At 43.2% G+C, this 130095-nt stretch overlaps 1 protein-coding gene across 1 annotated transcript; it reads left to right on the top strand.

Annotated features, from left to right (window-relative positions):
- Positions 1-21200: 21200 nt before the first annotated feature.
- On the top strand, positions 21201-129804 carry LNPEP (leucyl and cystinyl aminopeptidase). The gene is made up of 18 exons (XM_088444662.1): positions 21201-21483; positions 59151-59979; positions 63648-63789; positions 69655-69786; positions 71670-71790; positions 75707-75861; positions 77160-77273; positions 92317-92448; positions 94484-94615; positions 103246-103406; positions 105326-105414; positions 107637-107820; positions 108908-109064; positions 112916-113094; positions 113734-113895; positions 122420-122560; positions 123768-123849; positions 127792-129804. The coding sequence occupies exons 1-18, from the start codon at positions 21465-21467 to the stop codon at positions 127921-127923; spliced, it is 3063 nt and encodes a 1020-aa protein (XP_088300788.1). The 5' UTR covers positions 21201-21464; the 3' UTR covers positions 127924-129804.
- Positions 129805-130095: the final 291 nt, after the last annotated feature.

Here is a 130095-nt window from a genome sequence, read left to right as displayed (position 1 = left end):
GCATACGTACATCGATGACCATGCCGGGCCGCACTGTTGAATCTAGTGTGCACATATGGGTTAAGACTCAAACTGGGGTAATGGAATGTACGTGGGTCATGTACCAAGGACGTGCCCACAGTGGATTAGCTGGCTCTGCAAACCAAGCCAACGCATAACTGTAACATAAGGCTACTACAGAAAGCACGCAAGGGACAACATTTCATTGAGACCCGATGGATGCACTGTATTGAGAATGTGGATCCATCTTGCCTCTTTTTGCAACAAAATGCGACCTCTGTCCCCTCCCCTTACGCTGGGGGGGGACCCAATCTATCATTTTGTATCTCAAGGTGCTCAAACCGTGCTTGGCATCCCGAAAGTGCCTTGCCACAGGTTGCTCGGAAGGTTTACCATCGATCGCTGCTCTTATGCTGGACCTATGGAGCGCCATGCACTCCTTTAATTGCCTCGTGGTTTTACCTACATAGAGGAGCCCGCATGGACACCTTATGTAGTACACCACAAATTTGCTTGAACACGTAAGGGGAAGCTGGATCTGGAACTTTTTGCCAGATCTGGGGTGCACAAATGTGTCTCCAACCTCTAGGTAGCTGCATGTGATGCAACCAATACATCTATAATTCCCCGCTTTACGGGTAAGAAAATGACTCCTCTTGGAGGATTCAAAGTGTCACGACCCTGTCTAGTTGTCACCTTTTTGCCTTGAGACTTACCCCTGTCAGCTTCCCCATGGATCTGTGTGTGTAATTTGCCTGGAGAATTTGCTCAGATTATTGCACCTGGCCTCTCCTCTGTCTGTGAGCACTGCTAGCCCTGATTGGAATCACAGGTGTGGTTCTGATTCTCAGAGCTGCAGAGATGAATACTCCCTCTGCATGTTGTGCCTTCCACCACTCAGAATGCTACTACCAGACCACCTGTCCGTATCCACCAATTGCTGCCAGACCCATGGTATATATATCCTCTCCTGATAGCATTCTGGGCCTGAACATCTCGTCTTCCTGTGGTGTATGGTTCATGCTGTTCCTGCATTCAAGTCTATCCCTGTAACCTTTTACAGCAATCCCTGGCGCTATCCAGAAAACCTGTTTCAACTGTACCTGGCAATCCAGTAAATCTGCTGGCAGCAACCCCCGATGCTTCCAGAAAACCTGTTACAGCCAAACCTGGCAATCCAGTAAGCCTGCTGACAGCAACCCCTGGTGCATCCCGAAAACCTGCTACAGTAATACCTGGCATCCAGACATCCTGTTACAGCATACCTGGCCTGTGCTCTGCTGTTAGTCCTACTCCTGGTTGGTCCCTGGCACTCTGTAAACCTGCATCGTGTCACCCTGCCTTGCTTCCTGCTGTGGATCAACTCCTGCCCCTGTTACCTACCTATTCCCTCCCTGAACCTAAAATTCCCAAACCTACCCATTCCTTCCTGAAACCTGTTATTTCCAATTATCCTGTCCAGCCTGCAAATCCCCAAACCTACCCATTCCTTCCTGAAACCTGTTATTCCCTATTATCCAATTCAGCCTGCACCAGAGTTCTAGCCCTTGTCATAGTAATTCCAGATTACCCTGTTTAGCCCTCGTCTCAGCATTACCTGACTTCCCTTCAGCCATTGTCCACGTTGTTCCAGTCCAGAGTCAAGTTCCAAGCTCATCAGTTCAGTCCACGTTGTTCCAGTCCAGAGTCAAGTTCCAAGCTCATCAGTTCAGTCCACGTTGTTCCAGTCCAGAGTCAAGTTCCAAGCTCATCAGTTCAATTCAACAAGTCTTCCTGCCGGTCCCAGTCCGGTCCCTCCAGTTCCTGTCATTTATCATCAAAGGCAGTTTTCACTGCTACCCAAGTCTTGTAAATAGAGCTATTTACATTATCTGTGATTCCAGTCATGCCGGCCTCCGTTGAAATCCGATCACCACCTGAGACAGGTAACTCGCAGACACCAATTGTGACAGAATGTTCAGGCCCAACGATGGTGGCGGATCAAGCACCTATTAAGGGACTAGATGCTTTCCGTAACCTGGTCACCCGCTTGGATTCACAGGAGGCCGTACAGCATCAAGTGCTACAGCTTTTGAAAATCCTGAATAACCGGCTAGATGTTACCCAAACCTTACCTGAACCCCTAACTACCTTCCATCGACTGCTGGAACAGCTTCAGGCTCTACTCACCAAAATTTTTCAGATCATTCCTGAATTTCTTAGAGCTGCCTCTGTCTCGACTAAAACCTCTGCCTTGGAATCCCTAAGAAACAAGGATTCTTCTGAACCAAGTACTGTCAGACATCATAGTTACCCACGCCCCAAGCTCTCTGTGGCCGAACGCCAGCGGCGCAAAGATTTACAGCTCTGTCTCTATTGTGGGAGTTCTGACCACTTCATTAAAGACTGTTTCCTTTGCAACTCCAGCAGTGGTTCTAAGTGTCAACGTCTCAGTGCCCGTTCCGGTCCCAGCCCGGATTCTGCCCGTTCCGGTCCCAGCCCGGATTCTGCCCGTTCCGGTCCCAGCCCGGATTCTGCCCGTTCCGGTCCCAGCCCGGATTCTGCCCGTTCCGGTCCCAGCCCGGATTCTGCCCGTTCCGGTCCCAGCCCGGATTCTGCCCGTTCCGGTCCCAGCCCGGATTCTGCCCGTTTCGGTCCCAGCCCGGATTCTGCCCGTTTCGGTCCCAGCCCGGATTCTGCCCGTTTCGGTCCCTGCCCGGATTCTGCCCGTTTCGGTCCCTGCCCGGATTCTGCCCGTTTCGGTCCCTGCCCGGATTCTGCCCGTTTCGGTCCCTGCCCGGATTCTGCCCGTTTCGGTCCCTGCCCGGATTCTGCCCGTTTCGGTCCCTGCCCGGATTCTGCCCGTTTCGGTCCCTGCCCGGATTCTGCCCGTTTCGGTCCCTGCCCGGATTCTGCCCGTTTCGGTCCCTGCCCGGATTCTGCCCGTTTCGGTCCCTGCCCGGATTCTGCCCGTTCCGGTCCCAGCCCGGATTCTGCCCGTCCCAGCAGGGGACTCCAGTCAGCACCCCAGGAGGGGGTCTCAAGTCTCGCGCCCCAGGAGGGGGTCTCAAGTCTCATGCCTCAGGAGGGGGTCTCAAGTTCCTGTTATCAAGGAGAAGTGTCTTGTGCTACAAAATCTGATTATGGTTCCTGTTCACCGTCTCCTGTATATATTGTTCCAGAAGATGACAATCTCTGTAGTCTGTTCTCAGCTTTGATTGTTGATGCTACTGTCTCTAGCTCCCCAGGACTCCTTCCAGTTCCATCAATTGGTCCGAATTCCGAACATCGGTCAGCTTCAGTTATTTCGACTCCTCATCAATCGGAGCATCCTCAAATTTCCTCCTGCCAGGCACCTGAAAGTGCTCCACAATCCTTGAACACACAGGATTCGTCAGATACTTCACCATGCATTTATTTTGATGGGGACTTAACTCAATACTATGCCTTATTGAAACAATTCTTCAGTATGATGAATTCTTCCCTGCCATGTGGAGTCAAGTCTACTAATATTGTAGAGTTTGTTATCTCATCTTTTCAAGGTAAAGCTTGGGACTGGGTTGCTCCTATTTACAACTCCAAAGATCCAATGCTTCAAAATATAAAGACTTTCAGTGAAGCTGTTGTCAAAGAATTTGGTCCTTACCCTGTAAACCAAAATTCTAGCGAAGTTCTCAGTTCCAAAATATTGTCCAAGCACTCTGTTTGTGCTACCAAGAATTTGTCCTCCACTCCTCTGAAATCTGAACAAGGTCAAGTTTTCAAGGGCCAGCGTGCCGAATTCCAGGCATCCCAAGAGAGCAGTACTTTTGAATCTGTAACCCAGAACATGACTTGTGCACACACCTCCTTGTCCCCTTTCTGCTACTGTTCCTCCCAAAATTATGATCCTGTCCTTCCCAGCCACATATTTCCACAGGAGTTGCCAAAGATTCTTGGTCCGTTGGTTGGCACAAAACGTTCTCGCAGCAAAAAGAAGAATCGTCGAAGGTCTTGAACTATCTCCTTTGTAGACTTTCCACTCCAAGTATCCCAAGAAATTGAGAATTGGGAAGATGTCTGAAAGTTTTTGTTTTGGTGTCCAGAGTCCACCCATAAAGAGGGGGGTACTGTCACGACCCTGTCTAGTTGTCACCTTTTTGCCTTGAGACTTACCCCTGTCAGCTTCCCCATGGATCTGTGTGTGTAATTTGCCTGGAGAATTTGCTCTGATTATTGCACCTGGCCTCTCCTCTGTCTGTGAGCACTGCTAGCCCTGATTGGAATCACAGGTGTGGTTCTGATTCTCAGAGCTGCAGAGATGAATACTCCCTCTGCATGTTGTGCCTTCCACCACTCAGAATGCTACTACCAGACCACCTGTCCGTATCCACCAATTGCTGCCAGACCCATGGTATATATATCCTCTCCTGATAGCATTCTGGGCCTGAACATCTCGTCTTCCTGTGATGTATGGTTCATGCTGTTCCTGCATTCAAGTCTATCCCTGTAACCTTTTACAGCAATCCCTGGCGCTATCCAGAAAACCTGTTTCAACTGTACCTGGCAATCCAGTAAATCTGCTGGCAGCAACCCCCGATGCTTCCAGAAAACCTGTTACAGCCAAACCTGGCAATCCAGTAAGCCTGCTGACAGCAACCCCTGGTGCATCCCGAAAACCTGCTACAGTAATACCTGGCATCCAGACGTCCTGTTACAGCATACCTGGCCTGTGCTCTGCTGTTAGTCCTACTCCTGGTTGGTCCCTGGCACTCTGTAAACCTGCATCGTGTCACCCTGCCTTGCTTCCTGCTGTGGATCAACTCCTGCCCCTGTTACCTACCTATTCCCTCCCTGAACCTAAAATTCCCAAACCTACCCATTCCTTCCTGAAACCTGTTATTTCCAATTATCCTGTCCAGCCTGCAAATCCCCAAACCTACCCATTCCTTCCTGAAACCTGTTATTCCCTATTATCCAATTCAGCCTGCACCGGAGTTCTAGCCCTTGTCATAGTAATTCCAGATTACCCTGTTTAGCCCTCGTCTCAGCATTATCTGACTTCCCTTCAGCCATTGTCCACGTTGTTCCAGTCCAGAGTCAAGTTCCAAGCTCATCAGTTCAATTCAACAAGTCTTCCTGCCGGTCCCAGTCCGGTCCCTCCAGTTCCTGTCATTTATCATCAAAGGCAGTTTTCACTGCTATCCAAGTCTTGTAAATAGAGCTATTTACATTATCTGTGATTCCAGTCATGCCGGCCTCCGTTGAAATCCGATCACCACCTGAGACAGGTAACTCGCAGACACCAATTGTGACACAAAGGAGGAGATATCATTGTGCACTACCAGATCTTTGATGTTGCTGCCTCGTCTGAACGTGGACATGATAGAGGAGTGTTTAAGAACAAGTAAAGAATCATCCCCAGTCACAATAGGCCAAAGTTCTTTCGCGGATTTCATCAGTTTGCCACTTAATGCCGTATAATCTTGAGTCCACACAATACGTTGCTTGTTGTTCTTAGTGTGAGCAGCAGGTTTTAATGCATCTGTTCTGATGATTGACAGGGCTTTATTCATCGCTGATCTTAAGGTTTTAGGGTGATATCCTCTAGCAAGAAATTTGTTGGTCATCAGATCCATCTGTGTGATGGCATCACCTCTGTTGCTGCATATTCTGATGATCCGCAAATATTGGGAAAATGGAAGGCCCGTTTTGGACGCTAAGGGATGATAGCTAGAGGCATCCAGATATTTGTTCCTATCAGTCCTCTTTGTGTAAATTGAGGTCTCAATTTCAAGGTCATTGTTGAGCCTGACCGCTACATCAAGGTAATGTACTTCCTGAAAACTGTGATCAAACGTGAATTTGACAGCCGGATCTCTCTCATTGATGTTGTTCATCACTTTCAGAAACGATTCCTCTCCATTGGACCACAACATAAAGATGTCGTCGATATAGCGACAGTAAAATTTAATGTGCTGTCCTATGAGGGGGTCTGAAAAGAAAATGTCTCTCTCTACTTGCACCATAAAGAGATTGGCAAACGATGGAGCTACACATGATCCCATTGCGCATCCAGAACGTTGATTGTAAAATTTATTGTCAAAAATAAAATAATTCCTAGCGAGGGTCAACTCTAACAGAGTAATAAAAAAATCAATGTCCGGACCAGTGTATGCTGAATTATTGCTCAAAATGTGCCTGATGGATTCCAGTCCTCTATTGTGCGGTATACACGTGTATAGGCTTACCACATCAATGGTGCACATCAGGTGTCGCGTGGACAATGGGGACAGAGATTGTAATTTTAATAAAAATGTTGTGGTGTCTTTCAGGCAGGTGGGCTCTTGCTGCACTACCGGCTGAAGGAATAAATCCAAGAATTGTGAAACGATATAGTATAATGAATCCCTGGCCGCAATGATTGGCCTACCAGGGGGATTAGAGGGGTTTTTGTGTAATTTTGGGATACAGCACAGTACTGGTACTTTTGGAAAATCAGTGACCAGGGAATCCTTAGTCTTCTGTGAAATAATCCCGTAGATGACGGCTTTATGCAGAATAGTATCCAGCTCAGATTTGTATCTCAAGGTGGGATCAGTGGGAAGTACTTCATAGACATTAACATCACACAATTGTCCATAGACCTCTTTTTTGTATACATCTAAATCCTGGATAACCACGCCACCACCTTTGTCAGCGGGGCGTATTACAATGTCTTGATAACCAGATAGATCCTTCAATGCTTTGTGTTCATTGAAGGACAGATTCGAAGGACTCGGACTGAACTCTGTATGTATTTTGTCAATGTTCTTATCCATGCAGGTTTTGAAAAATTTGATAGCTTGATTCGTGGATGCTGGTTCAAAGGTGGAACGTTTGAAAAATGGTGGATTTTTTGTGTGTGGGCTACTGTCCATACCAAAGTGCTCTTTGAGTTTTAGTCTGCGATGAAATTTGTATAGGTCCACTTTATTGGTGGGAACAAAGGAAAGCCCCCTATTGAGAACTTTTAACTCATCTGATGTTAAATTACGGGAGGAGAGGTTGAAAACTATATCCTCCCTTTGCGCCCTTTTCCTCCACGTCCTCGTCCATTGTCCCCCCCCTCCGAGTGCGGGCGTTTTTTGGGTCCCAACCTGGGCCCTGGTGATCACGCCTAAAGGGGGCTTTTGTGCAGCAGTTTTTTAAATGCCACCAGCACATTCTATGTCACTTGACGATGCACCTCCACTGGACGTTTCAGTGTCTATGCGGTGTCTGTGGGCTGGTCTTAGACGGGGTTTTCTGCTGGGTTGTTGGCCTCTGTTGTTCACCCAGCTGTATACCTTGCCCTCTGTGTAATCCCTGTTGACCGTGTCTAGTTTGGATTTTTTTAATGTTATCAAGTCGGCTCTGTATTTGTCCAATTGTGTGGATAATTTATTCAGCCAATCGTTACTTGTGTCCGCTTTAAACTGATCAATGTGTGTCCCTTCAAAAGCAAAGGGCGCAAAGGGAGGATATCGTTTTCAACCTCTCCTCCCGTAATTTAACATCAGATGAGTTAAAAGTTCTCAATAGGGGGCTTTCCTTTGTCCCCACCAATACCCCAGATGCGTTCACAGCTAAAGTGGACCTATACAAATTTCATCGCACACTAAAACTCAAAGAGCACTTTGGTATGGACAGTAGCCCACACACAAAAAATCCACCATTTTTCAAACGTTCCACCTTTGAACCGACATCCACGAATCAAGCTATCAAATTTTTCAAAACACGCATGGATAAAAACATTGACAAAATACATACAGAGTTCAGTCCGAATCTGTCCTTCGAATCTGTCCTTCAATGAACGCAAGGCATTGAAGGATCTATCTGGTTATCAAGACATTGTAATACGCCCCGCCGACAAAGGTGGTGGCGTGGTTATCCAGGATTTAGATGTATACAAAAAAGAGGTCTATGGACAATTGTGTGATGTTAATGTCTATGAAGTACTTCCCACTGATCCCACCTTGAGATACAAATCTGAGCTGGATACTATTCTGCATAAAGCCGTCATCTACGGGATTATTTCACAGAAGACTAAGGATTCCCTGGTCACTGATTTTCCAAAAGTACCAGTACTGTACTGTATCCCAAAATTACACAAAAATCCCTCTAATCCCCCTGGTAGGCCAATCATTGCGGCCAGGGATTCATTATACTATATCGTTTCACAATTCTTGGATTTTCTCCTTCAGCCGGTAGTGCAGCAGGAGCCCACCTGCCTTAAAAGACCCCACGACATTTTTATTAAAATTACAATCTCTGTCCCTATTGTTCACGCGACACCTGATGTGCACCATTGACGTGGTAAGCCTATACACGTGTATACCGCACAATAGAGGACTGGAATCCATCAGGCGCATTTTGAGCAATAATTCAGCATACACTGGTCCGGACATTGATTTTTTTATTACTCTGTTAGAGTTGACCCTCGCTAGGAATTATTTTATTTTTGACAATAAATTTTACAATCAACGTTCTGGATGCGCAATGGGATCATGTGTAGCTCCATCGTTTGCCAATCTCTTTATGGTGCAAGTAGAGAGAGACATTTTCTTTTCAGACCCCCTCATAGGACAGCACATTAAATTTTACTGTCGCTATATCGACGACATCTTTATGTTGTGGTCCAATGGAGAGGAATCGTTTCTGAAAGTGATGAACAACATCAATGAGAGAGATCCGGCTGTCAAATTCACGTTTGATCACAGTTTTCAGGAAGTACATTACCTTGATGTAGCGGTCAGGCTCAACAATGACCTTGAAATTGAGACCTCAATTTACACAAAGAGGACTGATAGGAACAAATATCTGGATGCCTCTAGCTATCATCCCTTAGCGTCCAAAACGGGCCTTCCATTTTCCCAATATTTGCGGATCATCAGAATATGCAGCAACAGAGGTGATGCCATCACACAGATGGATCTGATGACCAACAAATTTCTTGCTAGAGGATATCACCCTAAAACCTTAAGATCAGCGATGAATAAAGCCCTGTCAATCAGCAGCACAGATGCATTAAAACCTGCTGCTCACACTAAGAACAGCAAGCAACGTATTGTGTGGACTCAAGATTATACGGCATTAAGTGGCAAACTGATGAAATCCGCGAAAGAACTTTGGCCTATTGTGACTGGGGATGATTCTTTACCTGTTCTTAAACACTCCTCTATCATGCCCGCGTTCAGACGAGGCAGCAACATCAAAGATCTGGTAGTGCACAATGATATCTCCTCCTTTGAATCCTCCAAGAGAAGTCATTTTCTTACCTGTAAAGCGGGGAATTATAGATGTATTGGTTGCATCACATGCAGCTACCTAGAGGTTGGAGACACATTTGTGCACCCCAGATCTGGCAAAAAGTTCCAGATCCAGTTTCCCCTTACGTGTTCAAGCAAATTTGTGGTGTACTACATAAGGTGTCCATGCGGGCTCCTCTATGTAGGTAAAACCACGAGGCAATTAAAGGAGTGCATGGCGCTCCATAGGTCCAGCATAAGAGCAGCGATCGATGGTAAACCTTCCGAGCAACCTGTGGCAAGGCACTTTCGGGATGCCAAGCACGGTTTGAGCACCTTGAGATACAAAATGATAGATTGGGTCCCCCCCAGCGTAAGGGGAGGGGACAGAGGTCGCATTTTGTTGCAAAAAGAGGCAAGGTGGATCCACATTCTCAATACAGTGTATCCATCGGGTCTCAATGAGATGTTGTCCCTTGCGTGCTTTCTGTAGTAGCCTTATATTACAGTTGTGCGTTGGCTTGGTTTGCAGAGCCAGCTAATCCACTGTGGGCATGTCCTTGGTATATGACCCACGTACATTCCATTACCCCAGTTTGAGTCTTAACCCATATGTGCACACTAGATTCAACAGTGCGGCCCGGCATGGTCATCGATGTACGTATGCCGTTTGAAGCCGCGGCCCCCTTTGTTCTATTTATATATCTATACATTTGTCTGTCAGCGACCAGTGCGTACTGGTTGCCGTATCTATGCCTCAGCGCCTTATTGTTGTTGTTGTGTGTCTTGGTGATGGGCACGTCAGGTTGGCCACGCCCCCCACAGGTAGCCATGACGCCAGCGGGTTGCCGCGATTGATGACGTCATCGGCGCCTGGACGGGGAGCGAGGCAGAGGGATGCACGTTGATGAGTGACTATTTATTTTCTGTATGTTATGTATTTGCTTATAAGGTCTTGATAAAAGAGGTTACGCCTCTGAAACGTTGACTACCATTATTGAGTGGCCTGATTTATTATTTCTACACTGGAGTGCCATCCGTCTCTACTTCGCTATATATATATATATATGCTTTCATCAGTCTTGATTCTCACACAGAGACATGAAAGTCTGTCCTTTCCCCAGGCAGTGTCTCTCCCTAATGCTCAGCCTCACAGCACTAAAAAGCAGCCACACAGCTGAAAACCCTAATTAGCCTCCTGTGAAGCTAATAACCCAAAAACTCCTAACACAAAAGGTGCATACACACACAACGATTTTTTGAACGATTATCGTTTAACGATATCGTTTGAAAACATCATTCACTTTCTAAGTCAAACGATAAACGATTATTGTTCATGCGCGTTCACGTTTGTAGTTTGTAGTTCAGTCAGACTTGTCAACTCAACGATTTTCATTAAGTTAATATGCAAAAATCGTTTGTAGTTCATAAAAATCATTCATTACATTTAAATGAACATAGTAAATGAACAACTTTAGTAAACGATTTTAGTTCATTTTTTCAAGGTAGAAAATCGTTTACTAAAATCGTTCATTAACTCAATCGTTGTGTGTGTATGCAGCTAAACACCTTCCTGAGGTTTCAAAACTGACATAGGTCAGGAATCGATGGCAAATATACCTGCCTTCCACTATGATGACAGTGACCTTGTCACATATCCCCCTCCCTTGTTTTGACCCAGGGGGCGGAAGACTTGCAGCCCCCAAACAAAAGATGCGGGACAACGCATCTGCATTAGTTGGGGCAGTTGGGACCCAGGCCTATGTTCCACAGTAAATGTAAATTTCTGCAAAACTAAAAACCATCTTGTTACCCTGGCATTTTGGCCTCACTTTACTGACATCCATTTTAATGGGGCATGATCCATTACGAGCTTAAACCGTCTGCCCAAGAGGTAATACCTCAAAGTGTCCAATGCCCACTTAATGGCCAACGCAGCGTACCTTTTTTCATGGTCATTGAGTTTTCTGCTCAGATAAACAATGGGGTGCTCCTCCCCATCCCTACTTTGGGACAACACTGCTCCTACGTCTACCTCTGAGGCATCCGTCTGAACCACAAACTCTTGAGAAAAGTCTGGTGTTATCAATACCGGTTGTGAACGCAAAGCCACTTTCAATACCTGAAACGCTTCTTCAGCCTCACACCAAGTTAGACTGTTTCCCTTTTGTAAGGTCTGTTAGTGGCACCGCTGTGGTGGCAAAATTTGTGAAAAACTGTCTGTAGTATCCAGTAATCCCTAAAAAAGCTCTAACTTGCTTTTTGTTTACGGGACAGGCCAGTTTTGTATTTTCAGTTTCAATTTGTTTGACTTGGGTTTAATCAAGCCTCTCCCTATGGTGTACCCCACGTATTGAACCTCTTCCATTGCAAGGCAACATTTCTTAGGTTGGCTGTCAGGCCCGGCCTTCCTAATTGAGTCCAGTACCGCTTGTACTCTGACTAAGTGAGATTCCCACTCTGGACTGTGGATTACCACATCGTCCAGATAGGCTGCTGCATACTGTCTGTGGGGTTTCAAAATTCTATCCATTGTACGTTGGAAGGTTGCTGGGGCCCAATGCAACCCAAAAGGCAACATCCTATACTAGAATAGCACTGGAACAGAAAAGGCTGTTTTTTCTCTCACCCTATCAGTTAATGGTATTTGCCAATAAAACTTTGTCAGGTCCAGTGTGGTGAGATATCTGGCTGTCCCTAGCCTCTCTATCAACTCATCCACACGTGACATGGGATACGTATGACATTTGGAAACTGCATTTAACTTACGAAAATCGTTACAGAAGTGTAAGCTGCCATCAGGCTTCGGAATCAGAACTATGGGACTGGATCACTCACTATTAGACTCCTCGATGACACCAAGTTCTAGCATATTCTTAACCTCTTTAGAGACAGCCTCACGCTGTGCTTCAGGAATTTTATATGACTTTAGATTGACCTTAACTCCTGGCTCTGTAATGATATCATGCTTTATTATGGTCATCCTGAAAACAAATCTCTGTTCCTAATGAGCAACTCCTTAGCCTCATTCTTTTGAGCGGCCTAGAGGGACACTTTTACTTCTGGAACCAAAGAGACTGATGCTACTGGTGGGCTTGGTTCAGCTAACAGAGCTAACCTACAGTATCTTTCCAGGGTTTGATAAGGTTAACATGGTAAATTTGTTCAGGCTTCCTCTTGCCTGGTTGGTATACTTTAAAGTTAACCTCACCCATTTTCTCTCCGATTTCATACGGACCTTGCCATTTAGCCAAAAGCCAGCTTTCCACTGTGGGTATCAAAACAAGCACTCTGTCCCCAGGGGAAAATGTACATACCCGGGCGTTCCGGTTATACACTCTCTGTTGGGCTTGTTGGGCCTGCTCCATATGTTCTTTGACAATGGGCACCACGGCCGCAATCCTATCTTGCATCTGAGAGACATGTCCAATTACACGTTTATAGGGTGTGGGTTGTTCTTCCCATGTCTCCTTAGCAACATCTAGCAACCCTCTTCCATACAACAGATCAAAAGGAGAGTATCCTGTGGAAGACTGTGGTACTTCTCTAACAGACATCATCAAATATGGCAACAAATAATCCCAGTTTATACCATTCTTGTCAACAACCTTTTTTAGCATACTTTTTAAAGTTTTGTTGAGCCTCTCGACCAATCCATCCGTTTGAGGATGGTAAACGGAGGATCTCAAGTGAGTAACTTTAAACAATTTGCACAACTCCTTCATAATTCTAGACAAAAAAAGGGTACCTTGGTCAGTTAAAATTTATTTTAGTATTCCCACCCTGATGAAAACATGCACCAGCTCTCTAGCTATATCCTTGGTTGACATATCACGCAAAGGGATTGCCTCAGGATATCGAGTAGCATAATCCACTATTATGAGGATATACTGATATCATTGAGTAGACTTTAACAAGGGCCCAACCAAATCCATGGCTATCATTTCAAATGGGACCTCTATAACAGGCATGGACACTAGAGGACTCTTGAAATGGGGTCTAAGTGCATGATACTGGCACTCCGGGCAGGAAGAACATAATTCAGACACATCTTTATACACCCCAGGCCAAAAGAACTGCTGCAAAACCCTTTCAATGGTCTTTTCAGCCCCTAGGTGTCCTGCGTTACATGACCATGAGCAAGATCCAATACAGTTCTACTATATGTCTGGGGAACAACAAGCTGTTCTACTACATCCTCACCCCTTTTTGTCACTTGATACAAGAGCTCATTGTTAAGGGCCATGTGTGGAAACATAAGCCTGCTATCTGGGTCTAATGGGTTCCCATTAACAACTTTCACATTTTCTCTGGCTCTTATCAAGGTGGAGTCCTTTCTCACTTCAAGGGGAGGCATGCTTTCAGCCCTGTCTATCACCTCTGCCTCCTCTGGAGGAGGTACCTCACTTTGTTCCTCATCATCTACCACTTCCCCAGCCATACTAGCAACAGGGCAAGCGTCTGAGGGTTCCGGGGTCACACCTGCGGCCAGCATATCACCAGGATGGTCTACTGGCTCTATAATGTTCACCTCTGCGACCACATGGGACTTCCACAATTTCCAAATATGGGGAAAGTCTCTCCCTATTACAACAACATGTACCAAGGAAGGGACCATTCCCACATTAACCACAGCTGAACCATAAGGGGTCTCAATACTCACTTCAGCAGTATTATAATAACGGGTGTTACCATGTATGCAAGTTACACCAACAGTTGTTCGCTGGCCCTTTAAAGCATTTACCAACCCATCTTTCACAAGGGTGATTACACTTCCTGAGTCCAACAATGCCTTTACCCAGTTACCTCCCATAATCACACATTTGTTTTTCGGACTCAATTGAAGGTATAACAGTACAGGCTAACCTGGCAAAAAATGACATTCTGCGACGTTCAAAGACAGCATCACATTGCATAGGTTCTTGAACAACTGGACAATTAGCAACAACATGTCCTGGCATACCACACCTAAAACATTTAATCACATAACTGTCAAGTCTTTTAGGCATGCAAGTCCTTTCTGGTCCCACTGACCAATCTTTAAACCGAGCACTCACAGTCTCTTCAGTTTTACGTTCTCTTAACCGCCCAGGACCCTTTTCCCACGGAACAGTCTTACCGGGTGTCACCGAAGTGCACTGTCGTGGATCTAGGGTCGCTGAGGTATAGCCAGCAGTTCCTCTGCCGCCAGATACCTTTCCACCATCTCCACTATCTGGTCAGCTGTCTTAGGATCCCCGTGGCTCACCCACTTGCGTAAAGCCATGGGCAGGGACCTCAAGTAACGGTCAATGACAACTCTTTCAACCATCTGAGGTCCAGATAATGCCTCTTGTTGTAACCATTTTTTGGTCAGGTGAATTAGGTTGTGCATTTGTGAGAGGGGAGGTTTCTCCATGTAGTACACCCAGCGATGCACACGTTGCGCTTGGACCGACAAGGTAACTCTCAGGGGAGTAAGAATTTCTGCTTTCAGTTTTTCATAGTTCAAAGCATCCGCCGTGCTTAAGTCAAAGTATGCTCTTTGAGGCTCGCCGAAGAGAAAGTGATCCAGCAATCCAGCCCACTGATCCTTAGGCCAACTCTCCCGTCCTCTCAAAGGTAAGCAAGTACGCCTCCACATCATCAGTCTCTCTCAATTTTTGAAGGAAATGGCTTGCCCTTATGAAGTAGTTTTGAACATTTGGGGAAGTATTTCCAGTCCGTGCTGCAAGATGCTGCACCACCTCTTTTAGGACCTCTCGGTCCTTGTGCTGTTGCCGCCGGGTTTCCTCAATCTCTAGGTGATGTTGCCGCTGCGCCTCTTCAACCTCCAGTTGATGTTGCCACCGTATCTCCTCAATCTCCAGTTGCTGTATCCTAGAGGCTTCTTGCTGTACTGCTGTCGCTTGTAGCAGAGCCTTGACAATATCCTCCATATTGTTGGGTTTTCCAGCAACTTTGTAGCCTCTTTTACCCAGGACATGTATCAGTACTGGTTTCCAGCAAAAAAGGAATGTCTGGCCCTTTAACTGAACCAGATTCCACAACTCTGCAGGAAAAGCACCACCTGGTCTTGCTTCTATGTGTGAGGCACCACAGCTCCCAGCATGTCCCACTGTGCAAAAGCCTCTGCAGAGTATCACACCTGCAGTTTTACTCTGTGCCACATTTAACTTCAGTCCAGACAGATAGAGATCTCAAAGCTGCTGCGGTCTTCACTTATGTGCAGACCATTAATGCCCGCATTCTCCACCACATGTAGCAAGGTCGGGGAACTGGTACCATCTCCTGGGGTAGATGGCACTGCGCAGCAGCTGAGAAATCACACAAAGTCCACTGGTCTGGTGCAACTGGTTTCCACCAGTTTTATTAGGTAATATATAAACAAAATAAACAGAAATAAACACCTTGCCGTCTGGCACTAACTATACAGAAGTGATCCTAGCTCACTTATAAACAAAGTATAAGAAGGTTTTTTCAGGTTTCATTTACCTGCTTTCATCAATCTTGATTCTCACACAGAGACGCAAAAGTCTGTCCTTTCCCCAGGCAGTGTCTCTCTGTAATGATCAGCCTCCCAGCATTAAAAAGCAGCCACACAGCTGAAAACCCTAATTAGCCTCCTGTGAAGCTAATATCCCCAAAAACTCCTAACCCAAACACCTTCCTGAGGTTTCAAAAGACATAGGTCAGGAATCTGGGGCAAATATACCTGCCTTCCACTATGATGCCATATATATATATATACACACACATTTTTTTAAACAGTAAGGTGCGCAAAGTTGTAAAATGTAAAGACTTTTAAGAACACAACTCGCATCAGTTACATATATTTTAGTTTTAGAATATCAGCACATGAAAAGCCTGAAACCGGAGCATATCTCCCTGCTCATCCGTACAATGTCGCTTAACAGCAACCGCTCTTTAGCAGCGTGCAGCCATGGCTCCCCCTGCTGGACACTGGAACGCTGCTAATGCCGCGTGTTCCAATCCTCTACTCCAGACCGATGGCACAGTGCACAATGCGTCTCAGGCTCTGTGTAGTAGCCTCGCCAGACGTGTTTCGTCATACCAAAGTCTTCATCGGAGGGTGTTGTTTCATAGGCAGAATTCTTATGTCTTGATAAAAGAGTTCTGCCTCTGAAACATCGGCAAGGTATCGCTGTGTCAGCGCGTTTTTTTTTAAGTATTTGGTCTTGGATGGTAATACATATTACATATATAGTGGCAAGATGAAGTTAGGTGGTGACAATGAGCCATGGCTTCTGTGTGGGCCTGGAGGGACCCACCCACACAGGGAAGAAAGAGGAGGTGTGACCACACCTAATTGCTGCCTAGTGGTGTCAGTCAAAGGAGGATTGAGGCAGCCAAAAAGCCAATTGTGCCAAGCCAGGCCAGTGGGAGACCATAAGGAATCTAAAGACCAGACTGCAGAAGTGGAAGCCACAACTATAGGAACCTGTAAATCATGGAGAGCTCAACCCCAAAACCTGAATCCAGGAACTCTGAGCTGGAAACCACTACCGGGAACTCAGACACAGCCAACGGAAACTCAGAAACGAAGTAAGCTAAAACTGGAAACAAGAACTGGAAGCACGAATAAGGAACTCAGGATTTCGAGCTGGCTACAGGTGGAAAGACCTGGAACTTACACATTGATACATAGAATATAGAAACCAGCAACCTACCTCCAATAGTGTGCTATCAAATGGGTCAATTACTTGAGGCACTTGATATAAGCGGATAGTTCTTGCTAAGAAACAAACACTAAGGACCTGATTCAGACCTGCTCGCTGCTGGTGATGTTTGCAAATGTGTGCATGCGTATACTTCGCAGTGCGCGTGCGCAAAGTAGTACGAGCGATTGGAATACGCTGGCTCGCCCTGCAAAGCAGCCCAGAGGAATGAGTGACAGGAGAGGCCGTTTGTGGGTGGTAACAGGGGCAGGGCAGTAGTAACGGGGGAGTGGAGTTGCAGGCGCACCTAAGTTTTTAACGCCGTTTCAGAGGCGTGCATAATTAACAGCCAGCGTCATAGGACACGTCACTTGCTAGAAATATACACTGAAGTGCTCGCAGTGCTTGCGGCAGGGTATAGTCAACCTTAAGTGCTGCGATCGCCACCGATGGTGCTCGATGTACCAATGGTTTCAAGCACTTCCTGGAGATGACGTACGCAAGTGGGCGTCTTTAGACAAGCTGGTGGGCATCTACAAACAAGTGATCGCTCGCCAAAACAAAGTGGGAGTGCTTATGACTTGCCGAGCGAGCGGCTGCCTTGATGTCACTTAGCCGAATTTCCATACGCTCGGAGCGAGCGATCGCATCCAGCGAGCGGGTCTGAATGAGTTCCTAAGTGTAACCGGAGCACTTGCTGAGAAACACAGGAACAGAGCTGGAAGCAACTGAGGGCCTGATTCAGAGCCGGACGCTATTTGCGCTAGCTCGTTCAGAAAAAGGGGCTGGCTATTTAAATGAACCGTTCGCTCTTTGCGGTCTGTTCACGCCTCTATGAACAAAACATGCGAACGTAAATTTGAAAGAAACGCCCCCTGGCCGCTCGCATCATACGTCATGTCCGCTATTTATTAGATTAATCGAGTACATCGAAAGGCGTATGAACTGCTCACTATTCTTGTGGTTGGTTTTTCCTACCACAATCATGCGAGAAGTTCTGACTATAAAACAACCAAGTGACGTGGTTAATGACGCTGCTTTGTTAATTATGCACACCCTTAAAAATCCCGTTTTGACCTTTAGGCACGCCTGCGTTCGGATCTCCACTCCCCGTTTTCAAGCACCTTCCCCTGTTACCACCCACAAACGCCTCATTCTGTCACTCAAAATAGCAGGCATTCGCTATTCGGCCGCACTGACTGGTTCGCGCATGCGTATTACGATCCGTACGCATGGCAAGTTGGGCAAACATCGCTCGGAAAGAACGAGCGGCCGCTTACGAGCGGCTCTGAATCAGGCCCTGAATTCTTTAAGCAGGAAACTATCCTCATGAGAAGGAAGTGAGTTTTTCTGGCAATGAAGTGGAATAGGGTGCTTCCAGTGATTATTGGATAAACCGATAAACAGATCAGCAGCCTCGAATCACGTGACAAAATCCAATATGGCCGCGCCTATGCAGCCAAATTGTTTGTTTACAAATGGAGATGCAGTGCTTCAGGAATGCTGTGGACGGCCAGGCGAAGCACAGACAATCACTGATGGCACCACTGGACATGATAAGTGGGGCTAAGACCCCGATGTGTTACAGTTATCAATTATTATGTGCGAGATTGCCCCTGAAAACACCTGGTGGTACCCGCAAATAATAAGGATCCCCTGAATGTATCTACAGGGGAATGCAGCAGATATCAGAAATATCTGCTGCGGCCCCCCTTTTTTGAAAGCAAAAGCTGCTTTTTTGCATTCTACAGCTTGGCAACAATAGCCATTGTAGCCTAAAGTACCGCAAAAAAACATACATCGGATCCCTCTCCGGCACTCACCAGTAGCGCATGCGCGGTCAGCAGAACACACATGCGCAGTAGTGAGGCGGCTGATCACTTAACTTTTACACATCACAGGAACGTTCCTGCATGTGTTCAATGATAAATGTCAGTGGTATTTCATTTGTTATTTCTGAAAATAGCAGCGATAGCAAATTATAATTGGATGTAATTACCCTCAAATTAAATCTGAAAGTCTGCAGTTAAAGCACATCTTGTTTGTTTCATTTCAAAGCCATTGTGGTGGTGAATAGAGGCCAAAATATGAAAATTCTGTCAATGTCCCAATATTTATGCCCCTGACTGTATATACATACACACTCATACAGGGCCGGACTGGCCATCAGGCACTTCTGGCAAATGTCAGAGGGGCCGATGGACTCAGGGCCGGCTCAAGGAGGGTGGAAGTGCCCTTGTCCTCCATCCCACGCTGCCGGATACAGGTTATGCGCTCAAGGGGGCAGGGCCGCTATGGCAGTGATGTGCCAGGAAGAGACCGGGCATGCCGCAAGGCCAGGCCCCCATGACTTGCGGCACATGCACAGGGCTGAACTACAGCTCCAGTCCGTCCCTGCACACATATATATAAATATATATATATATTTGATAGAAGCTGTTTGGTGACTGCCTTGCCTTGAAAAGCCATAAGTTAGTTGGCTGGTGAGCGTTAAACCAGTTAACATGTTTTCAGTTTAAACTCTGTGATAGCAGCTACCAGGTTTCCATAACTATGACGGATAGTGTAGGACCTGCAGAGAAATTTGGTCCCGTGATGAGGCCTGCAGGGTTAAATGAATTGATCACTCCATGAACCAAACCCCCATTGTTTATGTATTACTGTGAGCGATTTAAAAATGGTGAGTGCTGAGCTTTCTGTCTTTATTTTAAATATATATATACACACAACAGCACTAAAGCAGATTTCGAAGTAACGTACAAATTCATAGAAAAGGAATAATTTAATGAGATGAATTAAAAATTTAGTATATATATATATATATATATATACTGTATAATATTTCCTATTTTGATCAGGGGGTATGTGAAGGCCCCCATACACGGTGCAATATAGCAGCCGATCCGACGGATTGGTACAATATAGCTGCTATATCGTACCATGTGTGGGCATGATATCGGCCAGTGCGCGCTCCCGTGGGGTCGTACATCGCACCTCCAGATCTTGCTGCATGTTAACTTGATCTGGAGATGCGATGTACGTTCTCATACAGCGGTATGCGGGTGGTGGGTGCCGACATATCGGGCAGTCGGCCACCCGATAGGACCGCCGGATGTGTCGGCCGTCGGATCGCAAGTCGCATCGCAAGATGCATTTATTAATTTTTAAAAAAATACTTTTTAAACTTAAATAAAAATATCCCAACAATTTCTGAGTGGTTTTGATGAAAATAAATTTGTCATTTAAGTGGTTAATGAGAAACTAAACGAAAAGGCGGAGAACTCTGAGATGTCTATGCACTTTATGGTGTGTTAGATATGGAGAAGCAAAATATAGCTATTTCTCCAGCTGAATACACGGTTGCTGCTAGATCCTAATTGGAGAAAGGACCTCTCTGACGTTGCAAACACGTGACTGCTGCATAAGGGCCGGACCGCTCCAGTGTTACCATCCAGGTGGGCATAGATGGGGAATATATTTTTGTAGCAAGCATAGCAAGCCACCGTGCCCGAAGCGTGGCAAGCATAGCAAGCCCGCGAGGGGACACTTTTGGAACCCAGTTCTGATCCTTGCCCCTCCCCCTTTGGTTGCGGGTCACGTGGGTGTGACGTCAGAAGTCCTTTGCAGCACCCAATTCTAGACCTAACCCTGAATACACCTCTAAATACTGTAGTACTGCATCACAGCATGTATATCTGTTTGACTAATGGCCCGTACACACGGAGCGATCAGACAATGATCAGATATCGTTGTCTGATCGTCCTGCATGTGCTAGATGTTCGATTATCGACATGCACCGACCCCCAAATGACTATAACGACCCGCGTTCAACGATCACAGGTCCCTATAGTAACCAGGCTAACCTGGTCGATATCGACCAGGTTGGCCTGCATTCACAGGCGATGGTCGATATCGACCATCCATGTCTGCGCATCGACCATCGTTTGGGGTTTTAGAATATCGATAACGATATAATGATATTATCGTTCATATCGACCAGCAAAGTTGGACCGTGTGTGCCCACCATTAGTTTGTGTGTATTGCAGAACATGTCTCCCCTAATCTCAGCCCAGTTCTGCCTATCAGTTATCCCAGGTAGAGCTTTGTCTAGCAATGAACCAAGGACAAGTGTTATTAACCCTGAATCTCACTTTCAGATTCACAGCAGTCCAGCAGCCGTCTCACTCCCAGCAGTGCTCAGCAACAGGGCAGAGCCTGGAGAAGACCAGGCAGGACAAGAGGAGGGGGAGGTCCAGGCTTGTGCCTTGTGCCATGTACTCCTGGGGGAGGAGTGGTGTGTGTGTGGTGTGGGAGGGGGCTGCCTGTCAGGGAGGGGAGACGAGAGGAAGTGTGCACTCACTGTGTGCAGCAGCATTAGAGAGACTGACAGTACAGAGACCACCCTCCCTCCTTTCTGCCTCTGCTGTGTCCCAGGCAGGCAGCGCAGCAGCAGGAGGCTGTGTACATAGCACATCATGGCTGTGCACTAGCTGCTTCTCTCACCCTGCCTGCAGTATACACACTGCTCCATCTGCGGATACAGAAACCCAGGGGCTGAAGAAGTGTCAGCAGTAAGAACATGGACACCTCAGTGAGCGGTAAGAGAGCAGTACATTTATTCAGTACGTGTTTGTTGCGGTAGCACTTCCAGCAGATACTTTCATTATGGTGTGTCTGTTGATAAACATCCCCACTGTATGATAATTTCAGCATGGGCAGCCCTGTGCTTTGTGCTATGCCAAATATAAACACTACTTTCAGTATGTGCATCAGGGCTGTGTATTGTGAGTACACCCTGTGCCCTGCTGTGCCTCGTTAGTTGTAAGGTGCTATCCTGCAGCCTATCCTATAGAACTGAAGGTCACAAATATCAGTCTCCTGCACTTGGGGGATTCCCATGGGGAGCATTGCCCCACTGCTTCATGGCAGCATAAGATCTACTGGTGAATAATGTGTTGCAGTATTTAGTGCAGTGATCTGCCTAAATCTCCTGTCACTGTGGTCAGCTAGTGCATCTGTGAGATTATAGCTGTCACTAGATCCACCTGCAAAAGCAAATGCTAATTTCCCATAATATACCCTGTGAAGTAGGACTGTGTTTTTGTGTAGTGTTTACTGAGAGATCACTGCACAGTATTAGAACAGGAAGTCCCAGCTATAGTCTGTGTGTGTGGTTAGCAACCACAGCATTTACTTTAAAAAGAACTACAGTGTAGGTAGTTTGGCCTATTATCTAATTTCACTCTGAATAGAGTTGTGCATCACAGGAGCTGCAAATACAGAGACATCCCCAGATCTCAGGTCTCTCTCTGTTCTGGTTTCTAGCATCTGCACATGGACAATGTCATTGGGTAGCTGAGGACTAACACTTTAAGAAAAAAACAAATATATATATATTCGTGAATCAGCCAGTGACTAAACATTTTGAGGTTTAAATGATTAAAATAAGCTTTTATTTTCTTAGATAACTATAACAAGTGTCTAATTTTATGCTTTGAAGCCTTCTTGTTTTAAGGTGTGTACACACGTAGCGATTTTAAAGAGCGATTTGAACTATGTTATCATTGAAATTGCTCATTTAAAAGGTCCTTACCAATGTACCAGCGATGCGCAGACACGTATGAACGATAACGTCCATAGGCCGTGCATGGCGGCCAACTTACTCGATATCGAGCAAGTCGTCGGTAAGTTGGTGGTGTGCTGGAAGATCGATATTGATCATCCAGCATACCATGGAGGGTGCATAATGATCTGTCAGTGATATTGTATCGCTGACAGATCGCTACGTGTGTACGCACCATTAGAATTAGGGGTGGGCTATTAGCGACCCTCCAGCTGTTGTTGAACTACAAATCCCCAAAAAAGTTGTATGCGTGTATTTAAGGTACACTGTGTATGCGTGTATTTAAGGTACACTTGTTAGTGCTAGCACTCCTCCTACCTTACCCAGGTGATTTACTTAGTATGGGTCCTGTGCATTGCAGTACACACATGTAATGGGCGCTATTACAGGTAAGTCCTATAAAAATGTATACAATGTGTCAGTATAAAGCTGCCCATCCACTAGGCGATTAAACCTAGCGATGGGAGCGATAACGACGGTCGTTATCGCTCCATCGCTTGGTAATTGCCCGCAAATCGGGCAGTAATAGGTTAAAAACGACCAGCGATGCGCGCGCCCGCTGGTCGTTTTTAACATCAATCATCGCCCAAACATGCCGGTCAGCCTGACGACCGCCGTCAGGTTGCCATGTTCGGGGATGATTGATCTGCATACTCTGAACGTTCAGTGTATGCAGTTCACCCCGCGGGAGACGACGGCATTGTAATCGTGCCGTCGTCCCCCGCATCGTTAAGTGGATGGGCAGCATTAGGGATGTTAGGGATCCACCTGATGAGGTTCACCTTGATGTGGTAGGTGGGCAAACATCTTTAGCCAAATATGTACTAAGAACCTCAATTTAAAACCATGTTTATTGATAGTTTATTATATATATTGTGATATTCAGTGTTCTTAGTGCTTAGAGCAGGGGTTCCCAACCACGGTCCTCAAGGCACACTAGCAGTCCAGGTTTTAAGGATAGCCAGAACTGAGCACAGGTAAATTAATTAGTACCTTAGGTATTTTGATTTAACCATCTGCGCTTAAGCATGGATATCACTAAAACCAGAACTGTTAGTGTGCCTTGAGGACCGAGGTTGGGAATCACTGGCTTAGAGTGTGCATCTGCTTTCCCCCCCCCTTTTTAGAACTACAAATCCCAGCAGTTTTAGCATGGCCAAATAGCAAAATACTGGCAGGGCATGTTGGGATGTGTATATACAACAGCTGGGGGGTCGCTTATTGCCCACCCCTATAAGATGAATCCTGAAGTCCTATGACTAGGTTGCAAATGGATTTCTGTTTCTGGTTTGAAAAAAGTCTGAGCTGCTTTGCTCTCAATATACTAATTAGTACTAAACACTTTATAAAATAACAATGTACAGTGTTTATACCTCAATGCATATGGGAAAAAGCTTTAAAAGGGTTAGAATTTTATACCCTGTGATGAAAAACTATGTGGATAACCTTGGATAAGGTAATAGGAGGGTATTCATTCACTGGATACCGTGATCAATTGTTTTCAGTAAATTAACAAATTGTTCATTTATTGGGTTTTTACAGATTGTTTATTCCTTAAAAATGAAGGTCAATGTAGGTTACTTTCTACCAAATAGACAAACATAACTAAATAACATGGGGGTGGGTGATTCAATTATCTTTGCGTGCCCCAGGGTTTTTGCATGCCTGTCGTAGCTATTCAATTCTGCCGACAGGCGCGAATGTATGATCTCTGTTCGCACCCTCCTGAGGTCCCAAACAGAAATCGACGAAAAAGACCCTCTTTTGAATGCCCAAACTAAGCAGGACTTTAGATGGGTTTAGCCGCTTTATGCAGGTGCGACATGTGCGAAAAACAGAACTGTAATGAAAACCTTCTATAAAAATGACTGTTATTGTAGAATATGGGGGAGTTTTATCCAAGAATAACGAAAGATAAAATCCATAACCAAGTTGAAGTAAGCACCATGACCATGTCGGGTCTGACTTCTTGGAAATGTCCTGAGAAAGAGGACCGGATATGGTATGACAGTAACATGGTGAAGGAAAATAATTGTTCTTTGTATAATTGGTTCAAGAGGATATGGAGTATTCAGTGTTCCAGAAATACTTAAATATAGGCAAAAATATGGTTAATAGCATTTAAACATCAACTAATTTTTTTATTCAATTATTATTAATCTACTTGTAGAATCTTGTACTTCAATTTTATATACCATCTAATGCTGGCCATACACGCTGCAATTATCGGGACGATCCGCCCGATATCGGCGGATCGCCGCGATAATTGTAGCATGGGGGGGGCGACCGAGGGTTAACTATTGTTCGGTCGGGCATGCAGGATTGTCCAGCATGCCCGTCCGATGCGATATTTACCCGGTAACTGTCGGCCGCATCGGGCAGTGTATGCCCAGCGCAGCCGACAGACAGACATTTCCTGTGTTCCTTCCACGGAAGGAACAGGGAAATGTCTCCTCCCCCCGGGGGCGGAGCGCAGATGTCGGGCTATACACTGTGAGATTTCTCTCACAGTGTATGCCGCGGACATCTGCGGCTGGCAGCCGGCCAGATAAAATGTCTGTCTGTCTGTCTGACAGACATTTTATCTTGCCGTGTATGCCCAGCATTAGTAAGCTGACCTGTTGCTTTTGTTTTATTAAAGTAACATAGTTCATACACTGGACTTGTGTGTTCATTTGCTGGCTCTATGTGTTCAGTCACTGGTAATTTCTGCACCTCCTGTTTTTTTGTTGTAAAATTATAACTATTACTACAATCTATAAACCACAATTTTTTTCAAAAAGTAGATACAGTAATGATGATGGTAAAATGGTACATATCTCAAAATGTAATTTGTTGTATCTGCTACATACACCATCCACTTAAACCAGAGATTTTCCTTAACTGTTCATTTACTGGACAATTTACTATACAGGTTGAGTCTCCCATATCCAAATATTCCAAAATACGGAATATTCCGAAATACTGAATTTTTTTGAGAGTGACTGAGATAGTGAAACCTTTGCTTTTTGATGGTTCAATGTACACAAACTTTGTTGAAAATACAAAAATTATTGAAAATATTGTATAAAATGACCTGCAGGCTGTGTGTATGAGGTGTATATATAGATTTGGGTCCTATTCCCACGATATTTCATTATGATATGCAAATATTCCAAAATACAGTATATTCTGATATCCAAAATACCTCTGGTCCCAAGCATTGTGGATATGGGAGACTCAACCTGTATATATTGTACAGTGGTGCTTGAAAGTTTGTGAAGCCTTCAGAATTTTCTATGTTTCTGCTGAAATTTGGCCTAAAAATACCTCAGATTTTCACACAAGTCCTAAAAGTAGATAGAGAGAACCGAATCAAACAAATGAGACAAAAAAAAATTAGACATGCTCATTTTTTTGTTTTTTTTTATTAAGGAAAATTATTCAGTATCACATACTGTCCCCACTGCTGGCCGGGCCACTTGTGCAGACTACACCAACTCCCTGGTCCCGCTGACACATGACTTACCTTTTACCTCCTTGGTGTAGGCTCCTTTATGGCTTCCTGACTCTGCTCCTCACTCGCCACGGGTCCTCTCCAGACTAGCGGCGTGATGTCATGCGTGCTGACCCAAGAAAGAAAACTTTATTGAACAAGTGGGAGGGCGAACGGGGGCAGACGGGTCCCCTGTGACTGTCAATCAGGTAGTAAGAGGCTCAGAGTGCCGCAGCGGCCCCTCTTTTTCACTCAAGGGGGTAGTGGGCAGTAGGAGCAAGTCTCCCCTGATGATGCCCCTATACATAGATAGTGAGATAAATGACTGGGGAGGCACTGGTTAGTATCAGAGCCAGATTTACACATGCATACATCAACCCGAGGGTACATGTGGGCATTATACAAAGGTGGAGCAGTATATAGTGCTGGAAATTTGTTGTGTTTGATTGATCAGGGTTGAGCGGTAAAAGTAGACATGGGAGGCAGTGCCTCACCTGCCATACACTTTTTACTCCAGAGTTTTTATTTTAAAAATGATTAGAAAAATACAAAGAAGACACTTGCAATATTTTCTTTAAATTATTCTTATTTTTATAGTCAAAACTGTGGAGTATACCAAAGTATGACAGCAAAGGCTCTTCCTTACCTGACCGCACATCACTGATATAGATAGATATATATATATATATATATATCTAATGTACCTAGCCATTCTATATGTGTATAGTGCAATTTCAGAGATGCCTATCTTGTTGTTTGATATAATTATTAAAAGTGTACTATAGAAAAATATGTTGTTAGGAATATTAAGTAGTATGTGCCAAATCCATTAGGCCAGAGTACAGGTTAAGTCTCCCATATCCAAATATTACGAAATACGGAATTATTTTGGCATGACAGATAATGAAACCTTTGCTTTTTGATGGTTCAATGTACACAAATTTTGTCGAAGACACAAATTCTTAAAAATATTGTATAAAATTACCTTCAGGCTGTGTGTATAAGGTGTATATGAAACATAACTGAATTTTATGTATGTACACAAACTTTGTTTGAGGCACAAAATTATTTACAATATTGTATAAAATGACCTGCAGGCTGTGTGTATAAGGTGTTTATAACACATAAATGCATTCTGTTTTTATATTTGAGTCCCATTCCCAAGATATTTCATTATGATATGCAAATATTCCAAAATACGGAATATTCCGTTATCCAAAATAACCCTGGTCCCAAGCATTTTGGATATCGGAGACTCAACCTGTACCTCTATTATGTCTTATATTGCACAATGTAATACATTGTGTAAAAAGGAATACAAATTCACTATCCCAGTATTTCATTAGGTGTAGTAACTTTTGTCTAATGTTCTTTATCTAGAATGTTGCTAAAGGTGTAGAATGTTTAATCCTACACTAAAGTGGCCTATTTATCACATTTGTCACCTCTTTAAATCGTGTAAACGGTAGTCCGCATTCCACATCAATGAAAGATCCCTGCAATGGGTTTAGCTAAGTAACGCAGGTTACTGAAGTCCCCATTCTATTCAATGTGCACTGCAGTCTTCTCCAAGTTATTAATCAGCTTGATCCCCTCATAGTTAACACCATCTAAAGTTTTTGTTTTTTTTTGCTGGCCGCACATGCCCAGGAGGTAAGCCAGGTTCAAGGCCAGCAATATTCTATCACTTTAGTAAAGAGTAAAGAATGAAGTTTGAGGGCTATTTATCAATTGTCTTCGCCGGGAGAGTGGCTCTGATATTAGCCTCGTTACCTAACCTCCGAATAAGTGTACCAGGACCTATTGTTGAATATAATGAGTAATCCTGTCCATATTGGACTAAACCCTATGCTACTTTACACTGTTATGTTGCTTGTCCCTGGCACTTAAAGGAAGCATCCATGTTAATTTACTTTCTTGAATGCACCCTCTTGCAAGATTTAGGAAATTTGTTCCTTTATATTTAGGCAATGGGTACAGGGTGTTTTCTGCCCTTTAGAAATAGGGCAGGGCGCAGCGCGGTGCCCCGCTGAAACAGACTAGCGGGAGCGCTAATCATGTAAAATTGTCCTGTATTATATTCACTTTAATCTTCTTCTCTTCATCTGATGTAATTCATAGACATGGCCCAAGTGTGTGTTCTGCTCTGCAGGAGCTATATTCGCTGAAAGAGATAATCCAATAAAACCGTCTACTTAATTCATCAGCAGCCAATTAATTTGTGGCAGAATGGCTGCATCTGTTTGGTAACACTGTCTTAAGTAGGCGGTTTTACCGGAAGGATCTCCGGCGACGGGAGCTCCTCTATGTGGTTTTGCCTAAGCTGCATGTGATTTAGGAGTCTATTTATCAAACCGTGAAAAGCGTGGAGAAGTTGTCCATAGCAACCAATCATCTCATACCTATTATTTTATAGAATGTACTTGATAAATGCTACTTTAAAGCTGATTGGTTGCTATGGGCAACATCTCTACTGGTCCACTTTTCAATACTTTTCACTGCTTGATAAATAGACCCCTTAGGGATTTTAAAACCATCACACATCGCATGTGGTTTCAGGTTTCATCTTTGCGGTTTGTGGCTGAAAGCCGCATTCGCTGTTGGCTGTAAAACAGGACATTAATCAGACTTTCCATTACTGTAAAAAAGTCCTTTCCGACTCCCAAACACCAGAATTCCTCCTGCTTATAAGAACCAAGATGTCACCCGCACTTCCACATCTTTCCCTGGGAACTGACTCCAGAGAGCAGGATTATAAAAGGACCCTGTCAATATCGAGTGGTAAGCACTACATAGCGGGACGCCGCTACTATACACCACATACAACTGTCACACTGCCTATATACTTTGACTATCCTTCGCAGTGAGGGTAACGTATGCTATCTGTGACATACAGTTAAGAGACCCTCCAGACAAGGGAACTCTGACATCCATACGTGTACAATCATAGATGGAATACTTATTTAGTTACACAAACACACAGTGTGCCTGATTCAGAGGCGGACGCTCTTTGTGAGCACTTGCTCTGAATCAGGGCGTTTTTTTTTTTTGGATCCGGCCTCCTGGCCGCTCGCTAAGCTGTGGGTTTGCGAGCGGCCAGGTGATGGTCGCGACCATCGGGCTTGCGCCGAGACCCTTGTGGTAGGGTCTCGTTCCCGCAAGCCCCAGTGAGCTTCCTGCTCTAATAGAGCAGGAAGCTCAACTACTGACATCACGAGCCCTCAAACGGCAGGCGTTCCTTCGGGAACGCCTCCGTTTGACCAGCCACCCCCCTCCCCGCCTACAAAATGGTTGCGAGCTGTCACTCACCATCGAAGAGCCGCCCCATTTTGTTGCGAGCCCCGGAGCGAGTGTGAGCACTGCCCGGCCATCGACCTGTTTGCGAGCCTGTCTGATTCAGACCCTTTGTACATAGTTTCTACAATAAAGTGATCATGGTTCTTTGCGCTCCCTGGGGTATTTTTCGTGTTGTTTTCCAATTATGTGTGATCGAGATCCAAATCCTTTATTAATGTCTGTGGGATGGGGTTTAATAATTCAAATATAACAGTTCTCTTATTCTCTGATGTTGTACTCTCAATAATTCTCCATTAAACGGTTGATACCTGTTTAGCGCACCCAAATTCGCCTCTGTATGATTAGAGCAATAGCCCGGGTTCAGATGCTGGAACACCAGATACTCATCAGAGTGCAATAAGGACCTCCACAAATTCCTCTGCTGGACTCTCTACCTACATATATCCCCACCAACGCGTTTCTGCTCTCCTGGAGCCTTTCTCAAGGTGTATACATAGTGACGTAAGTAACTTACGGAGAGTAACCCTCTAAAGGGGCACACTCGCCACCCAAGTAATTCCCATTCTTCACTTTGACCACCCAGTGTCAAGTTGCAACAGCACTAGGTGTTTGGAGGGAAAGGTATTGCCGCTGGCACAGTACGGATAGAGGCACCTAAAGGAGCCATCTAAACTCCCTCCCAACCACACCCGGATTTGGTTGTTTTAACCCATAAGTTGTTGAAAATTGGAGCATTGTGTCTGCCAAACATTAAACAACTTTATTTCCATATATTAGTCACTTAGATTTCTTATATACATTCATTCATTTAACATTCAGATACAGAATTATTTTTATCCTCAATAGGTGAGCGCTTAGTACCCACATCTATTTTACTCTCCATTACTGTAGGCAAATCCTTCACGTATTTCATGTTATTAGTCATTTCATATCTCCTTATTTGATGTTTATACTGTTTACATATTGCAAGGGTCACTAGTCAGACATTGTTCATGCAGTCATTGGTTGTGCAACTTGTTTAAATTCTGCTCTATCTGTATGATGGTATTCTTGTTGCCATTTAAAATTGGTCTTTATTTCCAACTGCACAGTTTGGGCAATGAGTGACCGTTGTATCGTTACTCTGCTGTTATAGACAGAGCCTGTTTATTGTACAGTGGTTTTCCCAGCATCACGTGCAGGTTTGCTGTCTCTGTCATTATGAAAGGGGAACTCATACTTTGTCCTCTTATGGGCATATGCAGTGCTTTATTTTCTGATGTAATATGGGAATTTCTACTCTTATCTGTCTATAATAAATGATTTGCACTTGAGTTCTGTTACATTTTCACTGATTATTATTTTCTTTTATACATTTCCAGATATTTGTCTCTCCAGAATACAATTAGTATTTTTTTATTAACTTTGACAACAACATTCTTCAACCTTCTATATTATAATTACCCTTTGTTCGGGGAACAAGGCCTGAAGTGAATAATAGTATGGAGAGGGTAAAAACTCCTAGCTAAGTAGTCAGTCCTTTACTTTCCTTACTGTTGCCAATATTTAATAGAAATAGGGATTTTAGACGATATGTATTAATTTGTGATATTTGCCTCTTCGCTAAACTAAAAGGGGCTAATCCTGAACATATGCCTGTTTTCAGATGTTATCTTTTTTTGGGGAGAATGGGCTTACATTTGGCCCATGTATTGGAATGGTTGGATGATTCTTTTTAGGAATAATGTGTAACAAATGCAAATATTGTCAGTAATATTGTCTCCCCTTCACACCTTGGACCTGTATAACAATATGGTGGTACTGGTAATGGTTGGTAGAAATCTAATTTAACTTGACCATCACTAGGGAAGTTATAGAACTAGTATAATACTTTAAAATCCATTTTGAAATGAGTCTAAGTAGGCGATAACGATCAAAGAATGCAATACAAAATATTCTTCTGTTTCCATTCCAGGACAACACAATTAAACTGCATGGGGGGATAGATATGTATTCCCAAGAGTGTCATAGAGAGAACAGTTTTCAAAATGAACCTCTCTCGTTATTAACCCTTAATCTTTTTAAAGAACAATTACTATATATTTAATTCTTGATTAACAGCATGTACAGTAAGGTTTTATAATCTATTGTATACTAGCTGTTGTCCCTGGCCCTGCCTAGGTATCTCTCTTACACACTAGATGATATGGTCCCTGAGTGATATCGTCTAGTGTGTCCCCGGCAGGGTGTGCTCAATGTCGTTCATGACATTGAACACTCCCGCTGAACGATATCATTAACAATATCGTTCAGCGCCCCATTCCATAACATGCAGCAACCTGACGACATCGTCAGGTTGGCCTGCATGTTTATTCGATGAACGATAATGACGAACGACCCGCGGGAACGTGTACTGTCGTTATCGTTCATCGTTTTGATGTTAAAAATGTACGATAAAGTGGACGACTGAACGATATCGTTATCTCGTTCAGTCGTCCACTTTTATCGCGTAGTGTGTGTACACACCTTTACTCACTCATGCACACCACACTCGCACATCCTCTTGCACAAGCTCTCATTCTCGCTCACATACTCTATCCCGCACTCTTTCTCACCTCCCTCTTTTTCTCCTCTTTCTTTCTTACTACATCTTTTCCCCATCTCCCTCTCCCTCTCCCTCTCCCTCTCCGCCACTTTGTTTCTTGCTCTCCTTTTTTTTTTCTTTGTTTTATTCGTTTGAGAGTTCTGTACCTCCTCCTCAGCGGGTCTGTCTTCACTTCCTTCAGTTCTTGTCACACCAACCAGAAACTTGCTGCAGTTCATGTAACTGCATTTGCCCGCGTGTATTTGCACATTGTACCTAACATGCACGTGCCTGCGCCTCGGTTGTGTTTTTAAACTTTACGGAGGGCTTTTGTAATCATTTTGTATTTGTTATGGGAGGAAGGTAGTATGTGTGTGTGTAAGTTTTTATTTTAATAAGATTCAGCAGGATGCGCACATTAGGCCCGACGTGCGTGTTACAACCTTATGGCATAATTTTTATCAACACTTGATGTTTGTTATATAGGTTATCCTTAGCGGGATGTAGTTATGTGACCGCCCGTCTCAATCCCGACAGAGTAATCCCGGCAAGGGATTTAACATAGGCGTCGAAATCCAACGCCTATGTTAATCCCAATGCTGGAACGCCGAAGACGTCCTATCTGCCAGGAAAGTTTACACAGCCCGGGGAAGGTTAGGCTAGGGGAAGGGGGGGTTAGGGTTAGGCACTAGGGGGAAGGTTAGGGTTAGGCACCCCCCGGGAGGGTTAGGTTTAGGGTGTGGGGAGGGGGAGGATAGGTTTAGGCACCCATGGGGAGGAGGTTAGGGTTAGGCACCCCTAAGGGGAGGGTTAGGGGGGGAAAGGAGAGGATTAGGGTACTTACCTCGAGGTATCAGGATTTCGACCTGCTGGGCTGCCGCTGTCGGTATTTGATCCAGGGGCTAAACAACCTCCGGCATTACATACCGATTCCATCCTTAGGATTGTGATGCAGAATGTATATAACATTGTCAACCATGCCACTGCCCCATACATCTCCAATCTCCCTTCTACCAACAATCCGTCAGCTGCCCTCTCTGCTCTTTCGTTGATCACCAACTTGCCTCAACACTAAGCATCCCCACTAGCTCTTGCATCCAAGACTTCTCGAGCACCACCCTGTTGCTCTAGAACTTGTTGCCTTTTCCTATGGGACTCTCCCACAATAAACACAGCTTCAGATGAGACCTTAGTATTTTATGAAGAGGTAAATGTTATCAGCCCTCATAATACTGTACTCTACCTTTTTGATCTCATACCTATTTCCTAGTTCACACTTTTGGTTACGCACTGCGTAAAAGTTGGACAATAATAGACTGTCTTTATTTTTTAGTGCTGAGCTAAATCTCTAGTAGTTTGCATAACTTCCTGCTGTTCAAGTAATAGCAGTAATACCATTGGCAATTTTGGTGAAGGCATATCGGAGGAAAGTTCCTATATGCTGTATTACTGGAGACGTTTTAAAAGCGCAGCAGGGCACACCACCATTGCACTGTACTGTGCTGTTTAGCAAATGGCCTAAGCTGGGCCAATGCATTTTATTTCATTTTAGTTGCTAGGAGACACACCACTTCCCTTGATGACTTGTATGGCGCCGGCCCAGCTTGGATGCAAGACACAGGATTTGAGATCTCTGAAACTGCATTTGCTATTTCCAGTACACAGAAATTAAATAAATGACCAAATGCTGCATGGCCAGTCTGGGTCTGTTAGTCTGATCCTGGTATTGGGCACATCCTACTGCCTGCTTGTGAAAAAATAAAACAATTGTTCTTTACTACAGTAGCTTTATGGTAACAATAAGAACACATTTCCCCTCCTTTGACTTCGGTAGTTACTTTATACTGGCTTCTCGGAGAGAAATCGGGCTGCATTTGGTTTATAGGAAGGTTGGTTACCTCCTGTTCTAAGAAGCTCCTGAATGCCCAACACCTGGTATCTGTCTGTTTGTGCACACCTAGGACTCCCCCCTTTGCATTTGGTTTAGAATTTGTGACTTTATTTGGTGTGTTAACGAGTTTGCATCATAATCGGTACATCTCTGTTCTTACCTAGTCTTTCTTGCTAATCCACATAATAGTAAGTAAGGTGAACACATCCAGTGATGGGATAATTGTGTTCTCGTTGTGTGAGTCTTGTTAACTCTATACTGCTGCAAGTATTATTTCACCAATAAAATACATGTGAATTGAATATCTACACTGGAAATTGTTTCATTTTTGTTTATTTACATTAAATACTTTACTTTTACTAAACAATTTTCCACTGCAAGTATACAGTGCATACAAAGTGGATTTTGCTATTGGTGTAGGAATACAAAATGCATTTTCAATAGTGTAGATGACTGCAAGAAATGATAAGATCAAGTGCAAAAATCACTTTGGGAGAGGTAATCGAGCAGGGGAGAGGGGAACAGACAGAGGGACCAATCTCAGAGTTCCAGAAGGACACAACAAAACGAGTCTTGAACAGATTTGTGAAATGGTGAGGGAGATTTGAAGGGATTGAACCCAATCAATTGAGAAGAAAACAAAAATCTCTTGGATTATACAAGTCATGCACCTCATGAACTAGATGTGGCAAACTCTATTAATAATGATGCCAATTGTAGGAGGTCTGGCTTTTTCCACTCTTTTTCTATTGAGCATTTAGCTCAGTTGCAAATATGGATAATACATTTATTGACATGTTTTAAGAGCAGTAAATATTCAGGAGTATACGACATTTGTGGTATTAGACGTGAGAACAGAAATCACTTTCCATAAGGTTCATAACGTCTGATATATTCACCAGCTTTAGGGAGATATTTATTACATGTGAACGGGGTGGATCTCTGTGCACTGAAACTAACAAATCTATTGGGGTGGACTGAGCATCTGATCACAAGGATTGGCTGACCTTATTGAGGAGCGGTAGAAATAATATATTACCGCGTTCAAACCCTTGTGTGGTAGAGTGTGGAATTAGCATATACGTCAGTATGGATTTGGAATTAATGCTTTACTGATCAGCATAAAAGGGTGAACATGTACATAATAGTGTTAATTCTAGAATCCTGCATCTGTCACAACCTGCGACACCCCAGACAAGAAAGAGGAACTGCATGGGTTGTGACAGGTGTTAGAATGAACACTATGAGGCAAACAATACATTGCAATTAATTATATTGGCCTCCCTATGTATTGCATGCAGCAGAGGCATTCTAGAAGGGAAATTACTCCTTCGTTATGACATGTGTCTTTCCTTGATTTTATGTGCCTGTAGTGGTGGAGGTTATGCCATGTGCGGATTTGGTGCTCCTGCTGCCTGAGGTTTTACATCCTAGGCATATCCCACAGTGATAGAAGCCATCATCTTCTTTATCGGTCCCTAAGGTGGTTTGTACCAGTTTGATGTGGTTTCTCGCTAGTTTTCTTTTGAGGTCCTAGGCCCTTGCGGTAAACAACTTTTTGGGTATTGGGGGTAGACCTTCTTCTTTTATCCTGAAGCAGGATGGGCCAATGTTTATCAATGATTCTGTGCTCTTGATTTGCTTGTGTGTGTTTGTGTGATGAAGTAGATGTCACTGGTTGTACTGGTATCTGGTCTCTTTGTATTGCTGTAGTCCGGATCTGTCAGAATTTTTGTCTAATTCAAATGCTTGCGTGACTGAGTGGGTGTCATATTTTGTGTCGATAAATTGCTTTTGTGGTTTTTTTTTCTTGTTCCTCAAAGTGGCTACATTTGGAGCATATTAATTTAAAAAATTACAGAAGTAACTTTTTTTCATAGTACATTGCAACTGGAATATTTTTTTCATGACTGTCCTCACTATACACTAAATTAAACTCTCAGGGATAGTGATTGCGATAACCATTGTCCCTGCAAGTTATGTCCTGCCTCATCAGAGGAGTCCTTCACATCTGTAAAAGACTCCCCCAGTGAATCTGACACTGTGCATGCGCCCTGTGTCAGTTTTGGAGCCGGATGGAGGGAATGAGAGAATGTTTTGTAAACTCACTCTTCAGAGTTTATGTCGGGTCAGACAGACCATTCATGATAATGAGTATTGCGGTCTGCAGCCTTAATTAGCCGTTTGCAGGAGTTTTCTGTTCTGTCTCCTGTATTAGGCTGTTACATAGCAGTGATACATGCATAAGTTTATGAAAAACTGGCTTCATAAATATACCTGTAGCAGGGCCATAACTAGCTATGGGAGACCGATGCTGTCACACAGAGGCTCTGTGGGCGGCCCCGTTACCATCCCTCGTTTCTTGCACATGGCTAGCAGGGTGCCTGGAACAGCACCTGCAGCCAGGATTCCTGCTGCTGCAGCACCTGCAGAGCATCTTGTGCACAGTAATATGCAGCCGATCGTGTGTCCTGAAGACGCGTGATTAGCGCTGCGCTTTTCTGAAGCTGCCATTCATGCCCCCTTCTGAGCGGCGTAATGACGTCATGCGTACGACTACTCAGGGGGCCAAAAGCACACCGCCGTTTTGTATTCGCCTGTGTGCATTTGGACACTATTTTGGGAAATTGATACTTTTGGACCTGGCCGGTGGAACCCTGCGTGACTGAGTCTGGAAGTGAGGAGGGAAGTTGCCGGAGCCTCCCACCTATTTACATCCATTTCCATGCTCCTTCTGTTAGGAGCTTACACGGTACGGTTCCAACTTGCATTATTTTTGAATAAACCCATACCTCTATATCTTCGGCTTTTATAAGCTTCACAGATGTGATAATTTTATGTTAAATGGGTTTCGTCATACCATTCTGTTAGTCGTTTTTTCTTTTGTGTATTAAACTGCTTTTGATCTGCACTATGTGTTCTCTCTGCTTTTACCTTTGAGAGAGTGTGTGATCTGGAGACTTTTCTACATACAACGTTGAGGAAGATCACCCTATGGTTGTGTTTTTTTTTTTTGTAATGAAAATTCCCTACAAAAACTTCATCCACTAAAGAAGAACTTGTACAAGATAGATTGAAATCTACAATAAAGGTTCTCCTTATTTGACGATTGAATTTTATATTTACTGGAACACTTTTTATAAAGGTGGTAACATAGTAGCGCCCTGAGGATTTTCTTCTTCTTTTTCTGGTATTATTGTTGTATTGGGGGTACAGCTTATCTAGGAGCGCCAGTGTGGTTTTCACTTCTATTATTACTCATATTCCAGCTTACTCTGTTAACAGCCTTCTTGGCATCTAATGCCCGGATTAGTGATTGAGAGCTAGTGATACACGACATGCTTGCCTCTGGGAGGGGCCAGGTAGGATGGTATAGTTCGGGGGTGTGGCGGCGCATAGGGGGATTTTAAAAATCTTTCATATCGGAAAGAAAATATGACATGTGAACCTGCAACGATGAACAATATCTGACATATGATGTGTTTTGCAGTCAGATTTGGATGATTTCATTCATTTTAATACTGTCTGAAATCGTTCAAATCGTTGGTAGTCATTCATCTGACAGATCCGACCGTGTGTATGCACCATTAGCTTCAAAACAAGACCAACATGAAAGTTCTACCACAATTAGAAGCAAAGTTATGATTGGTTTTAGTTGACCTTGCAAGCATAAATTTGACATATTTTGCATGTTTGCAGCCCTGTTGCATGAACACTGTGTATCACTGAGGGCTAAAATTTTACATATGAAAGTTGCTGTATGTCGTCTATCATCCTACCAAATTTTATGAAAATCTGAGACGGTCGGGTGGAAAAGTAACTTTTTTTGTGATGATTTGGCATGGAATGACCCAATAACTGATGCAAACATTGCTGTTAGTCACTGTGCCGGAAGGTCTACGCTACAGACTTAATATGCTGTTGATTTCATCCCACAAAACGTATTTATATACTGTATATAATTGATGTTTAAAAAAATGATGTTAATTAATTTTAAATCCTTACATTGGCTATAGATCGGCACTCACACAGGCTGTTGGGAGGTTTCAGGAAAGCACACATACAGTACTGCTCATTTGTAACAACTGTCCATCTATTTCCTTCAAATTGTGTTTCTGTTGGGTCCAATACATGTCTACCACACAGTGTAGGAAAAGGAGAATAGACTGCCAATTTCCTATTGTTTCAAAAATTAGCAGAAAATGTAATAACACAAAACCGCAATTAAGAAGGCTTAACATTGACTCACATTTAAAACCCATTAGTTTAGAAACATTTCCTGAAAAAAAAAAATTAATTATGTTTTGGAACAGTGTTTTAACTGTTTGGTATAGGCTTCATATGGTAAGGAGAGCACTGTTTCCGCTGTGCTAGCACTAGAACCATTTTAAAGCATTGCTTCTGTATGAGGAGTCTGTTCACATGCCATGTTCCCTATTGGAATTGTTTTATTCAATTATTTTTAACATATTTTAAGTTTTAAAAACATGATGCAAAAATACTCTATCATACTGATTACTAAAGGTCGTTATTATTATTATTATTATTATTATTATTAGACTATATTTATTGAGCGCCACAAGGTTTGCAGCGCAATGCAGCTAGCTTCAAAACCATATGAAGAATATGGTCAGGGATTGACATATTCTTGTAAAACCTAGGATCCAGCTTAAACTTTTAGGAGCCAGATCATTGTCCTCGACCAGTTTAGTATGCTACACCATAGAGCCCCCATTTTATTGTATAGCACACCGTAGGGCCTTAATTTCATAGTATGCCACACTGTAGTGCTCCCCCAATTCATAGTATGCCACACCGTAGTGCCCCCTAATTAATATCATCATCATAGGGGAGGGGGACCATTCAAATGAAGCTAAATACAGTCACTCACAGACTGAGTTCAGAGACCAGTTATTATGCGATGAGGATTGATCTACTATTCCATGCAGCTGAAACTTATTGGATACCTGTGATGACAGTAGCTGCCAACACGGGAAGGGAGCGCAGGAGGGGGCGGATTCATGCTCTGGGACTAGCAGTGTTCAGTTCTCCGATGGTCACAGCCTTTCCTGTTGGCAGTGCCCTAGACACCGACTCGGCGGCATCTTGCAGGAAGAACGGAGGAACCACACTGACTGAATTTGGCTAGAACGTATTCACCCTCGTGTAACTCACGTGCAGTGCTTAAAATCCCACCCCTTCTAGCAACCATCTCTGGAGGATCGCTTTGTTACTGTTTTTTTTTTTTTTTTTTGTTTAGCTTTATTTTTAAAAGGACCCTACTCTTATAAAATGTAGTTGCCAGGACTAAAAGTTAAGTTGTCATGGCGACTGGAATAACTCAAGCCCTGATTAAGGTGGTACAAATCATAGAGCAGTAGGCATGAAACATAGACAATCAGAAAAGTACATGGTGCAGAATACATGTGATCTATGCATACGGTCGGCATGGCTTAAAAAAAGATAAAATCAATTAACCAGCAAAAATATAACAATGGTAGGCAAAAGGAGAAGGGGAAGTGAAAGTTAGATGTGGATGCCTAGGCCTGGACCCAAGCACTCCTAAGCAGCTGGAGGATCCTCTAGAGAAAAGAGTAACATGAACTCTTTGTGGACACCCAAGTACCTCAAATGCAAAGGTCTGAGAAGCCCCCAGGAAGGTTTCCTTGAGGTGTTATTGATAAACCAATCACACCAAACCTGTAGAAGTTTGTAGGATTTATTTGTACTTTAGGCAAGCAGATATTTTCTCCATGATTTCCATGCTTTATTGAAGAGCAGCCGGTGGAAGCTTCTGGCTTTTATCTATGTTCAGCAATCAAACACCAAGCAGTATTACGGATCTGTGTGGAGGGAATCTGTATGATTTACCGCCGGACCCCTGGCCGGCGGTTCAAATCCCGACAGCGGCAGCCCGACAAGGATGAAAATCCTGATCATTCCTAAGGTAAGTATTCACTAACCTATTCTACTGCCTAACCTTAACTCCCAGTGCCTAAATCTAACCCCCCCTTCCCCACCGCCTAAACTGAAGTCCCCTGGGGAGGTGCCTAACCCTAAGTCCCCCCTGGAGGTCCCTAACCCTCCCTCCCCCTAGCCTAACCTACCGGGGGGGTGCCTAACCCTAAATCCCCCTCCGGGAGTCCTAACCCTAAGCCCGCGCGGCTGTCTGTGCTCGGCGCCTGGCATCACTTCGATCGGGATGCCGGGTGCCGGTCTCCCGGCGGTACTAAAATTACAGGCGTCTAGATTTAGACGCCTGTCATTTAACCCTCGCCGGGATTAAGCAGTCAGGGAGCCGGCTGTCGGGATTAGGTCCACCGGCTTCCCGACTGCATAGCGTATGGAGAGTTTGTCAGCATGATTATCCAACCACTCCAGTGGGCAACCAAGTAGAAAAGAAAAATGGGGCCATCCAGGAAATAATCAGATTTTGCCATCTAATAGTATACAGTTTTATGGAAGGGTGGAAGAGTTTGCAGCATGTAGAGAGTAATAGAAACTTGTAATATATACCCCAGATATTTAATTTTGGAAGTTCATGTATTGGAATTTTTATTATTTCTGATCTTTACCTTTAATCTACATTTTTGCTGTAATTCCTTGTGGTTCTCATAGAAAGACATTGGCCATGGTAGATTGGCTTACTTTACATGGTTCTTGCGTATTGTCCTATCTTTCTGAATGCTAGCCTTGTATAACTTTTTTATTATTAATATTTTCTTATTAAATTAAGAATTTGTGTTGACTTCTTCCTGTCATAAAATGAATATAGACTGCTCACATATATGAACTATGCAGGACATTTTATTACTTCTCTAGCATCACGTTCAGCTATGTGCATTCTAGGTTCTACATGATTAGCTACATATTCTATTTACATATTTATATATAGTGCATTGTCACACAATAAATTGTCTATACTCACAACCATATTGCCTGCTGTACAGCTGCTATGCTAATCATAGAGATTAGTATACATATCATTCAGTACAGATTTTTGTTTATATTAATATAGACTGTTGTCTGGGGTCTCCAGGTGGTATGCAATTGGGAAGCCGGCTGACATTATACCGACAGCCGGCTTCCCGACTGTCATATCCCGGCGAGGGTGAAATGACCACCGTCTAGGTGTAGACGCCGGTCATTTTACCGACGCCGGCAGACCGGTGCCCGGCATCCCGATCGAAGTGATGCCGGGCGCCGCTGTGTACAGCCGCGGGGGTGGGGAGGGTTAGGTTTAGGGCTTCCGGGGGGGATTTAGGATTAGGCTCCTCTCTGGGAGGTTAGGGTTAGGCTAGGGGGAGGGTTAGGGTTAGGCACCCCCGGGGGGGACTTAGGGTTAGGTGGCGGGGAAGGGGGGAATTAGGGTTAGGCACCCCTAAGGAGGGTTAGGGTTAGGTTAGTTCATACTTACCTGGGGACGATCTGTATTATCAGCCGTGTCGGCCTGCCACTGTCGGGATTTGAACAAGTCCGGCGGTAATTCATATGTATTCCCTCAAGGCAGTACCTGAGCACAGATCTTTGCAAGTTTTACCAAAGCAGGTGTATGTGTTTCCAGGGCGGGACCCTCCAACCATACGGTAATTGCTGGGGAGAAGAGGCCGCAAAAGAGGACCTGTCCGTTTAGAAGTCAGTGATTTTTACATAATATGTAATGCACTTGGTAAGGTAAAAAAGCAATAGCCATCAACATCTGGAGGTTTCTAATGCTCTTTCTTGCTTCATACAGGAGTGTAACACTGATAATATTGCTCACAGCAGAATAAACAATATTGCACTAATAGATAAAGTTTGAGACATAGCTAAGAGAAATCTGTATAAAACTGGTCTCTGATTTAGCTGATGTACTTCTTGTGGTAGAAAATTAAGTCGTTCTTGGGCATTGCTTCAAAATAAGATAAATATTTTGATAAATAGGGTGTTACATACCGGTGTGTCCTCCATATATCTAGCCTCCATGTGCATTAAACAGCCCTTCTAGTCGTGCCATGCCATGGTGACTCGGCAGCACTTGAGCGTCTTTTCGTGCAACTTTTTACCTTCAAATGTCTTATTAGTACAGCGATGCGAATAGGACGCACAAGCTTATTAAGCTATGTGGCATGGCTATATTATGTGTGCACCCCCCGCGGCGTGCGCATCCTTCTGTGCACGTGCAGAAGGACGCCAGAGGCACTTTTGGGTCCTAGACCTGGAAGTCCCTCACTGGCAAAGGACAGATCTTACAGAGAGAGCTGTCCTTTTGCGTTTTTCTTCATGTACTGCGGCGTAATTAATGCCGTCATGCATGCGATGAGTGGCGGGATGCATCACGTGCATATTGCGATGCGTTATGCATCCCGCCCTATGTAGGTTTATATTAGTAATACTTGTAAAATTATTATATTGGCTTCTAACTATTTGCTGCAAAAGGAATGCCCAGCAGTGCCTGGCAGGTGCTAACGGTTCAGCTCTGCGGTTATAATTACCTTTGGGCTGCTCTGTCCCCTCCTCAGCCTGATTCCTCCCCATAGCTGGCATCTTGTTTGTTGTTATTGGGATGGGTGCTCATGTATCTCGGCAATTCGTACTTGCGGACATATGACAGCTGACTTCACTATGGTGCCAAATTTGAATTGAGCAACCTATTTTAACCTGCCTCTGGAACTATGAAGGTGCCAGGGTATTCGGCTACACTCACCTAGGGGCAGATTCAACCCCATGGCTAATTTTCTGGCCCGAACCATTCAATTAAGGCTCGCTACCCCACGTGTTGGGTCCCCTTGTGCACGTAACGCAAATTTTTCCTCACAGTTCCATAGACTGTAATGAAAAATCTGCGTTAAGCGCACCCTCCGAGGACTTAATGCGCGGGGTAACCCATAGATTCCTACACTTAACGCAGACTCTGTTGGCAAATGCACATTATCCCCAGGTTAAATGACTGACTGCTAAATGAATTGCTCCAGGGGTTAAACATGGAGCTTTATCCACGTGGTAAACACGAGCGGGTAATTTAATATGCCCCCCTTGTCTCCAGTTTTCCTGATCCTCTTGATATTATTCTCTGTGTATGACCCAGCTTGCTCCTGATCCTTTTTGCATTAAGACTGTACTGCGCTATAAGTTTTTGACCCCGGCTTGTGATCTGACCATCTGCTGCGCTATTCCTTTCCCTTTTGGCCTTTGCATTCTGCACACTTGCCAGGTCCGGCTTGATGACTACTTTTTATCACTATAGGAAACAACTCGAAGCTATAAATTGTGGGTCTGAGTGCAGAGAAGGTCAAACCTCCTTGTGGGGGTCCCTGTTTAAAGCAACCAATGCGTTTATACTTTGTACCCCTACTGCTGGTAGTGCAAATCCCAGCTGGTAATGATAATCCACATTTCCCACTTAGAAACACGACTAGAAGATCCTTTGGCTATTAATGGAAATCTAAACATCTTTTACAGCAATAATCTCAATGTAATAAAATAATTTGCTAATTGTCAGCATACTTTAGAATGAACAAACAAGATTTCTTGATTGTTTTTCTTTAAAAAAAAAACAAAAAACTTCTTTATCCACAAAGCAGTTATTTTTTTAAACGACTTTTTAGTTTACACAATCTTATAAAGTCTCCTATGCCTTTTTTGTTTGTTTGCAACATTGCTATGAAATGCTTGTTTACTTCCTGAGAGAAGCCATTTTGTTGTCATCATGAGACTACTTCCTGTTAATTCTGTAGGAATCTTCTCCATCACTATAAATTAATTGTTGAGCTGCATTTAATGGGTGTTCCTGTTGTGTAGACAAATGCACTTAAAAGTCTTTGGGGTTTATTCAACTAGGTGTGAATCGCATACGCCGTACAGTACCAACCCATTTAAAAGCGCATTTAGCAAAGTCTACAGAAAGTGAAGAAGTAACTGAGGCTTTGCCATGTAGCTTCTTAAGGGGCACATCCACTAGCAGACTGTGAAATGACTGCACAATTATGACATTGTAATCGTGCAGTCGTTTCACTGTCTGTGCTGTGCGTACACTGAACGATCAGTCATTCAGTGTAAGCACCCTCCCTTATCCCCAAACATGGCCATTGTATCGTTATCCACAGATTGACCAGCATGTTCGAGCGATGATAGATGTAAAAAACGACCAGCGGGAGCGCGCATCACATCGCTGGTCGTTTTCGACATTATGCTGCCCGATTAACAAGCGATATAACAATTTCGTTATTGTTCAATCGCTCTGTTTAATCGGGTAGTGGATGTGCGCCTTTAAACTATCCTAGCTCAGTGTTGCCATTGCCAGAAAAATTAGGCAGGTTTTTAATTTTTTTTATGACAAATTTGATTCTGGAGATAAATCCAAGAGAAAGTCGGGGTAATACTGAATGCATTTTCACCTGTGCATAGTTTAGTAGAAAATCACATACTGTATATATATATATTGTATGTACCATGTAAACACTTTCATGACCTGTTGTTATATACTCCAGTGTGAAAACTGCAGCTGTTTCCAAACTCTTATGGCTTTCTTTGAGACCGGTATCTCTTTTGCTGTAGCCTTTATAACAGTGCTTCCTAATTACAGCTTTTCCCAAGTAAACACTCAAGGGCGTGAAATTTGCAGTCTGAAGGTCATTGAGCGGCCCATGTCCCAGACACAGATTTCAGATCCCCAGGCACAGTTCCAACACCACAACCAATAACATAGCTGGATGCTTCACTGGCAAGTCAGTCCCTCAGTTTGAAATATATATTTATCTATCACATCATTAATTTAAAAAAAGTATCCTAGTTAGATATCAAGGTGGTTCTGTACACACAACCTGTTTATATATTTCAGTTCATTTATTTGTATTTTAAATTACAGTATTAACAAATGTGTTTTTGTTTGCTAGCAAATGTCTTTTTCTTTTTCCTGTTGTATTGCTCAGTTACTTATTAATGTTCTCCCATAAAATGATAAAATGTGTTTGGTATTGAAAGTAGTGGCCATCTATGAAGTCTAGTTGCCGACACCTTCTGGGGATGTAAATATCTGGTGATTTTTATGAGATGATTATTGCTAAGTCTCAAGTCATTTCAAATAAACATAGACTTATTGGGGGCGATTCAATTTAGCGCGATGCTAAAAAGCCCCGGGAAGGAGTTCTGACCAAAGTGCAAGCCGTGCTAAGCCAGAAAACGACATCATGGCCGACACTTAATTCTGATTTCTAAAGTGCAAGCAGAAATCTTGTAGTCAGACTTAAACAGCGTGGTCAATTGGATAGCTTCAGGAACTTCTTCCCGGGGCTATATCTGTCTTATCTCGTTAGCAATTATGCCAGGTGTAATTTAGTATATATATACAGGTATGATTATGTAGTTTACATTTTATGCCCCAAACCTTTCAGATAACCGACCCTATACCTGTATAGATGCTTGTTCTGTACGGACATTTTAGTTCCTATTGATCACAAGGAGATTAGTAATTAGGTATTTTCAGGAACCAGATCGTACAGCAAATAAGATTACTATTTCCCATGGAAGGATGTTATGTTTAGCTGCAGTTTAGGAATAAAAATATCGGTAGCTGGAGTAATGCATGAAAGATGACAAAGGATTTCTACCAAGAATCAAGTAGAGATTTTGGCTTGACTTTTCAGTTATCGATTTATACTTTATGAGAATCTTCTTAGTACAGTACATACAATTGTGCTTCTCAGGCTTGCAGCAGTAATGAGATATATACAAGATTAATAATGCAGAATGCATTTTATATGAAAAGACTTGCAGAGGAGACTTTCAAAGATAAATATACATAATTGACAAATGAATAAGGTTTTATTTAAAAGTACCACATCACGTTCTTTGATGCCGGAGCATGTCTGTTTCTCTGTATTTCAGATATCTAAGAGCAGATTCAATTAAGCACGAGTGCCGCTGAATGGATTCCAGCAGCTTTCCATGTCACCTCCTACTAGATGATTTCTGCTTGCAGCCTATGGAAGTGCGAACAGAAATCAGCTACTGTAATGGGATGATTAATGCACTTAATTGAATCTGCCCCATGTGTGTCTGTTTGTCCTTTATGCACAGCCAGAGTTTTGTACCTAACTACACCAAATTTGGCATAGTGGTGTTGTTTGACCAGGTTAGGTTTTTGGCTATGTTTGAAGTTTGTCAGGGCCATGGAGGTCTACATGGTGCCCACCAAGTAGGCCGTGGAGTCTCTGATTTGAAATTTTGGTTTAAGCAAGTTCACTCAGGATGTCTTCCAGTGCCTAAAACTGCACTGATCTGAAGGCACAGGCTGATATGTACCAGTGGGGGGCAGGCAGAGCTCCAACGGAAAAGCAGTGAGTTGGAGGATCAACTGTCACACTGCACCTGCACTGACAGTTATTTTCTCCAAGCACATTTCCATATGCCCTGGTCTCCAATGTTGCTTTGCAATGTAAAAAATGAAGGCTATACTTCAAGGTCAATTCTTCAACCTGGGCAATACTGGGTATTCCAGATAGGTTACAATAATGCGCCATGTAGATTTGCGAAAAAATAAGAACATGAGGTCAGAAAACTTGTAGGGCATTTTTAAAAAGAGAAGCATTAGGTGTAACCTTCCGGTGATTGTGTGAGGTGAGCTGCGAAAAAGCTCTCAAAAGGTGGAGCCTACATGAAAATGGGCAGAGTTTCGGTCCTATGACCAGGGCCAGCAACAGAAATCATGGGGCCCGGTACACCCATTCTTTTAGGGGCCCCTCATTCCAGGGTCCCTGGTAGAAACACGCCAGTTGCTTGAGTCTGCTCTCCGTGCACAGTGAAGAGATGCCGTGCGCATGGCATCTATATACCCGCTGCTCTGCGCAGTGGTGAAATTGATTTCTCCCAAATCTCCCCCCCACCGTGGGATACTGCGGCCCGCGGGTGGGACAGTGCCTGAATAGCAGGACTGTCCCGCCAGAAGAGGGGACATTTGGGGGGCATGCCTATATGTGGTTTTTCTGGGGAACCTCTGAGCCCCCACAGTTTCACTCCATGCCCGTCAAGGAATCTGTATGATATCCTGGCTGCCGCATGGCTGGGAGTTCGAATCCCGGCAGCGGCAGCCCGACAAAACAGCAGAGCCCGGCAGCGGAAGCCCGACACCGCTGGAAATCCCGAACGCCCTAAGGTAAGTATCTACTAACCTAACCCCCCTAACCCTAACCCTCCTTAGGGGTGCCTAACCCTAACCTCCCCCCCAGTGCCAACCCTAACCCCCCCCCCTTCCCCGCTGCCTAAACCTAAGTCTCCCCCGGGGGTGCCTAACCCTAACCGTCCCTCCCCCTAGCCTAGTGTTGGCTAACCTTGACACTCCAGCTGTTGTGGAACTATATATCCCAGCATGCCCTGCCACAGTTTTAGCATGCCCTAATAGCAAAACTGTAGCAGTGCATGCTGGGTTATGTAGTTCCATAACAGCTGGAGTGTCAAGGTTAGCCAACACTGCCCTAGCCAACCCCTCCCGGGGGGTGCCTAATCCTAAATCCCCCATGGGTGCCTTAAACCTACCCCCCCCCGCGCGACTGTGCGCTCGCGGCGCCCGGCACCCGTTCGATCGGGGTGCCGGGCGCCTGTCTCCCGGCGTCGGGGAAATGAGCTGCGTCTAGATATAGACGCCGGTCATTTATCCCACGGCGGGATAAAGCAGTCGGGAAGCCGGCTGCCGGGATTCCGGCAGCTGGCTTCCCGATTGTATACCCCCCCATACTTCCCTTATTCTATGTCTGCCTGCCGCAGCTACTTGATTCTCAATATATATAATATATGTGTCTGTGTATATAAAATTTACACTTAAGCTCTCCATCCCACACTGTGCTTCCATATCCCACTGTGCTCCCCCATCTGATACTATACCTACCTCATCCCACAGTGTGCTCTCCTTTTCACCATTATGATCCCCATCCCACACTGTGCCCTCCTATCCCCCCTCTCACTGTGCTATCCCATCCTGCACTGTGCTCTCCCATCCCCCATCCTGCACTGTGCTCTCCCATCCCCCATCCTGCACTGTGCTCTCCCATCCCCCATCCTGCACTGTGCTCTCCCATCCCCCATCCTGCACTGTGCTCTCCCATCCCCCATCCTGCACTGTGCTCTCCCATCACCCACTGTGCTTTCCCATCCCACATCCCAGATGGCACCCTGCTAATAATAAAAAAATAAAAATAAGTAGTCCTGGCAAATTTGGGGTACCTGAAAATGGGTGCTAGCATATTTTAAAGTCGCTAAAGTTAACTTTTTTTAAAATGCCAAAAACGCACCTGTGGCAAACACCTGCAATCCCAAAAACACCTTACCCATACTTGCAGACCCCCAAGAAGTCTATTTTGCTACTTTTTATGCTTGTACCCCCACTTTGTACTTTTTCACCCCCAAAATGAAAGTACTTTTTTTGGGGTGTTTCTCACTTTTTTTTTAGGGATTTATTGATCCAGTTATCCTTTGGGGGGCTGTCCAAAGGGTTCTGAGTGGTTTCCCCACCTTTGCACCGCAAAATAAAAAAAATGCACTTCTTTACTCCTGCTATTCAGAGGCGAATCTTTTTCGCCTATTAAATTGCATTGACTTTCCGCGTATGCGAAAGGTACTTGGAATTGAATACGGAGATAAGTTTCCGACTGGCGAAAAGTCGCAATCGGCGATACTTTTTCGCAGATCTCGACTTTTCGCTTCTAATTGAATATGGCCCTGGGACTGGAAATAAAAGTTATTGATGTTCCTATTACTATAGGAATAAAAACAGGTCAAAGTTACATGATGATTATAGCTGTTTTTTGTTTTTTTATAAAGTTTTAAAGAAAACCGAACCAAAACATTTAAGGGTGCTTTTGCCAAAACCAAAACACGACGATGACTTAAAACCAAAACTGGGGTCTATCTGCACAACTATAATTTTTTTTTATTGTCTTAATCGCAATGTATGTACATGCTGTGTTCTACATGCAATAAGGCAACTGGTAGCACAGTGGTTAGCATAATTGCCTCACAGGGCTGGAGCCATGAGTTTACAAACTGGGTGTGTGCTCTCACTAAGATGATTCACCGCCATGAGATTAGAAGACGTGTACCCAGGTTGAGGAGGGAAAAGGAGGCGAGGGGCCTGGATTAGTGTCTTCCTCATCCACCAGTACTGGATGTTGGCGAGACCAGACCAAAGGCGTGGAGTCTAACCTACTGGGAGGTGTTTACCAGTGACCTCTGCATTTGGGATTTTGGTTTAAACTGCACCCAGTAGGCAGTTGCCGCCCTTTGGTCAGGTATCCGGCACAAGTGGGAAAAAATGGAAGAACACTACCACAGGGCAAGCACAGGAGAAAGATATTGGAGGATTGTACTGAAGTGATGTACAGAGAACATACTTAGTGGCTTCAGTCGCAATGCTGGCACAGGAGATGGTATAATGAGCGGGTACTTGGATGATGTACTAAGTACACACACTGTGGCTTTAGACGCAGCACTGACACAGGAGAATGGTATCACGGGATGGTACTTGAATGATGTACTAAGTACACACCCACTGTGGCCTCAGACGCAGCATAGGAGAATAGTATCACGAGATGGTAAACTCAGTACACACACTGAGGATTTAGCCACAGAGCTAGCACAGAAATTGACTCTTAATAAATTGTACTCAGAAGACGTTCTGAGTACACACACCGTGGAAAACACTAGCAACAAGTCACTAGAAGGAACGGAGCTTGGAACCTGGAATGATGAAAATGCAAGTTAACACTGGAAGTAACAACGTTGTACAGCAACTTCCTGTTGTCCAGAGCCTGGTTATATACCCTAAGGTAGCAGTCCATTGGAGGACACTGTCAGCTGACCGCAATCAACGCTATCATTGGGTAAAACAGACTGTCATGGCTGCGTCCATGACGGTAACCGCAAAAACCACTTCACGGATTGAGCACATAGATGTCCTAGCAGACCCCAGGTGTAATCCTCAGAGCTTCACTCGCTGCCGCGCCTGACCGCTCTAGAGAATGGGAAGCTGGCGCTGAGGTGAGTAATGGACAATCCTATGCCGCAACCTGACACTGGGTCCAATTTGTGTTAATTTGTGTATTTTCCTCATGTTTGATTCTATAAACATTCTGGTAGGTAAGTTGGCTGCTAACAGATATAGGGGCCCATTTATCAAGAATCACAAACTCCATACGATGTGGGTGCGATATTATTGCCCATGATCCCATTGCAGTAAGCGATTATACCGCAGGAATGTATTAAATAGCAAATGCAGGGACTTTATAGCCCTATCCCTGCAATGTGCTTGGAGTGAAGTGACTCTTCACTCCTCTGTCAGGAATAGTGCACATGAGCAGTCTACTGACCATGCACGTGCAGTGGCCATTGCTAAGGAGGTCTCCTGGTCATTTTTGTGAAGTGTAGCCTATAGGATACAACAGCACAATGCCATCTTCAGATGACGTAATCTGCGAGGGCCAAACTCCAAAATGCTTCTCCTTCCGGAGCTTTGTAAATTGCAACTGTTGTCCACAATAGATATCTGTTGGAGTCTCTCTATAATATATCTGGCGGATACATTAAACACATCCTCTAGTTGTGTTTGTGTGTGCACTTGTGTGGTAGAGAATTTAGACTAGAGGTTCCAATGGGGTGCAAATATGTTTTTAGCTGGATTTTCTATTCATTTTAATTAAAATGGAAAGTTGGGCAAAAAAAAAAGTCTGAACTGGTGATCTTGAAAATATTTTTGATCAAGAGCATTAAAATCTACTTTAGTATGGGATTAATTCTTGATACACAACTTGGACAAGACTAATACCTTTATGAGGTTAAGGATGCTGTATGTCTACATGACCATTGCCTAATTCTGTCTATGGTTCTACAGGTGAATGGAGGACAGTTAGAAACTCACATTGAGCTATACAGGCAGACTTCAATACAGTATATGTCATCTCTGTGAGCTTTTGTCTTTCTTCCATTCATTGGTAAAATATTAAATGCAGAGACAGGTGGAGCATCTCATTTATGGACTTCAATGAATTTCAAATTGACCTCCGCTTGGGAGTAAATGCATTTGTATATGCCAATGGGTGGGGCTCCATGAAGGACATAATGTGAAGAAATTGTTATGAGCTCGCTGTCGCGGCTTATTACTCTCGCAGTTCCCGGCCTTTGCTAAGCAGCCGGACGCAGCGTCTCCCTGGTGCCTTGTCCCCACAGTAAAATGACACCTCTCTAGCTTAATCAGGAGAGCTGCTATGGCGATTTGAAAATATGCTGGTTGTGCATTTTTGACAGATTTTTGAAAACGTTACATATTTTGGAAACTGCATAAGATATTTAAATAAAATTTTGTATTTTTCTAAAGACGCGTATCCACTAGACGAAAAAAATGAGCGATTGGACGATTACGACATCGTAATCCTTCAATTGCTGATTAGTTGTTCATTAATCGTGCAGTAAAGTGTCAAACGACCATCGAAAATCTGAGCTGGTGAGGTATAATTTGACCAAACAGTGTGTTGATTTGACACGGAATGGCCCTGTAGCACTGTTCGAGATTGTGGGGACAGCTGCTTTTCGGAGCACTTGAGCAATGCTGAATTGCTTTGGTGGTTAAGTATCCACTGCCGCATCCCGCGCCAAGTTGGATACTTAATTATCAAGTCCACCTGGCCCCTAAAGGATAACTGTATTACTGTTATTGAAAGAAAAATGTAGGAGATAACCTAATCCTTGTTTCTCATATAAATCCGCTATTTCAAATAACTGTTATTGGTGATATAATCTTAGCTGGTAGCTGTTCTATAACATGAATAATTGTTTTGTAAAAATAAATAAATAACTCAGTGGGTAACATGCCTCCAAAGTTTTCTCTTCCTGGATGCGGGGCATTGCGCGCGCCGAAAAGGCATCTATTCTCCCTCTGCTATGCAGGCAGCGGTGTGTGCCCCCCCCCTAACTACACCCCCCCCCCCCCCACACACTCTCCACCGCGGGACACTGCGGACAGTGGGACAGTTCTGCTGAATTGGACAGTTGGGAGGTCTTGGGTAAGAAAGTGTCCGCTATGAATATAGCTGGAGATATACCCTTATAAAACAGAGGACCAAATTTACTAAGCAGCGGTTTCGGTGTCATTTAGAAACTGTCGGAAACCACCGGCAGGTTCAAGGTCAAATGTACAGCATTTACTAAAGGCCGGTTTTGATGTTTAAACTGAAACCGCCGTGGATCCTCGGTGGTTTCTAAATGACAATCTGCCGTGGCATGTTTTGTTTAACTGTGTTTTAGAAGGCATTCAGTTTCTGGGGCTTTTCAATTGGTGTGTAAAAACCCCTGTCAATTTGACTTTGAGGTTTGTAAGGAGATTCAGAAGAGGGACATAGTTATTGTTATAGAGAGCAGAGATTTGATAGTTGTGTGCTGAGTATTTTTTTGTTTTTTTAAAATGGGTTTGGTTGCGGTTTTACTGTTGTTTTCGAAACAAACCGGGGTTTTCTATTCTATTCTTTTTATGGTCTTAAACTTCGATGGTGCTTTGATATTCAATTATATTCTTAAGTGTGCATTGCTGGCGATTTGGCGGAGGTTCTGGCCTTAGTAAATCTGCAGATAGCAAAACCGAGGGGGTTTAGAACCCGTCGCTTAGTAAACTTTGCAACTTGTAACAAGATGTTCACTTAAAAATCATAATAAATCCTCTCCCTAACAGGAGATGTAAACAGTTATTATATTCTTCCTGCTTGTCTTATTTATACAGTTGTGCTGAAAACTGAAAAAATGTAAACACAAAGAACCAACTGGTACCTTTCAGGGTTTATTTATTCCTTCAATCTGTAACTAGCTAGTAATTGATAACAAAAAGCTTAATATACATAAATTTATCTATGAACAGTACTCCATTAGTGGAGACTTTGTTACCCCTTGTTGAATACAATTTCCTTTACACATTAATATTAAGGCCATGACTTAGCCTACTATTGCATAAGTGTGTTAAAAGGGAAAAGAATATGCACACTGTTTTTATGGGAATGAGATTGAAATACCGGCGGGCACCCTCCCGGGGGGGTGCCTAACCCTAACCTCCCCCAGTGGCGCCTAACCTCCCCATCCCCTCGCTTAACCCTCCCCGGGGGGTGCCTAACCCTAAATCCTCCCAGGGGTGCCTAAATCTAACCCTCCCCCCCCACGGCTTACAGTTAATCACGGACTTACCTTGATCGGTCCGGCATCTGTCTGTCTTCCAGCGTCTCTATTAAGATAGGCGTCGAAAATATCAATGCCTATCTTACGTCCCGTGTCGGGCTTTAGTCGTCGGTATTAATTATCTGACTACATATTGTCTAGTGCACAGGTTCTCAAACTCGGTCCTCAGGACCCCAAACAGTGCATGTTTTCCAGGTCTCCTCACAGAATCACAAATTAAATTGGCTCCACCTGTGGATCTTTTAAAATGTGTCAGTCAGTAATGAATACACCTGTGCATCTGCTACATGACCTAGAAAACGTGACCTATGTGGGGTCCTGAGGACTGAGTTTGAGAACCACTGGTCTAGTGTGTACCCAGCCTTAGGCTGAATTAATTGACGGAGTTTCACAATTTTAAAGGCTTTTGTTAAAGGTTACTGTGGCTTAAAAATAGTTGGGGAAATCAGAGGACGATTAATCACGCTGTGAAAGTGAGCCTGGTTGGAATTGATACATTTTATAAGGAAAAGTGTAGGTGTCACCAATCCCCTAATGAGTATTACAGAAAGTATTTATCAACGTTGGAATACAAGTAACTTTTATTTCTAACTCAAATGATGATGACATTTGTTGGTAACAATGTATCATTACTGCGCTAATTAAAAATGTTTATTTAAGAAATGGCAGAAAATAATTAGCAGTTGGAACGAAGTGTAAATAAATAAAAATATATATTCACAAAATATACACAAACAGTGTTCTCCCCAGAAAATGTTTCCAGCCGGGTGGTATCAAGAAGTAGCTGGGTGGGGCCTTCGCATTAATAAAATGTTTTAAACCCTGATCTTATAATGATTTAAACTTGAAATAACATTTTATATATTAATTCTGCTCTTATTAGAGGCCCAGTTGTCTGATTATGAAAAGCTGCAAAGTCTGTTGGATCTGGTCCTTTTTATACAGTTCCCAAATACTGTCCCCACTTGCAGACTCCCAAAGTGCCAGGTGGTACACCTGCAAAAAACAGCCTGGGGAGAACACTGCCCTCCCTTACCATTCCAGCCCGACAGGTCTCAAGCTGCTCCCCCACTGACTCCCAGTCAAAAGTGCCCATTATGCAGTGCCCCCTGTAGTTATCCCCATATGCAGTGCCCCCTGTATTTGTGCCCTTTATACAGTGCCCCCTATAGTTTTCTCCTTTTATACATTGCCTGCTGTAGTTTTCCCCTTTATGCATTGCCCCCTGTAGTTTTGTTTTGTCCTTATGAAGTGCCCCCAGGCTGAAGTAGTGCCCCTTATGTAGTGCCTCCAGACTGGCCCCCATATGTAATGCCCCCAGACTGGCCCCCATATGTAGTGCCCCCAGACTGGCCCCCACATGCAGTGCCCCCAGACTGGCCCCCACATGCAGTGCCCCCAGACTGGCCCCCATATCCAGTGCCCCCAGACTGGCCCCAACACCTGCCCAGAATTTACCTGTCCTGAACATGCTCGGCGCTCCCAATCCCACTGCCTCTCTCTGACCGGATCTAGCAGGCGCTCAGGGTAGGCTCTTCATGTCGCGGGTGACGTCATGATGTCACCCGCGCAGTGCATCTCTGGGAACGCTGGCCTCTGAAACGATCCGAGGCTTCTTTAGCCTCCGGCCGCTTCACATGCCTGCGTTCCACACCAGGAGGCGGAGGGTGACCGGGAATGCGGCAGGAGGGAAGTGCCAGGCAGATGCGCCCGCAGAAAACAGCCTGGGGAGAACACTGAACAATACTCAGTCTCAATAGTTATCAGATATATGTAATATACTTTGTTTCCTGTCAGGCTCATATATCCAAAATAAACTGTATCAGCAATATTTGATTTAAACATCCCATCCTAATTACATCTTTATCAATGTTCAAGAAGATTTGTAATTGAGAGTGCATCCACATTGATCGATATGGTTATATTGAGCAGTGTATACACGCTATTATGCTGTGAAGTAATGTCCACGATATTAACCCTGTCCTGGCTGAATTTATTCAGTCTGGCTAAGAATCCGGCTTAAAACAAGTGAGACGCTTTTGTGTATACTCACTACGGATGTTTCCGTCGGCACAGCGGTATGTCGTCTGACCGCAATCAGTCTTATGACAACTGTGCTGTCCTTTATTAGCGCCCGCTGTACGCCTCTCTGCTTGTCAGCAGCATGCCGGTAAGTTAAATCACTGCAGGACCTTTATACCAGCGGGGAAGATGACATCCATACGCTAACAACGGTAGAATCTCCAGTGACAGCCGTTATTCTTGTGTACTGGTCAGCAGTAAGATGGTGAGTATAATCGCCACAGGACCTTTGTAATGGCAGCGGGGAAAATACTTCCAAGGACTTGCAGCGGTAAATGTCCAATAACTGCTATTACACCTGTGGATATCCAGGATGCTATGACCATCAAGTGGGTCAATAATTCGGGGTTCACCTCTTGCCACCGGAGGCTTTCTCAATGACATTTGTTGGACATAGACTAATAATGTTATTCTCATACCGCTTTCACATACAAATTGTGGGTCTGAACAGGGTCAATGTACTCTGGCCATGATTCAGACCCGCTCGCTGCCGGAGGCAGCTCGCAGGTCTTATGGGCATATTTTTTTATTTGGATCTGGCCTCCAGGCCGCTTGCACAGCTATGGGTGACCACCCACAGCTTGTGCGAGTGGCCTGGCGATGGTCGCGATTATCGCGACCATCGGGCTTGTGACGAGACCCACAATAGAGCAGGAAGTTCACTACTGACATCACTGGTGATGTCAGTAGGGCCGCCCACAAACGGCAGGCGTTCCTAAGGGAACGCCTGCGTTTGTGCAGCCACCCCCCCTCCCCGCCTACAAAACGGGGCGAGCTGTCGATCAACATCGACAGCCGCCCCGTTTTGTTGTGAGCCCCGGAGCGAGTGATTTCTTGCACACTGCAGGTGCCTCACAGTGCGCACGCACTGCCCGGCCATCGACCTGCTTGCGAGCGGGTCTGAATCAGGCCCTCTGTTTCAAGCCATATCGCAGCAGCTCAATCCTCTTTTGTCCACTGCACGCTGGATCCAGGTTATTCTTGGCTCATCCCCTCTACACTGCACCTGTTCCTGCCCTGCATGTCACTCCTTTGAGGCAGGCCTATGCATCCACAGCCAATCAGCAGATTATAAACTTAACCTAGGTCCCCCCTTTAAGGCTGCAGTTTATCCGGGTTGGTCCCGGGAATAACCATGGTCCTGACTAAATCCGCATATACACTTAACGATATGCTCCATGAGCGATATCGTTATGTCTCCCCTGCATTGCTGGGCTCAATATTGTTAACGACACTAAGCGTACACAGTGAATTATATAGTTTAGTGACGGCACCCTCCCTAATCCCTGTACTTGCAGAACCTGATGATATTGTCAGGTTGCCCTGCAACTACCGGCAATGAAAGACATCATTAACGATCCGCAGGAGCGCGCATCATTAACGATGTCTTGAATACAAACTGGACGATATTGAACGCGATTAACAATATCATTATCGTTCATATCGTCTAGTGCAGTGATTCCCAACTTCGGTCCTCAAGGCACACTAACAGTCCTGGTTTTAGTGATAGCCATGGTTAAGCATGGATAGTTAAGTCAAAATAACTGAGGTACTAATTAAGTCAGCTGTGCTCAAGTATGGTTAGCCTTAAAACCTGGACAGTTAGTGTGCCTTGAGGACCGTGGTTGGGAACCCCTGGTCTAGTTTGTAGGCGGCATTAGGGTCAAGGACCAGGGACACACAACCTGGGTTGACCCTTTCACACCAAACCAGGACCCTGGTTGCCCTTATCAGAGGCTCTGTGTGAAAGGGTTTTAGGATGACAGGCTAAATTTATTATGCAGCACTTTTCTAAGCCGCTGCTGGATTTATGGGGTAATTTATATACATTCCAAATCCAGGTGTGTTTTATAGTATAAATATTTATCCCTTAAATCCATCGGCTGATACTGTCAAAGATGCGGCATATTTGTAAATTTAGCCCCAAACCTCTCTTTAGTTTATTTTCCGAGTTGCCACATTATGTGGTGAGTTTAATACCTACATACAGATGTCGTGCCAAATAGCCCCTCTCTGCGCGCCTGGTCCTGTTTGACTTGAACGCGCATCTCTTTTGCTCAAAATGTACGTCTTATTCACATAATTAAGACAACTAGATGTGCAAAACTACATTGCTAGCGTACACTGACCAGTGGGACTTCTGGCATTTGTACATATGTGTGCGACTGAGTCTGAATCTGTGTAAAAAGGGCTCCGATATAGGCAGCTGTGGCTTTTCCTCAGGCCAAGGTCATCTGTATCTTTGTATGTGTGTTATACCAATTCCTGTGCGATTAAAGTCGCAGCCCAAGGTCTCTGGTACACTGTGAGTGGGTTTTCACTGCATCTGCGATACGACCAAGATGAAACATTTATAGGAAAATACTGTATGCTATTCGTCTTGGAGCGTCTTGTTTGCGCTGAGCATCTCGCGCCTTATGACTTAAAGACGTTCAGTGTATGACAACATATCTGTATATAAGCCACCTTTCAATTATGCTTTTTGAGCTAGTAAAATTGTTTGGTTTCTTTCCTCTGTTCCTATAACTCCTTTTTTTTTCCAATACCAGGTGACTTTATTTAGGGGAAGAAAGTAATATCCTTTAATGAAAGCACTAAACATTTTTTCTAGCTTTAACACTCAATGTTGCTGTTTAGTTGCCCAAAACAATGGTGTTTCTAAATGGTCGTTGGGCTTGATTTCCATTTCATGTAGAATTTCACAATATTCCTCTTTCGCCTCCAGATTGCACACAACCCCAAAAATATACCTTATCCCGGACTGCCCCAAACATTCTTATAAATAATTTTGACAGTATGGACCAGATTCAATTAGCTGTGAAAAGAAGCGTTTTGGTGAAAAATTTACACTTGTGCGAACTTTTCGCCAAAAATGCGTATCGAGCTATCTTAGTAGCTGCGGCTTTTCTCGCATGCGAAATTTGCGCAGCTAAAAGCGGTGAATAGTTTTAGCCATCTCAGAGCAGGTGAAAAAATGTGCAAAACCCCTATTTTGGTCTAAAAATGTGGAGACTTGTTTCAGAACCCCTTGGACACCCCGCTAATGACTAATTTGGCAACAATCATTTTTGTATATACCTTAATTCCCCCTAATGATGACATTTCATTATTAGGGTCAAATGTAAAAAGTGTTGGAAAATGGGTTTAAAGTAATGTGGTAGGTTTTTGGGGGGGTTGTGTGGATGGGACAAGTGTTTTGGGGATTGCAGGTGGCTGCAGCAGGTGTATTTTTAACTTATTTTTTTTAAAGTACCCTAAAATGACACACATATATTGTTGCACCCATTTTTATAAACCCCTAATTTAACTGTAGCATTTATTTTGGCCAAAAAAACTTGCTTTTTGTCATTTTTTTCACCGTTTAATAAAAATAAATATACTAGCCATTTGACACAATTTAAATACCGCAAACCCTTTGATTCTGCCTACTTCTAAACTGTTACCCAATGTTAGTTTACTTTTTGGGGGGGGATATAGGCACATTTCCCTATTTTCAGGCGCACTTTTTGCCTTATTTTTTTCAGACGAATTGCGCATCGCGTCTTTTGTAATAGGCTTGCCCGAAAACCGGCATACGCGAAGGCGGCGAAAAGTGTGCGATAAGCTCGCACATGCAAAATCTTAACGTTTTCTCGTCTAATTGAATTCCCCCCTATGAATGATGCAACTTGTCAAATTGTGGCCCTTTAGAAGAAATCACTTGTTTGGTCTGCAGCAGTTTATGATATAATTATCAATAGAACTTATTATGATTATCCTGGGAAATTCCTCCGCGTTCTTTCACAAAGAGTGAGCTCCCTGGACCACATGGTACAATCAACTTCTACTTAACGCTTGTGCCTGTATCAAACTGTACAGAGATGGTCCCCACTATGGTCTCTATCTACACATGACACCCCACTAGCATCTCCCACACCTTCCCTTCATCCTCCCTGACCTCCCCTCCCTCATCCTCGGGGAGAGAATTTACACAACAGGTAATTATTTGTGCATGTTTGGATTGAATTCTGTTGGACTATGTCTTGTTTACCCTTTTAGTTTTACTGTAACATGTTGGCGCATTTAATAAACATAATTTTAAATAACAAAATATGATTTATTTGAAATGATTGTTAACCATTCTCAAATACTGTTTTTTTTATTACTTTTCAGATCGGGCCCAGCTGCCTAGGAATATGATAGAAAACAGCATGTTTGAGGAGGAACCAGACGTGGTTGATTTGGCTAAGGAGCCCAGCATAAATCCTCTAGAATCTGAAGAAGTGGAGTATGAACCTAGGCGCTCACGATTACTTGTGCGCGGTTTGGGTGAACATGAGATGGAAGACGACGAAGAGGATTATGAGTCGTCTGCAAAACTACTGGGCATGTCATTTATGAACAGAAGTTCAGGTCTTCGGACCAATGCAGGGAACTATAGACCGGTTCAAGAGGGACTGTGCCCTGTTCCGTCTGCAAGAACTGTGATTGTGAGCGTTGTGCTTGTTGTGATCTTAGTTTCTATAGTTACTGTGGTTTACTTTCTTCCAAAGTGTACATTTACCAAAGAAGGCTGTCATAAGAAAAACCATTCAATGGAACTGATATACCCCATTGCTACTAATGGAGAACTATTCCCATGGACAAAAAGTAGACTTCCCAATGTCATCATACCGACAGAATATGACATTACCCTGCATCCCAATCTTACTGCAATGGAGTTTTCAGGTGTTGTGCAGATAAAGCTAAAGATTGTTGAGGACACAAAGACAATTGTACTTCACAGCTCAGGTCTTCAGAACATAAAGGCAAGTCTGAATTTAACTGGAGGGTCCACTTATAAACTCAGCGTTTTGCAATACCAACCTTTCGAGATGATTGCTATGATTTTGCCTGAAAAGTTGATGAAAGGAACAGAGTGCTTGCTCACCATTGAATATAATTCTAATTTTTCAAGCTCTTATTATGGATTTTACAAAATCTCATTTATTGATGACAACAGGTAATGTAATTATCCTTCTTTATGTAACCTTAATTTATCTTGTTTATGTTCTCCTAGATCTTTTATTGTATACATTCGCCTTTTCTAGCCTATTTTCCCACCGTTTTTCCACTATGGGGTTAATTCAATTAGCCGTGGTACTTTGTCGCCGACTTACTCATTCCCCGGGCTAATTTAATTAGCCCCGAACACTCGGGACTTATTGGGGGCGTGGTCTAATCGTGGGAATCCAGGCCACGCCCCCTGTGGAAAAAAAAAATGGCTGTGCAGATCCAGGGGGCTGCTATCAGTGTGATCGCCTCCCCCCCAGAGGAGAGGAGACTGCTGCTCAATGGTAGCAGTCTCCCTCGTCCCAGTGCAGCCCCAGCACACAGCAATGCCAAGGTCCCCAGACACTTTATGGATTTTGACAGTGAGAAATTAAATTTAGATGCATTTTCTGCACTTATGCCAACTGAGACTCAAATGTTGGGCCACTTACAAAGAATAATAGCTCTCTACTTTTATGAGTCTGTCACAACAAAGGGGGGAATCCAATTGCGGGTGGGAAATTTAAAAACCCAGCGGCGCTGGGTTTTTCCCGCAGCCGTAGGGTTTTGCTATATTCAATTAGAACATGGCATGCGCACAGTGTCAGCTTCCGGAGCCGGCCAGGGGCTGTGAGAGAGAGATCAAAGATCTCTCTTCTGCATCTGGAGCTTCCATGAGCTTACAGCAGTTTACACCATCTGAGTCCAAACTCCGAAAAGCTTCGCTTTTTGTCATTTAGTATATAGGGGTCAGATTGTAGTCTCCATTGATAATAATGGAGGCTGCGATCTGCAGTGCTAATTAGCAGTTTGAGTCAGCAATTTCGCAGAAATCTCTGGCAGACTGCTTCACCTGTGCACCATGTCTGGCGGCTCCTCTTCATACTAGTATGCACGAATCAGTGGTGTAAGTTCATACCAGGCGCATGGAGGCAAGATAATGGTTGGTGCCCCCCTATCAGCAAGTGAACCCCTGCAGCAAACAGACACATTCCCCCTATCACCAATACCCCAACCTCAGTAGCACCCAGAGATAAACTCCCCCTCTAACACCCCAACCTCAGAAGCACCCATAGTTTCTCTCACCTCAATCTAAGCAGCACTTTGGGGCTCATTTATGAATGATCATATCTGCAATGTGATTTTGGCATGACATTACCATCCATGACCGCAATGCGATCATAGTTCCGGGATGTATCATCTGACACCCGCAGGGACAGAGGCTCCATAAGGATCTCGTCCCTGCGATGTGCCGGAGTGCTGTCGGGGCTACTGCGCATGTGCAGTTTCGCTGACTGCATATGCGCAGCCGCCATTGCTGATGGAAGTTTCCTATGGAACACTCTTCCGGTAAGTTTTGTGATGGCTACAATGGGCTATCGTCATCTTTAGATGGCGTTCGTTGCGGGGGCCAAAGTTGTCAGCATCGCATCCCCCATAGAAACCTAAGGAGGAAGCGGCTGCCAGTGAGAATGGAGGAATTGCAGCAGGTTTCGGAGAGATCTGCTGCGGTCCCTCCTTAATACATCTCGGGGAAACTTAATATTTGTGGTTAACCAGTGTTTTCGGGGATTAAGCCGTAACTATACAATGATAAATGGGCCCCACAGAGTTACTCACCCCCCAACCATTACCCCAGCAGCAACTAGACACACTCCTCCCACTTAACACCTCAACAGGAGCTAGAGACACAATTACCAGCCCTACCAACACTCAAGCAGCACCCAGAGTTACACTCCCATCCCTTTCTGACCAACCCCAGCAGCACCCAGGAACACACTTATGCCCTCTACCAACGCCCCAACCGCAGCAGCAGCAGCACCCAGAGTTACCCACTCCCCTTGACCAATACCCCAGTACCAGCAGCAGTTACACCCCCTATCTAACACCAGCTGCAGTAACACCACCCCACCCCCTTACCAACACCAACTGCAGTTACCCCCCCCCCCCACCCTTAGCAATACCCTGGCACCAGTTACACCGCCCCTTACCAAAACCCCAACACCAGCAGCACTTACAAACCCTCCACCCTTACCAACACCAACAGCACCAAGAAGATAACAGCACACTAGTTAATTAAAAAAACAAAACTTCCTTACCTGATGTTGGTCTTCCAACTTATCACAACAAGCAGCCATGCCCGGGAAGCTCCCAGAGCAGAGCTCAAGGAGGCGGAGCTTCTCAGGCTCCGCCTCCAAGCATGCTGCTGCCTATAGCAGCCGCTGCCCAGCAGCAATTACAATTAAAAAATGCCTAAAATGATAGCAGGAGAGGCACTTGCCTTGATGCCTCCCCTCTGAATCCGCATATGAACAGTATCATGAAAATATAGAAAAAAAGCTAAGAAAAATGTAATTCTACACTTTGGTGCACCTTTGGGTACAAATAAATGAACATGTTTGTAGAGTAATACTATATAAAGCATAGATCGGTTTTAGCAGAACCCTAACTAGACATTTAACGCTGTTGGCCTCCACCATTTTGCTGGAAGCAATATACAGTAGTTGGCTGCTGTAGAACATCGTTGCAGTGGATGTGGTCATCCCATGGGGAGCGTGGTTATAATCTCTCCCTGTTGTGGCATCCTATTGTTCTTTGTTCTGCAGCTGGGCAGGCTGCACCCACCTGTGCATATAAGCATTATATAAAACATAATCCTAAATTGTAACTTGCCTTGTGTTTATTTTCTTTCTCATTTCCTCCTCTCTTTCTGCCTCTGTCTCTTTTCTCCCCCGGGCTGCATATGTTTCCCTGCTGAAGGGCAGAGAATTGAATCCCTTACAACCCAGACTGTCACATGACCTGTTTGTCTATCACATAAAATTTCTTTGATTTCTGGGAACGTAGGTTATACTTTCCCAGGGATTTCAGCGAGCTTGGTTAGCAAGTGCTAGGAATGGACATCGTGAGCCCAACATCAAATGATGGCTGGGCTTCCACCATCAAAACTTAAATGCAATGGTAAATAACCATCGCATCAAAAGTAGTCGATGAAAAAAACTATATTTGATTTGCGCATGCGCAAAAGACCTTGCTTGCGCAATAGTCTTATAGCATGGCTGGCAAAGGGCGGGAGTCGGGGCGAGACAGGGTGGGATAGGGGGCGGGCCTGGAGCAGCTTCTAGGACAAGATACCCAATGCTGATAGCTGTAGTCAGGGACAGCGCAGCTCTCAGCATTAAACAAACAAACAAACAAAAAAAGTAACCATCACAACAACATCGGATCATTACCATTCGATAGTGGCAAACATCAGAATGCCAACATCAAATGGTAAAAACACTTCCATCACAAGAAAAACATTGATGGTTGGCAAACAACCATCGATGTCCATACCTAGTAAGTGCTGAGAGCAGCAGTGGGGTGAATCTGCCTCTGGGCATTGCCATCCCGATAAGACACCCTTGGTGAAAATACATATTTTACTGACATATTTACAGCTTTGGTTGAGAGGTATGTGGTTACTTACGTCTTACTTCAGTGTTCAGATTGTGTGTTTGGAAACCTAACAAAGCTGTGTAATAATTCTTGTTTGTGTAAACTTAAAATAACGTGACCTCTGCTAAGATCGCTGTTATCAAAGTAAATGGAAATTCGGGAATGCATTATGCTAATGTTCCCTTTTATGTCTTGGTACAGTAAGTGGCTTGCAGCTACACAGTTTGAGCCCCTTGCAGCAAGAAAAGCTTTTCCTTGCTTTGATGAACCGGCATTTAAATCCACATTCCGAGTGAAGATCAAAAGAACCGAAACACATTTTGCTCTATCAAACATGCCGAAGGTAATCCTATTTCTCTCCTGTATTCTCTGTGTGAGCTAATGGGAATATAATCTATACATAATATTCCAGAAAAGCTGGGGAATACCGCATTGGCTACCATGGTGAATTGTGTATCCTGACGTGTCCTGTTTACTGTGGAAGACTTTAGGAAGGGACAATGCTAAATTAAAAGGGGTTGGGTATGAAATGCCGACAGTCTCAATCCCGGCAGGGTTAACATACCGACACTTGTTGGTCGGTATGCTAACTCTCCCCCTCTCCCTACCCTAACCCATCCTATTTGGTGCCTAACCATAACCTCCCCCCTAGTACCTGAACCTAACCTCCTCCCCGCACCCTAAACCTAACCCGACTCCTAGTGCTTAACCACTAAACCTAACCCTCCCCCCAATCCCGCTACTTCGCTTCGGATTCTGACTGGTGTTGGGATTCCAGCGCCGGTAATGTAAGCGTCGGCATCCCGACCACCGTGTTGCCGACCGCATCCGTTTGGCCAGCCACCCCCCCTGCCCGCCTACCAAACGGGGCGAGCTGTCAATCACCATCGGCGCGACGGAGCACACGTCGCTATCCGGGTCTCGTGCATGCGCACAACGGAGCTGGCACCGTCGTGCGCATGCCCAGTGGGCAAACATCGACCCGGTTGCGAGCGCTCATCGCTTGCGGCCGGGTCTGAATCAGGCCCTATATTCCATATCTGATATATATATTTATACCTGTCAACAGATGCAGCACTCAGGTCAAAAGATTCCAAGTTTTATGTAGATCCTACCTTATACCTGTTGAACATCACGTGAACGCAAGTTCCAGAGGGCGGGACCACTCACCCTGCTCAACGGGGCAAATAAGACGTCATCACACAGCATGATAACGTCAGCGTGCAAGCCCATCACCATGGAAACAGTACACAACTATGGAACACAAATGGATACAAAGTTACTACAATCAGTATTGGTTATATACCATCATAAATATACTATAACATGCAGATATATCAAGTACAAGGCAGGCTAAGCCAATCTTCAAGAAAGAAACTAACTAGCAACATAATGAATACAAATCCCTCTCAATATGTGGTTAACAGCACAAATAATGATACTAAAATAAGTATCTAATTAATGCAAATAGCCCTAGATAACCAAAACAATCCTATAAAGAGAGTAATAATATTAATACAAACAATCTAACTGCATACAGATACCACATAATAGTGTCAATAAAAATACTGTACAGGGTACAGTATTTTTATTGACATTATTATGTGGTATCTGTATGCAGTTAAATGTGGATGTGACTGCATGAGGTCTCATGTTGGTTCTGGGAGGCACCAGACAGTTACATTTCATTCTCTGTTTATTCTTTGAATGAGGAGTGCTGCTTTCGATATATTGTGTATACAGTGCATCCGGAAAGTATTCACAACGCTTCACGTTTTCCACATTTTGTTCTGTTACAGCCTTTCTCCAAAATGGAATAAATAAATTTTTGTCCTCAAAATTGTACACACAATACCCCATAATGACAATGTGTAAAAAGTTTTTTTGAGATATTTGCAAATGTAATTAAAAAAAAAAAAAAAAAACACTAAAGCTGCATACACACACAACAATTTAGTAAATGAACGAATTTAGTAATCTAATCTATTTTTCAAGGGAAAAATGAACGAAAATTGTTTACTAAAATCGTTGAGTTGGTCAGTCTGACTGAACTTCAAACTACAAACGTGAACGTTTAACTCAGAAAGTGAACGATTTTTTTGACGATAAACGATATCGTTATCGATAATCGTTCAAAAAAATCGTGTGTGTATGCACCTTAATAAATCACATGGAAATAAGTATTCACAGCCTTTGCCATGAAGCTCAAAATTGAGCTCAGGTGCATCCTGTTTCCACTGTAAATTCAGTTGATTGGACATGATTTTGAAAGGTATACACCTGTCTATATAAGGTCCCACACTTGACAGTGCATGTCAGAGCACAAACCAAGCATGAAGTCCAAGGAATTGTCTGTAAACCTCCGAGACAGGATTGTCTTTAGGCACAAATCTGGGGAAGGGTACAGAAAAATATCTGCTGATTTTGAGGGTCCCAATGAGCACAGTGGCCTCCATCGTCCGTAAATGGAAGAAGTTCGGAACCACCAGGACTCTTCCTAGAGTTGGCCGGCCAACTAAACTGAGCGATCGGGGGAGAAGGGCCCTAGTCAGGGAGGTGACCAAGAACCCGATGGTCACTCTGGCAGAGCTACAGCATTCCTCTGTGGAGAGAGGAGAACCTTCCAGAAGGACAACCATCTCTGCAGCAATCCACCAATCAGGCCTGTATATTAGGCCTGTATATTAGAGTGGCCAGACGGAAGCCACTCCACATGGCAGCCCACCTGGAGTTTGCCAAAATGCACCTGAAGGATTCTCTGGTCTGATGAGACAAAGATTGAACTCTTTGGCGTGAATGCCAGGCGTTATGTTTGGAGCAAACCAGGCACCGCTCATCACCAGGCCAATACCATCCCTACAGTGAAGCATGGTGGTGGCAGCATCATGCTGTGGGGATGTTTTTCAGCGGCAGGAACTGGGAGACTACTCTGGATAGAGGGAAAGATGAATGCATCAATGTACAGAGACATCCTGGATGAAAACTTGCTCCAGAGCGCTCTTGACCTCGAACTTTGGCGACAGTTAATCTTTCAGCAGGACAACGACACTAAGCACACAGCCAAGATATCAAAGGAGTGGCTTCAGGACAACTCTGTGCATATCCTTGAATGACCCAGCCAGAGCCCAGACTTGAATCCGATTTGAACATCTATGGAGAGATCAGAAAATGGCTGTGCATCGACTCTTCCCATCCAACCTGATGGAGCTTGAGAGGTGTTGCAAAGAGGAATGGGCGAAACTGCCCAAAGATTGGTGTGCCAAGCTTGTGGCATCATATTCAAAAAGACTTGAGGCTGTAATTGCTGTCAAAGGTACATCAGCAAAGTATTGAGCAAAGGCTGTGAAGTGTGATTTCTTAAAAGTTTTTTTGCTAATTTAAAAAAAACAAAACAAAAACTAACACGTTGTCATTATGGGGTATTGTGTGTAGAATTTTGAGGACAAAAATGAATTTATTCCATTTTGGAATAAGGCTGTAACATAACAAAATGTGGAAAAAGTGAAGCGTTGTGAATACTTTCCGGATGCACTGTATATCCATCCTCATCCTTGGTGAGTGCAACGTTACAACACTGACATTGATGCAGCTGTTAGTTTCTTTCCCTCATGCCCTCATTTGAATTCACACAAAGCACTATTTCCATCCCCAGTCACCATGCTGATGGCCACACCAGTGAGCTTCATAATCTTTCTGAGCCTCAACTCAACCTATTTTCCCATAGGCCCTGAAGCTACATGGAGCACAATGGTTACAAATGCCTGAGTCTCCCCTATAATACCCTAATACAGAGGTTCCCAAACGCGGTCCTCAAGGCTCCATATCCATGGTTGAGTACAGGTGACGTAATTAGTACCTCAGTCAATGTGGTCATCCATGGATATCTCTATAACCTGAACTGTTGGGAGCCTTGAGGACTGTGTTTGGGAACATCTGTCTAATAGATGCTTTTTAATTGGGCTTTTGCCCAGCAAACTCCACAGAAACTCACAAAGCAATCAACCCTCTTGCCACCAAACCTAAGGGTGAATTACTGGTTCTTTATCTCTTTTCTTCATTTCATGTGGATAACCGCCTCCTACTACTGGAGGCAAATGCAGTCAGACCTCCTGAGTGCTGAGTGCCAGCTCTATCAGTCATTTTAAACTGTCTATCAGACATCTATTCATGGAGATTTCAAAAGCATTAACAATTACGTATATAAAGAAATTATAATGCATCCAATCATATTCCAGTCTCCGTCTCGTATCTCTCTGTCAGTTTGCCCAACATTTTCCCCCCTTCACAAAATCTGTATCTCTGTGTCACCTGACAGCGAGGAATAAAGGAGAGGGTGATCTCAGTCCTGCTGCTTCCACCTGTGCAGTATCTACAAAATGCACAAGATGCCAGCAATTCAAAGCATCAATACATAATCTCGCCCCATGCACAGCTGCAAGACTTCTTCCACACAGCTCCCCCTTTACTGGCTCTCTCATCAAACCTCATCCTCTTTACAGTTCCCGAAGACTCATTTCTTCAATGATCCCAATCTGTTTTCTATTCTCGCAGTCCTACTTCTTCTATACGTTATAGTAACCACTCAGACTTCCCCACCAGCAGCTACAGTTGTTATTCCCCTACGTTATGTATGACCTATTCCCCATAGCTCCTGGTCTGTTAACATTATTTGGCAGGTCTATGTATACCCTCTGCTTAATGTTATTGTACATGACTTGTTTGTATCATAATCCAACCAGTTACTGGTCTGTGCTTTATAAATAAATAATGGTAATAACAAGAAATTATAATGTTGTGATAATTGGAACGGAGGCAAGCGTGAGGCCATGACAATAGCGAAAGTCAGGGCCGTAACTAGGGTAGTGCGACCTGTGCCTTGGCACAGGGCACTGCAGGGCAGGGGGCGCTGTTTGGGCCTGTCAATTTTCCTGTTTACCATCATTCTCACTTGTAGCTTCCTCTTCTTTTATCCCCAGCATCTCCTGGCAGGGGGTACAGGGGAGTCCCTTCCCCGGCCCTTCCCCATAAGATCATGGCCCTTTTTCGGGTGCACATCTTATGTCCCTATTTAAAAAAAAAATGGGGGGGGGGGGGCTGCCAATGCTCTCTCTGGCACAGGCCTCCAAAAAGTTTAGTTACTGCTCTGGCGAAAGTAATAGGGTACAGCATCCAAATGAGGTATTGGTGTGAGGTACCCACCAAATTGATGAGGGATTGATGAGGGAACATCATGGTGTGGTGCTGGATACACACCTGGACATGGGACCTCATTCAGAGCCGCTCGCATCCAGCGTATGCAAATTTTTCAAAGTGACACCATGGGAAGCGATTGCTCGCCAAGGCATAAGCACACCCCCTTTGGCTGTGCGAGCGATCGCTCTGTGTATGCTGACACCCATTAGTGTATGTAGAGACGTCCACAAGCGCACGTCATCTCCTGGAAGTGTATTAAAACATTGGTACATCGAGCACCATCGGTAGCGATCGCAGCACTTGTGGTTGTCTTACCCTGCCGCAGCACTGCGAGGACTTCAGTGTAAATAACAAGCATGTGACATGTACTATGACGCTGCCTGTTAATTATGCACGCCTTAAAAACGGGGTTGAAACACCCAGGCACGCCTGCGTTCGCACCTCCACTCCCCCGTTATTAGTGTCCTGCACCCACAAACGGCCTCTCCTGTCACTCATTTCACTAGGCTGTCTTTGCTGGGTGAGCGAGCGGGCTGCGAACGCATAGAGTAGTTCGCGCACGTGCAGAACAAAGTGTGCGCGCTCGCAAACCATCGAGCCGCTTGCGAGCGGCTCTGAATGAGGTCCATGGTGCGACCCAGCAATGCGATGTAACGATATATCACAACGCCATACGCACTGCACAATACTGTACGATGATGCGGTATATCGTTACATGTCTAATGTAAACTATACTGCATCGTCCCATCTGATGTGCAGCACACCCTGGTTTTCAGGGTACCTACTATACGATGGACATTCCGATCCGTCATGGATGATACATTGTATACTGTGTACCCACCAAACCTTCCAACATGAGAAATCGGGGAACATATAGATATAGAAAATCGTTGCTCATCCCTGATACGCCCAAATTCTATCCCTATCCAGGAGGAAACAATCACTTTTGGGTGAAACTCCGCCCCTTTCAAGGCTTGTACATAGTTTTGACCTTGTGAAATGTTTCCTCTTTCAGACCAACACAATCGCACTCCCAGATGGGCTTTTACTGGATGAATTTGCAACCAGTGTGAAAATGAGCACTTACCTGGTGGCTTTCATTGTGTCTGATATGAAGAATGTGTCTGCACTTGACAATGGGACTCTGGTAAGTACAGTAGGACCAACTGTGAATAATTTAAAACCTCACTTTACTATGAATAGTCCATGACATACAGGGCCTGATTCAGACCCAGTCGCAAGCGCTGAGCGCTCGCAACCGGGTCGATGGTGGCCCAGAGCGCATACGCACGACGGAGCCGGCTCCATCGTGCGCATGCGCGAGACCCGGATAGCGACGGGCAATCCGTCGCTCCGGGTCTCGTACCAAAGGGGGCGTGCTGTCGATGTTGAGTGACAGCACGCCCCCTTTGGTGGGCGGGCCGGGGGAGTGGCTGCCCAAACGGAGGCGTTCCCATGTGAACGCCTCCATTTGGGGCCGGCCCCACTGACATCACGAGTGATGTCAGTGGGAGAGATTTCGGCTCTTAGAGCCGAAATCTCTCTGGGGCTTGCGGCAACGAGACCCTACCGCAAGGCCGGCCCTGATTCAGAGCGAGCGCTCTGTCAGAGCGACCGGCTCTGAATCAGGGCCGCAGGGCCTGATTCAGAGCCGGACGCTCTGACCAGAGCGCTCGCTCTGAATCGGGGCCCTCCTACATGAAAATGGAGCGTCCTCCTGGATGCTCGCATAGCTGTGGGTGACCACCCACAGCTTATGCGAGCATCCATGATGATGGTCGCGGTGGTCAAGACCATCGCGACGATCGGACTTGCGACGGAGACCCTGCGGTAGGGTCTCGCTGCCGCAAGCCCTGGAGTGATTTTGGCTCTATCAGAGCCAAAATCACTCCCACTGACATCACTACTGATCAATCGACAGCACGCCAACATCGACAGCACGCCCCCTTTGGTGCGAGACCCGGAGCGACGGCTACCCCATCGCTAGCCGGGTCTCGCGCATGCGCATGACGGAGCTCCCTCCGTCGTGCGCATGCGCAGTGGGGTAACATCGACCCGCTTGCGAGCGTCCTGCGCTCGCGAGCGGGTCTGAATGACCCCCACAATTCCTTTGTGATACATTCAGAATTACTTGTAGTTTTTCTATAATACTTGTTTATTAACTAAGGCTGGGCATACACTGACAGATAGAAATGTGTCAGACCGACAGACTATATCTGGCAGCCTGACACCCAGCAGATATCATGGCTATATGAGACATGTCACAGTGTATTTGCCACAATATCTGCCTTCTATGCTGTAGACCTTTTCCCATTCCTTCCCTGTCAATGAACAGGGCAAATGTCCATACACTGCCCCATGTGGCCGACTTGTAACTTCAAAATATTGTATCTGACAGACATGCTGGAAAACTCGACCTGCGAGACCACACAATATTGTCGGATGGGTCACACATATACATACTCAGTACAGTACAATTATCTGGGAGAACCACAGAAATTAGGCAGGTTGCCCAGATAATTATATAGTGCATGGCACAGCATTAACTGAGTATTATATAATGGATTTAATAATATAATGGCTTTAAATAATGGCTTTGTAATAGGTTTTATCTAAATTTGATTTATAACAAAAGGACATAGCATTCATTGTTATACATGGGTGCATCATTACCATAAATATACAAAGGGCTTCAATGTTGTACATAATATAAATTAATTAAATAGTCCAAATGTCATGATAGATATATAGTTTATTTTGATCATATCCAGCTGTCAGGCTAAGATTGGTCTGTTGTTGTCGTGTGTCTTGCTATAGTGTAACAAGATCATATTCTGTAAATGTAATGCTGGATATGTACATAAAGTGCCCCCTGAACATATTAAACTGCCTAGAAATTAAGTTTAACCAAACTTGTTTTCAAATGTAAGCAAGCTGATATTCTAATACTTATGATTTGTGATATAGTTAATCATTTGTGTTGCCTATATTTTATACTTAATAACTATTTTGTTATTGTTTATTCAACAGCTGTCTGTCTATGCTGTACCAGAGAAAATAGATCAAGCCCAATATGCACTGAATGTTTCAATAACACTGCTTGACTTTTATTCAAAATATTTTGGAATCAAATATCCCCTCCCAAAACTAGGTTGGTAAATCTGTTCCAGTGCTGTTACCTCAATTAGAGATGACTATAAATTGCTGTGCTGCTCTAAATGCACCTTGTACCCAGGAATGTATTCGCTTAAAAAGAAAAACAACAATTTGTACTTTCGGATTTTTGCATCTTTCTCGCACCTCAGCCACTTACTGTCAGACTTGTAGTGTACTGAGGACTTGGCATTTGCACTTTTTTCAAAATCATAGTGTAAATTCTCACAAAGCTGCATGGTGGGACCTTGTCTTTTTTCACAGATTACTTGCTTTGCTATAGTATGAAATATACTGATAGTGTATAAAATGAGAAATGACTAAATTTTTGAGCAAAAAAGACACGTTTCATTTGGAGCTCATTGAAAAATGCAACAAATCCGCCCCATGCGGACTGGTGTATGTGGGCACGGAATGTAGTCAGCATCCCGGCCTGAGGGATGCCGACGGTCGAAATATCGGCGCCAGAATCCTGACCGCGTCGGGATCCTGACTCCGGAATCCCGACCGCCGGCATCCCGAAAGTAACTCGGTGGTTAGGGTTAGGCACTAAGGGGGGAGGTTTAGGGTTAGGCACTAAGGGGGGAGGTTTAGGGTTAGGCACTAAGGGGGAGGTTTAGGGTTAGGCACTAAGGGGGGAGGGTTAGGCACTAAGGGGGGAGGTTTAGGGTTAGGCACTAAGGGGGGAGGTTTAGGGTTAGGCACTAATGGGGGAGGGCTAGGCACTAAGGGGGGAGGGTTAGGGTTAGGCACTAAGGGGGGAGGGTTAGGGTTAGGCACTAAGGGGGGAGTTTTAGGGTTAGGCACTAAGGGGGGAGTTTTAGGGTTAGGCACTAAGGGGGGAGTTTTAGAGTTAGGCACTAAGGGGGGAGTTTTAGAGTTAGGCACTAAGGGGGGAGTTTTAGAGTTAGGCACTAAGGGGGGAGTTTTAGGGTTAGGCACTAAGGGGGGAGTTTTAGGGTTAGGCACTAAGGGGGGGTTAGGCACTAATTGGGGAGGATTAGGGTTAGTCACTAAGGGGGGAGGGTGAGGGTTAGGCACTAAGGGGGGAGTTTTAGGGTTAGGCACTAAGGGGGGAGGGTTAGGGTTAGCCACCGGTGAGGTAGGGGTGAGGGTTAGTGTTACTTTCCATAAATAAGGGTGTCGGGATGCCACTGTCGGTATTCTGATCGGCGTCATCCTGACTGCCGGGATCCCATACACAAACCGTGGGCACATCTGTATATAAATACCTAAAAAGCAGTTTTAAAATTGCATCGCTTTGCACAAGCCTTTCATTCATTCCTATAACCGAGAGGTCCTCTGTAATCTCTAGTGATGCTGTTACACTGCAGGCTGTACTCTCCTGTTGATTTGCTGATGGTAATTGATTTGCATCACATTAGCATGAAAATGAATTTGTGCACATTCTCCAGTTGTCCTATTACCATATCTCTTGATTACTCACTTGTTCACCTTGTTAATTATTTAGCATTTTTCAACTTTGAGAGCGTTTAAAGTGTTTTTATCTGACTGCACAAAGTGAAAATGATGTTTCACAATATGAAGCTGTGATTATTATTGCTGCTCTCGGAAATCGAGCTGATGAGCAGAGATAATCAAGAGACATTTATCAGATTTTGTCGTCATTTGTTTGACATTACAAAACATTCTGTTGCTTGCACGTAAACATTGCTAAAGTAGTCTTACGGCTTAGAAATGAGGGAACTTGAAACCCGCCAAACGCATGGAGCAGATTGGCAGTCAGCCATCACCTTGTTATCAGTCAGTAGCCATGCAGAGAGCTTACTAGCTAAAGGGGAGGTGTGTCAAGCCTTGGAGAGAGATAAAATGAAGAAGTTCCTCATAGCAACCAATCCGTTTCTAACTGTCATTCAACTAGCACAGTCTATGAAATGACAGTTAGAAGCTGATTGGTTGCTATGGGCAACTTCTCCATTTTATCTCTGAAAGGCTTGATAAATCTCCAAGTGTTTTGGGGGGGGGGGGTGTTCCCCTGCAATGTAGAGCACCATGCCTGAAATTAAATGAACAGACTGATTTTCTCTATACATTGCCTTTCTTCTTTACTGTTCTGTCATTTAGTATAGCAGCTTTGTCAGTCACTGTACAAGGCGTCGTTCCGTGATCATGTCAGTGTGCTTTTCTGTTTTTCTGACCATTTGTGCTGACCATACACCTGCACGATTTCGGCCCGATTGCCCGATTTTTGACGAGTCTTACGATGGATCCTGTGGAAATCGTGTATTTTTTTTATCCGATGCGCGCTCCCGCAGCTCCTATAATCTGATCGTATGATCAGATGTGCAGCCCATATGTTCCATCCTATCGTGTGCGGATCGTGCCGTTTATTTTGTGCATGCGATGCATCGTGCGGCAATTCAACTCATTTCAATGACTTTTTCCCTGATGACAGCGTGAGGCACACGATTGATCGTATGACAGATCGTGTGCTAAGAAAAAGGACAAATATGCCGCCGGGATCTCTGGGAAGTCGGACGGTGGATCGGATCTGATGCTGGTCGCGCAGGTCTATGGCCAGCATTAGAGCAGTGTTTCCCAACCTCAGTCCTCAAGGCACACTATCAGTCCAGGTTTTAGCAATATCTATGCTAGAGCGCAGAATGTTAAATGTAAATAACTGAGGTACTAATTAAGACACCTGTGCTCAAGTATGGCTATCCTTAAGACCTGGACTGTAAGTGTGCCTTGAGGACCGTGGTTGGGAACCCCCTGATCTAGAGCTTTGCAGACCTTCACCTTGTTATATGTGCAATAGAAAATTGTTTGGCTTCTTCAGCTTCTTGTATTTTGTATATTTTTCTATTGTCACACCCCTGGGCTAGTTCTAGAACCAAAACGCCCATCTCTATATAATTTCCGTCTTAAATTCCTGTGTCAAAATGGCTGAGAATCGGTGGCTTGCAAAAGAGGCGGCTTAGTAAATCTAATGGTAAATCTAATGGTGTGGTATTCTTAGCTCTGCCATGGTGTGTTGCTTCATGAATGTATCTTCACGTTATTCACAGCTGGAGATCTATGAGCATTTTATGCTGTTGTGTCAATATGTTCAATAAACATAGGAAAAAAGTAACACCTTCTTTTTTGTTTATTTGTTGGGTTACAGACTTAAGGAGCCCGTACACCAACAATCGCAAACTGGTTGGGTACGGGATGCCGGCGGTCAGAATTCCGACTCCGGCATCCCAACAGGGTTAGGATACCGACACTTGTTAGTCAGTATCCTAAGCCTTCCCCTCTCCCTAACCCTCTCTCACCACTGCCTAAACCTAACCTCCCCCCTAGTGCCTAACTCCAGTAATTACCATCATGATGCCGGTGTCGGGATTCCAGCGCCGTTCTTCTAAGTGCCAGCATCCCGACTGTCGGCATATTGACCGCATCCCATCACAAACAACCATTACCTGATCCCATGTGATTTTTTTCCCCCCAATTTAACGAATCTTCGATAAACCGATATGCGTCCACACCTTGCTGATATTTTCCAGGGATTCGCCACTCATTTTCACCACAGATAGGATCTGTGAATGTGCATTTTACTAGTCTGTGGATTGTTGTATTGTATAAAAGGTCACCAAATTGGCCGTTCGTTACCATACACTGCCAATTTAGAGCCACGATTGGACAACAAAATCCAACTGATTCTGATCTTTATTTGGTTGGAATCAGTAGCAGGTAAAGCCATGCCAGCGACACACAGAGTTTCTTCAGTCATGTGATCTCTTTGCACCATTCAATGTTTTATATGATTAAAATATTTCAATATTTAGCTGTACTTGGCACTTGCTTACATTTTAATAAAAAAAAGAAAGAAACATTTGAAGTAACCTTTCAGAAATAATTATTCTGTTTGATATCACTTGACATGATAATGAGTATTTGTTTCATTGTAGATCTGGTGGCTATCCCTGATATCCAGGCAGGTGGAATGGAGAATTGGGGCCTGATTACCTTCCGGGAGACCACTCTTCTTTTCCAAGAGGGCTCCTCTTCTCTTATGGACAAACAACTGATTACTGCTGTCATTGCTCATGAGATGGCGCATCAGGTAGCTATTGTTACCATTTGTAGATTTTTCACATATTTTTTCGACCCCCAAAGGCACTACCTAAAGTCAGGGTCGGATTCACAATGGGCCGGATGGAGCTTCAGCTCCAGGTCCCCATCTAATAGGCCCACGGCATCTGCTGCGCTGTTGTAGACAGGAATTGTCGTTGCTTTTTTTTCCTTCTACAACGACAGAAAAACAAAGTTTTTACACTATGCATGAATTTTAGATGTTATACTGTAAAGTTTTTTTTTTTAAAACCTAAAATACTACACTAGTATCACTGTTTGATGTTGGGTGCTCCTTGGGGAAGTAATACTACACTATAGGCCAGATTCAGAGTTGTACTCTATGCACACAGCAGCTGCAGGAGGTAATATACACCATCATCTGCAAAATGAGGAGCCCGCTCCACTGAGCATACAGGAACGTCTCTTAAATTATATTCAATATTTTAAAATGGAAAATGCCTGAAGATCCTGCAGAAAATGAGAGCTGAAAAATAATTGCACTTACATAACTGGATATTTAATGGATAAAGCCCATAAAAATACATTTACCTCATTTTCTTATTTTATTCTCCCTTTTATAGGTTTCTAGTAAAAATATTATGCGATAAATGTGTAACATATTTGTTAGGTAGATTCTGCAAAGGTGTTAATATCTACAGGCAAGATAAATCTGCAATCAAAGACCTATTGTTTTCATATCCATCCCTTTACCACCTGCTAAGGCACTTGTGTCTGCCTTAAGGTGCCCACAAATTAGGCGAAATTTTACACGATCAGCCCAATTCCGACGCATCGGGACGACAGATCATGTAAAATATGTCCTAATCCTGAGCGTCCACTCACGATTCCGATTCCGATGCGAGTCCCCGCTGGTCGTACATCGCATCTTCAGATCCTGCCTGCTGCAGGCAAGATCTAAAAATCTCAGCCACGATGCACGGGAATAGTATAGGATGCACGATAGATTGTGGGCCAATTTGAATAGCTTTTAACACCAAATCGTGCCCACAATTGCCGGGGGAGAAATTGGACACGATATCGGATTGTAACCAGATCACCTAGTGTGTGGGCACATTTATTCATGTATAGTAATCCGCTCACAGTACAACAGTTTAGTAGCATGTTATAATAATGGTAGTTTGGGAGGCCGATATCTTTATGGGCAATATCATGATCGTAGGTCCTTAAAATAAAAGACTGCTATATCCACCACCGGACTAGGCAGAGTTTTTTGCTATTCTTCCAATCTTCAGTCATGTCCTCATAATGTAAGTCCTTGTCTTGCAGTGGTTTGGGAATCTGGTGACCATGGAGTGGTGGAACGATCTGTGGCTTAATGAAGGATTTGCAACCTACATGGAATTTTTTGCCTTGGAATCAAAATTTAAAGACCTGAATGATGTAAGTATATTGCTGCGCCAATCTCCATGTCATTCTCCATTGTGGACTTTTACAATGCCACCTTGAAGGACAGGTCCAAAACTATATTTATTTTTATATTTTATTATCTTTTATTTTTAAAGTTATTACATTAAACTTAAACAGAAGGTACAGATGGCCCTGTCCACATTGGCTTGCAATCTAGGTTATATGGGGACAATTGATGTTTAAAGTAGCAGAATAGCAATTGTAGTTAAGTTAGGTACACACTTCGGCAGATCAGACTGTTTATACAATACTATTGCAGACCTGCTCCCAGATTCTACATCCAATCCTCGCTACTCACATGTCCAATTTTTCAGCAGACCTACAATCTGTGTCTGCTGAAACAATCTGCTGAAAAACTACATTCGGTTGTGCAGTAAGGGGATTTATTAATGAGGAATTTAATCATAATGGTGAAGAGGGGGAGGTTGAGAATTAATAACCTGATTATTGGATGGGGAGAGGATCTCCAAAAATAACAAAATACAACGGCTTGGGGTTCCCCGCACGGAGGCATAACCTGCCCCGGGCTCTTTGAGCTGGCCCCGGTATAAAAAATACAGGGAACAAAACATGTAGGGGTCCCCCATATTTGATGAACCAGCACCAGGCTCTTGGAGCTGGCACCGGTTCTAAAAATACGAGGAACAAAACAAGTAGGGGTCCCCCATATTTTCAGAACCAGCACTGGGCTCCACTAGCAGGGGGTTAGTGCCACAGCCAGGGGACACACTTGACTGGGTCCCCCAGCCAAAGCATTCTCCTCTAGCTAGTCAGCCCAGAGCGGGGATTCCTGGGGAAGTGGGGACCCCCCCAATAAAGGGGTCCCCCCTCTCCAGGGCACCCAAGGCCAGGGCTGAAGCCTGGGGTTATCCCTGGCATCCCTGGGCTGTGGGTGCCGAGTTGATAGTCCATTAATAAAAGTGTAATATTGTCTTATACAGGTGGAACCAAAAGGTCCCAGCAAGCCTCCCCTGCATGCTGGTACTTTGAGAACCACAAGTACCAGCAAGTGGTGCATTAAGGGCCCGCTGGTACCTATAGTACTCCTGTAAAAGAAAAATGAAATAAAAACAGAACACTGAATGTTTTAATAATTTATTTTGCTGCACCTTCACCTGGCGTCTTCTATCTTCAGGAGCTCTTCATCGCTCCTCCTCTGCCGTCGGACTGACACCCGCTGCCTCGCGCTGGCTTATATAAGCCAGAATAAATGGGCAGGGCGATGATGCGGTGAGCTTTCCACGGCCATCTTGAATTTAAAAAATGGTGCCGCAATGCCATTTTTTTAAATGGGAAGCCAGCCGCTCCGCTGCACACTGCCGAACTATGCAAGGTAATAGCCACCTACTGCTGCATCGTCCCGCGGCTTCCTCTCGCGCCACCACCAACCAGGCCCGCCGCCACCCCCCATTCCCGCCACGTCCTGACGCAATTCCTGCTGCGTCTTGCAGCAGTGGCAGACGGTGAAGGATCCCGCACCGCTGGGCTGCCAGACCGGACATCGGTCGCCAGCTCCCGTCTCTGCAGCTTACACACTACAATATTGGTCGCCGGGTCTCCTATTTTGTATGCATGTTTAAAACCCAGAAGACTTGATCAGGTCTATGGAACGGTCGGTGGCGGGTACACACTTGTCCAATGCAGAGCAGACCCGTTGGTCGGGAATCAAATCTCCTGCGGATTGGATAAGTTTGTACCCAGCGTTAGTGTTGTGTGTGGCGACACATAAGATGAACTAGAGTACAGTACTGCTGGCAGTTATAACCGTCCTTCTCCATTTACATTAACCATATGTGTTTCTGTTCTGGTTCTGGCAAAGGCTTTTGATCTTGTGGTACATGACCACTGCCACTGGTGTGGTTATCGTTCAGATTGGAGTATCTTTGTTCCCGCTGTACTTTATTTTTCCCCACGTTCACAGAGGTTGCAGCTACAGCAAACAAGGAACCACGGAGATCACCAAAGGAGGAACAAAGATGGTCAGCTGATCTGAGATGGTACCGCAGTCCTAGTCCTTGGTGTGAGGACTCCTCCGCAGCACCTTGTAGTTTCCCACTGCCCTCACAGATTACTAACAGTGTTCTCTTTGTGAGAAGATGATTATGTGAGAGATGGAGCACAGAGCTGACCTAAAACACATCAATCACATCCTTAAAAATATTATGTAAGCGCACATACTCCTAGGTTAAAGTCACTACTACAGGTCAAATTTAACACAGCTAAAAGTCAGTCCTACGCCCCACATCCAATAAAAAAGTGAAGATTCCCATGTTTTATCTTATTTGAAAAACTCATTGAGGTGCGTTAATAGTAAGGAAAAGGAGGTGAGAAGGGCATATTTCAGTTCTAGTCACCGACTTTAATCAATTAATAATTTGCTCTATTAGCTGCAATGTATACTGCAGCACAACTTGTCATAAAAAAAAGATAGAGCTGTAATGGACCCCTTAACGTATTTATATAATTAGGGAGAATATCCTCTTAGATTCTTTAATTCTTTGTAAGGATTATTTCAATCATAGTTATATAGAGACAATTCAGATATAATGTAAAACCAATAAACATATTTTATTTCCAATTCCGACATTAAAAACAACGATTACCCATACTGGCCTACTCTCCCAGAACGACCGCCATCTGCCTACATGCCCTCACCCCCATGCGCACACACCCGCTGGGGTGGGGTTGATAACATGATTCACGCTGAATCGGAAATCTCGGCATTGTGCAGCGAGGGCGTACGTTGATTATGCAATTGCCGGTCACGTTCCTTCTCCTCCCCTAATGTGGGTAAAGTTTCTAGCCACTCCCCCAAATGCCGTGTAACGACCCCCTCAATGCCGACCTGGCTGCCCCCTCCCGGAGAGGGCAGCCGGAAAGTTGACAAGTATGCAGTAACCTGTGCAGAGTAGGGTGTAAAACCAGGACAGATCTCACATTAGTGAAACTTGGGGGTGCACACTCATTTCTGGCAGAAACTCCTCAAGCAGTTTGGTCCAGGTTTAAATGTTCTATGCAAGTAACTGTGGCATTTACTTTTATCTAATTGGGCATTTTGTGTAACACTACTTGCCGGCTTTCGTCTATCCATTTTATGGTTCTGCTTTGTGATTACGTTTTTTTCTGCTTTTTTTTTATAGTAATTTCACTGGTCAACAGTACTTAAATCTGAGTATACCCAGGTTCAGGTGTATTATTGCAAATGTTATTTTTCAGTTTGTGATTTTAAATGAACAAAGACCTAACTTTGTGATTGATACTCTAGAAATCCGAAATAATAGTCTACAACAGTGGTTCCCAAACTGTGCGCCATGGCACCCTGGGGTGCCTCGGGACACTTGCAGGGGTGCCTCAGGATGGTGGTCTAGAATCAAATCAAACTATGTATGGTCAATGTAATGTAAATATGTGGACAAACAGAAGCACAAACCTGTCCACTTCCACATTACTGAACCTAAGGATGACAGGTAAGCACAATGTACTTCACTTTACTATATTACTACATGTTTTCAAGAATTTCTCAATAACAAACTTAAACTTAGGGGTGCTGTGAAAACAATGCTGATACTCTAGGGCGCAGTGATTCAAAAAAAGTTTGGGAACCACTGGTCTACAATATATTAGTTTAGTGATATGCAATAAGCATCAGTTACCACATGATGGTGCTATTGGCTATGTTCAGTGGATATGCAGTGTACTGGGAAGGAGATGTTCATTTTATAGTTATGTTGCACCAGAATTATCCTCAGTGCTTTGCAAATTGGATGAAACATAATAAAACAAGGCTGCACTTTAATAGACAGACAATGGGGTAGGAGGACACTGCTTGCAGCATTATGATACTGTATATAGCAAAATAGGAGTTTGATACAGGATACTGCATATTGATCCAGTCAGATTGCAATCTATCAGAGAACTGACTGAGTATAGAAAGAGAATACATGTAAGCTTTGTGTGAATTATGTACTGGGGTGGTGATCGTGTACAATAGCCTAGGCAAGTTATGGGACTAACTTATTCAGCGTTTCTGAAGAGGAGCATTTTCAGTGAAGATTTGGAGACTACAGGAAAGCTCACAACGGGAATGTAATAGGTTCCGATTTTATGGAACCAGCGGGATTTTAGCGAGATTGCTATTAAATTTAAAGAGACAGTTATAAGAGAGAACCAGCCTTACAACTAACTGCCTCTTTAAATTTAGCAGCAATCTCGCTGAATTTCCGCTGGTTCTGTAAAACCGGAACTTATTACATAAGCCCCACTAACAGGAATTCTACACAGCAGTTTTTTTTTTTTTTTTTTTTTTTTTTTACATTTGTTTGTTTTTGTATCCCCTTAGGGAATAACCATTTTGATGCTTATGTAGAGTTTAGCATTTTCCATAGTATGTGCTGGCGTATAACACAACTGAAAGACCTTACTCCTCTGTGTTTGCTGAGCCAGAGGCATCTCATGAGTAGCCTATGCACTGGGTTATTCCAGCAGTAACTAAAGCGTAGGAATGCGGCTTCAGTGTCAATAGTACATTCAATAGTCACATTACGTAAGTTATACATAATAGGATACTGTAATGAAGTGTCATGTACTTCAAATATTAGATTGGCAGGATAGTGATAATAATAGAGGTGAAAGTGGCATTTATCATGTAAAAAATGAAAAAGAAAAGCACAAATTAAATTGCATTATATACATACACCCGTTATCTCTCTCTTTTTTAAGAATCCAACTGCTTCTTAAGTGCTGTGGTCCTAATGAAAATAGATCTAGGGATGTGCAGGCTCGGATAGGTTCGAGTTTGCACGCCGAGTTCGGATTTTTCCCTCCAAAAAAACAGAACTCAGAAAGAGGCTAAACGTTATCATGCATGGACAAACATCATCATTCCTGGACAAAAGTCCAGCAATGATGATGTTTGTCCATGCAAGATGACGTTTTGCCTCTTTCTCAGTTTCGTTTTTTGGAGGTAAAAATCCGAACTCAGCGTGCAAACTCGAACCTATCCGAGCCTGCATATCCCTAAGATTAACACAGCTTCCTTTAATATAGCGGCCACGCTAATGTTTTATAAAGTATAAATCTGAAACTCTGCCTCAGCCACATTAATGAGAACAGGCCCTTACTGTGCTCAGCCTACACTTTCCCGCTATGTAATTGATGATAATCTGTTATACTAGTATCAGTTAAAGGAATAGTCATGACAATATTTGCTGACCCCTGCACAGGCTAAAGTTTGTCCATATAATTATTTTTCTTTCTTTTGTGCATAAGTTCTGTCCTTTCTTACAATGTCTACTCGCTGTTACATTCTGTAAACACACTGGCCCTGTGCACAGATCACTTCCAAATTCCAATAAATCAGTAACTTTTTATTTTTGTAAACTTAATTACTGGACATTTCTCATAGTTAAACAGGGTTGCACAGCTTGTGGTCTGATATGGTCCTTCCAGGGATTTTTGATTGACCCTACCACTCCTTACAATCTCTATAGACCATCATATAATGTCATCATATAGATTCCTAGTGGGTTCCATTTAGAGTTGGAATCAAACACAGCTTACAGTGGAAATGTGTACCTGGACAAAGTCATCTTGCAGTTCAAGTGGCACAAATGGTATATTGTGATTTTCCATGTAGGGCTTCCTGCTCTCCATGTAGTAAACACACTGGACAACTTTGTCTGCACTGTAAATTCGACTTGAGCAGCAAGCTAGGACTCACCCCTTGTATTAACCCTAAATCTGTGTGCACCCATCAATCCGTTTTTTCACACCAGCTGTATCTTGGACAAATATGGTTAGCGTATAGCAGCACTACCTGGGTACGAAAGTGCTTATACTGCCCACCTACAGTAAATATTTTAACAGTACCATAAGCGGCATTAATGGAATAACCCACAGGTAACCTTCCATAGAGTAGAAAGTTATCAAAGTAAAGCTAGCAACCTGTAAAAGAGCGAGCAGAACAATACCTTATTATGGTCTGAACTGTAGGGCACTCGGGTAACTAAGGAGCCATTGCATGGAGGGTAATAGATGGAAAGGAGTCATGCAAGTTGAGTCCCATTTCCTGCTTACCTCCACCTATACTCCATGTTAATACAGATCAGTCGACATACATCTAGCCTCCTGGCGCATTAAACGGCCCTTCTAGTCCCGCAGTTGCGTGACTCAGTAGCACCGAACGTCTTTTCGTGCGTCTGTTTACCTTCAAATGCGTCTTATTCGCACAATACTGCTGCAAATGGATAGCACAAGCAGCTTCTGCTGATTAAAATGATATGGAGCATGTCTATGTTCTCTGTGCATCTGCGGGTGTATCTCCATGCTGAACACTATGTTACAGTGTTACAGCCGCTGACACTGTAACGTATCATTTCGCATGCAGATACAGTGGCAAACGCAGGATTTCTAGAGGGGGGTTTCCAAATGCTTGATTTTAGAATGAGTGTGGCCAGTCCATGAAGAGGGGATAATTAGCACTTAACCAGCTTTAATATCCATCATACAAAGTATATTGTGTGTCATAATTCCAGCAGATACAGGACCAGCGATCACAGTAACCTATTATATGTGTCATACATAATGTATAGTGTCATAATTCCAGCAGATACAGGACCAGCGATCACAGTAACCCATTATATGTGTCATACATAATGTATAGTGTCATAATTCCAGCAGATACAGGACCAACGATCACAGTAACCCATTATATGTGTCATACATAGTGTATAGTGTGTCATAATTCCAGCAGATACAGGACCAACGATCACAGTAACCCATTATATGTGTCATACATAGTGTATAGTGTGTCATAATTCCAGCAGATACAGGACCAGCGATCACAGTAACCCATTATATGTGTCATACATAGTGTATAGTGTGTCATAATTCCAGCAGATACAGGACCAGCGATCACAGTAACCCATTATATGTGTCATACATAGTGTATAGTGTGTCATAATTCCAGCAGATACAGGACCAGCGATCACAGTAACCCATTATATGTGTCATACATAGTGTATAGTGTGTCATAATTCCAGCAGATACAGGACCAACGATCACCGTAACCCATTATATGTGTCATACATAGTGTATAGTGTGTCATAATTCCAGCAGATACAGGACCAACGATCACCGTAACCCATTATATGTGTCATACATAGTGTATAGTGTGTCATAATTCCAGCAGATACAGGACCAGTGATCACAGTAACCCATTATATGTGTCATACATAGTGTATAGTGTGTCATAATTCCAGCAGATACAGGACCAGCGATCACAGTAACCCATTATATGTGTCATACATAGTGTATAGTGTGTCATAATTCCAGCAGATACAGGACCAGCGATCACAGTAACCCATTATATGTGTCATACATAGTGTATAGTGTGTCATAATTCCAGCAGATACAGGACCAGCGATCACAGTAACCCATTATATGTGTCATACATAGTGTATAGTGTGTCATAATTCCAGCAGATACAGGACCAACGATCACCGTAACCCATTATATGTGTCATACATAGTGTATAGTGTGTCATAATTCCAGCAGATACAGGACCAACGATCACCGTAACCCATTATATGTGTCATACATAGTGTATAGTGTGTCATAATTCCAGCAGATACAGGACCAGCGATCACAGTAACCCATTATATGTGTCATACATAGTGTATAGTGTGTCATAATTCCAGCAGATACAGGACCAGCGATCACAGTAACCCATTATATGTGTCATACATAGTGTATAGTGTGTCATAATTCCAGCAGATACAGGACCAACGATCACAGTAACCCATTATATGTGTCATACATAGTGTATAGTGTGTCATAATTCCAGCAGATACAGGACCTGCGATCACAGTAACCCATTATATGTGTCATACATAATGTATAGTGTATCATAATTCCAGCAGATACAGGACCAACGATCACCGTAAGCCATTAGGTGCGGCAGTAGGTCCATCTTGTCTGAGCTGAATGTTTATATTTTAGATGTGGGCACCATTCCAAGAACATGCAGCACTTGTAAAATTCTATTATATTACTATTTCTATTGAGGTAATGGTGTGGGCTGGGGAGGGGGGTTATCAGGCAGACGGAAACCCCCCCTGGGTTTGCCTATGAGGTACACCCGCACTCGCTCAGAGAACATAGGCATGCTAGATAGCACAAGCAGCTTCTGCTGATTAAAACGATATCTATTCACATCGTAGCGCGAATAAGACGCATTTGAAGTTGAAAAGACGCTCTGTGCTACCGAGTCACACTGAGCTCCCGTGTTATGTGTGGCACGACTTGTAGCGCACGGAGGATATATGTATGTGGGCACATCTGTGTTGCGAATGTAAAAGAGAACGTTTTCTGCATTTATTAATATGATCTGCACAAATATTTAGATGTTGTAGGGATTTATTCCATGTGTACACCTTTAAATGGTCATTCTCTGTGCATTTAATTAGTGCAATATTAAAATAAATAAATCTTTTATCCCTTTAATACACATCAAGTTCATCCACTATCATTTGAATTGACAGCTCATGTCCTTTTTTGAGCTCTTTTTCTTTTTTGTTTTCCCTTGTGCTGATTCTCTATTGGTGTATAGCTTCTCCTTTTACCATATTCCAAGTTTTGTTCAGTGCACAATGAATGGAGCTTGTAAATGGCAAATACATCTGTGTGTGTTCATCCAACCCGCAGCACAGTGGTGTCCAGTATTTTATTATTGTAATAATCCTCATCATTCATTTGTAAGGCACCACAGTACTGACCAGTGGGGAAAATGTTACATACTTAAAACAGGGACACACAAAGTAGACATAAGGTAGACAAAATAAATGTGGACACGGAGGGTAGGGAGGGCCCTGCACATACGAGCTTATATTCTAAGTGCCAGATGGCACAGCTGATAGAATAGGAGCAAGTGTGGATCAAAGTGGAGATTGGGACAACTGTGAGGGTGACTTAGTGTGGGTAGTAGAACCTGGGAGTAGGGTAAGTTCTTATAGAAAGACTCGTTTTCCCAGGAGCTTGTAAAGTTTTGGAAGTTGTGTGAGATCTGATCAGTGAATTCCCAAGTATTTAGCTGTACAGGGGAAGCCTTGTAGGTGGGAGTAAGAGGATGTTGCTATATCTACCAGGGCAAACAGTCTTCCTGTTATTGCACACACATTCTGTCATTTAAATGGTTAGGGCTGCTTTACCTCTCCTGCTTGGAAGTCAGTTCAACACTCATAGATGTTAAAAGTGTAAGTGCAATGTACAGAGTGCAGATCAGGTCATGTTACAGTGGTTTGGCTACAGGAAAGCTGATGTGCTTATTGTGGTTGGGCTATAAAATCGCAGTGCTGGTACTGCAGCAATCAGCTTGCACTGGGAAAATGTATGCATAGCATAGGAGTGTGCACACTGGTGTAGCCACAGTTCTTAAAATGTATGTTATTTATGGCATGATGTACAATTCAGCAGCTATAATATATATAATGCCTAACAAGTATTAATGCTGCTCTTAATAGAGTGAAGATACACAAATACAGGTGCAAAATACAATTACACGCCAGCCTATAATTATGCTAATGTTGCAGCATAAATAAACAATTAGCTCTGATTGCTGCCCGTCTACCCCCACACGTGATGCACTGCAGGTGATGACAGCTGTATAATACACATTTCAGTAAGATATGGCTGATACTGAGGCACATCTGAGATTCCGCTTTCCAGTAACTCGCTTTTTAAAAAAGAAAAAAAAACCTAAACCTCTGTGTTCAGCACTTCAGAAGATTTCTCCACTTTAAAAATTCATTAATTCAGTATATGATGAATTTGTAGTCTCTTAAATGCCCATCATGTTTATTCCACAATCAGTGACTTTGCAGAGTTAGAAGATGAGGAAAAAGCTCTTCTCTTCTATCAAGTAGACACTTCAGAACAGGCAGCGAGATTTGTAAATTTTGCAAATGCATAAGGACTTTTACCTTGGCCTTGTTTTCTAAAGGTTTTAATTCCTAACCACTAATGTAGCTAAGAGTGCATTGTGGTTACAGAATACAATGTGTGAAAGATATATTCTTTACAGTTCATAAAAGCAGGAAATAATGATTTAGTACAGGTTAGATGGAATTCCTGGCCATAGAAGAGTGGTTTCATCAGATCATAGGGTGCTTTCACACGTTCATCCAAAAATGCTCACTTAGCCGAAGCTCCTTTGTTATAAATATGCATGATGAGTGCAGGAATAGGTTAATGTGTGAACCTAAAATATAATTTATTTTTTTTTCAATCCGGTATGCGGTCGGCAGTTAGAGTTGGCTGCACTTTACATCAGATCTGTGCCCTACCTCCCACATATTCATCAAATGTGTGAAATTTACATGGTGCTACTGAGGAGACAACCAAGGGCAAGGTTAGAGCTACCGGATTCCAGCTGTTGGACCCAGTGAGAAACATTGCTGTTGCCACCTCTGTTCTTCCTGCAGTTATCTCACTATCCCCTTGGTGATAGCAGCTGCCGGCAAACATGGGGTACAACTAAGCATCGAGAATGTCAGTAAAGAAAACTGGTAAACTCACAGCTACTGCAAACCGGCGGACGAGTACAGTTGTATCTGTGTAGCACGAAAGCAGATGTCTTTTCTAGGAGCAGAAGAGGAAAGCCGTTCAGTTGGGATAAATAGTGAAGGACCACCAACAGTGATGCCACACAGAAGTTATGTTATTGGTGGATGGGAATGTCTTACAATAGCCACAGACACTTTTTCCACCAGCAGCAATTGTTACTCCACTACCTTATTTGTTTATTAACATTTATATAGCACACTAGCATTCCAGAAAGCATTACAGAGAATATTTAGTCTTTCACATTAGTTCCTGCCCCAGTGGAGCTTATCTTCCCTACCACATGAAGACATGCACATAAACTAGTGTTAATTTTATGTCCGAAGTCCAGCAGCCTACCAGTATTTTTACTTTTTTTGGCATGTGGGAGGAAACCCATGCAAACACAGGGAGAACATACAAACTCCATACATATAGATCCTTGGTGGGAATTGAACCCAAGACTTAAGTTCTATTAGGCAGCAATCTAATCATTGCCTACTACCATGCTGACACTTATATATGAGGTGTTCCCCACACCTTTTATTTTATAGTTCCAGCATACTATGTGGCACTTTATAAGTAAATTGTAAGCTCATTTGGGCTGCACCATCTTTACGTTTTTGTTTCTTGTATTTGTATGTCGTTTGTTTGTGTCGTCATCCCTTTAATGTACAGTGCTGTGTAATATGCCAGAACTTTATAATTAAAATATGATTATAATTAGGCCAACAAGTGCAAAGCTATCGCAAAATATATGCAGGTCAACACTAGCAACATGTACAGTCAGGTGCGTAAATATTGGGACATTGACAGAATTTTCATATTTTGACCTCTTTTCACCACCACAATGGCTTTGAAATGAAACAAACAATATGTGCTTTAACTGCAGACTTTCAGATTTAATTTGAGGGTATTTACATCCAAATCAGGTGAACGGTGTAGGAATTACAACGGTTTCTATATGTGCCTCCCACTTTTTAATGGGACAAACTAAACAATCCTAAATCTAACTTTCACTTTTTAATACTTTGTTGCAAATCCTTTGCAGGCAATTACAGCCTGAAGTCTGGAACGCATAGACCTCACCAGATGCTGGGTTTCATCCCTGGTGATGCTCTGCCTGGCCTCTACTGCAAATGTCTTCAGTTCCTGCTTGTTCTTGGGGCATTTTCCCTTCAGTTTTGTCTTCATCAAGTGAAATGCATGCTCAATCGGATTCAGGTCAGGGGATTGACTTGGCCATTGCATAACATTCCACTTTTTAGCCTTACAAAACTCTTTGGTTGCTTTTGCAGTATGCTTCGGGTCATTGTCCATCTGCACTGTGAAGCGCAGTCGTATGAGTTCTGAAGCATTTGAGTGAATATGAGCATATAATATTGCCCGAAACACTTCAGAATTCATTCATCAATAAATACAAGGGAACCAGTAATTACCCTCAAATTAAATCTGAAAGTCTGCAGTTAAAGCACATCTTGTTTGTTTCATTTCAAAGCCATTGTGGTGGTGAATAGAGGCCAAAATATGAATATTCTGTCAATGTCCCAATATTTATGCACCTGACTGTATATACGAGGGCTGATTTGAAAAGTACTGAAATTAGACTGATTTTTTTTATTCAGAATCAGATGACTCCACAGGATCTGAACATATTCATTTTTCAAAGTAGCGTCCTTCACATTCAATACATTTTTTGAATTCAACAGCGATTCAGACACGTTCAGTAGGCTGTTTTGTGACATCACTTTTAGTGTTGCAGCTATGGCATTTTTCACTTCATCTGTTGAGAACTTTCCGCACAGTTGTTTCTTCAGGGTTGGAAATGCCCAGAAATCACAGGGCGCCAAGTCTGGGCTATATGGAGGGTGTTCCAGTGCTTTCCCATTAATTTCAGTCAGTGCTCCCAAAGCAACAGCAGCAACCTGTGGCGGGCATTGTCTTTCAGCAAAAAACACTGTTTTTTCAGCAAATGTGGTCTTCTCTTCCTCATGGCTCCCACACAAATGGGTTTTCATTACGTTTGCATAGTAGTCACCATTAACTGTCTGTCCACTTGTACCCAGTGCTGTAGGATCATACCATATGCATCAAAGAACAGCAGAAGCTTGTCTTTACACACCGAAGGAATCACACAGAATTTTTTGGGTGGAGGCGAATTTGAGCATTTCATACACTGGACGTTTGGATTCCGGATCATAATGACGAAACCACAATTCGTCACCGTTCATGTCAGAAAATCGAGTATCCTCCGAAATTCGAATAGTGTTCTTGCACGATTCAACTCATCGGCGCATTTGCTCTTATGTGAGATTTCTGGGTACTCACCTGGCACACACGCGATGCATTTTCAGTTCCTTTGACACAATATACTGAACAAATGAGATGCCAAGTGAAGCCGAAAGTTCATGTAAAGTTGACCTTTTGTAATTTTGAAACATCTCTGCAGCTTTGGCAATGTTGACATCTGTAACCGTGGTGGATGGTCTCTCAGAATGCGCTTCGTCAGTCTTTTGCGTATTACCTTCTTTGAAGTGCTTCCACCACCGAAATACTGCAGCACGGCTAATTGTTTCTCCACCGTATGCTTGTTGTAACACTTCATGAGTTTCATTTCTGATTTTTCCAAGTTTAACACAAAATGCAATCATACAACTCTGATGTAATCTCACAGACACGTCTTCCTCATCTGCCATGAAGAAACATACGAAGATCTTCCACTCACAGTGACCAAACAAAGAAGACTACTTCAGTTCAAACGAAGGTTCAGACACATTGATGTATGAGCTTCACAATAAAAGCATTGGCACATCTACCTATGGGACAGAAAAACAGAGGCAATCTCATTACTTTCAATCAGTCCTCGTATATTACACACACACACACACACACATTTATATATTTATTATTACTTCCAACTGAATGCCCATTTTAATGGTAACCAGGATCTTGCTAGCTGTGTCGGTTAGGGTATTTTGTCAACCCCTGTCCCCTTCCCAGCTGTTATATGTCTGTGACCTCTACAGTCCCTCCTTGACCCTCTTCAGTCTGGCTTCCTTTTTCACCACTCCACTGAAACCGCCATCACGGTAGTCAGCAATGACCTCCTTGCTGCCAAATCCAAAGGCCACTACTCTCTGCTCATTCTCCTCGACCTATCTGCTGCTTTTGATACGGTGGACCACCCTCTTTTCCTGCAAATCTTTCACTCCTTTGGTCTACATGATACTGTATCTCCTGGCTGTCCTCCTATCTCGTTGACCGATCCTTCTCTGTCTCCTCTTTTCTCTCCCGCATCCACTTACAGTAGGTATTCCCTAAGGATCTCTTCTTGGAACTCTCCAACTCTTCCTCTATACGTCCTCTTTAGGTGAACTCATAAGCTCTTTTGACTTCCAATATCATCTCTATGCTGACCTCTCCCCCTCTCTTCTCACTCTTATCTCCAACTGTGTCTCTGCGATCTCTTCCTGTCTGTCCCAGCAAATTCTTAAACTTAATATGTCTAAAACTGAGCTGATCATCTTCCCACCCTCCCACATAACCTCACTTCCCAAAATTTATTTATTGACAACACGGCTATCTCATCTAGCCCCGCTTTTTTTTGGAGTTATCCTGGACTCTTCCCTCTCCTTCAAACCACACATTCAGTACCTCTCGCAGTCCTGCCATTTCCATCTCAAAAATATTTCCAAGATCGGACCCTTTCTCACCCAGGATGCTACTAAACCCCTCATCCACTCACTGGTCATTTCCAGGTTGGACTACTGTAGCCTCCCTGACTCCCACCTCTCTCCACTCCAATCTGTCCTCCATGATGCTGCATGGCTTATCTTCCTCTCCAAATGTTCTACATCTGCCTCCCCTCTCCTACAAGCACTCCACTAACTCCCCTTCCCCTTCAGAACCAAATTCAAGGTTCTTACACTCACAAAGCCCTCATCCATTCCTCTCCCATTTACATCTCTGACCATCTCCCTTCACACTCCCATCCATCCTCTTCTTGCAACAAATGCATGCCGCATCTCCTGCCAGCTGATTACTTCCTCCCACTCCCGCCTCTTAAGATTTTGCCCATCATGCTGCTCCTCACCTCTGGAACTCTCTCGGCCAGATCGGGTAAAATAACGCTATGTGTGTGGGCACCTTTACTCTGAGCCTACATCAAACACTCGTTAGATTGAGTTTGCAAAAATGTATAGTTTTTAGAAGCAGTTAAACACATTTTGCGATTGAGCTTTTACAGAATCATGAAAAATTTTATTTATTTTAATATTTATATTCTATTTACAACATTGATAAAATGACGACATAATTTGTAAATGTATGTTATTGCCCAAGTATTTCTCTGTTAATCGCTATATATTTTTTTGGAAGCCTTATGTAACTTAATATATGCACAACAATTATTTAATCCTAGAATGATAACTTCCTTAAAGCACGTTTTGATGCCATGGAAAAGGATTCCTTACAAACATCTCACCCTATATCTACTGATGTGCAGTCTACAGAGCAAATTGAAGAAATATTTGACGACCTTTCATACATTAAGGTATTAAAAATCTAATGGTTAACACTTGTGCTTTGACATCGAAGTCTGAATTTAACATTAAAAAAATGTTTCAACAGGTGGCAGCAGTGTACAGTGTTTTTGTGTTGCTGTCTTTTTTAAATGTTATTTTAAGAACCCTAATCATTGCTCACTTTAATGGTCTCCTAGCTACATTTGCCCTATTACATATTGATCAAAATCATGTGACTTAAGAATTTTCAGATTTTAATACAAAAAAAAATACAAGGTATTGATTTATATTGCATTTATTTTTTAATTGTACACACTCAAATCTGTCTATAGAGGTTTGCACTCACATAATCATATTCTATTGCTGGGGCGCTCACTTTATACAGCCCGTAGAATTTTCTTCAGGCAACTCAAAATAAAACCATCAAAAAATGGCACTGTCCATTTTTCTTTTTTCAAATTCTTTTTATTAAATTTCAAAAAATTTAACAAATACAGCCTACAATAAGTATACATACAATAAGTGTAAAGCTAACAGTCATTCACAATAATCTATATAGAATAAAATAGCAAGATTTATCTGTACAAGGAAAGACAATAGCAGCTTCAAATAAGGAAGTAATATTACAAAAAGATAACTAAGGCATCAGAAATAATAAAACATAATGGGATCTAAACACGAACGAAAGTTCCTTTATGCTAAACAGTCATACCTAAGTAGTATGCCTCGGTCTTTACAGTCTTCTTAAAGGATTAAAGCCTTTTATTTCCCCAAATATTTTGTTGACATTTCAGTCCACACTTGGATATACAGATTATATATTATATTTGATTATTATCTGTGTGCAATTTACTTATTTTCATAAAATTTTTGGCACTATTTCTTTTTATTAATAAACAGTAATGGTGAACAATTTATTCAGGGGCGTATTAGAAATTTGTGGGACCCATAGCAACATTTTGGATGAGTCCCTAGTAAACACATACACCTGGCGGGGGTGCGGGGACTGCATTAGGGATTGATTCCCGGGATTAAGGATTGAAAAGAATCTTAATCCCGGGATTCCCAGAACTGAATTGTAAACACACAACAGACAATATAGCCAGGACCTCCTCCTACACACACTGAGTAGGACACACTGCAAACTTGTCCTACTCTTGCTGCATTAACAGTATACAATTAGCCACAAACAGCCCCAATACACCGGGCAACTCCATTGTTCACCAGTCAGTAGGGGTAATCTGTAATGCAGGTGCTCTGAGTCACTGATTGGCTAGGAGCGCATCACACAGTGATGATGTCAACGTGCAGTGCGCTCATAGTTTTAGTGAGACCAACTACATTATGGGACTTCATCTATTCTATGGGCAGCTGGGAGAGCCTGAGAGGACCAGAATCAAGAAGGTAAATACCAGTGTGTTTTGAATCTTGGAATACCCAGGATTTAATGATTATAATGCTGAGTATGTTTGGTGCTCAAAAACGTCCTGGATCGGGAATCCAGAGATTGGCTTCCCTACTCTGCATACATGGGGTTCCACCTTATCTCCATATCTAGGGAGAGGGGCTATTGTCCCAGTAAGGCTTATGCCAATTGCCATTGTCAAATCACTAATAGGGGGTTGCATCTGGGCACTATGATGGGCATGGGACAATCAGCAGGACCCCAGCAGTCCTATCACAGTATGTAATTAAAGATGACAGACAGAAGCAAGGTGGCTTTGCTTCTATCCCCCAAATACATTTTACAAATACAGATAACATCCTAGTGATTGCCATATAGTTCACAAAGCATACCAGAGGCCGCTATATAATACACAGAGCATCCTAGTAACCGCAATAGTGCTGCTATGTGCCGAAACATTTATTTATCATGTATTATAAATATGAAAGCATTTTGATTGCATGTGATGAATGGTCTGCAGCCGTCATTGTGACACACATTAAAAATGAGGGAAATCCTTCACAGAAGGTTTTTATTGTACAGAAATTGTACAGTTGAAATAGTTGTGGTTTGCAAATGGTAAATGGCTGAATACTTTTCATATTTTGTTTATTTTGTAGGGTGCTTCTATTCTACTAATGCTAAGAGAGTATCTCACTGAGGAAGTCTTCCATAACTGTATTGCGAAGTATTTACTAGATCATCAATACGGATCAACAAAAAGTGATGGCTTGTGGGACAGTATGAATCTGGTATATAAATCTCTCTTCTAGCTCTTTTTAATGGAATTAAGTGTGTGATTTCTGTATATTTTGTTTTTTATTTATGTAATGTCTGCTTCCAGGCATTAGAATAGTCACATTTCCATGGAGGACAAGAGAACACAAATAAAGCTTGCACTAGCAGAATGTAGACGTCTAGGCCAGTTGTTTCCTGAGTGGCACATTGAAACTAACTGGGGACAGATTAATTTTATCTGCAAATAAGTCGTGCAACTTTATACTGCTGGTTAAACCCGGCGCTGCGACTTCTTGCTACTTAGTGAGAAATCCGCTTATTTAACATTGGTTACAATGGGGGAACTTGCAGCAGTGCCAGTGTACTGCGCCGCGCGGCGCAGTACACTATCTGCCCTCCTGGTCGGCTCCGCCTCCCCTCACTGACTGATACTGGAAGGAGGCGTGGCCCTGATCCAGGAATGTCCCAGGAGGCTCAGCACGGCTCCTCCCAGCATCAGTCAGCGAGGAGAGATGGAGCTGACCGGAAGAGGACGTGACCACGGAGCAGAGGTAAGTCGCGGGGGACTAGTTACGTCACTGACCCTTCCCAATGATTAATAATGTATTTAGTGGTGTTTAAATAGCTAAATTGTAAAATATGGTCAAAACAGCAATGTTCTTTTTCATGTAATTTTCTCTAAAAAGCTGAAAAACGTGCTTAATTATATGGACATGTATGTTGAGGTGTTGAAGGGAAAGGGGGTCTTGAACTTGCAGATGGGAGTTACAAGTGTTTTTTTCAATATTTTACAAACTTCTATGTATACACTTAAAAATCACAAAAGAGATAACTTAAGGTTCTCTCACAAAACTCTGATCACTTTTATTTTCTTAAATACACATGCTGGCTATCATTTTCCCTTCATTAATTAAAGTTGTAGAAAGCAACTATTTGTCACCTTTCAACAGCTTCTTATAATTTGCCAAGGTGCTAATTACCCGGGCTGCTGGAGGGGTCTCCTATTCCTGTGGGGGAAAGCTTTGCGCAGGGCTGAGCGACTCGCAGCACCCCCCTCCACAGCACGTTGCTAAAATCGTTTGTTTTTTCATTTTTAAATCCTAAGGGGGCGTGGTCACATCACTCTCGCGATTAGGCCACACCCCTTTCACCTGGGCCCTGCCAGCCTCTCTACGGCCCTGTACTTTGCTTATGGCCACTTACAGCCTCCTACACTGGCCTTATGGCCACCTGCTATATTACTGTATGTGTCACTTTTTGTGGGTTCAGGATGATTTCTCCACAATATTATGCACGGCACATCGTTTGCACACTGTTGAGTTAACTTGTGACATTGTCGTGATCGCTGTAACTTGCCACTTCTAATGGAAGTGTTCTGATATTTTTTTGCCAGAAACTGTCGTGCGACATGCATGTAAAATTAACGTCAGACTTCACAATACGGAACTCGTGACTAGTTGAATCTGCCCCTTAGTGTACTGAATAAGTTACTGAAAATTACACTTACTATTCACAACAAGAAAAGTAGTACTGTGCAGTTGACATATAATCAGTATACAATAAATCCTTAGAAATACATCAAAGAGTAAAAGTGCGTACACATTAGACGACTAGCAAAAGATGCGATGCTCTCACGATTTCCCTTGAACTCCCCTGCACTCCCAGACAAAAAAAATATTTTGCATAAACTGTCCAATCTGACAAACGATCTGACCAACCTGAATCTTGTTAACGAGATTGACAGAACTTGACTGCTGTAGGCAAGATCAGAAGATGCGATGTACGACCCGCGAGGATGCACATCGTGAGTGGACACAAGTTTTGGACGCATTTTACACAATTTGTCATTTTGATGCGTCAAAATCTGGCAAAATATTGTCTAGTGTGTACACACCTTAAGACATAGAACAGGAAAATTGTTACTGTACAGTTCTAAATACATAGGAAACAGACAACTTACAACTGGTCTATTGGTTGCCCTATGATCAGAAACTATTCTAGCAATGGACTCTATGGGGTATATTTACTAAAGGTTGATTTTAATAGATTTATAGATTTCAAACCGATCAACAATCAATGTTATGTTTCTGGGGATATATCACACATTTACTAACACTTACATATTAATAATAATACAAATAATAATAAAAATTTCTTCTTCATGGTCCATAGGGTTCCACAGGGAGACATTGGGGTGTATGTGGGACCTGGAAGACCGGACACCAACAGCAAAGCTTTTCAGTCCGATGCTCCTTACCCCTATACCCACTTGGGGGCGGCCTTACGCAGCCCAAGCTTTTATTTTTTTAAATTTAATTTAATTTTTAATTTTACCAGAAGGGTGAGCAGCACTTCTGAACGTCTGTGCTGCCACCCCATCACCCCTCCACGGCACCATGACACCAAGCGGGACACCAGCGGGATTCCAGGGGGACTAGCTAGCAGGCTCCCCGGACCCCAGACAGCAGCTCCGGAATCCAGTGGACAAGTAAGGCGGAAACCCCGTTTGCGGGAACCCGCATAATAGTTCAGTCCTGCCTCCGGTCTCTAGAGACAGACCGGAGGTACTGATGCGGACACTGGCTCACCCACTACTTCACTAGACCACCGGGGCAACAACATACTGGCGCAGAAGCATATTATTAAGGCCAGGGGACCTGGTGGTTAACATCAGTCAGGGGAAAAGGCGCTCTCCCTGCAGCCCCTACCCCAGCTCAGAGCGGCGTTCCACTGCACTCCTGGTGTTCCCTGGGCTGCTCCTCCCTCACAAGCCTGCAGCCTGACAGGGCGGGCCTGTGTGCAGACTTTCAGATACTATTCAAAAATTGTCTGTTAGTAAATGTGATTTAGCTGATGTTGATCGATTTTTAGATTGATTTGAAATTGACCTTTATTACATATACCCCTATGAATCTTGTCACTTCTCTGCCATCTTCTAGAAAAGTGTTAAGTCCACTAAGCATAATTTTCTGCACATATGCATAAGAAATATTATTACTTTATATTGATTCCTAGGTGAGCTACATTTATTCCTTGTTGGTTCTTTTGTGGCATGTTTATATCATATATTATTAACTACACTGGTTTTACACTTAATTAGAGTCTCTTAAGATATGGGTTATGGAAATTAGAATATTGGTTGTATTATAATTCCCTATAAGTGATATGCACTCTGCTTGGAATCAGCCTAGATACAGACCTATCCAGATTTACCTGATATTTTAGCATCTATGGGTTCTAGGCAATGACTGGCCATCTGTGGTAACAGGCATCTCTAAATAATCATAACCTCATTAATAGATTATTTTAAACAACATACACCTGCTGTGCATGTATATATATATATATATATATATATATATATATTACAGTAAATTCAGTGCACAAATCAATCAATCAATGCATAAACACATATAATACTGTGAAAAGTCTTTTAGAATCCAATAAATAAATGAACTTTTGGAACAAAGTAAATCTGTGTCACAGACGCCAGATATAGCACAGGCCACAGGTACCACACAGGCCGGCGTCTTCCCCATGTTAAAACCTGGATCCAAGCGGGTATTGGTTTATCTGGAATTGAGAGCAAGAAAGAAGGGGCGCCACATAGTGCATGAAACTGTAAAACAGATTTTATTGCAGACAGCGGACATAAAACTCGTTCAATGAATATGCGTACCACAATCCGCGGTCAGATACCACCGCAAGTAATAAAACGAAGGCCCTCCTGACGAAGTCTATGACAAAACGCGTTGGGATGTGGTTTGGCGTTGCTTTCCATTACTGATCGAATAGCCGACGGAGTCCACGGAGACGTTCAGGTGATATTCAGGCTTCTTCATTTTTATTACTTGCGGTGGTATCTGACCGCGGATTGTGGTCCGCATATTCATTGAACGAGTTTTATGTCCGCTGTCTGCAATAAAATCTGTTTTACAGTTTCATGCACTATGTGGCGCCCCTTCTTTCTTGCTCTCAATTCCATAAATATATATATATATTAGGGGTGTGCATCGGCCACTTTTCGTATTTTGGATCTTTCTTCGTGTTTTGGATCTGGATTGGTTTTGCCAAAACCACCCTTCCGTGTTTTGGGTTCTGGGTTTTGTGTTTTGGATCTGTATTTTTTTTTAAAAAAAGCATAAAAACAGCTAAAATCACAGAATTTGTTGGTTTTTCTGCTCCTATGCTATTATTAAGCTCAATAACCTTAATTTCCACTCATTTACAGTCTATTCTGTACACCTCACAATAGTGTTTTTATGTCCAAAAGGTTGCACTGAGGTAGCTGTATGACTATGCTAAGCGACACGAGTGGGCGGCACAAACACGTGGCCCATCTAGGAGTGACACTGCAGTGGCAGACAGGATGGCAGTTTGAAAAACTAGGCCCCAAACAGTACATGATGCAAAGAAAAAAAGAGGTGCAAGATGGAATTGTCCTTGGGCTCTCCCACCCACCCTTATGTTGTATAAACAGGACATGCACACTTTAGCAAACCAATCATTTCAGCGCCAGGGTCTGCCACACGACTGTGGCTGAAATGATTGGTTCGTTTGGGCCCTCACAAAACAAGCTGGCAATTAATCTGTCCCTGCACAAACTGGCTCTACGGAGGCAAGATGTCGTCCTCATCCTCCTCATCCACTGATTCCTCACCCTCTTCAGTGTTGTGTACATCCTCATCCTCACAGAGTATTAATTCGTCCCCTCTGGAATCCACCACCACAGGTCCCTCCGTACGTTCTAGAGGCTGGTCTCCCTGGAAGAGTTGATAATTAATTTTTATGAACATCATGTTATCCACATTTTGTGGAAGCAACCTCCTACGCCTTTCGCTGACAAGGTTCCCGGCTGCACTAAACACTCTTTCGGAGTACACACTGGAGGGGGAGCAACTCAGGTAAAATAGAGCCAGTTTGTACAGGGGCCTCCAAATTGCCTCTTTTTCCTGCCAGTACAGGTACGGACTGTCTGACATGCTTACTTGGATGCTGTCACCGATGTAATCCTCCACCATTTTGTCAATGGTGACAGTATCATATGCAGTGACAGTAGACATGTCAGAAATTGTTGCCAGGTCCTTCAGTCCGGACCAGATGTCCAAACTTGGTCCTGCCTGCCCTGCATCACTGCCAGCGGGTTGCTTAGGATACCTACGTTTTTTCCTGGCAGCCCCGGTTGCAGGAGAAAATGAAGAAGGAGCTGTTGACGTGTCTCGTTCCGCTTCAGCTGACAGTGTTTTCACCAGCAGGTCTTTGCACCTCTGCAGGCTTGTGTCGGCCAGAAAGAGAGACACCACATAGACTTTAAACCTAGGATCGAGCACGGTGGCCAAAATGTAGTGGTCTGATTTCAACAGATTGACCACCCTGGAATCCTGGCAAAGCGAATGAAGGGCTTCATCCACAAGTCCCTCATGCCGAGCGGAATCGCTCCATCTTAGCTCCTCCTTCACTTTCTCCAGCTGCTTCTGCAAAAGCCTGATGAAGGGAATGACCTGACTCAAGCTGGCAGTGTCTGAACTGACTTCACGTGTGGCAAGTTCGAAGGGCTGGAGAACCTTGCACAACACGGAAATCATTCTCCACTGCGCTAGAGTCAGGTGCATACCCCCTTCTTTGCCTATGTCATAGGTGGATGTATAGGCTTGAATGGCCTTGTGCTGCTCCTCCATCCTTTGAAGCATATAGAGGGTTGAGTTCCACCGCGTCACAACCTCTTGCTTCAGGTGATGGCGGGGCAGATTCAAGAGTGTTTGCTGGCGCTCCAGTCTTCGGCACGCAGTCACTGAATGGCGAAAGTGGCCAGAAATTTTTCGGGCCACCCAAAGCGTCTCCTGCACGCCCCTGTCGCTTTTCAGAAAATTCTGCACCACCAAGTTTATTGTGTGAGCAAAACATGGGACGTGCTAGAATTTCCCCAGATGTAATGCCCGCACAATATTGGTGGCGTTGTCAGATATCACAAATCCCCAGGAGAGTCTAAGTGGGGTAAGCCACTGGGCGATGATTTCCCTCAGTTTCTCTAAGAGGTTGTCGGCGGTGTGCCTCTTACTGAAACCGGTGATACACAGCGTAGCCTGCCTTGGAACGAGCTGGCGTTTCTGAGATGCTGCTACTGGTGACGCTGCTGTTGTTGCTGCGTAAGGTGATACATCTACCCAGTGGGATGTCACAGTCATATAGTCCTTGGTCTGCCCTCTTCCACTTGTCCACATGTCCGTGGTTAAGTGGACATTGGGTACAACCGCATTTTTCAGGACAGAGGACACTTTTTCTGACGTTTCGGTATCGCCTGCCTAGTGAAGTGGAATCTAGACGGGATTTGGAACCGGGGACACACTACCTCCATCAATTGTCTAAATCCCACTGCACTAATTGCGGATACCGGACGCACGTCTAACACCAACATAGCAGTCAAGGCCTCAGTTATACGTTTTGCTTCAGGATGTCTGCTGTCGTACTTCATCCTCCTTGCTAAGGACTGTTGGAGGGTCAATTGTTTAGTAAAAGTAGTGGTGTTCCTACTTCCTCTCTGGGATGATGAACAACTCGCAGCAGTAGGCGTAGCAATGCAGGATCCTCCGGAGGAATCCCGGATAGGAGAGTCAGTCATGCCAGTGCCATGACCTGCAGAACTACTGCCGATCCTGACTAAGGAGGAAATTGACGAGGAGGGAGTTGACGGTGTGGTTTGCAGGCGCTTGGATACAACAGGACAACGGGATTTAGGTGTCCCTTGACTGCTTACGGTCTTAGCCAAAGTTTCTGAACTTGACAGTAACTTTTTATGAACGCGCTGCGTTCCTAGGTGGTTAACGTCCCTACCCCTACTTATTTCACCTTTTACATATGGTACATATGGCAAGACAGTTGTTGTCCGGATTTGGATAGAAATATTGCCAGACCAAAGAGGTGGAATGTTTGGTCTTCTGCCCAGGCATGACCGTGATGGGCTTTTTCATCCCACGGACAACAACTGTCTCCCCCAGAGCCTGATTTAAACAAACCACATCACCATCAGAATCCTCCTCACCAACTTTCTCCTCAGCGCCAGCTGCACCAGTATCCTCATCCTGTTGTACTTCAACAGTGACATCTTCAATTTGCATATCAGCAAGTGGACTGTGGGTGCTCCTTTCAGCACTTGTAGGGGGCGTGCAAATGGTGGAAAGAGCCACCTCTTCCCGTCCAGTGCTGGGAAGGTCAGGCATCGCAACCGCCACCACACTAGGACTCTCCTTGGGGATTTGTGATATCTTCTTAGAACGCACAGTTCTTCGCTGTGCTTTTGCCAGCTTAACTCGTTTGATTTTTTTTTCTAGCGGGAGGAGGGCTTCCATCGTCATGTGAAGCTGAACCACTAGTCATGAACATAGGGAAAGACCTTAGCCGTTCCTTGCCACTCCGTGTCGTAAATGGCATATTGGCAAGTTTACGTTTCTCCTCAGATGATTTAAATGTTTTTTTTAATGTCATTTTCCTGAACTTTGTCATTTGGGATTGTATGTGCCCTCTGACATTGGGCATCGGCCTTGGCAGACGACGTTGATGGCATGTTATCGTCTATGTCATGACTAGTGGCAGCAGCTTCAGCACTAGGAGGAAGGCGTTCTTGATCTTTCCCTATTTTATTTTTATCGGAGAAAGTTTGGTCCTCCATTTATGTTATATTGATATATACTTGCGACTAAGGCGCACACAAACACAGAAAGTAATTTATTTTTTTTGTTGGAGACTAGTGCACTTTCAGAAATCCGAACCCGCTCACCCCTAATAAATATATATATGATTCTGTTGCACTGTGGAGGGAGAACAGCTGAAATTGCGGCAACTCTCTTCTTTCTAGGTTCAATTTCACTTTCATGCCAAAGCTGTCCTTGGTAGTGTTAAAGATGCACCTAATCCAAGATTCCATTTTGCAGAAGGGTTTTTGACCACAATTCAGTTCCCTGCTATTACACATCAGAATCTGAATACTGATTTCACTGCAGTTCTAACGTGCTAAATTTACACACAGATCTTCTCAATTAGTCCCATCCTGCTTTATTGTAATATGCAAATTGGGGATTCATTAAGCTTTTCGCCTGAAACCCCAACCGTGGTTTCCACGCACTCCTAATTGAAAATCCTCCTCTGTACAGACTACTTTAACAATCTCCTTAAGTAAAGAGAACCCTGCATTAGCACATGTAATTAATCTCAACTCCCTGCTTACTTGTAATATTACAGTGCTGAGGTTCTTACTGTGTAATGTGATTAACGAAAAGCATTCCATATGTAGTATGTATGTATAAATGTCCTAATGTGCCGAGGCACTGTACAGAAAGAGAACCTGACCATCTCTCTATGTATATAATTATCTTGTACATCTATTTAATTTCTTTCTCGTTATATTATGCCTGAGCAGAACAAAAGTCAGGAAATAAGTTGACTAAAAGGGTTCACTGACAGTTTACAGAATTATTTCTAACAATAAACGTATTATTCCACGAGATCTCCGAAAATCATACTCCTAGTTATAATAAAGAAGGACCAAGATAATTAGTGGCGATGTCCTTTGGGCCAGTGGTTTTAACTGAGCAATCATATTTACTGTATATGTTGTTATTTATGACAGTAGACCAACATTTCGCTCTAGGTCACCAAATCCAGTCCAGATGTGAAAAACATGATGAAGTCCTGGACTCAGCAGGCTGGATATCCTCTGGTAACTGTTGTAAAGAAAGGGAAGGAGGTGACTGTTAGTCAGCAACGATTCCTACGGACTATAAATCAAGGCAATGCAAATGGGAACTCCAGGTGGGTTGTTTTGGTTTGTACTAATGGAATTGTCTAGGTTTCTTCACTATTTATATGAGATCTATCTGGCAATCTTTTTATAAAAATACAGTGGTGCATGTTTGGGGAGAATGATGTGGAGCTGTGCGATTTTTGTGGAGGGGGTGGCAAAATGTCTACAGGTGTTTTAAATGTGAAATACTGACCTGAGACACTTCAAGCCTAGAGGTGCTACACAATGCACACAGTTCGGCGTGCCGGGGTTCTCTTTTGCATGTTTTTTTTTTACCAAAAAATGCATCTTAGTGGCAATGTGAATAGGTCGCACCAGGAGTCTGTGCTGATTAATTTGATATGCGACACTTGTACATCTGTGTGCGACTATCTATATACGATGCAGGGGGTCACTGCATTTTTCCACGCCAAGTTCCGTTGTGCTTCGTATATAGACTGTCGCACACAGATATACAAGTGTCACATATCAAATTAATAAACAGTCTCATGGTGCGTCTGAGTCACATCACATTGCGAATAAGACGCAATTTCGGCAGAAAAAGATGTAGAGAGATGCCCGGTGCTAGCAGATTCACACGGGACCTGGCAGCTCACTCACGCCAGGCATCTCGTGCCACATTAGTGCATTGAGGCTAGATGTATGAGGACACATCTGTATGTCATGGAAAAGTATTGCCTGAAACATTCTTTAAGCAGACCTGTACTTGGGTGATAGGACAAATGGAGGGACTACTTGTTCTTACTGCTGATAAAAATCAAGTTATGAACAATTACCTTTAGAAACGGTCTCCAATTAAATTATACCTCTACAGTCTTCACTCCAATTTATCATTCCCAAAGTATCTCCAATTATTTAGTGTTCTATGAGGGAGATTTATCAAATCGTGGAGAGAGATAACGTACAAACCAATCAGAAGCTGATTTGTTTGTACTTTAACTCTCTCCAAGAGGTATATTTACTAAAGTGAGAGGTTTTCAGAGGTGGAGATGTTGCCCATAGCAACCAATCAAATTCTACTTAACTAGCACCAGAAGATAGTAGCTAGAATCTAATTTGTTGCTATGGCCAACATCTCCACTTCTAAACACTTACTTTACCCCGCAAGATTTGATAAATCTTCCCCTATGTTCCTTACCAACTTGACATTACATGAATTTGATGTTGTCTTGTCCAATTAAGTATACAGTGCCTCATATACCATGAAAATACATGTACCACCTGTGAAATAGATATATAAAGTTTAACTGTCATACAGGGATTTGGCTGTTAGGAAAGTAACTTATTCCAACCAAGCACTCACCGTGTGCAATAGTAAGGTAAACTATTCTATCTTTCTGTAGAATAAGTTGTCCTTTCAGGTGCCATTGAATATTCTATAGAATAAATTCCATCTTCTGAAATAATGTAATTCTACATAGTACTGTACAAGCAATAACTAATCCTACACTCCAGTTCTGGGTTGGAAAAGATTTAATGCTAAAGGAGCATATACACACACTGATTTTTTTGAACGATTATCGATAACGATATCGTTTAGCATTCAATCATTGCAAAAAATCGTTCACTTTCTGAGTTAAAACGAACGATTATCGTTCATGCACGTTCATGTTTGTAGTTCAGTCAGACTGACCAACTCAACGATTTTCAGTAAAGGAATATGCAAAAATCGTTTGTAGTTAAAAAAAAATCATTCATTACATTTAGTAAATGGAACGATTTTAGTAAACGATTTTCGTTCATTTTTCCCTTGAAAAAAATAAACGAAAATTGTTTACTAAAATCGTTCATTTACTAAATCGTTGTGTGTGTATCCAGCTTAAGGATTTATTCAGATTTTCTCAGTCTCTTCCTGTGTGGGCAGGTATAGTGTACAGTGTTTGTTGTTTCGCTGGAATCCATACTAATAACGTTGTGTTTTTATTAGCACTGTGTGGAATTTGCCACTGTCTTACTCTCTTGGACCTTGCAATGGGCCCTCGTGTGAACCAGTCTTCTTACTCAACAAAACACAGGGTAAGAAATGTATTAGATCTTACTGCCAGTCACCCATCTTTTTACACAGCACAATGATTATACTGGTTGAGTCACCTATATACAAATATTCCAAAAGACTGATTTTTTTTTTTTTTCCCACAAGACTGAGATAGTGACACCTTTGCTTTCTGATGTGCAATGTACACAAACTTTGCTTAAAGCCATAATTATTATTAATTGTATAAATGACCTGCAGGCTGGGTGTATAAGGTGTATATAAAACAAATGCATTTTGTGGTTAGATTTGGGCCCCATTCCTAAGATATCTCATTATGGTATGCAAATATTCCAAACTACGGAAAAATTGGATATCCAAAATACCCCTGGTCCCAAGCATTTGGATATGGGAGACTCAATCTGTATCACAACTGAATGACTGTTCTCCTGTCGTCTGCTTATTATGAGAGGTTTTCCCTTTTCCTATTTACCACCAGTTATGTACTTTTGCTTTTTGCAAGTTTTAGAGACTGAAGTAGTGGAACACATTGAGGAGTAACTGTGCAATGTATTTCCAGTATATGCCTAGAGTGTCCTCTGCTATAGAAATTCATTTCAACTTCTTATTATTGTCAGCATTGTGACTGAATAAAATCCTATATACTGATTACACATATGTGTAGTTTGCATTCATGGTTTAGCGGTTTGACAGATACTGACATAAGTGTAACCACCATCGGTATATGTAAAACTAACCACACTACACACATAATAGGTCACTAGTGCAGATCACCCAAACCTTTTTTTTTTTTTACAATTATAAGTATAAATACTAAATATTTGGAGCATTGGTAACAGTTGTAGTACTATGTTTTTTGTTATTGAGCTGAACTTACAGCAAAAGGATATATATGTCCACATTTTTGGCCATGAATTTTACACATTCTTCTTTTTTTAGAGTAACTCATGACTTGTACACAATGACAAAATATCTAAACAACTGTAACAAACAAATGTAAACAGTGTGTGTACATACATAAGTTTAAGCTGTCCAATCAGCAGTACAGATGTGTCCTCATATACTGTTACTGCAGTCGGGTCAAGCAGCCCTTGTCTGGCAGCAGGTTCCGTGAATCTGTATACAAAGTGCTACGATGCAGTTGCTGCGGCTTTTCTCCACTCCAAGCTCCGTTTTTATTCGTATACAGATAGTTATACAAGTTTTGCGTATCAAATTAATCGTGAAGCGGTTTGTCACATCAGATTGCAAATAAGATGCATTTCCGAGCAATGCTACACCTCTCACTGGAGACAGGCGTCTCACACAATAGTAGAAAGGACTTTTTACTAATAATCTTCCCAGTGAATGGTTTGTACACACCAAATGATCAAATGCTGCTAAACTTGATATAATGAGTATATAGAAAAAAACAATAAGGTGCAGGCACGTAACTATGGGGGTTGTGGTTGCTATGGGGCCCGCAGTACCTCAGGAACCCGCCTCCCCCTGCACCCAGCTCACCTCAGCTGCATTTCACAGAGAGAAGACGCTGATGATCCCTTCTGCAAACTATTTTTTAGTCACAGGCAAACGTCAGCCTGTGACTAGGAAGCAGTTTGCTGCACGGGCCGGATCATTGATGCTGCGGGTCCCTCTCCTCTGATACGTCTCTCACTAAGGGAAGCAGGGAGGAGGCGTGGCTATGACATCCCCAGACCAAAACCACGCCTCCTCCCAGCTTCAGTGAGGCGAGATAGAGCGGCGCGCTGGGCTCAGGAGATAAGTAGTGCGGGACTGGAGGGTGGTGGTGGTGAGGGGGGGGAGGGGCATAGGTAGACCTATGGAGACCCCGCGGAAATTTTGCTATGGGGCTCCCATACCTCTGGTTATGCCCGTGATAAGGTGTAATTAAGCGTCAAACAACCCACACTTAGTGATACATTTATTCCAGAGGTTCCCAAACTCGTCCTCAGGACCCCACACAGTTCAATTTTTCCAGGTCACCTAGCAGGTGCAAAGGTGTATTAATTATTCACTGACGCATTTTAAATGTTTCAGTGAGGAGACCTGGAAAACATGCACTATTTGGTTTCCTGAGGACAGAGTTTGAGAACCTGTGAATTATTCCAAAGGACTTGGATGATCACATTACCAAAGGTTCTTCCATATGCCATACACCTAGTGGTGATTATAAGATATGGCATTTGTGTGTGCACTTTTATATACCCTCAGGAACCATTTTCTCTCTGTGTGTTCTCTTTAGATACATTCGTTCTACCAAGTGAGCCATCATGGTTAAAGTTTAATTTAAAGATGACCGGATACTACATAGTGGATTATGGTACTGATGGCTGGGACGCACTTATTCATCAGCTCAGGACTAATCACTCCGTTCTAGCTGCCAGTGACCGAGCCAGCCTGATCCATGACATATTTGTGCTTTCTGGGTAAATCAGTAATGTAATTATATTCATTCTTCCTCTTTATAATCTCTTTCCTTCCATTCATTTTGTCAATTTAATGTAGGCAGTTTGCATGTAGCATATATGTACTTTTCACTTTAAGATAAGGAATGATTTATTGCCTGTCTGTTAATGTAGTTTCTGTTCTCTCCCCACTGCCAGCAATATGTTTCATTGCTTATTGGAATGTTGTTTGTATTTCATACTGGACAGGAAATATTCGCTGACCTCAGACTTGCTCTGGATGTTTCAGCATGCAGCTGATTTATTGACATTGCTAAGTGAATAATCTCTTCATCTTGCGGTTTTGCTGTGTACACATCTGGACCCCGATTCAGATTCACATCACTTACTACTTCTTGGATACCTACCCTGTCCCACAAGGCAGTCGAAATATAGTCATTATATCCGTTTTAAACATTGTTTTAAGGCTGTAAATGGTCTATAAGCGAAAGAAACATGAACAATAAAGTGTACAGAGAGTCCCCAAATCAGGAAAAACTCTGTTTGGAAAGTGGAGGAGCAGCCATTTTTGGTGCTGAATTAATGATCAGCCAATCAGTTTACTGGAAGCCAGTGACATCACAGTGTTTACAATTGAGATAATAACCTGAATATTGAATTAGAGCACAAACTCTTTAAAGAATCCTTTCAGTGACTCATGTCTACCCTTTCTATTCTATGTAGCTTGAGTTAATGCATGTCACTGGGTTTCTCTCCTACAAACTTATAATAAAAACCTTTAAGAAGAAAAAAAAAAAATTAGACAAGGTTCAGTGATAAGTGAAATACATATTTGACATCTTGGTCAATGATGGGATAATGATGTTCTTCTATAGTGCAAGGGATTTTCCAAGTATTATCATTAGTACTAAAGTGAGGATTCTATAACGAACCGATTACACCACTATTATAACACAATTTCTAGGACTTTATGATAACCGATGTTAGCTGTGTATTTATGACTACACAAACACCATAAATAAACGAATAAATGTTTTTGCTACAGCTGTGATTATATGATGTGTGTTATTGCATGTTCATTGAATAACTGTGCTTTCTGGTTTACCAGTGTAGGGAAGGTCCCTCTGACAAAGGCGATTGACCTACTTTCTTATCTTGTGAATGAAAGGGACACTGCCCCCATCGAGCAGGCAGTTCATCAGGTTCACCACATCCATGGTCTCTTAGCTAAACATGGTTACAGCGACCTGGCTTCGCAATTAAAGGTGCGTCTCTGTCTTACCCCTTATATTTTTTCTCGTTATGCACAAATTTGAGAGATTTTTAGCTGAAACATAAAATTAGTTATTCAGTGCCATTAGTGTTATTATTATGACTACAGTATACACATTGTTGATTCTCTGTTTTTATCAATGCTATTACCCTGAGCAAATAGTATTATTCCATTACTTTCATTATATAACATAAATGTAATAATGCCACAGCTTTGTGTGATTCGTTAGACACTGAACATTGTGGCATTTTAAGTGTTGCATTAGATGGAATCTCGTTGTTTATCTGCATGTCTGTGTGTAAGCTATTCTGACGTGGGTGCAGTTATTCTCTAGTTGGGGCATCAGAACATTCTTTACATAGACATTAATAGAGCCAAATGTAGGGGCATAAATAGAGTGCCAACCTTTCTTGATAGTTCTATATTTTTACATAGATTTAACATTAGGATTGAGCCATGAATTAGAGCCAGGGGTAAGTGACCTGTGGCACTCCATCTGCTGTGTAACTACACAACCCAGCATGCCCTGCTACAGTTTTGCTGTTAGGGAATGCTCAAACTGTGGCATGGCATGCTGGGATGTGTAGTTCCACAGCAGCTGGAGTGCCATACGTTGCCTACCCCTAAATTATAGCTTAATGTACAATGGGGCAGATATATCAAGCAGTGAGTGGAGAAGTTACCCATAAAAACCAATCAGATTCTACCTATCATTATATTGCATGTACTTGGTAATTGCTACCTCAAATCTGATTGGTTGCTATGGGCAACTTATTCATTTCTCTACTCTTTACACTTCTTGATACATTTCCCCCAATGTCACATAAACCTAAGCAGTAATTTTGGCTGGAGATACAGATGTGTCCTCATACATCTAGCATGTAGCATGAGATGCCTGGCGCAAACGAGACATAAGCTCCCATTGTAACTCTGCTAGCGCCGGGCTTATTTGTTGCTAGCGCCGGGCTTATCTGTTGTACTAGGATGCTGATTAATTTGATATGCAACACTCGTATATCTATGTGTGACTGAGGGGTCTATTTACTAAGCAGTGTTAGGAGACAGAGTGAAAAGTGATAAGAAAGTGATAAGGTGCCAGCCAATCAGCTCCCAACTGTCATCTCACAGGCTGTGTTTGAAAAATGACAGTTGGGAGCTGATTGGCTGGCACCTTATCACTTTCTTATCACTTTTCACTCTGTCTCCTAACACTGCTTAGTAAATAGACCCCTGAGTCTGTAAACGAAGCACAGCGGAACTTGGTATTGTAGCACTTGGTGCGCCTATCAAATTAATCAGCACAATCTCTTAGTGCCATACATCGCATTGTGACCAAGATGCATTTTCAGGCAAAAAAGACGCTCAGCGTTAGCAGAGTCGCACAGGACCTGGCGCACCAAGAGGGAATGTATAAGGACACATCTGTAAGAAATGACCCTCCTGATGGATGTAACAGTACTACACTCCTTACTTACCCACAGGGGTTATCGATGCCCCACCCCTCTGCAGTACCAGACTGCCTGGCTGTGTCCTATTTAGCCACCAACAAGTATGGCCAAACTGGACAGTAATTTTAGTGGCCTGTACTTGTGCTAAATAAAACAATCAGCCAATGCATGATCATCTCAATATTTAAGTGATGTTAAAGTAAAAAACAGTGAAAGATGAAGACTATGGGGCGTATTCAATTGTCCACGGAAAAAATCTTAGTTTTCCACGGCTTGCGTTAACGTGCCTATTGCGTGGTAATTTCACTAAGCGTGGCTATGCGTGCTCCCAGTTACCTCCCAGTCCAATTCTAAAAAGTGGTTTCAATTTTCTCTGTTAGCTCCGTTTAGTCCAAACTAATATTGTATAACAGTATAGAAATACAGATGTGTCCACATACCCCTATCCTCTGTGTGCTACAAGTCGCGCCACACAACGTGGGAACTCCGCCGAGCGTCTTTTCGTACGACTTTTTACCTTCAAATGTGTCTTATTCGCACAGCGATGCGAATTGATGGCACAAGCAGTTTACTTAAAAATTATTAAAATGATATGCAGCATGCCTATGTTCTTTGTGTGACTGCGGGTGTATCTGCATGCTAAACACTACGCTACAGTGTTACAGCCGCTGACACTAACGTAGCGTTTGGCACGCAGATACACTCGCTCACAGAGACATGCGGCATACCATTTTAATCAGCACAAGCAGCTTGTGCTATCTATTCGCTTCGTTGTGCGAATAAGACTCATTTGAAGGCAAAAAAGTCGCACAAAAGATGCTCGGCGCAACCGAGTCATGCCACTGCATGGCGGGAATAGGCTAGATGTGTGCGGACCCATCTGTATATTGGCCAAAAGTAAAGTAAGTAGAGCTGTTAAAAGGTGTCAAATATTTTGGTTTTTTTGCCATTTTTAAGAACATTGAAAAAAAGATGGGAAGAAATTGTTTTTTCAGCAAATTAAATGCTCTAGATTAATTTGGGTTGCATAAAATGCCTGTAAATTGATTTTTGTGTCATTTTAAGCCAATTTTAAGAATGTAAGTCCCACCTGCAAACATAAAAACACCTGTCACATCCATACGGCACCCCATATACCAGTCCCACATATTTTAGTGTTCCCACTAGGCTGTTTTAGAAGGATGCTGCGCCATGCCCAATTTCAAAGTGGCAAAATGCGCCCTGCCTTTATGGCGGCGTCTTGCTGAAACAGCCTGCCGGGTGCAGTCCCTACCCGCGGGCTGCATTGTCCCGCAGGGAGAAAAAGTTGTGGTAACTGCTCTCTTCCGCATGCACACGGAATCTTTTCACAGTGAAGCGAGAGCTTGGGGGCAGCCCAGCATGTCTGTATGTACTGGGCATTGCCTCCAAGAGTGATGAAAAGGGGGTGCCCGTGCCCCCTTTTCTCGTGACCATGCTCTCTTTTCAGACGCGCACAAATGTTCAGCATTTTGCAGAGTATCACCCCAAAAATTACATATCATGATTAGCCTAATTAAGTGCCTAATTAATCATTATGGGATGCCCCAGGGGTTTTGAACGAAGTCCTGACATTTTTACCTTTAAAATAAGGATTTTCCCAAACGCCTGCTCAGGGGCTGCGAGAAAAAAAACAGTGTTAACACCTATGGAAATGTTAATTCGGCTTTTTGGATCAGAGCCGTAACTAGACACTTTGGTGCCGATGAATTCTCAGAAAAAAAGAGAGAAAGGATCACCCTTGGTGACTAGATATTTATGAAGGCGATCAGAACCGTAACTAGACTTTTGGTGCCCTGTGCTAGAGAGAGCATTGGTGCCCCCCCATTTTTTTAAATAGGGGAATAAGATAGTGGACCCGAAAAAGGGCCATGGCCTCATGGGGAAGGGTCAGGGAAGAGATAGGAGAGGCCAGGAGAAGTTACAAGTGAGAATGATAATAAACCGGAAATTTGACCGGCCCAAACAGCTCCCCGTGCCCTATGCCATAGCACTGGCCGCACTACCCTAGTGACGGCCCTGAATTGGATAGTCAAAAACTTCCGGCCAGCCACGTTAAGTTTTATTTAGCCGTGTTTACCTCTGAAAGCTGGTTAATGCTGCTAATTGAATGTGCCTTATTTACACATTTATTTACTTATACTATGAAAATGCTTGGGTTTTTTTTGCTTTTTTTAATTGACTTTGAGCCTAATTCAGCATTGCACGTATGTGCAATTCTGAACGCAGGTTCTCGATTATCGGGAATTTGTGCGTGCGCAGGACCCGTTCTGTGAATGTGATCGCACGCAGACCCTTCTATGCCTCTGCCTGATTGACATTTTGGGTTTGCAGTACTGCAGATAGCTACAATTCCAACATTCTCACTTTATTGTAGGGTCGTATTTTGGATCTGCTGTCAAAACTTGTTAGTGAGCAGAGCTGGAGCGATGAAGGAACATTGTCTGAGCAAGAACTCAGATCTATACTCTTGGATTTAGCTTGTTCAAATGAAAAAAAAAGCTGCATAAATACCGCTAATGACCTGTTTGTTAAATGGTGGAAGAATGGAACAAGGTATGGTTTGCTTTTTATCTGCAGAAAGAATCTAGAAAACTTGATGCACCAAGATATGTCTGCATAGTGTAGTTATCTGTATGGATCTACTAAACGCACCTTCAGAGGTGTCCGACTCCTACAACCTAATCAATATAAAAAGTCTGCTTTTATTATTAGTAATCTACAGCTCCCATTATGCCTATGCAGTATTCTGGCAGAGACATTATAACTGATTGGTACATAACACGCAATAAAGTGAATTTATGTGTGCGTATCGAGATGGATGCAATTTAAGATACATTCAGCTCAAAAACAGTATAATTTGCGCCATTTGTTTGTCAGACGTACAAGTGTATATAGTTGTGTCTCACAATAGCATATAGATGCGGCTGTCACCAAAGATTATATATTTTTCACAACTGTTTATACAAGGATTATAATCTAATAATATAGTATATGATATGATGAGACAACTGTTGCAGATGGAACCCACAGTTCCTGCTGTAGATTGTGAGCGTGAGAACTGGCTGATAATATCACAGTCTCAACCAATGCCATGAATCCAGCCCAATCTCCATTGTTCTTTATGCTTTCTAAGCAGAGATTGATAATCTGCCATACCATATAAAGAAAAATGTTCATGTTTTGTCTACTTAGTCTCCCAACAGCTGTCATGAAAATTGTATTTAAAGTTGGCGCCCAAACAGATGAAGGATGGCAATATCTCTTAAGCCAGTACACTGTATCTTTGTACGAAGCAGAGAAGATGAAAATACTGGAAGGTCTTGCGAGCACGGATAGTGGCAGAAAATTACTATGGTATGTATATTCGTATGATGTACCTACCGCCACTATGACGCGAGTTCAGAAGAATTGCGTGTAGGCCTCTGGGGAGTGGTTTGGTCTCACCGGGCCTTCCTCAAATTTTATTAAGGTATTCGGTGATGCCATCTGCCCCAGATCATATGGCATCTGAGTAATAATTGGTAGTGACTGTATCAGCAACTGATAGATGTATAATTTAATTCATTGGATAGGACAAATTGCTCTTTATGGCAAAATGATTACTTTTTTCCTCATTTATTATATTTTTAAGTATATTATACACTTAATTAAAATAAGTTTTATTTAAATAATTGGTCTGTTAATGTTGACATAATCTTTCATCATGCTCTATGTGTGACTTGTGCCTTCCAAGCATCTTACTCCATGTAAGGCCGTTCTGGTATGTGTGTGGCGGATTGGTGTATAGGACATAAGAAGCAAAATTGTTTCATCCTTTGAATGTGGTGGTACGTGATTTCCCCATGCTTTTCTCTGCTTAATAAATAGGCCCCAGCTACCCTGTCTTCATCAATTGTGTTTCCACTGTTCTCTTTGTTCCCCATATCTTTGTAAGTTACCCCAAAATCCTGATAATTAACACCCTCATTGTAATTAACTTGTTCATGCTAATCAGTGACTTCATCATCCATCAATCCCCTTGTACAGGTTGCGTCTCCCACATCCAAATATTCCGAAATACGAAATATTCCGAAATACGGAATAATTTTGCCATGACTCAGATAATGAAACCTTTGATTTTTGAAGGTTCAATGTACACAAACTTTGTATAAAGTACAAATTCTTAAAAATATTGTATAAAATTACCTTCAGGCTGTGTGTATAAGGTGTATATGAAACATAAATTAATTTCATTTCTGTACACAAACTTTGCTTGAGCCACAAAATTATTGAAAATATTGTATAAAATGACCTGCAGGCTGTGTGTATAAGGTGTATAATAACACAAATGCATTCTGTGTGTAGATTTGGGTCCCATTCCCAATATATTTCATTATGATATGCAAATATTCCGTTATCCAAAATGTCCCTGGTCCCAAGAATTTTGGATATGGGAGACTCAACCTGTAATCATAAAATCTCCCAGTCTCGTCATTACAATCTCTTCATTAACAACACCTCTGCAGCATCAATTAACCTCCAATATTATAATTAGCCTCCTTATAATCATTAACTCTCTCATCATACCCCTACTTTTTAATTAATCTTCATAATCAATAAATCCTTTAGCCTCATCATGACAACCCCCTCAATATCATTAGCCCTCATATTATCATGAACTCTCTCATCCCTGTCTTAATTAGAGATGGGTCCACATACATCTAGCCTCCTTGCGCATTATACAGCCCTGCTAGTCGTGCCATGCCATAGCGTGACACTGTAGTGCCAAGCGTCTTTTCGTGCGTTTTTTTAACCTTCAAATGCGTCTTATTTTCACAACTTTGCGACTAGACAGCACAAGCAGCTTTTGCTGAGTAAAATGATATGCAGCATGTCTATGTTCTGTATGTGATTGCTGGTGTATCTGCATGCCATACGCTACGTTACAGTGTCAGTGGCTGTAACACTGTAACGTAGTGTTTAACATGCAGATACACCCAAGGGATTAGGAGTCCCACTTCGTATTTAGGAAACAGAGATAAGCTAAGCTTATTTATGACTGTACTCCTTATATCATCTGTAGGTGGCGGGTATGGTACTGTCCCCTTTGCCGGCATTGGGGACCCAGTAAAGCCTCGCTGGCTTCAGAGAAGCCTTTTCAGGCTTTGCGGAGTCCCCGGCAGGTTGAAGCACAATGCGCATGCACGGAGAGCCATTGTGCAGGCGCATTAACCTGTCGGTAAAGGAGGTTTCCCGTACGCTATGTGTGAATGAGAGAAGGCACTGTAACATTTCCAATCTTGGAAACAGTGGTGAGGAAGTATTATTATTATTATTATTATTGCTTAATTAAGACGGAGACCATCTTTTTTTTCTTTTTAAATGACAAAGGAATATTTTATTAATGTTCAATGTGGCCTGTACAAATGCCTGGCAAAGGCACAAGGCATTAACTATGGTGTCAGCCGAAGGACATGTGCCCCTCTGCACCCAGACACAGCCTGCCCCTGATTGCCATGCACACTTATTGTACAGACTTGGCCATCGTATCAGTCTGTCTGCTCTGGATCGGGTATCAGGCAGTCTGTCTGCTCTGGATCGGGTATCAGGCAGTCTGTCTGCTCTGGATCGGGTATCAGGCAGTCTGTCTGCTCTGGATCGGGTATCAGGCAGTCTGTCTGCTCTGGATCGGGTATCAGGCAGTCTGTCTGCTCTGGATCGGGTATCAGGCAGTCTGTCTGCTCTGGATCGGGTATCAAGCAGGCTGTCTGCTCTGGATCGGGTATCAAGCAGTCTGTCTGCTCTGGATCAGGTATCAGGAAGTCTGTCTGCTCCTTATCAGGTATCAGTCAGTCTGTCTGCTCTGGATTGACCGGTGTAATGGCCAAAAAGAAAAAGAAAAAGAAATGTGAGATAAGGTAATGAGGAGACGAGACGAATGTGTCTTGTGATCCCTTTAAATAAAAATATTGGGGTTTTTTTCTGTTACATTTTCTGCAATCTGTATAAATGACTATTTCCAATTCACAAGTCAATAAAAAGAAACCTTTTCTGTATTTAAGTTTTGGAATACATTGTGCATTCTTTTTTTCTGACACTGAGAATATAGCTATACTAATATTTATAAGAACGTTTCTGTTCTAAGTTGGCTCAAAAACTACTGAACCAATTTTTACAAAAACTTCATCATTTTGTAGTGGAAACTCCTAGAAATAACCAGCACTTTGTTTCAACAAGTTAAAGCTAAGCAATAACAAAAACAAAATGTATTGCCATTATCAATGCAAGAGATAGGTGTGGCACCATGCGGGCGGGCCGGTAAGGAGGTGCTTGGGCCCGCAGTCACTTGAATAGGATATTCTACATGGCCGTCTGTGCACAGGGGGGGGCACAGTGACATTGGTGTGAGTGGTGGGTGAAGTCGCTGCTGCCGCTAGTCTGTATAGCGCTGCTGGTCACATGGGCCACTCCCTCGACAGTGCCCCTATGCAAAGCAATACAACTAGAATATCTCAAATAAAAAAACTGTTGGGAGAAGCAATTTCATCGAGGGCAAAGCCACGGACAATAATTAGTTAATTTTATGTATTTGTTAACATATAATAGAAATAAAGTAACTTTTTCAGTTTGAACTGAAACTAATATATTAGTATAAATTCATGATTTTACACAAAAGAATCTTGTTCGCTAGATTTCTGCTCTGTAAGATGTGTACGTCACACACAGTAACCCAGCAAAGTATGAATTAGTCTTCATTGTATTTTCTGTTATGTAAATATGTCCCACAATCTAGTCCAGATGTTGTGCACTTTGGATGGAAAATTACATTCATTTCCTTACAGTCTTCTTCACTTAGCAGGAAAGGTCATTAGATGCTGCATTGTTTTGCTATCATTACAATTAGAAGGGCAATTATAAATTGTGTGTGATCACTTTCTTGAGCAAGACATGTATGCTAATTGTACAGTATTTTTGAAATTAAGAGAATATTTTTTTCCTCTGCACAGTTACAAAGGGGGTACAATGGGGGAGATTTAATAAAGCTTGGATAGAGATAAAATTGGAGATAAATAGCACCAACCAATCGGCTCCTAACTGTCATTTTTCAAACACAGCCTGTAAACTGAGGAGCTGATTGGTTGGTGCTATTTATCTTTGTTCTCAAAGTAACTTTTTATGTAATGTGTATTTTGTATCCTTGATAAAACCATTAGAGGTTACAGGTTGTCAGACGAGACAAACTTCATTCAAAAACCAAAGAACTTGGTTATCAAGTTCTTCAGTAATTTGTTCATTGGATGATGCTGCTACTGTGCATTATATGTTTATTGCTGAGATCAGATTCAGTTCAGCATATTAATATGGATAAATGCACACCAACTGAGCAGATAAATAATAAGGCTCTCAGTTCTTTGTCTACATGTTTATCAAACAATTAGTATTGATAAAGAAAAGTGGAAGACAGGGAAAATCCAGGGAAGATAATTATGGTACAGAAACTAGGTTCTCTTGAGTACATATGTACTATACAGAATGGGACGCCCGGCGCGATTTAGCCCTCTCCGAGAGGTGTAGTGTGCAGTCTGTCTTTAAATATTCCATCTTAATAGCATTGCAGATGCAGCGAAACACCGCTCAAAGTATACTTGAGATGCTGTGCTGTGACTTTAACTGCACATGTATTTGTATTAAACATGTACAAAGTCGCAGATAATGCACAACTGAACTTGGCGTGAGAAAAAGCTGCGGCCGCTGCATCATACTACTTCATATACTGCTTCACACTAATTCGCACACAGATATACAAACACAAAGTAGTTTTGACGCTTACAGTTATTTTATTTGTGCAAATAAGATGCACAGTTTGAACAAAAAAGACGCTCATTTTGGCCTCGTCGTCCTGGGACCTGAGAGAGTCTGTTTGGCGCGACTGAAGCCACAGTGTATAAGGACACAACAGCAAAGCATCCTGAGACCATTCATGTGTGGGGTTGCTTCTCATTCAAGGGAGTGGGATTACTCACAATTTTGCCTAAGAACACAGCCATGAATAAAGAATGCTACCAAAACATCCGCCAAGAGCAACTTCTCCCAACCATCCAAGAACAGATGGAGCACCTTTTGCCTTATGGCAAGGTGCTCCATCATGCTTTTTCCAGCATGATGGAGCACCTTGCCATAAGGCAAAAGTGATAACTAAGTGGCTCGGTGGAATAAAACATTGAAATTTTGAGTCCATGGCCAGGAAACTCCCCAAACCCTAATCCCATTGAGAACTTGTGGTGAATCCTCAAGAGGCGGATGGACAAACAGAAGCTCACAAATTCTGACAAATTCCAAGCATTGATTAGGCAAGAATGGGCGGCCATCAGTCAGTATGTGGCCCAGAAGTTGATTGAGAGCATGCCAGGGCAAATTGCAGAGGTCTTGAAAAAGAAGGGTCAACACTGCAAATATTGACACTTTGCCTAAACTTAATGTAATTGTCAAGAAAAGCCTTTGACACTTATGAAATGCTTGTAATTTTACTTCAGTATTCCATAGTAACATCTGACAAAAAGGTCTAAAAACACTGAAGCAGCAAACTTTGTGAAAACCAATACTTGTGTCAGTCTCAAAACTTTTGGCCATGTCTGTATAAATGTAACACAAAACAACAAAAGAGAACTCTTGGCTGAGGAACACACTCCGAAATGTATGTACAATGGTAAAATTAAATTAAAATTTAGCTTTTGTTAAGAAAAATAGAATTAAAATTGGGGCTTAGTAGACTGAATATACGATCTGAACACAAATAGGTACAAATATAATAGTTATCAAAATTATGTGGTTGGATAATAAAGCCAATAGTGAAAGAATAACAAAAACTTTTTAAGTGGAAAATAAACAAAAATGGAACAAAAATAAATATTTATAGAAAGTATAAGTGATAACAGTGTGGCTATCCTCACATAGATGTTGTAAGAGGAAAAAAAGGTGGCGAAATCTAAGAGAAGGATAAGAAAATAATAGAAAGCGTAAATACATTTAAAATGTACCACAACCCAAAATAAAATAACAGTAAATTTCACATTTGCTGAGATCACAAAGGGAGGAGCGTAATAAGTAGACAGGGCTAGATTCTACCCTAGAGCTGTATGTAATAGTTCAGCTGCTGAAATTGAAAGGACCTGAGCTTTTATGTGTTTAATGACTTGCTTTCTTCCGCTGTGCCAGGGTAGTGAAGCGGGGAATGAGTCTTCAACACTGGCTCAGTGAAAAGAAGATTAGAGTGGCATCTACTGTCAGAATATACTCACACCACCATACCCTGATGCAATGTATTGCAGGTAATGTGGCGTTTGATCTCCTGATGAGAGTACCACTGAAAAGTAGAGAGGTGGATAGGAGGTATAAGTACCTGTATAGGTTCCCAGAGTGATTGGGGTTCGTGGTGCGGTGTTCCCTTTTGTACACAAGGGCATCCCCAGGGGACTCGCCGTGCGTTCCGCCAGGCCTTCACCATTCAGATTCTGTTAGATTGTAGAACTAGATGCAGACCAATATGACATACCCGCTAATCTCTGTCACATGTATGAACAGATGCCTTATGTTGTTAGGTACATAGTTAGTTAAGCCTGTAATGCCATTTGTCAACCTGAAAATAGTTGATGCTTGAAGGAGGATTTAAAAATAATTTGATGATAATTTCAGAGTGCTGTATAGCTACAATAGTTGGACCATAATTGCAACTTTCATTAAAAAAATAAATTAAAAAGGGAAACAAATTACAGTATTCTTTGTACAGCATACTAAATGCACTCAGTGACGTAAGTTTATCCTAAATGCCTGGAGGCAAGTTATAACTTGGTGCACCCATCACAGCCACTGACACTGTAATGTAGCATCTCGCATGCGGATACACCCGCAGTTACACACAGAATTTAGGCATGCCACATGTCATTTTGATCAGCAGAGGCTGTTGTGTGCCCTAATCGCATCGCTGTGTGAATAAGACGCATGTGAAGGGAAATATTTGCACAGAGTCACACTGAGCTCACGTGTTATGTGTCGCACGGAGGATAGATGTATGTGGACACATCTGTATGCATTAGTCACAGATATGATTGACCTGTATGGTGTAATTAGCATGAGGCTCAGAGTCCTCCTGATGGAGACGAAAACCACCTGATGTGGGGTGGGTAGCCCTCCTGATGGAGACGAAAACCACCTGATGTGGGGTGGGTAGCCCTCCTGATGGAGACGAAAGCCACCTGATGTGGGGTGGGTAGCCCTCCTGATACTCCTGCTGGAGGGAGAAACCACCTGATGTGGGGTGGGTAGCCCTCCTGATACTCCTGCTGGAGGGAGAAACCACCTGATGTGGGGTGGGTAGCCCTCCTGATACTCCTGCTGGAGGTGGTGACATTGAGGAGTTTAAATCAAGATACTGTAAGACTGCCACTGTGGTGGGACTACAAATCACAACATGCCCAGTCTGTTGTCGACTGCATCACATGCTGGGAAGTTGCTCCACCAAAGATCTGCCCCCAGACTCAGTCGCTACCCATGCCCTCTTACCTGCAGCTCAGTTCGGTGCATTCTTGTTGACATCCAGCTCCTTGAAGATGATCTGCAGTCGCTCTTATACTTGGGCCAGCCACTCAAGACTCTGCTGCGCGGGTCCACACCTCCAGGGAGGAGTGGGATGGAGGGTTGTGGGTGTGGGGGCGCCAGGACTGCTGCTTGGGTCCACGGCTAGGGCTATCACCAGGGAGGAGTGGGACGGGGAGTTGGTGAGGGGATGCGTCGGGACTGCTGCATGGGTCTGAGCAGAGGCTAGGGCTGCTGACAGAGAGGGGGTGCTGGACGTGTCACACTGACATAAGAAGCTGCTGAGGAGCAGCGACACCAATGAGTAGGGACAGCCTATAGATAGATGGAGACGGCAGCTGATGGTCTGAGACGGAGTTCTCCACTAATGTATGGTGGCTTCTCAGGTGCCGGGAAGAGGTGCCATGTATTGGGCAATACATATACTGTATTGATCTACATATATATATATATATATTTACTTTTAGACAGGTGTATACAGATATGCACCCTTTTACTGTCAGGCTTCTGGCACGCCAGGTCCTGGCCGACTCTGTGCCGAGTGTCATTCTTGCTGAAAATATGCATCTAATTTGCATAAATAAAACTGGAAGCGACAAAACGACATTGCACTGATCAATTTGATGTACAACATCTGTGTAGTATGGGAGTGGCTGCAGCTTTTCCTCACGCCAAGTTCCATTGTGCTTAATCTGTGACTTTTTAAGTGTGCAAAACCAATTCCTGAGCGGGTAATGTTGCAGTTTGGTGTCTCTAGTACACTCACTAATTTTTGATTCTTAGATGTGTATAAGGTGCAAAATCTATGGAAAAATACATCTCTCATGGTATGGCGTACAGACGCTAGGTTGGTATGGCGTACAGACGCTAGGTTGGTATGGCGTATAGACGCTAGGTTGGTATGGCGTATAGACACTAGGTGTATGAGGAAACACCTGTATCACTGTGTGTGTGTCCCAATTCCTTTATCAGCCTCTGTATTTCATTATCACCTATGCCAGGCCTGGCCAACCTGTGGCTCTGCGGATGTTGTGAAACTTCACATCCCAGCATGCCCTGCCAGTTTTAGCATTCCCTAATAGCAAAACTGTGGCATGGCATGCTGGGACTAGTAGTTTCACAACAGAGAGCCACAGGTTGGCTAGGCCTGATATATGGCATATGGCCTCCCATAAAATTACATCATGTCTGCCTCTTAGTTTAAGAATGTACTTGAGTTCAATTAACTATACAGTGAAACCATGAGAATTAAAAGAAATTCTTTAACCATTGACACTAATTTGATTTGATTTGTTCTATTCACCAGGTTGATGAAATCAAGTCTTCTTGGAGAAATTATAAGGTCACAGGATTTTCCCATCATTATTCGCTTTATTAGTAGGGAAGTCCCTGGGTTTCTGCTGGCTTGGGACTTTGTGACACAGAACTGGGATGAAATCACTCAGAAGTAAGTGCACATAAGGAATCTATTGCAAATCGAACAAAACATTCATTTTAAAGCTTGCTTAAAACACAGGCGAATACTGGTGCAATAGTGAGGGTGGTAGAGAGGTATCATATAATGAAATGATAAAATTTCAACTCACCTTTTGGGTAAATAATTTGACCTGTAAGTGAGGGTGGTGTTACCAAGATGGGGATATAGTTAGGAGACTGGCGGCCGGAATGCCGCTGGTCTTAATCCCGGCGGGGGATGCCCGATGCCGAATTTAAGATGGGCGTCGAAATACCGACTCCTATCTTAATCCCGACGGCGAAATCCAAAAGGATGCCATCTCGAACGAGGTTTAGGCAGCGTAGCAGGGTTAGGTTTTTTTTTTTTTGGGAGGGGGGGGGGGTGTTAAGGATAGGCACCACTGGAGAAGTTTAGGATTAGACACTAAGGGGTCAGGGTTAGGTTTAGGCACTAACGAGGAGGGTTAGGGTGCGGTGTGGGGAGGGTTAGGCTACAAGAAGGGAGGGGTAGGGGGGAGGGTATGTATACTTAACCGACCCCTGTCGGGATACCAACCATCAGGATGCTGCTTGCGGTATTGTGACAGGAGGCATCCCGACTGTCTGTATTCCATACCAATTCCACCAAGATGGGCTCTCTGGCTACAGACATCCACTTACAGGGAAAATCCTATGGAGGAATAATAATGGGAGTCTCAGACTTTAGCGCTACTTCAATTCACCTTTAAGAACTCCATTTATGCCTAGTTGACCATTTTGAAATGCGAGGATATAAGAGAGGCTAAGGGGTGAGATTTACATTGTTGCCACTTTGTGGGCTGAACCAATACACACTAGGAGCTCATACAATCACTGTGACATGAGGTGTGAAATGCCGCATTGATGTCACTAGTACTTAGCATTGATGTCACTAGTACTTAGCATTGATGTCACTAGTACTTAGCATTGATGGTTGTATTGCAGGAATATTGATTTCAGAACACAACTGGCTGAGACTGCTTCATGTAGTTGATGGCACCACTTTAGATCTACTATTTATTTACTATAGATTACTTTATTTATGGCTATAACAACTTTGGAACTGTTACAGATAATACATATAATGCATCATTGTTTCTTCCATTCAAGATATTGTTAGTTGATATGTAACATCTGAGGCTGATCTCAGCAAATAAATGTAACCTTTTCTTTCTCTGTAGATTTTCCCCTGGATCTTTCCCTATACAGAGCATTGTTACCCACACTACTTCACAACTTTCTACAGAGATTTACTTAAGTGAGGTTAGTTATTTATCATTCATTGGACACATTCCTGTATTAAGTAAGAACTTTATTCTCTGGCTTGTGCTGTGGGTCTACTGTATATGGCTACAGTCTGTGATTTTATTTGTATCCGATATGATGTGACTGGTGCTCACACACCTCATCATATTGTCTTTCCTCTTATAATATACAATAACGAAGCTAGGGAATAAGGATGAGTTCAGACTTTGAATAAGGTCTGCCCAGGGAAGGCTTGATGTCAGGGGATAGAGAGAATACCTTGGTTATAGGAGAAACTCTCACTGTTGGGCTGTCTATAGATGCAAGAGGTTTTCACATTTTAGAACACTGCTTTATATGCAAGAATAAACAGTCGCTTCACATATAACATTGTTAAACTTTTGTTACATAAATAGATTACCAACACCTGAAATTCCATTCAGATACAAATTAAACTGTTTCATAAACATTTTTCCACCATTCCTAATGGTATTTTTGATCAATTCAGGCATCAATATCTCATCGCCTAGGGGACTGGGACATCGGCTCTGGAAAGTAGTTCACTGCCCAGAGCATCCTTATTGGCAATTCGGACAGCTCTGCTGGGTGCCTGTGCAGAGTGTACCTTGGACACTCCGTAGAGCTCCCTGCAAGCCACATACATGTGCCTAGGGCCCTGCACCCTCTGCCACGGCACAGGTCGCACACCCCTAGTTATGGCCCTGGTGTTACCCACATACATTTACACGCTATTTGAAAAATTATAGTCTTAAAATTTAATTATAAATTGAACAACGAGCTTTAGGAATTTTTCTTTTAAACCATTCTTTTCAATAATAAATAATTACTGTAAATTGGTAATTGGAGCAAATACAGAAACCCTCCTGGAACTGGCAAAGCAGTGTTGTTGTAGAGCACCAGATGAAATGAGAAGAAAATGCATTGAGATTTGAAACAAAATTAAAGAATGGAAGAAATTAATTGGAAGTTGGGCCTCTCTAAGTAGAAGTCCAGTTTAGCTTCACATGTCAAATGCCAAAACCAGAATACCAACATCAAAGCACAGTGCTACATAATACTCAGTTTGTTCCAAATAGCTTAACATCCGCATGAAGATAATGGACTAACGAGACCCAGTGTTCTGTGTCCTTGTCCTTCACTGGGATTAGGGAAATTTGTGCCTTGAAGATTTCAGCAGAGAAAAACTCATTTGTCAGATGAAAAATTGAGAGGTTCAGGTTCTTTGGGGAATAATGTCACTTTTGTCAAAACGCCATTTGGACATTACAGGTCAAACTCCTCAGTCGTAGCTGAGTAAGCATTGCAGATGTAATCATTTGGCAATCCTAGAGAGGTGGTCATTTATGCAGACACACTATTGGACGTTAAGTTGGTGTTTGAAGGCGCGCACGTTAGCTGTATGGTGCAGTAAATTTACTGATCAGATATAGAGCTAGAAATTATTTGAGCACTTTACCTTCAGGGGCAGAACTACTGATGGCTCAACAGTTGCTTTGCTAACTAACGGGCCTACTGGCACCGTTGCCCAGTCCAGCAACTTGTTTCCCCTTTGCCCGAGTTACCCAACCATTTCCACGGGGTTTAACAAACCAGTGGGATGTCGGCCCTGGGGGAGGAGCTAGGGGCGTGTTCAAGATAGCGGAGGAAGGATGACAGCAAGAGAGGAGCATAGCACTATAGCAGAATGCTGTGTTTGCTTCTGAAATCCAGTGTCCGTGTTGTGCATCTGGCGAGGGGAGGCTGCGGATCCCAGGAGAGATGCGGGCCACACCTTGTGGCTCTATGCCTTACAAGGCTACCTATATGGGCACAGGGGTCATATACAGCATCAGCATGGTAAGTGCTAGACTGTGCACCTCCCCCCCCTGCCCAGGCTCTATTAAAAACTAAAGAGATGTCACTAATTATTTAATATAGAAGTTAATCCCATCTGTTTTACTGAATAAAAAAGGCAAGAGTATTTATACAAGGGGATGTGTTTGTCATCTTTATTGCCCCTACAGTCAGACTGGCTTGTTCCAAGGTCAGTGTAATGGTATTCCAAACATTGTAAAATTAGATTTTTACAACTATTACTTTTCCCATCTGTCCTTTCAGTAATTTACAACAAGATATATAATACTCCTATTTACTGTACACAGAGGGAACAGAACAAAATGTTCTGCATACATGTAATAAGTGTGCCTATGTTTGATAATGTATGTAAATTCTATTCTACTACAGTCAAGTTATACTGGAATTACTTTTTAATTTAAGCCTTGGCCATGTGCCGCACATTATAAAACCTATAATACCAGCTCAGACCATAGTGACTACATAGATATGTAGGAATTTTCTAAGTCACCCTCTGCCTCCCCACGTGTCACCCTCTGCCTCCCCACGTGTCACCCTCTGCCTCCCCACGTGTCACCCTCTGCCTCCCCACGTGTCACCCTCTGCCTCCCCACGTGTCACCCTCTGCCTCCCCACGTGTCACCCTCTGCCTGCCCACGTGTCACCCTCTGCCTGCCCACGTGTCACCCTCTGCCTGCCCACGTGTCACCCTCTGCCTCCCCACGTGTCACCCTCTACCTCCCCACGTGTCACCCTCTGCCTTTCCTAGTCTGCCTCCCAACCGCACTCCCCCCCCATCGTTACGTTATAACCTGGGTCCACTACTCACAAGTTCCGTCACTGATTACTTTTATAATGGTCCAGCAAGCATATACTCATTATTGTACTTTTTTGCAAAAGACCTATAAAGAGCTTGTAGGTAATGTAGCAAGGAATTTCCCTTCAAGATTTGGTTACACAGTGTATGGGCACCTCTACTGGGCAGCTGAGTTTGCCATCTCTTTATAATTTGCTTGCAGGATAGATTAAATAGAGTAAAGCACAGTGCTGTCTCTGTACATTTCAGCAGCACATATCACAAGCACTTGCCTGTAGTGAAAGTAGACACCACTGATTCTACAGAGTCTGACCTTTATTCAACCACTGATCAGAGGGCCTGATTCAGAGAAGGACCTGGTGCCAATATTTACACAGCTGAGTGATGTTTTGCTAGCGCATATGCGTGAAGAGTCCAGGAATCCCTTACTGCATGAATGCAAGTGTCTGATGGCAATCGCAATTGCGCACGGCTTCACTAACACTTGAGAAGGGGGTTGTGATCCATGGGCGTTTCAGGATGTAGACTGGGAGGTGACCTAAAGTGATCGCAGAAAGAGACCATTTCATGTGTGTGTGTTATGGGAGCGTCATGCACCTGTCTGGGGACACTGCTGCATTCCCAGTCACAAATCCAATACTTCAGAGGCCTTGTTTAGTTGGATTTGAGGAGAGTAGCTAGAGTAGACCCTATAGATAACCACAAATGGTGCGACCATTGTTGCGTAGATGCTGGAGTGTTTACAATCTTCATTGCAGCTGCACAGACCAGGGAGACTAAAAGTGGGCGTGTCTTAGCGCTCGTACTCTCCATCACACAGTGGAGCACAAAGGGAAGGCTGAGATTAGCATTTGCATATTCCCGCTCTCGCTACAGAGAGAATGGCTGCGAGTGCGGCTGCATTACCAACCATCTCTGAATCTAGCCCTGAGCGTTTCCCAAACACGTCCTTCATGGTCCAGTCATTAGGGATATCCCTACTTCAGTATATGTGGGTAAATCAAACTCACTGACTACGTAATAATTAAGCCACCTGTGCATGGATAACCTTAGCACATGGACTGTCTGTGGGCCATGAGGTTTGGGAAACACTGTTCTACCAGTCGTGTATACCAGTTTCCCTTCTGGAGTCTGGGCTCAGAGCGGACCATGTGTAGTGACTGTTAAAAACGTGCGTCTATTAGAGGTCGTCCGTGATGGTTTCCAGCTGCCAGCTCACACACAATACAGCTTTCCAAAGGAGAGATTTGTGTTTAACCTAGTTTCTCATAATGTTTTTGTGATTTCAGGTGATCAATTTCTTCAATTCAACAAAGGGGAAGAGCAGAGAAATGTGGTGTGTCAAACAGGCCATTGAAACCATCAAATTGAACATCCAGTGGATTGACCGGAACCTCGAAAGCATCAAGATATGGTTGTAGATAGCAGCTGGCCAGTCTGTTAGCCATGAAACACTTCCGTTGTTTAAGCACAGGTAGTAATATGAGCATTCTGCAATGTTGTGTGGACTCCTGAATGGTTCTTAGCTCAGGGCAAAACAAAAAGAAAAATCCTTTAGCGTGAGTGGCTGTTCATATGGTGAGAGACTGTATTTATTATGAAGTTGTGCTTATCACACTGTTGCCGTTACCCAGAACGTCACTTTTGCCAAGCATGGCTATCATGTTAAAGCAATTATGAAGACCACTGTGTTTAAGTTGCCTGTTAAAAGCTGTCTTGGAAATTATATGCAGATTGTGGCAGCATCTCAAATGTACATTTATAAGATGTGTAAATACTGAATACAGCCATATTGACTATGGAGGATGAGATTTGTTGCCTGTAGTACAGTAAAATCTGTTATCAACATTCACGTGTTAACACTGGACGAACCTTTGTTTGAAAAATGTTAATATTACGTTAAAAGCGCCTAGCTGCCTTTTTTTCCTCCCTCAGGTTTTACATTTTGCTGTAAATTTTGTGAACCTCGTGCGCTGCAAGAACTTTATACGTATGTTAAATAGTCGCTGTCTGCTTGTTTTTTCCTGGATTTATCATTTGGAACTATGTCTTTCCAGATCAGATGCTCATTAAAATGTAATGCCACAGAGCATCAATTCTCCATGTTATTATAGACCCTAGAGGTGACTACATTGGGATTATATTTCTGATTGCAGTAGGTTATATACCAGGCATTTGTCTCCCTGCCATTTCCCACCAGTAATATTGAACTTACTGCAGCTCCTGACCAGTCTCCTTGTATGTGCTAAATGAACAAGCCTATGGCATCACTCTGACAAAGTGCTCTGTGATGATTACATAACTGCATTAATGAAAGAAAATAACATCTAGGTATCTGTATCCCCTTAATTACTATAGATAACAATATGGCAGCTTTTCCTGTTTAAGACGTTTCATTGCTTCCCCCTTTCCCAGACACACTGTATGAACAGATCACTAGATATCAGAACTAAGTCTGGAATTGCTCTGGTAACCTGATAAATGTGTGAATTACTAACACGTAATGGCAGAAATTAGCTTCAATAGTCACCTAGTTTGGTGAGAATTTTTAGATTTACAACTTTGTTGTTCCTTACAAATTCTATATCTGATCCTGGCCCAATAGCTCATTTGATCATCATTGGGAATTCTCCACCACCCCTCCCTCTAACCCTAATACTGATTGTCAGGATGCCGGCATTCGGGAGTGCTGGGATGCTAACTACATCCCTTCTACAATTCAGGTCCAGTTAAGTGGAGTCCCAATGTAATCAGGGGTGCTGCTCTGTATAGGGGGATCCCCAAGGGAAAGACTTCTGCAAATCTAGGAAAGGGGGTGGTTGTCATTTTTTTAAATAATTTTTTGGGAAAGTGAAGTTTAGGTCTTAAGTGTCAGAAATCCTCAATATAATTGCTCATTATTGGTCATGTTTGAAAAGTAAAATATCCGTTTTTGGTTTAACTTTTGGAGGTTTTCTTGTTTTTATTTGACTGCCTGTACTATAAATAAAATCTTTTGTAGAGTTTTTTGTTTTTTTTTTTCACAGAAAGAAATAATCGCTTTGTCTTGAAAATAAAATTGCTATAGTTTTTAAGCTTATGGTGTATAAGGCTTGCACAGAAAAATGTATAGATTATAATATAAAATCATTTTTACGATCCATTTAATATAATCTTGTTTTGTTTTTGTTTTTTTGTACACCCTTTCAGGAGCAGGTGCCTTTACCTCTCGGTACCGCACAAACATCTGCTTTCTGAACAGTGATTTTCTAATACTGCTTACATGTTTTGTTTAAAATATTGAAAATAAATTGTTAAAACTCCAGCGGCTCATTCATCCATTTGTGGCTGCATCTACTGACTCTTTATTCTTTCCTAAGTCCTTGTGTGCACGTTTTCATTGGTCCTCACTAAGGGTTTTATATGGGATTCAAAATTCAAAGTAGCAGGGAGGCGGACTACGGGAAAAGGCAGGCAGGGAGGCGGACTACGGGAAAAGGCAGGCAGGGAGGCGGACTACGGGAAAAGGCAGGCAGGGAGGCGGACTACGGGAAAAGGCAGGCAGGGAGGCGGACTACGGGAAAAGGCAGGCAGGGAGGCGGACTACGGGAAAA

This window comes from Taudactylus pleione, unplaced genomic scaffold (assembly GCF_031769625.1).
Source record: "Taudactylus pleione unplaced genomic scaffold, aTauple2 ptg000370l, whole genome shotgun sequence".
Lineage (NCBI taxonomy): Eukaryota > Metazoa > Chordata > Amphibia > Anura > Myobatrachidae > Taudactylus > Taudactylus pleione.
This window is presented reverse-complemented; position numbering and strand designations above follow the sequence as displayed.

Coding starts and splice junctions, on each gene's coding strand:
- LNPEP (XM_088444662.1), top strand. Junction 63,790..69,654: donor CTCTATCAAACATGCCGAAG/GTAATCCTATTT, acceptor TTCCTCTTTCAG/ACCAACACAATCGCACTCCC. Junction 94,616..103,245: donor TGTGGGACAGTATGAATCTG/GTATATAAATCT, acceptor ATTTCGCTCTAG/GTCACCAAATCCAGTCCAGA.